Genomic DNA, 112,295 nt, shown 5'->3' on the forward strand with positions numbered 1-112,295 from the left:
GTCTTTGGGCTTGAGAACATTTGTTCAGGGAGTGCAGGGAGGAGTGAGAAATGTGAATTTATTCTGTGATCAGATTAAGGGGAAATAACATCACACATGCTGGAGATCTGGTGAGGGAACTTACAAAACAGCAGAGATGAACAATGGAGTCCATGTACATGAACACAGAAGAAGCAAGTGGGGAATAAGCACTCAGGGAACAGTACTAAGGCAACAACAGAAATCTGGGAAAAGTATTGGCAAAAATACACGAAGCCATGAAAGTACTAAGTCCATAAGGTGAAGAAGGAAAACAAAACTAGGAAAAAGACTTTCTTTCTCCAGAACTCTGGGAATGATCAATTATCTCCTGAAAATGAAAGATTAAAGCATATTAGCAATATATATATATATTTCATCAGATCATTTCAGTATGCACCCTTCTGCTTAAGCATATATACATATATTTCTCCTGCTATAGAACTAATTGTGTTAATCATTGCTGCTTTAGGGTAATTAAGAGGTAATACTCTAGCCTAAGTGTTAGGAAATGGAAATAAAACATTTTGTATGAAACTGTTGTGCTAGAACGGAAATGAAGAGAGTCAATAAAATTGAGAAAATCAGAATTCCATTCTGAATTCTTAGGGGGGCATAGGCTTACTCTTTGTTTAACATTTATCTGTAGATAAACGTTTATCAGATAAAAAAAGAATAAAGAAGAACCCCTCAATATTCTATAGAGAGAGAAGTTTGGTAGTTTGGACAATTCACTTAACTTTAGATACCATTTTTGTAAGGTAGATGTAATTCTTGCTTATCTCCTGAAGGCATATTGGTGTCCCTTGAAACAGGAAAAGCACAATTTACTTCAGAAACAGAGGCTTGCATTTCCTCCTATGTCTGTTCATAATAAAGCAGAAATGCACTGATATTTTCCATCTGTGGTTATGGATAGGACACTGTCCCTTTATTCTTTGCATACAAGGATATCTCATCTCTGACAGGTTTGTGTGATTTTGTTGTTGTTATTAGTATTATTTTTTTAAATTGCATTTTATCCCTGTTGATGCCTAAACCCTCTTTGTTATCTTCCAGAAGCACTGGTCACCACTGTGGAATTCCTGGTATGAGAAGGCAGAGTGTCGGGTAGAGAGTGGATCCTTGCAGAATTGCTGTAATCATGAAGGCAGTTCTCGTAATTGTCCTAATCATCTTCACTTTGCTGTCTTCAGGTAAGGTTGATGCAGAGAGGGAAAGAGAAAGGTGACCTCTGGATGAGTTACCAGGAGACAAACTCTAAAATAAGCTTTGGTTTTGTTTTCTTCTGTGCAAAGAAGTTGTAGCTACAACTGCGCCTGTGATTTCCATTTGACTGTATTTTTACTGTTTGATTGTTGGCAGATGGTGACTGTTAGTCTCGAAGCAGTTTGATACACTAGTTTCTTTGCAATGCAGTGAAGATTTATTTCCTTTGAGTAGCTGACATCTGCGTACTCATTAGAGCTGTCAAAATTAATCAGTGTATTTTAAGCTGCTTCTCTTTTAAACTACAATGTGTTCTTTATGGAATCACTCTGAATTACTGTCAGACGTTATGCTTGAAGGAATAAAAACTTCAATGATCAATTTTATTTTTTCAATTCAATCTTATTTATTCCAAGCCTTTTATATATATATATTAACAGATTATTAGAAAACCAAATGCTTAAACGTCTGGAAATGGCAAAGTTAGAGAAGTAGCAGTCTCTTCTATGCATTCAGTCCTGGTTTTAAGTATGTGGCACAGGATTCTGTCAAGTTACATAACTGCAGGCTGTTTTCGTATGTAATCACTTTTTCCTACTTAAATACAGTGTCTTCTTGAGATGTATATGAATATATTTTAGAGTAGAAGGCATTTAATAGGAAGAATATAAAATAAGTCATAGCACATCCCAGATGGAAAAATTACAGAGCCTAAAGCAAAAGAAGTTTTGTTGAAATGTCTGCACTCCCTTAAATTGTAGCTTCATCATCAGTTTAGACCAACGCAACCTCCCCTGGAAAACGAGGCTTCACTTTCTCCTCCACTTCTAATTGCACCTTCCTAACCCTTTATTTCTGCTGTCACTACCTTTTTGGTTGGTTGGTTACTTAGTTTTCACCTGAAAAAAGATCGGACAACTGAATAGTCCAGTTCTGCTACAAATTTACAGAGCATTCCTGTGCAGGTTATTTAACCTCTTTGACATCCAGAAATTAAGATAATTCTTACTAACTTCCTGCTTGGAAGAAGTAGGATTGTGACAATTTCGTTCTTAATGTTTATTCAATACTCTGTTCAGCATAATACATGATTCTTCCTTCTCAATAACAAATTTTTCCTTAATTTCTAACTTTTGCAGTGGGTGTTATGGAAACTAAACCTCTCTTTTGAGGGAAGTCCAGCAAATTCATTGTCATTGCTGAGGAAACATTTAGATCCTACAGATACTGACTTTTTTTATTCTACAGGGAAGAAATTTCGATGGTGCACCCTCTCTGACCTAGAACAGAGAAAGTGTGCTGAACTGTCTAAAGCACTCACAGCTGTGCTGCCCCTTGCTACCACCAGCTCATTTGCTAGGATTTCTTGCATCAGAGCCCACAATACATACGACTGCATTGATAAAATCAGGGTAAGTTCACAGAGATTTTTAAAACGTATTTTGAGTCAAATCCAGTTTTAAGAAGAAACTGGAAAACAGTTAATGGGAGAGTGAAATGCTACTGAAATGATGGTATCTCACATATGACAAAGTACAAGGTAGCTTGGGAGGTAAGAATTCAAATCCATGAGCTTTCTACTAGACATACTCTTTTACCTCAGCTAATGTCCTTTCATTTTCCAGGAAATAAATAGAAAGCTGCTTGAAAATAAATGGACAAACCCAAACTAATAAATTAAAACCTACTCAGAGCAGTCTTCTTGCTTGCAGGTCTTGGTTCTACTATGACTATAATTAATATTTTTTTCTTCCTTTCCTTTCCTTTCCTTTCCTTTCCTTTCCTTTCCTTTCCTTTCCTTTCCTTTCCTTTCCTTTCCTTTCCTTTCCTTTCCTTTCCTTTCCTTTCCTTTCCTTTCCTTTCCTTTCCTTTCCTTTCCTTTCCTTTCCTTTCCTTTCCTTTCCTTTCCTTTCCTTTCCTTTCCTTTCCTTTCCTTTCCTTTCCTTTCCTTTCCTTTCCTTTCCTTCTGTTTTTAACTCCAAATATATCTTTCCTGTAGTGAAGGGCAAAAGAATTTTTTTTTTTTTTTAATGTATGAAAATCCTCAATTTGAATAAAATTAGACATCAGGCCATTTGTAGGTGTAAGCTCTATATTAGTACTGAAAAGACATTTCCATAATGCTGTATGCTTTGAAAAATAAATCACTGATGGAAAAGAAAGACAAGCATTTGCTGTAAAATAATTCCATTAGTGTGTCTAAAATTTGATTGGGATAGAGAATTTCAGTTTCTATTTTCATTCAGTTCTAGTTGTTTCAATGGAGTCCATATCTGACCTGGAAAACAAAACACAGAAAAGCTTTGTTTGTTCAGGGAATCATTTAGTTCATGTTTTCATTCAGTCCTGTGACTCTTGTTAATAGGCTTCAGTTCTATTTTCAGATGGTTATTACAGCCAGGAGAAATCTGAGAAGGCTTTGAGGTTTTGGGGGAACTGTAGGAGGAAAAAGGGATTGCCTTTTTCTTCAGTTGGCATCAGAATTGTGTTTCTTGTTTGTTTGGTTGTTTTTAGTTTAGTGTTTTTGTTTGTTTGTTTGTTTGTTTGTTTTGAATGGGAAGATTAAAGATGAGTCAAGAAAGGATGTTACTGGAAAAGAACAGTTTTTTGTTTTTTGTTTTTTTTTTAAAGGTAACAGCCTTAATTGCTAACATTTCACTATGCTTAGTAGCAGGGATTCAATTAAAAACAAAGCAAATGCTTGTAAGTGTCAATGTCTTCAAGAGCAGAGTTCCTGCCTGAAAAGCTGCTCTGTTTGTTGCACTGTAAACACACTCATTTTGCTGTTTTGCTCTTGTTTTTAAGGTGAATAAAGCAGATGCTGCCACCCTGGATGCAGGAGATGTTTACTCTGCTGTAAAGCTACATGGTTTGACAGTGGTGGCAAAGGAGATCTATGACCAAGGTAGGTTCACAAAGCAGAAGAATAAGCTGTACTTCTGATTTAGCTAATGAATTGCTGTGCAGTGAAAGGCAAAGCTTCTCAAGAATTACTGGAAAAAAGTCTATACGTTTTGTTTACTTATGGGAGTAAGGAGGTGACTAATGACGTACACCTTAGATTAGTATATATAAAACACATAATGATGAATGAAATATCAGTGGTGCTTTGTATCTAATAGCCTTTCTGCCTGTGGTACCATTGTATCAACAACAAACTGTCTGTATCTACCCCTGCCCACAGCACTGATATTCTGGAATTCTACATCTCATAGCAAATAAGTAGGGTTTTATTCCATCCACATTAATTCTTTTACCATGGTCTTTGTTTGTGTGACTGAATGTTTATTAGTGGTTCTTTAAGAGACCACTTTCTGTCATTAGTTCATTCTCACCTCCTCACCATAAAGAGACAAGGTGGTGAGTCTTGTCATATTAAGATTCCTCTTCAGCTGAGCATTCTGTGCATTGACTGATTTATAAAGCGAGAATAAATAAGTGAGAGCCAAAATCAAGCATACAGTAGAAAATACTTGAGGGACATAACTCAGAGAGAAGCCAAATTACAGATGGATGTAAGAAGAGACTAAGAAGGGGACAGTATGAGAATTGAAATGAGTTTTATTGTGGCTGAACAACCATGAAATCATAGTGGAAATTATATGTTTCAGTCTGGTAAATATGTTCTGGGGAGACGACAGGAGTTCTTTCTATTACAATACCTAAAACTGTGTGATACATTCAAAATTCCTGAGAAACTTTCATTGGATGGTGGAGCTGGATGATCTTGTGAACCTTTTCAACCAGAATTTTACATTCTTGCTTTGCACATCACTGGCATTGCTGAGTTTGTCAAAGTGCCATCTAGCCAGCATGCAGTCAAGTTCCTGGTGTGAGTTCCTTAACTTATACATGTATATGCTTAAATATGCTTAAGATTTATTTTTCCTTTGCCATGTTTGGAGAGGTAACTGAACATCTGTGCACAGATGGAAGCAGAATTGGGATTTTAGTTATTCCTGTTGCATATTTTGTCCTAACACAGGAAATTGTGTTTTTGCTGTGGCTGTTGCCAAGCGAGGAACTTTGGATATCCAGAGGCTACGAGGTGTGCGCAGCTGCCACAATGGAGCCAGATGGACATCAGGCTGGAATATTCCACTTGGCTTTCTACTTGCAAGAAATGATCTTTCCTGGGATGATGCACAACCTCTGAGCCAAGGTGGGTGACAGGAGCCATAGCTTCATCCTTGCCATCAGCAAGAGTGACTGAAATGGAGGCAGATGTGGCATGAATTGAGCTATGTGGAAACTTCAGGGTTTTGTTGATGAGGTAAACTCTTGGAGCGTTTGTGAAACTGGCTCTTAGCTTTCTTCAGAACTCTTTCTAGTAATCTCTCAGAATGGCAGAGAATGTTACCAAAACAGGAAGTCTTTGTTCTGTTTACAACAAGGAACAATGCTTTATAATACCTAGGTTGTACAAAGATGGTTTCAAACAAGCAAAATTTGATCACTCTGTTTCCAGAAAATGTTTAAAATTTGAAGTCTAGGCAATGACGCCACATTTCCTGAAGAGAAATTTATTTTAAAGCAGCACAGTCTTAATTATATCCATGATATGTTTGGCCCCTTTTCTTTTTTTTTTCTTTTTTTTTAATCTTATTTGATTTTTTTCCCCTACACCTGCAGTAATCAGCGAGTATTTCAATGCAAGTTGCATCCCTGGGGTTGGTGTTGCTGCTCCTCAACTGTGTGCTCTCTGCCAAGGACAAAAATCCTTTGTCAGAGACAAAAACCACTTCTGTGAGACAAGCAGCAATGAACCCTTCTATGACTCTGAGGGAGCCTTCAGGTAAGCTCTCTGTCACTTATACTGAATTTACGTTTGGGGAAAAAGAACTGGTAAGGTGGGGGGAAGTGAGGTGACATGTTAATAGGGTGGCATTTGTCTTCCTGCAGGTGCTTGAAGAATGGAGTAGCAGATGTTGCCTTTATAGATCATCTAACAATTATGAGAGCTACAGGTAATCTTAAAAAATCAGATTCCTTTTAAACTCTGGCTGTGCTCTTTCCTTCCTTAGGGTTTGGGGGATGTGCCTGTATTTGTATTGTTTCTGGGAAAATTCTGTCCTTGCAAGCAGTTCTGTGGTATTGCGAGAGGGAAATGGAAAAGGAGACTAAGTGAGCAAGCAATGACTGCTCACAGAAGATTTGTAGAATGGGAGCAGACATAGAATAGGGACAGACATTTTTATGCAGGTGATTTCTTTAGCCTAAAGTCTGATGCAGCTGCTGTTTGATATTACTGACTGTTAAATTCCTTTTAACTCTCAGTGTTTTGAGATGCTGGAATAGTAAGTTCCTATGTACTCATTTTTATTTTTTTTTAAACTCAGTCAAGCACTGTATCGACATTTTGGAAGGCAATTGGCAGTTTTAGTTGCAGAAGAGTATTTTTAAACAAACATGTTTCGAGAGCTACAGTTTTAAGAGTATTTTGGAGTAACTCTACCTGAGGTTGCTCTCTTTGGTGAGAGAAGACCATGTCAAAGACATCTTTCCAATTGTGCTTGGTACACTGCTGCTAGCATAATCTTTGAGTAAACTCCTCTGAAAAAACTTTTACCTTTCATCTCTGTGGCTGCTGCAAAGCCATGTCTCACTTCATAGATTCATGAATGTCCTGTTGTTTTAGAGTCAGAACAACAGGAATATGAACTCCTATGTCCAGATGGGACTACAGCTGAGCTGAGTGAATACAGCACCTGTAACTTGGGCAGAGGGCCTGGCCGTGGCATCATCACTCGCCGCAACTTCCAGAAGATCACCAACAAATTTCTGACCATGATCCAAGTGAGTGAATATTATAAACTATATATTGCTGTACTCAGGATTTTATTCCAGCTTTGTGTGGAGATCTCCGCCCAGTTTGCCCTCTTTCTCACTGAATTTATAGTTAGCATGAACAAAGCATTCAGAATTGGTTGTTCTGGGGAAGGATCCTTTACTGACTTGTGGAGTAATGTCTTACTTCTCTCTAAAGTATTCTTCTGTAGAAGGCTGTGAATAAATAAGTAAAAAAAGGGGAAGATGCCTTAACAGACAAAATGCAAAATGGCTCATGATTTTCATACTGCTCTGGAACTCAGGTGAATTATGCAGCAGAGGGCTACACACAAGTTCAAGCAGGGTTCACCTTTGTTTCTTTTTCTCTCTCTCACCTATTTGGACTTGAAATGTGTACTATTTAAAGTATTTAAAATGCACTTAAAATGGTCCAACAGACAGTGAATAATTCAACCCAGTGGGCTGATTTGTGCTGTCGTGTAAACTCTAGCAGATAGTAGGAGTACAAAATCTCGTTTGTTTAGAGATCTTCATATATCTGTTTTCAGTGGACTTATTAACACATATCTTAGCATATGTCCTGTTACATATCATATGTAACAGTAGCTGTGCAGCAATGTTCCCAGTATATTTCTCAATACATTCTTCTCTTCCAGTACCATCAATCTAAACAAATTTACTTTTCATATAGTACTTTCCGAGCATAAAACACAAGGTATATTGCACCCCATTACGGTACTTATCTATCAGAAAGGTTTTCCACTCAGCCACACTGCCTTAGTTGCCCTTCTAGGGAAGAAGACATTGAGCACACCCTAACACATTTGAATAAGTAAGATGGGAAAGACAAAATTATTCAAAAGAAGCGAGTCGCAGGCCATATAATGCTTTTAAGGACTGTAACCATCCATCCACTGTGGTAACCTGTGGGCTTTGTCCCAGTGTGCTTGATATTAGAACCCTGAGTGCTATGTTACAAACCATTGGTATGAAGGGGCGGGGGGATGAGGCTTCCTGTCACTAAAAGGATGAGTTTATTTTCTGCAATTAAGTGTTGTTCTTGTCCTAGCGCCTCTTTGGTCCAAAAGGAAAGGAAAGAGCCAGATTTGAACTCTTCAGTTCATCAGCATTTGGGGGAAGGAACCTGCTCTTTCGGGATGACACTCAGCACCTGCAACTTCTTGAGGAGCAGCTAGAAATTGCCTATGTCCTTGGCCTGGATTATGTAGCTCTCCTTAAGGGATTAGGCCATGAAGGTAAGAAACCTTCTGGAGGATTGTACCTAAAGAAAGGGAAGAAAAGGTTGTCTTTCTATGTTATTCCTCCCTGCCAGGCACAAGTGAATAGACCAAAATATCTCCTCAATGAAGATCACACTGGTGTATGGTTGACATGATCTCATTGCACTCTTTCCTTCTAATGCAGGGAGCTCTTTGGACAACAGTGTTGTGCGCTGGTGCTGCATCAGCAATGCTGAGCTTCGCAAATGTGAGGAGTGGGCAATGAGCATCAAATCTGATCCGTTAGTCTGTGTGCAGGCAACTTCCATGACCAGCTGCATTGAAATGATCAAGGTAGGAGAGATCCTCTGGTCAGAGTATGTGATAAGGCCACACAGGGTGTGTACGTCCTTGTTTAAGCTGAGCAAGAGGAAAAAATGCTTGTACACTAGAGGCACCAGTGGGAAGGAGAGGGAAATTATGCAGGGGAATTTCCAGCCAGTGGGGAAGTGCAGCTGCCTGTTTACACAATTTGCACAAGTCCTGTTTGTGTTATTTTCTGTAATGCTGTTGGCAGAGTAGTGAGGCTGATGCAGTTACCCTGGATGCGACACATGTCTACATTGCAGGGAGATGTGGACTGGTGCCTGTGGCTGCAGAATGTTATGGTAAGTTCTTGTGTGACCTTAGCAAGAAGGGTGCAAATCAAAAAAGCACCATAAAAATATAGTTAAATTTCAACAATTTGTGATGGTTTATGATGAAAGCAGGAATCAGTACACACATCCAAGTACCTTACCCAGCTCTTACACTAACTGGCTGTAGCGTTTGGTCTGGTTTTATATTTCTTTTATAAAAGGGGCAGAGATGCTGATGTGGTTCAAGAAGATTGCAAGGTTATAAAGCTTTTTGGTGGTGTGCTGTCATGTAATAGGAATGTCAGCAGTCACAAGATCCTTAATGGTTGTCTCCCCTCTGTAGGGCAGAGGTGTGGCCCAGCTGCTGAGAGCACAGAGGAAATGAGGAAATTTCATCTGAAGCCCAAAGGTAATGCAAGGACTTTAGGAAGATGAAAGGTTTCAATTTTCATGAGGCTCCCTGTAGGAATTATGTTGGAATGTATTTGCTTGTTCATTTGGGAAATAAATTGCTTTGCATGTTCAGTAGGAGCTTTACTACAATGCAGGGCTAGCAGGGCAAGAGATCTGTGGCTAAACAAAGAATGCAGATGATCTACCATTAAGTGAAAATAACACAACAGGATGAGGGAGGGAAGATGGGGTTGAGGGGGTGTCTACTTGCCTGGAATACTTCATTGCCTTCATATAACTTGTTGCTGTCATTGTTTTACAGCGCTGTCACCTGTTTATGCTGTAGCCCTAGCTAAGAAAAATGCCAAACAGATTAACATCCATAACCTTCGGGGAAGGCGATCATGCCACAGCCATGTGTATAGTCCTGGAGGATGGTTACTTCTTTCCAGATACACAGTGGGAGCTCTGGAGAATATTACTGAGAGCTGTGACATTGGGTCTGGTAAGGGCTGCTCTGGTGTATCTGTTGAGTAGACCAGGGAAGTCTGAAACCCAAAAGTTGGGAGTAAAAAGGAAATGGGTCCATGACAACAGAGAAGATTTGTTCCTGCATATCACTGAAGATCTTTGCTCTGAAGTGTTCTTGTACAGAGCTCTTTAGTAGTGGATTTCTCTTAGACGACGTGATATTCATTAGAAAGTGATGCACCATAAATAATAGTTGTATCAATGTCTACATGCAAAAAGGAAGGATAACCAACAGATACCCCTAGAGCTCACTGTGTCTGTCTGATGAAAGTCGGTCAGTTTCTTTGTCTCTTTTGATTAAATCATCTCGTTGACTAACTCAGGTGGGTTTGTTTGTGTTTTGGATGTAAAAAGTTACGGATTAGGTTTATCTTAATGGTATCGAATTCAGTTGTAATAGAAACTCCTCTTCCCCTTGTGCTTTTAACACACTGCCTTGTGTCTTGATCCTCCTGTCTTGTGCTCAATTTTGATTATCCATGTAGGTGATCCAAAACCTGCAGGATCGTGGTCTCCTCTCTCTGTCCTTCAAGTTACAGGAAAAATGTGCTGTTCTTCAAGTTGCTAATTAATGCTTCCAAGAGTTAAGTATGAATAGGAATGTTGCCACCTCTAGTACAATCTAGTTAAAAGCCTCTTACTCCACAGCTTCTTTTGCTTTCTTGGGTTGCTTAGTTCTAATATTTTGCCACTTTACCCAAGAAAAACATAATTAGGGATTTGGCCAGCAAGTGATGACTGCACTCTCAGAAGGTGTTGAAGCAGTTCCTGTTGTGTCTGTGATTCTTCATACTATTTAGGCCTCCTCTTACCAGTTAGTAGGTTGGAATCCAATTCCTTTTTTTTTCCTCCATGGAAGAAGAGGCTTTGGAATACCTTGCCCTAATCTCACCTAAATTTTCTCTATTCAGCTTACCAGAATTACTTTTGGAAGGGCTGCATGCCAGGAGCAGATGGAAACCTGTGCAAAGTATGTGTTGGAGACAGTGAGGTGGAAGGAGCTCGAGTGTCTAGCAGATGCACTGCAAGTCACAACGAACGTTACTATGGCAATATGGGAGCTCTCAGGTAACCCTCTTCTTCTGAATAAGAAAGGCAGAGCAATAGCCAGAAATGGCTTATTATTTTGCTGGTAGTTTTCTTTGGATTTTTTTTTATTATTATTTTTTTTATTAGCAAATGTCTGTATCAGTATGGCTAGCGTATATTTTGTTTTGGCTGCAGTTTCTATGGCTTGTGATTTTAAAACAGTCATGACACCATTTCCTGAGCAAGACACTGCTTCCGAAGATTTAAGGTATCTTGTCATGGCTGTCTCTGATGACTTTTTTTTCTTTTCCCTGCACTAGGTGCTTAGTTGGCAATCCCAGTGGAAGAAGCTTTGGAGATGTAGCTTTTCTGGAGCACTCAAACCTACTCCGGAACATAGAGAGTGAGATGCAGATATTCTCTTGTCATTTGAGAATGTTCGTTAGCGTTAATTACTTCCTACACTGTGACTGACTCCCAATCAGTTTTTACAGGTTTAATCTAGGTCCATGAAGTTGTATTTGTAACTGGAAAATTGCAAGAACTTTCCTGCCTGTACATGTTACAGTAAAGCTCAAAATTCAGGTAGTGTTCTGTTTCAGAGAGGAAAGAGGAGGAATCATTGAATGCAGAGATCAAGGTGTGTGTTGGGGGTGGGAGAGAAAATCATCCTTGAAGTCTGCACTAGTTTTTGGAAAACTCAACGCTTTAAAAAGTAAGTGACTGTTCCTACCAGATCTTCATCCATAGGCATCTACAGTGCACGTACCCATTGTTTGTAGTCATTCTCAAGAATGAAAATAGCAAATAGGGAGATACCATGGGCTATTTGTGCTGGGAGATGTTCTACAACTTCATCGTGACGTGGTAACTTCCTCATGTTGTTTCACAGGCACTTATGGAATAAACAGTCCAGATAGCTTAGTAGGTAAAAATACAGCAAACTGTTTTGTCTTTCAGTTTCTAAAGCTATATTGTAAATATAAAACTATCTATCTATCTATCTATCTATCTATCTATCTATAAAACTCTTTGCAACGGTCTAGCTACTGGATTTTGTTAATGAAGGTGGTTTTGGTTACAGTAGCTGAAATCCTTCCAGTCTCTTAAATTACTCCTACTGGTCTAACAGCCAAAATGTGCTGCTTTTCAAAGAGGTGGGAATAAAGGGAATGCCCGTTTTAGTTAGCCTGATAAAATACACTGAAATTCAACTTTAAGCAATTTCAGTAGTGGGAGAAGAGACCCTTCTAGGAGAGAAATCTCTCTAAAATCAAGCAGAGGAATAAGAACCTGGAAATGCACAGGTGTTCATGAAGCAATGGACAGTTTATTTTGTGAAGCAAAGACATGAAGGCCAAATTGCTTTGTTTTCAGGAAATGATCTGATTACAGACGAAAATGAAGCATGATGAACTGTTTGTATGCCTTGATTTTACTCTAGTTTTTATAAGATAAGTGCAGCTTCATTTCACTGACCTGTTTCCTCAGTGAAAACACTGAGCTATTCCTTATGCACTCTCAATAAATGAATGTGTAGCACGCTGCATATTTGTGAATATATTCACTCAACTTCTTCCTCTAAATTTTCAAAACTGTGTGAGATTCACACTGTCTCCTGCTTTTGTTTTTCAAAATGATTTTCTTTCATTTGAAAATGAAAAAAATAAATAAAGAAAATCAAAAAATATTTTCTTTCATCTTCTTTTCAGATCTGGATAGCTCTGGCTGGGCAAAAGGTTATACCCCTATTGACTTTGAACTCTTGTGTCCGGATGGAACGCGTGCTGCAGTCACAGAATGGGCAGGCTGCAACCTAGGCCCTATTCCCCCCAGCACAGTCATGACTCGGCCAGTCACTGTCACTAAAATCTATGACTTCCTAATGAAATCCCAGGTAAGGCATGTAATGGGGAAAAAGTTAGTTTATCACTTATTATGTGCAACTTCTGAAAACCTTTTTAAAATCAAGAGCTTTATATACTAAATATGTAGTGTCTTCAGGTCTGATATGAAATAATTAAAAATTTTCATAGAAGATTGAGAAAATAATTTTTTATTCTCTAAAGGACACCAGTTGCCATTCTGAAATAATCATACTTTTGCTGACAAATAAGCCACTACAGAACTGAATCTTTTTGAATTACTAATGAATAGCGCTAGGTGAAAGTATTTTTTTTTCTCTAGATTCTGCTATAAAACTGATGGCCTTAACCTTGTTATTTATAATCCAATTTGCAGAACTTATTTCTTTTCTGTTTAGGAATTTTTGGGAACAAAGCCGGATTCTGAATTCCATCTTTTTGAGTCACAGAAGTATGGCGAAAGTGATCTGCTTTTCAAAGATACTACTCAGTACCTTGTTGGTGCAAGTCACATGAGCTACCAGGAAATTCTTGGAGTGCCTTTCTTTCAACTGGCAGAATCAGTGTTTAATTGTACACCTGCAGGTAAAGTCTAGTTCTTCATTCTGAGACAAAAGTGCAAAGCAGGAGATCTTCTGTGCATAGATATTGCCCTTTTGTTTACTTTGAACAGAGAGGTACATTCCACATAAGCATGTTAGTAAAAGTAGTACAGCGTTTGGAGCTCCTTTAGAGCCTCTTACAACCCCCATTCATGAGCACTGAAACTGGAGCTCTGCAGGAATAGAATAAACAGTACGTGTTAGAGCAAATACAAGGTTACTGATGTAAGATTGTGTTACTCCCACTGATTTTTTTGCCCTTCTTCTCCAATGATCAGCTTTGGGATAAGGGAATATAATGTTCATTTAGGTATGACAAGCTTGGGAAAAAGATAAGAATTCTTATATTTAACTCTTAAATTAACCTAAAAGTAAGCTAAATAATTTCAGTTTTAAAGAGTGCACTAACAAACACTCTAAAGAACTCAATATCAAAACCTTTATATACTTATGGACAGCTTTTTCATTATTTTCCTGTATGAAGTGTACATTTAGCTATCACTAAGACTGACCCTACCTGTAAGTCAGGGTCAAGCTGTTTTGGGATCTGAAAATCTGTACTGAAATAAATAAAGTTTAGGCAGTGAATTAGATGTCTGCAAATCTAGAAGTTGTTAAAGAACTGAAATTCAAAAAGGAAATTTCACATCTGTTCTGTTCTAGTGAATAGTAGCTGGAGAAGTTGTAATATTCACAGCATTTTTAAGTATGTGTTTTCTTACTGGTTTGTAGGCATTTTAGACTTTTGCAAACAGGACATCTGTACATCCTCATCAAACTGATGGCTAATAAAGAGTTTGCAAGGTACCTACCACCACCAATGTTGAAAACAAGGAAATTCAAAAGTCCAGTCTATTGAAAGCAATCAGTAAGGAAACTGCCACCTCTAGAAACGTATGCTGAATAATGTTTTGTTACAATCTACATGTTTTTTAAAAAGCAGATGTTATGTTTATGATCATGTAATACTACTCATGTGTCATCCTTTTCTTGTTTGGAGCATGGCATCATGTGAAACAGAACACACCAGTCTGCCTTAACCCACAGCACAGAACTGGGATCAGCAATTCTGAGCAACTACTATGGAGGATTCAGCATTTTTGGGGGAAGAGAGGGTCAATGCAATGGACTAAAATACAGGCTGTCATGAAGGGCACAGGTTAGTGGGTAGTAGTTTGCCTTGCTTTTCTTATTATTATCTTTTTAAAACTGTTTTAATGAAAAAAAAATCAACTGGTATTTTGGTAGTTGCAACATTAACCTATATTTGTGATTTTGTTTGCTGTCTGTGGTGAAAATGCATATGTACCATGCATTGTGTATGCAATTGCTATCAGAAGCAGTAGTCTTTTCTACTTTTAATTGGGGAGACTGTATTTGCTTTTTTAACTACGGGTTTATACTGGTAAATCAAAATATTTGTCTCTCAACTTAATGTATTAAGGCATCTAAGAGCCAGCAGAACTGGATTCTTGCAGCCTTAAGGCGAAAAAAAGCAATGGATACACATACTTCTCTGAAACATCAACCATTACATTGTATTTTGACACTTAAGTATCTAAATATGAATTATTAATTAAACCAAACATTGTTTTTACGAGCAGAGACTATCTGAACATATGAAGTCTTTTGAACACAGTGCATCATGTCTTTGTTTTGCCTGGATTAAAGATTTTGTGTGGATGGCTACTCAGAGGCAGGGCTCATTTTAGTTTGCAACAACAGTGTTACTAGCTTCTACTTTCATGCTGCCAAGTGACTTTAATTAAAATAAATAAAATGAAAAACACTAAAACCCATCAGAAACACAACTTTCACCCCAAACACTCCCATCCTTGTTACATAATGCAGTTGCATTAACCACAGATACCAATAAATGAAATGGAAACAGTGAAGACGGGTCAGCTGTGGTAGAGAAAGTAAATGTATTTGCCATACAAAGCTTAAAATGCAACACCAGCAACAGAAAAACAATAAAACCCCTCAACACACCAAAACTAATGAGCAGGAAGCAAAACCACTCAGATGCAAAATTTACTGCTAACACTACCTTCTTTTGAACAGTTTATTTTGTGCCCATGTTGTTTTTCCCTTGTTCAATTTACATTAGTTTCTCTCATTCCTCTTTTCAGTTCCCTAGGAAAAAATTAATCACACTCCCAGCACCAGTAAGGGTTTTCGATTCTGTGCTAAGATGCACAGAATCTAAACTGTTTGTTTCTTGCATCATTTGGCATTGACTGAGCCAATAGCAGAGAGTGGATGCAAATCCAAACTCATCTATCTACCTTTCAGGAAGAAAGTTGAGAAAATGAGTGTAGGCAAGTCCCAGTATCGTAGCAAAGCAAAATCTTCACATACAGCATTGGTGACAGCAAGCTGTAGCCTTGAAGTGGGGGAACAGTAGGGGCCTAGTTTAAGTCTTGAGGTGCTCACTCCCTGTCTTTGCTGGAACTTATATGCCACCTGCAGGACTCAGGTAACCCTGCACTTTCAGAAAGATGAGAATAGGGTGAAGTGCAACAGCCAGTTTTTAGCTTTGCCAAGAACAGAATGCAGCTGAATGTGCAGCGAGTTGAAAACATGGGTGATATGCAAGATTTTATCAGCTCTTGGGAAGTGGGAGTTATTTTCTGTCATAGATATTTCAGAGGCTTGAATAGCTCTGTTTAGTGTTCCTATGCTTCTGCTTTGGTTTAAAAGCTGTAGGTTGATGTCTTGCACAGACTTGCAGTGTGTGAACCATGGGCCTCTTCCGGCTTTGAAGCATTGGGTTCTGAACCTAGTGGGTACTGTTTATATGGTACTACTCTACTGCCTTAAGAAATGGATGTTGTCTCAGCAATGTAAATGGTAGTTAGGAGTGTGTTTACAATGCCCCAGGTCTGTCCAGGTAAAGTATGGCTACAGCTGAACAGTGCAGTGTTGGATTGCTGCTGCATGGCTCAGTAACAGCCCACGCAATTACTTAAGGGTGTCAACCTCTTCCCACCATGTTTGTAAGACAGAACTATCAGGCATAGTTACTAATACAAGGCTGAAAGTTTCTCAGAAAAATTTATTTCCATAAATTAAAAACACACACAAAAGAAACAATAAAATTTTAGATTCACACAATATTGAACAGAAATAAAATGCCAAGAGCATGATGGAGGCTAATGGCACAGGCATACAAATTCTCATTGAGCTATTTGTTGACATGATAGCATCATATAGACGTTTAATCCACAGTTAGCATCCATATTCTAGAAGAGCACCTGAAACATAATATACCAAAGGCCCACCTCAAATGAAATACAATAAATGAAAACTGCTTGCAGAAAATCAGCAAGCATCAGAACTCAAACGTATGCAGCCACAATGACAGTCAGGCAAACCTTGCAACACATATAAAGTAGCCTTAGCTGCTCCAATTGTAGCATGATGAAAGAAAGATTTTGTTTTTAGGAAAGTGATCCTTCTACCTCCCATAATCAGCAAATTTAGCAAAAAGCTGCCTAGCTCTGAAAAACATACTGCTACATGATGGTACCTGGCAATCTGCAATTCTCAGACTGCTCTAGTCAGCATTTGGTGAGCAATATATACATGTGTTTCCATGATGATACAAAAAAAAAAATCCTCACTGGAGTGGGTTCTCTCTACAAAAAGGCAAGTGTACACATCTTTCAGCTAAGGAAGTATTTAAGACCCCAAAATATGCCTCCTCAATATTTTTTTTTCCTTCAATTACCTGAGACAGAAGCAGCTCAGAGTGGCAAATACCTACCTTTGCACCATCCTCACTCCCAGTTACAAGCAGCAGCCACAAGGAACAAGGCTGTTCCGTGAGTGTTGTAAATAGGGACAGAAGTGGGAGAGGGAAAAAAGGAAAAGTGCACAAGAATGACTGACATCTGTTCCTGAAGGGTGTGTGGGGAGGAAGAAAAAGATGCTTTGCTTCAGTTAGTTTGCATCTCTATCATACAAATACTAAACCAAAACAGAATAATGCTGTATATATGGGTTTCCACAAGCTCTAAGGCGTGGGACAAGCTAGGAAACTGCTAAATTATTTTCTAACTCCTTCAGTTTTTGCAAATAAAAGGGAATCTGGTATTTTCTTTCCTCTGCTCTCTCTCCTGTAACTGTTAAAAACCTATTGTGTTATTTCAGAATCAATCAGAAATAAGGCAGAGTAAGGAAGCAGACAAAAAATACAACAAAACAACCCACACACAAAGGAAACAACAACAAATTCCATGTTTTGAAGCACACTAGAGGTATGAACTGTTCTTGGACCCAAGTTTCCTCCCTCCTCACCCATATCCTTGTTTTCTTAAAAGCCCCAGTGAGGTTACAGGTCAGTTGTGTTACAGCACTAGAAGACTGCCATATTAATAGAAGGTAAATTAACACTGTGCCACAATCCCATTCTACAGCATTAAAACCATTAAAAAAGTTATATATATGTACATATACATATATATATATACACACACACACATATACATACACACACACACACACACATCACTCTTGCTACAGCTTCCAGCCAGTCAATTTTTGGGCAATAAATCAACATAGGGAAAGTTTTGAATATTTTTTGAAAAGGTGGTTGACCTTTATTTTTTTTAGGGAATTCTTTTTATAAAAATAAAGAGGATCAATTAAAATGTTCTGCAGCAGCTCAAATAGGTTAACCAGACCTTGCTGCTGAAATAGTATGTTAATATGTTCAAAGTTTGCCTACTTTGTTATTCTATCCCCAAAACCCAAACAACACTACTCTAAGTCTGCACTCTTCTCTTTTCTTCAGTCTTCCTGATTAAAGATAATTTGCCTCCTAAACAAGAATGTAAACTTCCAGGAATCCCAGCATGCAAGCTGAGAGCAAAACAAACCCAGAATACATTTCCCTCAAGACTCAGGCACAGAGAATGTAATATTCCTCTTTCATCTCTCTACTTCCAAAGCTCTGGAATTCAACAGATTGCTTGTTAATTTTGAGTTTCCTGTTAGGCCAGTAACAGAAATGGCAGAGCAGCAGAAGATAATGATGGTATTTTCAGTCCTGCATTGACTGGGACTTGATTAAAATACCTACCCACTAGATATTTGCTCATTCTGAAGGTGAATAGGAACTTCAGTATATGGGTAGGTAAATAAGAAAGTGCAAGTTTTAAGTGACAAATAAAAGAATAGACTAATTAGATTTGAGCATCCCAGCAATGACGGCTTTGCATGAATAACTTCTATAGGCACTAAAGGACAGAAATTACCTGTACTGCAGCTAGCATTCATTTTGAATCATGCTTCAAGTAGGTTTAACAGAAGTTACCCCAGAAGGGAGCTCTCTTCCTTGAAAAGCTATAGCTGAGAAATTGCCCAGTGCTGCATCAGATAATTACAAATGGCCTCACATAATGAAAAAAAAATAATACTTTTGACATGCTAGGAGGCTCTTCGTACAGCATCAGCTATTATGTACAATGGTGCTGTACAAAGGACAACTAATTTTGAGCTATATGGATTGTAAAACTAAAATGTTTTAGAAAAATCATTTTTTTTTCCTGTTGGTGTTAAAATGAAGCTGATATTTTTACTGAAATTAAAATCACTTAAAAATGAGAATCAAAGATTTTGCTGGTGTTTCCAGTATGCAGCAGCTCAGCTCAGTTAAATTAAAAGCTCTACTTGCATATGCTGTGACTTCACATCCTCATGGGCTTTGCCTCTGGAGAAGAAATATAAAGCATCAGCCAATTAGGTAAAAACTTACTCTGTATTGGGGAAAAATTAGCACTGGGCACAATCTTTTCTGAAAATATGATTATTTTTAAAAATCTCAGATCATGTTAAAAGGTGTCCTCATACTGCAAATAAACAAATATATACAAAGTGCAAGTTATTTAAATTCTAGTTACGTGGGGCTTCTGCTGCCTGAAGCCAGAAAGGGCCAGAAAGTCAGAAGGAACCTTCTAAGTAAACAGAAGGAAGAAATAATTGAAAGCAAGCCCAGACTGCTACTTTTAATTATTAAAAAGTTAGTGGTATATCAACAATGTGTTTGTTAAAACTTATCTTTACCAAACACCATATCTCTTCTGTCAGGTTGTTCAAAATAGCCATTACAGTAGTAACAGCAGATTCAAATGTGCAAATGTTTTGGAGTACAGAGTCCTAGCATCACTGAAGGTACACTACTTCGTCTTTTATACTCCTACTCTACCCTCAAAATGTTTTTAAACATCATTAAACATTAGCTGTAACTTCCAGAGGGTGGGGAAGGAAGGGAAGTCTTAACATGGGTGTGTTGCACTCACACTGGGACCCTAAGAGGATCCCTCCAGTAGCATTAAAAAAATAAAAAATAGCACCTTAAAGAGGGACACAGCCAATAACTTATCATCAGGTATTAGAAGAGAGTGGTAGAGTAAGGTATGAAGAAGTCAGTAAATTTCTCCCAGAAGGACTAAAATACTAAAGTAGCTGATTTGGGCCATATTCAGCTGAGTGGCTCCCTAGGATGACAGAGGCCTGCTCCTGCTCAGCCTCCTTTGCAAAAAAGGCTTCAAGGTCCATTAGCTTCTGACTCAGAAGGGCATCTAACTCTGCACTTTGTAGTGCAGCTTTTTTTGCTCGAGTGAAACTACCCACTGCTTTGATTTTGCCTCGTGCCTTCCTCTTCCGAGGAAGAGTGAAGTCCTGAAACTCTAGAATCCGCTTTCTCTTCTGCTGGCTGACAGAGATCAAGTGTCCATTTTTCTCCTTGGGCTCTTCAAAGATTGTTTCCAAGCTCCTGGTAAAAGCAAAAGATATAGCTCATGAACACTTCGGAAGCAACTAACCACCTTACAAAGACAGGGAGACTGATTCATTCTGTAACCCAAGTAAACACACTTTTAACTTTTACATTTTTTACAGCCCCTCCACATCCCTTCTAATCTATATTTATCTGCAGCTTACACTTCAGATAACCGCACATTTATACTGCTAGCTATGTAATTTGTTATTGTTGCATAGACACCTGGGTTGAATCTCTTTGTATTTCAGTTCAAAAACACAACTGTAGACCCTTGATTTTATAGAATAAATAGATTTGAACATTAAAAGACATGCTAGTCTTGATAGTCGTGCTCAACTTAGGGAGTTATTCTTGTGGTTCTAAAGAATAATTAGTTGCCTTTTACTTCTGAAAAAATAAGAATTGTACTTGGATGGAGAATAGAATGAATGAATAGATGAAAAAAATACACAAGCTCATATAACTGCAAAATTTTAGTTCATATTCTCTTTCGCTGCTTTCCATCCAAATACTAAAAGATACTAATTTTTGACCAAGTTTCCTTATCTTTGTGAACTAGAGCAATTTTTCAAATGTAACTCCCCCTTAGATTTCAGACACCTTTAATCTCACCAGCAACCTACATTCATCTTAGTGTTCTCATTAGGAAGCAGAACCAACCTGGCTGGAGGAGGGGACTTGTAGTTCTTGTTCGTGTAAATTTCTTCTAAACTAAATTCTTTTTTCTTAAGCCTGAAAAAGTAATGAACAAATCAAATCAATACTTTCAAAAAGCATCTTTTCACCACAAGCAGATTTACTAGAAAATACTGTTTGCCTTCTATGCTTAAATGATAGCTATGTTTCAAATTAGAACATCATTTTAGACTAGCTGGGTACAAAGAAGAATGAAAAATGAGATCCCAAAGTATCTCATACAGTGTTTCTAAAACACCTGGGTCAAGACTTGTCATTTCTGCAGAGATCACTGCTCCTTCTAGCACACTACAATGTTTTGATATAATGGTGCTCAAAACAAGAAAAGGAAATCCGTTCACAGCTCACTTTTTTGTGGAAGCTAAGAAAATAAAGTTTAGTACATTAACATTTCATCTCTTGAGACTGATCTTAAAACTTAGTTATAGACATTTAGTTATCAACCTGATGTGTGAAGAAATGCATTTCTTTGTCTAAGCTGGCACTTCTGTTCAGGACAGAAATGAATAAAATAGATGACTGATTGGAAAAGCTTTGTAAGTATTTGGCACTGTGACTACCCACATTTACAATGTACTAATGCTTTCCTAAGGTCTTATACCACAGGAAAAGAAAGGACAGTCAAGAACTCCAACATAATTTGCATCAACAGAACTTCCTGGTAAGTCTTTGTCTCACTGTGCACTGTAGGAAGATTTATTTTTAATGCTCGCTTATCAGTATAGTATAACCTTCTTTAGAAAATCATTCCACCACAGGTTAGTGTTCCAAGTTTTGCCTAAAAACTAGACATTCGTTCATACCCAACAGCCCTTTATTCATCCTTTCTCACTTGAAAAAAGTTATTTTTAAACACCTATACTTTTATGTTATACCACAAGTAATCATCAGGTGTTACTCAGCTGGGAGTGTACAAAATAGCTGTGGTAAGAGAAGCATTTATTGAAATATTTATATTATTATGCAGGAAATATAAACAACAGAAGCTAGCATAAGTCTATTTAAAACATACGACTTACCTTTTTGGTTTGGGTAGTCCCATTGGAGTAAGGTTAGGATCTGGCTTAGGAACAGTTTTCCTGATTCGGATCTGTGAGACTTTCTTTGGCCTCTTTTCTGGCTCAGTCTTGGGGTGGAAGGTTGGGGAGAAAAAAAATTTAAGATGAAGGAAGTAATTACCATGCTAGTTAACCAAATTCCCTTTTATGTTAAGTATACATTATCTGTAGAAGAAAAATGCTCTATTTCTCTTTGTTTGGCCACCTTTCAAGCTTTCTGCTTGAAAACAAGAAAGCAGCACAGACTAGGACTAAGGGCCTATTTTCTCCACTCATTTAACATTTACTAGGAAACATTCAGCAGCAGCAACTTCAAGTCCTAGAGAACAAGAGTCTGAGATACTTACAAATCTAAAATGAACTCACTTTTTTCAGTTCTGTGTTATCTTGAGATCTAAAACAGGCCGGAATGGAAGTATTAGCTTCATCAAGGTCAGGGACCTGGAGTTCAGATGCTGGAAGCCTGGGGGGAGATGGCAATGCTTCTGGAAGCAAGCGAGACTTTGGTAATGGAAGAAGGAATGAAGGTTCCAGACTATAACAGAGGAAGAAGGGGATACATGTAGATTAATACACATTTTATTCTGCAACATCATCCCATGCTCTCATATGATGTTCCTAAATTACAATATGGACACAAAAAGCAATGCAGTTCATAGGAATTACCTAAGTGAACACTTTCTCCACTACATAAATACAGCCAAAATCTTGCTGCAGGTTGCAAGTATACCAAAACAAACTAAATTGCCAGTATATTTGAACATTAATTTTAAAACCACTCTTCCTTTCCATATAGTTAAGCAGTTTATAGCTCTATTTGGTCATTACAGGTAGAAAATGATTAATTCTCCTTTTTTGTCACCAAATTTCTTTGGCACAGCTATTAATTTAGTACTTTTTGTTCACAGATACATTTAAAAGATAGCTTTTATCTCTGCCATCCCAGCACTGAAAAAGAGTAGAAGGAAGTATCAGCACCTAATCTCCAGTTCCTCAAGCAGAAAGAACGTATATCCAAGTAAGAAAAAAAGTTCTGTAGTTTTACATGCGTATTTCATAGTAAGTGACACAACATGTTTGAAAGTAACAGTGTTGTTCTGTACAGTGGTCTACACGGTGTTTGTGTGAATGCCCCTCTACACTCCTCCATGACATGATCCAGCCAGTGTAGAACTTTAATCAGAAAGCTATTCTTGAACTTCGAAAAACTGAAAGCCAAACTGACATAAACAATGTCTCTTTCTAAGAAAACTTACGATCGCACTACTTGGAATAAATATAAAAAGTCAAGACACTCACGATATCTCACGACCCAGTGTCTGTAGTGCTTCCATACTCTGTACAGGTAAGTGCGGTAACATGGCATAGCTGGTTCAAAAGAGTAAGAAAAAAAACAAACAACAACAACAACAAAAAGACATAAGTTAGATCTACATTATAAAAAAAATGAAGGAAAAATACCTTAGTATAAACTGGACTTCAAGACAAAAAAAAAAAAAGCTCATATTGGGAACGGCAAAGGGAAGAAAGACTAATACCATACAAGAGTAAGCCACATCTGCGATTTAGTCCACTAACAATAAAATTTCACTGACAGCTTGTTAGGGAAATAGTCCTACTTTCACTTTAAAATGGTAGTGATAAGGAAATAAAAGCACAGAGAGGGAGACAAGTAATTACAACTTTTAGACTAATACCATGGAAATCTAAATTCCTCATTCAAAAACCCTAGCTTTTCAGATTAAACAAAAACCATGAAGTTTTTGTCCACTAAATCAAAAAGTCTATTGTGAGACAGCAGCAAGTACAAAGAATGATTTCCTTAAGACTCAATCTCTACCATCTCTAACTCCCATAATCTTAGTGGAATAATCTTAATTGACTGGAATAACAAAAAGCCTTTCTGTAAGGGTTGGTAATTACCACAATTCTATGAAATAAAAATCATCACAGCAGCTTTGGGTCTTTTAACGTTAAGCTTTACTTTGTGTCCATACTGTTAACAGCATGAAAAATGAGTCAGTTGGAACAGCTTTTATTACATTACATAGCAAATCTTCCACTTGCTGCTTTCCCAAACTAGCAACTCAATGTACTTCACTGTTCTAAAGCAAAGAAGTTACACACAGACTGGAATGCAAAAAAATAAATCAAAATCAACCATGCTGGCAGCATGGATAAGATGGTATATAAGGAGGCTGGAAAGACCTATTTCTCGTATTTGTCATTTAATATCAGAACAGTAACATTGCATTTCTCTCAGTGTTCTTACTCACTATCCCAACAACACTGGAATCTGCACCAACAACGCATCAGAGTTCTCTTTGCTACAGGCTGAGCTAACTGCTTTGTGCAATTCAAAAAAAAAAAATTACAAGAAGAGAGGAAAACACACTTCAGAAATTTTGAATCCAAATGAGTATTAAGTAGAAAAAGGATTTCAATTAAAGAATGTTTTATTACTGGCTGTGGAAGTAACAGCACAAGTTATTAGGCAGAACTGTTGTAGTTCCTTGTTTTCCTGGTCATTTAAAACTGACAATGAATAAAACCATTTAAAGAGGACAAACTCTCTTCCAGAAGAAAATGGCCTTCAGAAAATTAGGAGCCACTTTTCAGTTTTTCTGATTTTTAACCATCTTAAAACAAGCAGAGATTTGTCATACTGGGAGCTGAAAATGCCTTTGTACTGCACACCTATTTCTTGTATTCTTACATTTACATGCCAGATACTTCTTTCACAGGAGATTATATATTTTTTTTTTGAATACACACAAATTTAAGAGAGATATACTGAATTATCCTTGTCACTGTTCCTGTTAATGTGTTAAGAAAAATAAGACATATTAGTTGATGAGGACAGGCTATCAATCTCTAGAAAAATTGAATCTAAAATGGTGTTAAATATTTTAAAGGCTAGGCTTAATTCTTTCAATTGTTTTATATCCAAATCCTTCAATTTTACTTTTTGTGTGTTTATTTTAAGAATAGGGTTTGCTTACTGCACTTTAAACTTCTGGGAACATTCTTTTAAACTTACTGCCTTAAACGCACCACAGTAACTTCATTTTAAAGAAAATCCAAGTGGGACAATGCAATAATTAAGTCTACTTAGTATGTATCTGTACATATCAGGACATATCTGAAAGGTATTTAAGAAGAAAATACCAACTGAGTTTCAGGGTATTTTAACTTTGGGTATTTTTCACTTAGGGTGATTAGATTTGATTTGGCTTGTCTCCCTTTTGAATAAAGATCACTAATAGCAGAATATCTGTTTTTTTTTAAATTATCCTTTATGTCAAGGAATTAAGTCCTCTTATATTTTAGTTGTGTGGATATGCTGTAGCAAGCTGCCTTGGAGTCTGTAGACTTAATTACAGGAGAAAACATGAGTATAATTCAGCTCAAATCTCACAGTCCAAGGATATCATACCTCAACAATATAAAATAGTAATTTTACCCCACACTTGGATGGAAGTTTTAAAAAGTAGGGGTTTTATTTTGTTTTTTAAAAGAGCAACAAAGTCTTATTTTAAGCTGAGTGCTCAAACTGTAGTTTACTGATACATTTACTTCCAGGGTACTAATTTATACACTTGAAAATTCAGTCCAGTAGAATATGCTGCAAAGTTGTCTCTATGCTATTATTCAACTTCAACCTTTTAGTGCAGAGAACTCCCAGAATGGAGTAACTCTTTCATATGCTCACTCAAATCTTTTCAGTGAGCAATCAAAATACTTAAACTTTTAGATACATTCTCCATTTACACAAAACAAAACACAGCATGAATTATATATAACTAAGATACGCCAAATTCAACACTACTCTAGAGACTGCAATTTTAAACAAGAGTTGATCGAATTGGTTTTTATGCTGCGCTCATGAACCTATAACTCTGTCCAGGAATCTTAAGACTGCAAGATCAGGAACTTAACTGTCCTGTGGTGTCTCAGGTAGCAGAACTGATACATAAAACAGGAAAATGTTTGCTCAAGAGCAAGCAAAAAAAGTCTTCTACCAGAACTAGGAACCTCTTCTCTTATTCTGTTTCTCAGCAAACAGATCTCAAATGCAGATAACAATGTTAAGCGAGATATGCAAACTAGACTTCAGTCCTCTTCCCACTCATATTGAGGACAGAAATCACAATAATTGATCACCAACCTGAAATGGAGCTATGCTTGCTTGTGCCAACAATACATCTAGCACATACTATCAAAAGACATAGCACATGTAAAGAGGTTTCAATTAGTATAGAACAGTTATGGAATACAATTAAAGATTTAACTGAATTCTCACCCCCATTAGGATTCTCCTTAAGCTAATATTGAATACTTTACAGTCATTCAAGTGACACTTGCGGCTCAGACCTCTGAAAAAAGCTCTCCTACCTCAGAAATCCAGTTGCTCTGCAGTCACTCTGAATAGAACTAATGAAGTAGCTCACCTTTCTGCATTATATATTCTTGTGTGTATATTTGGAATGGGAGAAGAAAACAGAGTTAGCCATTCTGCCAAAAGAGGATATTATTAAAGCGAAGGCACATATATTTAAATTCAGCTAACAGACTGTTCCATAGGGATGAATCTTCCATGCTGAGCCATTTTTGGAGCAGAATGTGTAGATTTGGAATGGGGGACACTGACCCTCCAACACAAGCTCCAATTACCCTCTCCCCCCAAAAAGGAGCAAGAACATACCCTATACATATTTATTCTCAGAAATAAGTTGATGGGTTTTACCTGTTCTCGATGGCCACACTTGGCTGCCACTTGCAGTGATTGGAATGAAGAGGAGTGATTTCGGAGGGACAGGCAGAAGGACCATGCTGACTCCATAAGGATAGGGCCCTGCCCAAGGAGTACGGCAAGGAAGAGACGAGACCATCCGATACATTAGTTCGATACCTTGCCCCTTTCAAACCCTGTGTGAATTGGGACATAAATAGTCTCTGGACAGTAGGAATACGACTGGTTAAGTTTCTTCTTCTTGTCCAAATCCTGTAACATCCCGGGGAAGAAAGTGCTAGCACTGTGTGAAGGCCACGCATGGAGCAACTTCCCATTCTTTCAGCTACGGCATTTCTTCTGTGGTCGGGATGAAGGGCAACAGCCCCTGGGGTTGTTACAGAGAGAGGGGAAGGCAGATCATTATCTAGGCTGGAATCTTCCTTGAAAGCTGCTGCATCCAAACAGCTCTGAGACAGGAGAAAAGAGAATGTCCACTTAGAAGGTGGTGCCGGCATTTCTCCCAAAACTGGTCTGTGATGTCCAGAGTGCCGAGATGTACTCCCTGTTAGGTCTGTCACGGGACTGGAGTCCAATTTTATGTGAAAAGAAATTGGGAAAAGCGGGGTATCCAAGAAAGAGGATGGAGAATTGTTGCTCAAGTCTAAAAAAGATATTTTGGTAGATCCTACAGGATAAAGTGCCAAAGACTGAAAGCTGAACATCTTGGTACACCAACTGTCAGCCCAGCGTGAGTGTAAGTTCCTGTTAATGCAAGACAAAGCTTCCAATAGATTTTTAGATCTACGTTGGCTGTACCGCTCAGCCACTGGAAGGATTTCAGAAGAACATGGCAGTGGTTCTATGTTATGGATGCTTTTGGCAGGTGCCAGTAGTTTGCTAGCCATTGCAGACAGCTTGCTCAACAATGCTGGTTCTTTGGTACATTTTCTACACTTCAAGCTGTTCAACAAACTGCACCTCTTGGCAGAGAGCCTTGGCATACGTACAAATCTCATGGCTATTTCCTTTTCCACTGTTGGTGGTTTGCGTGTAAAGTATAAAGATTTGAGGAGTGTATTTTCCTGGCTAGGGGGCATTTCTGAGGGAGTCTCCAAAAAAGTTGAACTTTTATTTTTTTTCATTTTTCTTACTGTTTCTACTTGATACGAAGTGGGAACTTTTTTGCACGTCCTTCCAGGCTGTCTTTTTAATGGAAGAGGTCCTCTTAATTTCTTTGTAGTTCCAAAGGCACCGGGAATTCCATTATAGTTTAAATTAAGGTTCAGGTTTTCCATTTCTGAATCCTGAGTCTTCAAAAACTGTGAACTAATTGTATCAGGGGTAATCTTTGGCCTTTTGAGTTCTTGTAAAGTGCTATGTAGTTTATTTTCACTGCTTTTAAAAGCAAAAATCTCCTCTGAAGGACCTTGAAACTTTGTATTTCTTGCCATCACCAACTCAGTTGAAGAACTGCATAAAAGTTCCGAACTGTCCAATATGCTTGGTTGCAGTGTGACTTTTGCTTTCACTTGGTATTCCGACTTCTTTTCTTGTTGTGCCTTCTCTGACAAATGTACCTCCATCTCCTTGTACTTTTTCTTTCGTTTAAGTGCCTGACATTTCTCTACTTGATCAAGTCTCTCCGAACCTAAAGCCTTATTTTCCTTGCAAACTGAATAAACTGGTATAGTCTCTTGAAATCCTGTAATTTTCTTTAAATTATCTTTGCTCTGTGCATTTAATTTGTAAGGCACACATACTTCATGGCAAACACAATTTGGTGATGCTTCTTTGCAACTGTTTGATAGTATATTCTTAGACGGATAAAATGGGGATGTTGTATTATATGGGAATTCTGGTGATATTTCTGTGTCAGGTGCATTTTCAGTTTGACAGTCTTGCACAGTTTCTGAACACTGACTGATAGCTGCTAAGTGTGCAAGCTTTGTAGTATTTTTTCTTTCTTTTGAAAAATTTAGGTTAGATCTTGGGATTTCTTCAAAAACATTTTCACAATTCTCAGTACTGACAGGGACCATTTTGCTACCAGATTCTTTTGCACCTTCTAACAAAGCCCATCGGAAATCTTCTCCATCAAGGAAAGAATGTATGGGCAACTTTTTTCTAGGAGCTATTTCTCTTTCAATCTTCTCTTCTACACATGCATTCTTAAACTTCTGTTCACAGTCACCACCTTCTGGTAGGGTCACATCCATGTCTTTCCCAGCTAGAACACATCGTGATTTGCTGTCAGAAAGGCTTTCTTCAAGAGTTTCTTTACCTTCTCTTCCACATCTGTTTTCTTGTTCTTTTAGTTCTGTTGTCTCCACCTGAATTAGATCACTGATGAAGCCCACGCATCCTGAAGAGTCGGCATTTCTTATACCATTTAAAGAGTCAAAATCCACTCCCTTCTCTTTTACAGTTCCTTGAAAACCATCTTTCCTTACATATTTATGAGCCAATGGAGGTAGGTCATCACCTTTTTTTAACAGTTTCTCTTCACTTTGACTAGAGACAATTGATGTTTTAGTTTCTTCCACAGAAGTAGCCACAGATTGTAAACCTGTGTTTGGTGGTTTGTTTAAACTTTCTAGATGCTTGCTGCCTGGAACTGGGCCATTAAACTCACTTTGATGTGCAAGAAACTGATTTTCCATTGGACACAGGGTCTTTTCTGTTTTGGTAGCATGTCTCCTTCGAATATTCACATTGCTGAGTAATGGACAATCACAGATTGAAGTGCTATACTCAGAAGGGTTAGCTGTGAGTGATGACACTTCTTTCTTCTCATATGTGCCTAGTTCTTTCATCTTCAGGCCTAATGGAGAGTTGCAAAATCCAAAATTATGAACACATTTTTTTTTGTTCAGATATCTGACTAATAGCTCTTCACTAGTCTTACTTCTCCAATTGCATTCAGGAGCCTTTGGAGAACTCACAGGTCTTATTTTATCAAATTCATCTGTCTGGAGAGTACACATGCTAATTTGTTCTTTTGCCTCATCTTTGCCACAAATAATTTCACTGACATCTGTTACCTTATAAAGATCAAATCGTTTCACATTTCCAACCTTCATATTCTTATTTGAAACCTCATCTCCTACCAAGGTAGCAGTAGGCTCCTCTGCAGTGTAAGTTGAGCAAAACATGTTTTTTGCTGTGGAAATGTCATTTATCCCATGCAGAGCTACATCTCTGTTGCCCAAGTGATCTTCAGAAGGAAGAGATCCACATGCCAAAGGGAAGCGTTCTTCCAGAAAGACGACAGCCTTTTTACCATTACATCCAGATGAAGCTTCTCCTTCCAAACTATCATTTTCTTCAATCTTCATCTCAATGTCAGCCTTAAAAGAACGACTGCCTGGGAGAGCATCGTCTATATGTGTATTCCCTGATAAAGTACAGGAAGTACTGGCAACTGTATGCCAGTATTTTACGCTCTGATTATTACAATGCCACGTGTCACTATGTTCATTTTCTAAACCGGTGTCCACGCTTTCTATATTCCCTGCTAAAGACTTTTGGAAAGTTTTTCTTATCATATTAGGAGCATCAAAAGTCATGGGATTTACTGAAGACTCGAAATTGTCTCTATGAAGTACAAATTCACCAACTTGTTCCTGTGTTGTCCCAGAAGCACCAACTGATTCTTTTCCAAATAGACTATCCTGAGCCTTGTCCCTGCTTGCAACTTCATTAGTACAGGGAAGACACTTGTTACAGTGAGGTTCTCTTGATTTTTGTGCAACAGGAGGTAGAGTTACACTTAGTGTATAAATCAAATCAGTTTCTTTGCCAGTGGACAAAGTGACAAAGTCTATTGGCTTCTGTAGTGTTAACTAAACTGCCAGCCAACTCTTCTGACTTTGTATTACTCTCAGATTCCTTTTCAAACAATTGTACCTCAGGTGACCCTTTCTCTACCTTGGTAGTATGGTCCAGACAGCTATGGCTACTGGGAGGAGAAGTTTTACTGTAGGCATTATAAATGCATACATCTGTCTGCCTAATTTCATGGGAACTAATACTGTTCATTTCCTTCAGTAGTCTCTTTTCTTTTGCACCGTCCTTGCATAGGTCACTAACAGAGAATTGCCAGTGGTCCTTCTTACACTTACCAACTTCTGATGGGACCATTTTAATCTTTTCTTTTGAGAAATTCTCAAAATATGAAGGAATAGAACTAAAACCTGAAGAATGACCATGCTCAGAATTAGCACCCTCTGGAGCTTCAGGCAAGCTACCAGCTTCAATGTTACCTCCCACAGCAATTTTCCTTTGAGTTTCAGCAGCTTCTTCACATTCAAAGCTGTAATATTTACCATATGTTATCATTTTCTTCCCTACAATCAGTTTGAGCACTAGATAATTCTTTGTTCCTTACCACTGAGAGATGCTCTAATGGCATGGATGCATAGGTACAATTTTCTACAAACCCAGTTCCGTGATCATAATTAGTCTGACTTTCCATGTTTTCAGGAAGATACTTTTTTGGGGTTTCATTGATAATGTTATGCATTGTAGTACTAATGTTTTCTAGCAATATATTTCTAGAGTCCAGATAACAGATGTTTTTTGGAACTGAACATAAACCTTCCAAACTTTCTATGTAGAGCATTCTACCACTTTCTACGGATGACAATCTATCGAGTTCATTCTGTTTAGGTAGAGGAACAGTACAGAAGTCATGAACATTGTTTTCCTCATCCTGCTGATAAGTCTGGCAATTAGCAAGTGATGTACTGAATTCATTAACAGGATTTTGTCTGTGTAACTTATTTTTTCTAATCTCCAAAATAGATACAACATTGCCATCTGTTCTCAACCCATTATATTCACTTATTTCTTGTGGTTCTGTGGTTGTTTCAATGTCCATTACTTTTAAAGGCTCTGAAAAATCTAACAAGCTGGTTTCTGAAATTCCAGCTCCGCCCATGACTGTGTCTATATCTGAACATTGATTGCTCTCAGGTGGAAGACCTTGACTCACACTGTCATTCTTGTATTCTACTTTACTAAATATCCTAGTCCCATCAGCTGTCATACCTTGTATGTCTTCAGTGGGCTTTGGAAGAATTTCAGCTGTCACCTGAACATTTGCTTGTTTTTTTTCTGCATAAGAAAAATAACACAGATCAGCACCATACACTGAATGGAGAAGGCATTCAGCTTACTATGTTCCTCTTAGCATTATACACAATATTGTGTGTAGTCTTGGTTTTCAAAACTTATTCAAAGTCAATTGAGAAATGATTTTCTCAAAAAAGTCAATTATTCAAAGTCAATTGAGAAATTATGCTAACAATTCTAATACAAGCCTTAAAAAAAGCAAACAAACAACCCCACCATAAATCTAATATAACAAACTCAATCCTTTTCAATACACACATTCCACGTGAGCAGGAGACATCCAAAGACCTGTATTTTTCAGATTCCTCTAATATCAGACTAGGCACGTAAGTGTAGTAACAGCAAGATATATATAGTCCAGCTATAAAGCATAAGGAAATGCAAAACGTCCGCTATTAACAAGAGCTTCTGCTTTGGCATAAATAAGTACTCCACGGAAGTAACTAAACCCTATCTTTTACATAAAGGGTCTTTAGGAAAGTGCATATGCTATTCTGAAAAAGCAATGGATTAAGTCTGGATACTGTTCAAACTACACAGGGTAATAGCTTCTACTATAGAACAAAGTAAATGAGCTCTCTTACTCATCAATTTTAAATCACCAAAAAGGCTTCTGTGAGAGAAGCAGGGGACAGATTGGGATGTAAAACTAAAAACGCACCTTTGTTCTTCAGAGATCCTGCTACTTCAGTGCAACAGCTTCTCGAAGACTTCGCCTTATACCGGTTTAGGTGAGGATCCTCCTGCAACAGGACAAAAGTATCAGCAGAGTTTGATCAATTTGCTGAAGCATTTTGCATATTTCAGGGACTGTACTTGCTCATCTAGCTTGATTCTGTCAATAGAACAGACACCCTGAAGGCTCAGAGCGCATCAGCCCTTGCACAGAAGCAGACTTGCTTTGCAACTAGTTCGTGCAAGCACTTGTCATTTCTTTCTGATCCTATCAACCAACAGCACCTCACTGTTACACAGTGATGCATCCAGAACAGATTTGTGTTTAGAAGCAGTATAATCTTCCCATGCAAGCAACTAAAATGTAAGTGACTTAAATGGAAATTGTCGCAAATGTGAGTGTCAGAAGAATAATCCAGTCACCAAGTCTATCTCACAGCCCCAAACCAGTCCTGCATGCCTCTGGTAAGGTGCACACCTTTTCTTTTATTTAGTAGAACTTGCCTTGTATCATTCTTTTTCTTGGCTCAAAAACACATAAACCCAGGAACATGCAACCTAGGTCTGCTTTGGAAAAAAACAAAGAAGCGAATCATCAAAAACCTCACCACCAAGCTCCCTGCACATTTCAAATATGTGAAAGGTCATCTAGGAAAACTGACTATGGATCATTTAATGGTTTTTATTTTCATAATTCTTCAAATAAATCAAACAGTAATCAAAAAATAAGAATTAAAACCACAAAGTATTTTGGTATTATGTAACATCCAGTAATAATTGTAAATTGTGCACCTTATTTCCTGGCTGGTATATGTTCAGTCACAGTACCTTTTTTCTTCCCCGTGTTTTTTTTGTATTTGTGAAAACTTTTTATAAGTTAAAGAAAACTGATAAAGAATCACTAAATATTTCAATTTTTAATAAAGAGTTTTGTGACTCTTCAGTTTTTAGTAGAGTATTTGGCACATTTTCTAGCAAGTCTTTCCCTAGAAGTGCTGCTTTTATCATCAGTCTTTGCCAGAGTGGAGAAAAAACAAACCATGACCATGGGAGATTCTTGTTTTGAGAACATTAACAGTGAACTCTTGCCTCATTACAAACAATAATTCCAAAAACGAAGAAGAATCTTCAATTTTAGATAGAAAACTTAAATGCTAGACTGCATTATTAAAACACTATGACCAGACTGAAATAACTATTAGTTAGTGATTAGTACCTTGACCAGGGATGGTACCTGTGAAATTCACTGTACCCACAGAACATGGGCACTGGGTAACGATGCTTTAGTTACCAGTTCTTCATTGTTACATACCTGCCTCCTAACATTCCTTCAGGATTTAGCAAAGCTTGGTATTTTAAAATACTGTTGGTCTATTAAAATATACTCTCATTTTTCATTGGGCCTGTGATAACCTAAGTAATGACACATGACAGAAAACATAAATAATAGGAAATCAAAAAGCCCTCTGCCTTGTCATTATAACCTTAAATGCAAAATATCACACTGGGATGATTTTTGCTATTTGCTTACTTGTTTCGACCAATCCCCAGGTGTTAAAGCACAGCATCCAGCACAATTCTCAGCATCTTGTGCCCCTTTATCTTCGTGCTGGTATCCACCACCAGAACAGTCTAGTTCCCTAAAGTTTTGTCTTTTGCTTTTTTCATCCTCTTCAAGGTCTCTGCCCCTCGGTAACTCTTCAGGACGGGATTCTGCTGGCCCATGAGAAATCGCTCTGACCATATCATCCGGCTCCTCTGTCTTCTGGCAAAAGTCTTCTACCCCTGAAGTCCCGTGATGCTCAGACGACAGGCTGCTGCTGCGTGCGGGCACAGGTGTGGATACATCAGCCTTTGCATCCAATCCAACGGTAGGCTCCGATACTGCCATCAGCTCCGTGGGGATGCTGGCTGGCAGTCCCGCGTAGAACTCTGTTACACCGCTGGTGGCAGAATCAAGGAGACATTCCACCCCAGCTGATAGCATCAGGGCAGCGGGAGGTCCGTTGTCTGAAGCTTTTCACGGCTTACCCTGAACACGAAAGCAACGTTAACCTCATAGAAAGAAATAACTCAGTGATTAAGAGAAAGGGCTCATTGTTCAAGATTCAAATGTGTGTTTAGCAATGATACATCCAGCTATTTTTCTTAGGAGAGGAGCTGAGCACCATTTGAGCACCCAGGCAAAAGTTTCACTAACAAGCACAGCGCACACAGGGATTGCTGAGGGGTCTTTTCGCATCGAGCCCTCTCCCAGCAGGCGCACCGCCAGCTGCAGGAGATCACCGAGCACACCTCGGGGCTGGCATCACCCCTCCATCACCCCTCCATCACCCCTGCTCCCCCTCCCCCTGCACTACAACCAACGCGCTCCGCCGCCTCCCGCAGGACCGGGACCCGGGGCCACCTCCTGCAGGCTCCTCCCTTGTTCCCCCCCGGCCCCTGGGAGCCTGGGGCAGCTCCGCGCCCCGCTCCCGTGCCGGGGGCAGGCGGGGCGAGGCGAGGGGTCCCGCTCAGAGCGACCCTGCCCAAAGCAGCCCGGGCACCCCCAGCCCGTCCCGGCCGGGCCCCCCCCCCCCCGGCGCCCACCCGCTCCCGTTACCTGCGGCGGCCCCGCTCCGCTCCTCCCGCCCCCCCCCGCTCTGACCTCACTTCCCCATCCGGGCCGGGCTCGACAGCCGTTGCTACGGCCCCGCCTCCAGGCCCGGCTCGGCGGCGGCCGCCACCTGACGCGCGCCGGGCCCCGGATGCGGAAGCGGCCCTGAGGTGCCCGGGGGGCCTGGGGGAGGCGGCGGCACCCGGCGGGGGCTCGGCAGCGGCAGGTCAGCGCCCCGACAGCGGGGGGGAGCGGCTCGGGGCCCCCACCCGTCTCTCCTGTCCCTCCCGTCCCGTAGCAGCCGGGTGAGGAGCTGGGCCACCGGCCTGCGCGCTCCCGGCCCGCCTCCGAGCCTCCGTGACGGGGCCCTGAGCGCTCCGGGGCGGGCTGACCGGCAGCGGCCCTGCTCGCTGCACGCCCGGCCGGGGAGCGCAGTGCTTGTGGAGAGCTCCTCGGGCTTAGGGAGTTTGTGGGAGCGATCCGGGCACGGCTTGTTCCTGCCCTGCCTGTGTGCTGTTCGGGAGGGCTGCTTGCAGGTTCCCCCGCACGCCTCGGGTTGATGTAAGAGCCTCTGCGCACCCTGTAAGAGCACAGCTACAGCAAACGTGCTTTAGAAGTTGAAAAACTTGTCTTGTAATTATGCATCTGTAGTCGTTACCGAAGAGGATCTCGTTATTGGTAGCTTTCAGTTTAAGCACTCTTCTAAAAAAACTACATTGTAGCAGTAAAGGCCCTCCGTCGAAATATGCTTTGCTTACATTTCAAGTAGCAGGGGAAAAAAACCGCGGTCGTTGATGCAATTGAAGTGTTTAATGCAAAGTGCCAAAACAGCCAGTGTTTGCTTGGCCCCATCTGTGCGAACAGCTGCCTGCCCTCTGCTGGCCTGAGCGCTGCGGCGCTGCTGTGGAATCGGCCAGGTGGGAATCCGACGGCTGTGAAAGACGGAAAAAGCCGTGAGGAAGTGGGGGGAACCCACTTGTGGTACAAGAGCGCGCAGTACAGAGACGAAAACAGAAGATACAGTTGGTAGTGGGTGTGAGTCTGGGTATTCACTTTACTGTATTTAACACAGGGTTAGGAATTTATCCTTGAAATACAAAAGGTAGATTTTTAGAGAGCAGTCCTAGCTCTGATAGCAGTGCTGATAGAAGAGACATAATTTCTAAGCTTTTAGTTTGACATTTATTAAACTGTATAACGTGTCAGCCTTTCAGGTGTGGCATTCTTGACCATGTGGTGATACAGTACCCTTTGTTCGCACACAGAGTATACAGAATAATTTTGTAATAACGATGTTTGTCCATGTTTGTTTTCATTTCCATATTAGATATGCAAGATGTCTTCAGCTGTTTTTACTCAAAGCAGCTGAGAAGAACTGGAATTCAAGATGAGAACCAACAAGGTGTACAAGCTCGTCATACACAAGAAGGGTTTTGGAGGCAGTGGTCAGTATCTCGTGGCTCTTAACAGTGTGACCAGTACTTTTTTACTTCAAACCAATGAACCGATTTGCTGATGCTATTAACAAAATGGTGAAGGTGGAATTTTGTTGTAGCAGTATCACCAGCCAGACTGTGGAAGGCTCTTTTCTACCTTACTATTAGAATAAAATTACATTTATTTGTCAGAACGGAATGAAATTAGATCTGTAAAATAAAATTGCTTCATTCTATTTCTTTCCCTTTTGTTTTGACACTCGTCTTTTAACACTGTATTTCAGTGATTCTTAATTGACATGTCTGTCACTCTTAGTTAATGAGTTATTTTGGCATGTAGGTAGGTATATGGTCAGAATTTATGTTTCTGTGAACTTAGGATATCATTTAGTGATTGTTCTCTAGTTGTAGGCTTAAAATCACAGTGTGTTACTTAAGCTTGCTAAAAAGATTCTGTAGATACCTACTTTTCTGCTGGTGCTTGTGATATGAAAAGTACAAAAGAAAATTCTTCTTGCCTAGGAAAGGCCTGCTCTTTTGCTGAGCAAGTCTTTTGTGAAAGTCCTGTGATTTGAAAGTAGTTTTGGTCACAAAATTGGCCAGACTGCAGTGGCTGCATAGGGGCCGTATCGTGTCATGAATGTGGTGCATTAGTGATGTGTTTATCCCGGGCTAGTGAATTTATGTTGAGCAAGCTAGTGTGTATAAATGTGTAAGTATCTGTGTTTGCTATATATTTGTTAACTGTAGTTTTCTGCATTCATTTATATCTTGAAGATGATGAACTGGTGGTGAATCCTAAAGTATTTCTTCAAATCAAGCTGGGAGATGTTGTAGAAATTGCACATCCCAATGATGAATACAGGTGAGTTCTCTTTTTGCTGCTATTTGTTAGTGGAGTGTGGTTAGAACATTGAAAGGGCATGTTCATGTGCAGCAGCTCTTAGGTTTAGAGGATAATTTTCTTGTAGAAATCTAGAGGATAAAATTCTTTTGGACTTGGATAACTTTGCTTCAGGAGGATGCCATGTTTTTGTTTTTTTTTTCTTTATTCTAAATAAAAGTAAAGGGGATAACTGTAGTGGGAGCTCTTCCTCCAAGTTTGTGCAATTCTTTGTGTTTGGTGTTTGCTGACCTTTCATAGGGCAAGTAGCACCTGAATGTGGAGAGGTCAATTATGTCTATTTTATTCATAGAGCTGTTGTTACCTAATGATTAGTCTTCCATTCTATAGTATCTCCTAGGCAAAATTAAAACTTCCTTGTTTGCTATAAAAACACAAACCTTCATTGTGAAGCTGCTCATATTGCAGCCTATGTCTGAAGAGTAGGAGTATACCTGTATGAGATCCTGAGATCTTGTGTGACTTACTTCCCCATTTAGAGTATCATCTTTCCCTAAAGAGTACCTTATAGTTATAATAGGTACGAAGAACATCTCAGGGTGACAGGCAGAGAGCATGGTGTATTGAAGCTTTCCAGAAAATACTAATGTTTCTGTTTAGCTTATCTCCTGCTCTGTGTTACTAAACAGTTTTGAAAGTGATTTAGCCAGAGTAGACTGTTGGTGTCTCAACTCATCTACCTTTTTTCTTTCTTGCATGCTAGCCCCCTGCTCCTACAAGTGAAGTCACTGAAGGAAGATTTACAGAAAGGTAAATCTCTAGGCTCATGGTATGCGTAGTAAAATCACAGACAGTGGTTGTGCGATTGGACTGTATCTGTGATTGAGTAATGCATGTACTTCAGCTTTTTAAGATCATGGCTTTGTCTGGTTAGGGATGGAAGGATTATAATTTTTATCAAAAAGTGAATAGCCAACTTTAAATCTGCTTTTGGTTGAGTTAATGTGAGGTAGAGTTTGAAAAAAGCCTTAAATTTTTGTTTCTGTATTGTCTGAATGGCTATGTGTCTTTTCTTCTTGCAGGAATTAATTCAGACTAAACTTTTCACTTATCTCCCCTGCTTTGATTTTAATGAATCTTAAATTGGGCAGTAGTTGAAAGAAGTTGTCTTTTGCTAAGGCCCTAAGTTTTCACACCAACCTATATTGCTTTTGTACTTGAAAATCACCCGGAACCTTTTCCATAAGTTCTTTTCTCTCTTTTCTCTCTTTTCTCATTTTTGTGGCAGAAACCATAAGTGTAGATCAGACTGTTGCACAGGTATTCCGGCTTCGGCCATACCAGGATGTCCATGTGAATGTTGTTGACCCGAAGGTATGTGGTTTTGAAACTTTTCTATCTGTCCCGTCACTTAGCTCACATTGGGGCTTTGTGAATTTCTGTTTACAGTAGTGTTGTAAAAAAGGCTTTTTTTTTTTTTTTAAATTGAAATGGATTTTGCCCTTCTTTCCAAAGAAAATAAGGTTTGCGCAATTTCACTATTTGTATTTGTTATGGGACTCTTTCTTCTCTCCCCACCATCCCCACACTCTTGAAGCCTGTGCTTCATAAAAATTTAGAAATTTTAACTACATTTACACTCCAGAAATTGAAGATAAGCAAGCAGAGAGAAAGGAAACTGTAAGTGCCCCACTCAAAAGAAAAGCCATGGCATGGATTTGCATTATTTCACACCAGAGAACCTTGTAAGAGAGGCATCTCTTGTAGATGTCCAACTAGCTAAAGGGCTTCAGTCAGAGTTTACCTTCAGTACAAGACAAAAACTTGCAGAAAGCTAGGTTTCCTTAATGATATGAACAATGGAACTCATTTGTTCCCCTTGTGCTTTTAGTTTGCTTTGAGAGTTGTAGAACAGGTAATCCTGGTGCTTTCTCTGGCCGCCTCATGCATTGTCTTGCAGCTTGCAGATGTTCCAGCTACATGCATAACTCTGGTGGTTGTTCTGATGGGGTTTACTTTTTGTCTTATGTCTGTTAGGAGTATTGAATTGCTCTAGAACAGCCCTGACTGTACATTGGGTTCTTAGCGGAACAATTGAAGGGTGCTGTATTAGAAACAAACAGTAAAATCTAAGCGCTTCCTTTTGTTTCCCAGGAGGTGACCTTGGACTTGGTGGAGCTGACTTTTAAAGATCAGTATATTGGGCGTGGGGATATGTGGCGACTGAAGAAAAGTTTGGTAAGGCCTATGCAGTCCTCATGTGTAGGGTTGAGGAGGTTACGTACATTTTTCTTTCCTTGCTGTAAAAGAAAATAAGCTTTTTACAAAATAAAAAAATAAAAATAAAATAAAAAAAAAAACAACCAACAAACTTAGAACAGGACCAGTGTCACCAACTCCTGAGGAACGTAAGCTTTAAGTAGGACATTAGAGTTGGAGAAATAAACATAAATGTTATAGAAAATAATAAGTTCCATCATTTCCTACTCTGTTGCAGTGATTTTAATTACTGCCTTGGGTACTGAAATGCTGCTGAGAGTTTTTTCTCATGTTCTGAATTTTAGTGATTTACTGCCTTTGGAAGGAATTAAATCCAGCTGTTTTTCAAGTAGAAGTATGCTAACATACCCTCTCTTGGATGATACTGCTTAATAATTAACTATCAGATTTTTTTTGTTTCTGTATCTCTGAAGAGCAGTCTTCGATTTTTCTATGGACGGTGAATTAGAGAAATGATTCCAATCAAATTTAGCATCTGTTAAAAACTATTTTCCATGCTGCCTAGAAGAGGTTCTAGTTTAAATGTTTTTTTATGGCAGAAGTCTTGTGTTTGAGCGTTTTCCATTCTTTTGCAAATCTGTCTGCTCACTCCAAGCCTAATGTTCTTTTAACACCTGTAACTGTTCTTTCTTAGGTCAGCACATGTGCATATGTGACCCAAAAGGTGGAATTTGCAGGTATCAGGTCAGTGCATTATGTGCTTTATGCCTGGATATAGGAAAATACATAGAGTAACAGAGAAATCTGTGCCCTAACTGGCAAGCATAAAGATAAACGCTTTAAATTTGGAAGTATTTTTAACATTTCCATCAATCAGTTAAAAGAATATATTGTCTGTGAAAATCTACAGCTGCTATTCCTCTGAATGCATATTATTACTTATGACTTCAGATCAACGATGCGCATCTTCTGTGAAAAGTCAGTTTATTGTTCTCTTAATCTTCTGCAGACTTCTCTCTGCAGCGTGGGGGTGCTAAAAGCTTCTGTCTGGCTTGGGGTGGAAGAAACTAATGACAGGACAGCTAACCACACTTGCTGCTTCTGGTGAATGCCAAATAATTTTTTGGTCACCTATTAGAATATTTCCCTCACTTCCCAAAAATTAGTAAGAGCTCAGAAGGGGGTTGCTTCAGTTGCTGTTGAGATGACAAAGGGACAAGCAAGTGTGCAGATGCAGCAGGGAACAGCTGTTTAACATCTTTTTGATTAAAGATGGCTTTCTATCTGAATAAACTTCTACTCTGCCTTCAAGTCATCCTTGAATGCGTAATTTTGGTACATCCTTTATTTACTCAAATGTTGATTCTGTAGTCTTCAGATTCACTCTAGCTAGTAAATATTATGAGCTCTCTTTCTTCCAGGGCACAAGCAGGTGAATTGTGGGTTAAGAGTGAGAAAGTCACTTGTGGATACATCAGTGAGGATACCCGGGTAAGATTTCAGGGAGTAGGGGAAAGAAAGTGTTTTTTGTTTGTGTCGTCCCCCCCCCCGCCTTCATCCCAAGTTTCTTGTAATTCTGTCTTGCGTACTGATGTGTTTGGATCATTTGAATGACTGTGTTGCAAGTTGAAAAATTACAACAAATTCAGGAGAATGAATGATTAGAAAATTTCAATGTTTTTTTCATTGACAGCACTAGGAATTACTTGGGCTGTTGAAATGCCAGTTCCTTGGTGGGGAAATACCTGATGATGCAGTGGGCCCAGTCATATAAGTTACATGGTAGTTAAATTGTGCATTTGTTACTTCCAGTGAATGTACCTTGTTCAAAAAAGATCTTTCATTCCTCTGCAGGTGGTCTTCCGCTCCACTTCTGCCATGGTTTACATTTTTATCCAGATGAGCTGTGAAATGTGGGATTTTGATATCTATGGTACGTGGTTAACTGGCTTGCCTGATTGTGAATGGCAAGAGCTATCCTTTCTGTCTGTATTATGAAACTGCTGTTATGATGTATTTCTGCCACCATTAGAAAACTAAAATGTTCTGCTTTTGGCTCAGACATTGCTCTGAAGTGTGCTATGGTGTCCTCTTAGACTGTTATTCACAGTGCTATGCCTTTCTCTCTCGTGGTATTCCACAATTTTCCTGTCCTTAACATACAGTCTGGGTTCTTTTATCTCAGTCATTAATTCATGGGGGCCAACTGACTACAAACCAAGGAAAGGTTTTCTGTGGATGTGAACATGTTTGGTGATGAGGGCAGGGGCAAGCCTGTATGAATCCTGAAACCAAAAATGAATCGAAGTCCTTTGCAAAGAGGGACTCAATGTTCTATATTTCGCTTGATTTTGGCTTAGCCAGGATGGAAAAACACTGTTTTAGGCCAGGTGGAGCTAGCTAGAAGTATTTAAACATCAGGAGTTGAGAATGAGCCACTTAACTATGTCATTGTCCTGTGTTTTTTGTTTTTTTTTTTTACTTGGCTTAATTTAATAGCAAACCTCTCACCCCTTCCTTTGACCATGTGCTTAAGCATATGCAACTGGGCAACCATTCAAAGCTGAGCAGGGAATCAGTTGTGAATACTGCTCCTAAAAGACAGTACAGATGCTTACCCAGCATGTTGCAAATGTGTTGGGAAAATGAATTTAAAGGTCAGGTCCTTTTTGACAATACAACAGTTTTGTTTACATCATCTGAAACAGTCCTGCTTTTTTAATCCTTTTTGCTCTCTTTGCTTTAGTAATATTTGCATTCAGTGTGCACACAAAGATATTTTGCTGTGATTCTAATAAAAATAACTTGCCTAGAATCGTGGTGTTAAACATACCCCATAGTTGAAGTAATTGCTGTTTGATGCTTTGGGTGTGTTTACTTTGCAGGGGACTTGTACTTTGAGAAAGCTGTGAATGGTTTCCTTGCTGATCTCTTCACAAAATGGAAGGTAAGTAGTTACTTTGTTCATCCTGTTCTGAAAGAGCAATGCAGTGCCATCTTAATGAACCCACTGGTCTGCCACTTTGAGGAAGACCCAGGCTGTGTCAGGCAGAGGTAAGGTTTATGAGTGATGGCTTCTGGGCATCAAAAGAGTGGTTACTGCAGGTAAATCATATGTGCCAAGTGGCTCCACTACTGATCTGTTGTATCTGCTGTGGTGTTATCATGCAATTGTTTTGGTTTTGTGGTGGGTCTGTGACTGGACTTAAGTCACTAAACATGTAATACAGTTGTTTATGGTTGCGCAGTGATGCACAAGTCTGTTTTGCACAATCTTAATTGTTCCAGGATTCAGTTCTGAATGCTTTCCTGGTATTGGTTAGTGTTGCTGTAGTTTAGCATGGGTGGGTTCCAGGCTGTAGTGTATAAGCCACTGATGATCCGCAAACTCCTTGGAGGTGAAGGTCTCTTTAAAAAAAAATAAATAATAATGTTAACAACAACAAAGCCTCCGTGTCTCTTATAGCTCAACAACAAAGAGCCATACCCTGTCTCATGACCTGGCTCAGAGCAAGGTACAACTGCTGTTAGCAGTCCTGCATTTGAGGAGAGGGCAGAATTGGTGACTGAAATCCTTTCAGCCACAGAGCTATGGAAAATGTCTTAGGCAGCAGGCTCCTGCAGACGTAAATAAGAGAACTGTAGCAGTACTCAAGGCAGATACAAAATCTGCAACCTATCTGCAATCTATGCAAAGGACAGTTCATGATGGTCCCAAGCGTCAACAAGAGCAACAGATTTGTCCCTTTTTTCATTGTGCCCCTTTATTCATTTCCTCCATTGGAAAGTTACTAGGAGCCCTGCGTGATATATCTGTAAGACACCTCTTTTTCTTTTGGTACTAGTATACCATTTTGGTTATGTGCCTGAACATCCATGGGCTCACTCAGACCAAGGATTTTCAAGCTTTTCCTTTCAAGGGGATGGCCTGTATGCTCTTTTTAGCTCATCAGTTCCATTGTGTGCATCAACACTGTTAACTGTTCAGTGAGGTTTTAACATTTTATTTCTCTGGAATTGTTAGGGGTATCTCTCTGAGCAGTAGCAAATAAGAGTATCAAATTGCTGCAAGTGGTTATGTTTATGTATTCAAACAAATTGAGTCAACTGCATTTTTTTACACACAAAAAAATCTTGTATCCTGGCAACTGCAGAGAGGAGTTTCTTTAAAGAGAGTAATTAAGGGTGCTTCTTTTAAATACAATATAGCTCAGGAGAACAGAATTGTCAGGACAGAGCATTATGTTACTTAACAGAGGCATATAGGCGTATGCAGTACTTCTGCAGATGTATAAATACAGCAATCCACTTTCTTCTAGGTCCTAGGTGTGAGGGAAAGAGGGTGTTTCTATATGTGTATCTAGATGTATCCATGCATGGGTACACAGTTTTCTTCTGAGTGTGATGTGTAAAGTTTTCTTTTTTCATGTATGCTTCCTGGACAGGAGAAGAATTGCAGCCATGAAGTGACAGTTGTTCTATTTTCTAGAACATTTTACGAAGCAAAATCTATAGGTAAGTAAATTATATATTTTCATGTTACTATTTTTAACCTTTCCCTTTCTCTCTTGAAAGGTCGTCACTGGCTGGCAGTGACTTTTTTTCTGCTTTTTTTTTTTTTTTTTTTATGTCCATGTCCTACCAAGCACAGTGGATACACAGCCATTCTCCTGACAGTACTGCAGTGAAAACTATGCATGGAAGAATGTGGCAAATTTTCTTCCTCCTACTCATGCTGTCACATTGTTTTAAAACCAATTTAAATACTGTGTAGGAGATATAATATTTATCAGAGTTACTCTTTTTTATAATGTAAAAAAGCTCCTCATTAGAAAAGACAAGAGTTGCTTCTATACACGAACATAGGATGAAATTATAACTGCCTCCATTTCAGATGAATTTCCTGAAACACACCGTGCATCAATTCGGCAGGATCATGAGGGAAGATTTTATGAAGATTTTTACAAGTATGTCTTCCAGTTCTTTCCTCTCTTGTCTCTCAGTGTATGGTCAAGCCTTGTGGAGAATATCGAGTTATTAGCTGTAGGATCTTGCTAAGAACTAGGAGTGTGAAAAACATCTCTCTGAAACTGACAGCACATTGTTACATCTGTGAATGCACACTCATGTTTACTAGGTTAGTCTTGCACTTGCATGTAAATATTGTATTGTTTGCATCTTACTGGAATTGCCAGTGAACCTAAAAGTTCTGTAGTGTCAGGAGTAGTTTTTGTGTAAGGCTTGGTAAGATGAAAAGAGTGCCATTGCTGAAAGCACAATTTTTTCCATGTAGGTGCTGTTATCTCTTTAGCTGATGGTTACAATAAATGCAGCTGTTGAGGCTGTCATTTAATTCTAAACTTGTTAGGTATTTTACCACTTTGCAGAACAGTGACATTACTTAATATGTGATGTTCTAAATGTTTACCTGTTTATAATCAAGAGATTAAACTCTTCTGGTTAAGGATATGCCCAGCTTTGTGTGCATCTACTCCTTAACTATTACAAATACACGGTAGTTCTAAAATGCTGCCTCATTGCTTCTATGTAGCTTCCTTTCATGATGCTTACTAAATTGTGCTCTTTCTAGAGTTGTAGTTCAGAATGAGAGACGAGAAGAGTGGACCTCATTGCTTGTGACCATTAAAAAGCTTTTCATCCAGTATCCTGTGTTGGTACGACTAGAGCAAGCAGGTAAAATAATACAATGCTTTTATTCTCTTGCTTTTTTTTTGTTTGGTTTGAAAGCTGTCTGTAAACTATAGTTTCAGTTGGAGTCTGGTATTACATTACTGAAGTGCTCTCCCGAGAAAGTTATTTTGCATGTATCTTTCTGTGAGATGCACCAATTCAGCCTATGAATTGTTGATGTAATAGGGCTTATTTCAAATGCAGTTTTGTTTTTTTCAAGAGCTAGTTTATACAAGAATGATAATTTTTCTTTTTTTTCTGAATGCTTGTCCAGAGGGCTTTCCTCCAGGTTACAATTCTACATCAGCACAAGGGAACTACCTGGAGGCCATAAATCTTTCATTCAATGGTAAGTTGTGAACAATGGATGAAAATGTACAGAGGAGGAACCACTAAAGCAGCTTGCAATAAATGGGTGTTGACTTATCTTGTTAAGGAACTCTTGTCTGTTCCTTAACACCAAGTAAAGGAGCGAAATGTTAAGTGGTATAACTATCATTTTCTGCCTCAGAAGAAATTGTTTTGTATGGGTCTCTGGAAATGGCTCTCATAACTAAGAATTGGGTGGTTTGGGCTTCAGAAACCATTTACAGAGCCTTGTTCGGATGAACCTTTTTTCTTCTAGCTGTTTATTTGTATGCCAACTTCTTGCAACAGAAGTTGATATTTTTTATTTTGTAAGCCTTTCAAAAGTGGGTTAAATCAAATGTGACTTTGGTGAATGAAGTAGATCCATCTTTTTTAGCAGGGAGGTGAATTTGATGGGATTTCCAAAGATCTGCTTTTCTGTGATTCTTTACATCTGATATCTTTCTGTCCTCTTAATGGCTGTTTTGTTACTTGCATGAGACAGAGCATAATATGTTACTTAGTGATTAGCAATGAACTTTACCTTTTTCGTTTATGATGTAGGGTTTTTTTGTTTTCAAGATTTTTTTTGAGATGTTGTGTTTGTTTTTTTTGTTTTGTTTTTTAATATAACACTAAGCATATGAAAAAAATACTCATATTGATGTATCCAGTTCCCATTTTCTCTTCTGCCCTACCTACTATCTCTTACCTGTAGCTTTATTGACATTTATTGGTTGGACAATGCTACATTCAAATACTTTCACTTTTGCATGGATTTTGTGCAATTTGCTTAATCCTGGTATTAGTAGTCACCTCCTTTGCTCCAAAAACTACATCCAGCATATTTTTCTTGTATTTTCTGACTCTTTTTTAGTGTTTGACAAGCATTATATAAACCGGAACTTTGATCGGACCGGCCAGATGTCCGTGGTTATCACACCTGGTGTTGGGGTGTTTGAAGTCGATCGCCTCCTTATGATTCTAACCAAACAGCGGATGATAGACAATGGTAAATAACTGGCGACTATTTGCAATTTTTATGAAGGCTAATGGTTGTATTTGGAAAAGCTGTAGCCTTTTCTTGCTCTGAAAAAGTATGTGTTGTAACTTTTGTTCTCTGGAAAAGAGGGTTTACAGCTGGAAGGCTTGTGTCCACACTTCGTATTGAAATGGTTAGATTTTTAGAGAAGTTGGGGGTATTTATTTGTGTTTATGATAGTGGAGCATTTCATCAGTCTGTGCAGACCTTCCCCTTGCAGGATAATCCTGCACCTAGTTTAGAAGAAGCACTTCTTATATATCCCCATTGGCACTGTTGGTCTGCAGCCATACCATGGGATTGCTGGTTACCATTTCCATTTTCAGTATGATTATAATTTTAAATTTGGTATGAATACAAAGTGGGGGTTCACTTCAAGTTGGCAGTCTTTGGATTAGCATATCAGTCCTGTTTAGTGGATAGCTGAACTCTACTGTTCTTTGTTTACAGGGATTGGTGTGGACTTGGTCTGCATGGGAGAACAACCACTGCATGCTGTACCACTCTTTAAGGTAATGCATCCTTCTGTTCCCTTCTCTGTTCCTAGTAGAAATGTTACTGCATTTGTGAATAGATAAACACAACTAGTTGCTTTGCCTTGGAATTCCTCTTACAGCTCCATAATCGCTGTGGACCTGGGGATTCCAGGCTGGGTGACGACTACAATATTCCACACTGGATAAACCATAGGTAGGTAAACGCTTAAGGTTCCTGAGAAGATACCAGTCTTTTGAAAACATTTCTGCTGTGCTTTCCGCTCTATACATCTGTTGAATTCTTTCTTCTTCCATAGCTTATTTCCTCTGCTCTGCTTGCAAAGCAGAGACAGATATTACAGTAGTCTTGCATAAGTAGGAGTATTCTTGTAGAACTCTGGGTGTCAATGCAGTATGTCAGAGGTGATAGGCAATTTGCAGAGGAAAAGGTCTTAATCTTAAGCTGTCTTTCCAACTAAGTTGTAGCCTTAACTATGCTCAAAGTCAGTCAGGATGCTTAAAAAAAAACCTGTCACTTCAACTAAGCTGGTTGTTAGTGAAAGTAAATACATCTCAAATGAACAGTTATGGGTAAAGAGAATGTGAATAACATGGGTAAATGTTGGAACAGTTACAGGAAACAAGCCGTATTTTACTTTTCTTTACTCCAAGGCACGGTAGGTTTTCTTTATGCTTTCTGTTAAACATGGTGTCATAATACTCTCTCCTCTCCCTACCCACAGAGATCAGGGCTCAGAATAAAAACTACTTCTGCAGTCCTTGTTCTGCAGTAGAACTTTTCTCTGCCTTTTAATAACTCATTTTATATGCATGCATTGACTGACTGTCCTGACCAATAACCATTCAAGTGTTGCTTATACCCAGTCTTTTCAAGTAGTTCGAAGGCATCTGGTCCTTGCCTAAGATGAAAGAGGTGTTTGAAGGCTTTGTAGAAGGGCAGGATTTAAAAGATTCGGATGACAAGAAACAGATGTTAAAGAATAAATTACTTCAAATGGGTGGAGGTCCTTAGTTTTCAAGAAGTTGATGTGAGTCATTACTGTCATGTAAATTAGGGAAAGAGTCATGTGAACTGTGCAGTACTGTATGGATAGTGAAAGCTGATATCTTTCAGTAGAAAGAGGAAATGAACTGGGGAATGCAGATATCAGCATATTAGGAGGAGGTCTAGACTGAGGTTGTGTGGCAATCATAGATTCTCTCTAGTTAATCATTTGCCTTTGTTCTTCAGATGTCATGTTATGCAAAGAGAGGTATTCCTTTTTCTTTTCATTTAACAGCTAGCTCAAAAAGCTATGTAGTTAACCAGCCATGTTCAATTCCTAGAAGACAGCTGAACCACTCTGTCTTTCCATTTCAGTTTCTACACATCCAAAAGCCAGCTCCTATGTAACAGCTTCACTCCGCGGATCAAGCTGGCAGGGAGAAAAGTAGGTGTCTTTCTGATTATCTTTTCTTCATACTAGCTTGTCAGATCTTTTTTCAGCCAAGCATCAGAATCCTTCTAGCAACAACGGTCACTAAGTTTCTGTGTTTAAGAGACAGTGCAAACAAATTTGTAAAGGATTGTTGTAGAGATTGTGAATGAGGGACTGGTTTCCAAATATCTATAATTTCTAGGATTAAACTATTTGAGAAATGTTTTAGCCAACATAAAAATAGTTTAGTGCTTTAATGGCAAACTCTGTGGAGAAGAGGAAGAGTGTTGGCAAAGATGTGTTTTACACTGTGGTTTGTGACTGAGTATCAGTATTTCATACCTAAAATGTGTTATGGCTGTCTCACAGGGTGAGCTGGATGAATTCTTAAGTTTGATGCTTTTATCATGCTGGAGGATATTTCCTTAGAATATGCTGACTGTCTCCCTTCTCCTTTTCTCTTTTCTCTCTCCTTTTCCTGGTAACTTCACACTTCCTTTATTGGACCCTCCAGCCACTGACTGAGAAAGCAAAAAATAGCCGAGATGCCTGTGAGTAATCTTGCTCTGGAATGATCTTTCCAACTGACTCCTAGACTAACAAACAGCTGTAGTAAGACAATGGCATTAACAGCAAACCACTGTTAATAAAATTCTGAAAAGGACAATTACTGAAGAAAAACATGAAAACCACATAATCGTCATCCAGGATGTTAATGTGCATATATGAATTGCCTTCTCAACAGATAACTAGTAAGGAGGGAGGCAAGAGTTTCCATCCTGACTGCTTGTCACCTGGGTAGAGAAATAGGTGGTGTCAGGCTGGTGAGCTAGCACTAGCATTCACGAGAATGGGACAGGAAGGGCATTTGCTGGCTTGGGATGCTGTCAGTGTTATGCCTACAGATTACAATGGAAGAAGCATGCATTCTTCTAATACCACCTCATTTTAATAATGGGTATGTTCTGTGAAGGGAAGCAGTCCATTTCTGTAAAGTTGTTTTAAAAATGTGCAGTTCTCTCTGTGGTCTGAGGCATCTGTCCGTACAAGGATTTATTTATTGATTATTGATTTAATCTCATGGATATACAGGGAAAGATATTAGAGCCTCAGCAACTCTGATTCAGAGGCACAGACTTCGATACTTGAGCTGACATCTGCTCCAGCTGTTCTGATCATCAAATTGTTGTATGCAGTTTTTTTCAATTGATACATTTTAGTGGTGAGAGTTGGATGCTTCTGCCATGCAGATCTTGAGCATTCTTGAAAGAGGTTCCAATGTTATATGATTTTATTTCAGCATTAGGGGCGCCAAAAGAAGCTGAGAATGCCCTGCCTATCCAGGTTGATTATGATGGCTATGATGCCCAGGTGTTCAGACTACCAGGCCCATCCAGAGCCCAGCGCTGTACCACTTTCAGGTAAGAGGACTGTGAATGTACTGGTTCTCGAGCAGCAGTGTTATGGTGCATTTCTTGATGCGCAACATGCTTTGAGAAAAATGAGGCGAATTAAGCTCCACAAGCTTACAGTTGAACAGAAAGTTGCATCTGTAACTATTACTTACTGCTGGTTGTTTGGTATTGTATTTCTAAAACAACATGTGGGATCTATGAAAAGGTGTAAACATTCATTTTTTGATACATTTTTAATTTTGCCTGAAGAATGAAGTTAGTCTCCCTGACTAAGTTTCTAGCTGATTTTTCAGACAAAGTAAGAAAGTAGTTGTAGAAATAACATCAGTTTAATGCACTGCTTAGTAACTGGTGCTGAAGAGAGTGGTGAGGAATCTTCCCTGAAAATACTGCTTTTCTGGATGAAAGAAGAAATAGAGAATCTCAGCACTGGTTCCAAAATAATTCATGGCCTTCCCTCTGAGAAGAAAGCTCTATTATCCTCAGGTCCTGGCCAAATTAATTGAAAAACATGTAAATTTTAGTGCTTTTCCAGGGATGTGGGATTGATGAACTTCTGAAGTATTCTTTGGCTTGCCTTCTTTCAATGGTATTGCCTAAATCTGAGGAATCTGTGCAAGTGGACTCATTTGTTGTTAGTATGAGTAACTTGTAAAAATCCACACTGGAAATACCAGTACAACTTAGTAGTAGTTAGTAATTTCATGTAGCTTTCCTCTAGCTAAATTTTCCTAGCAGCATGGGCTTAGTTCTAGTATCTTATAGACCACATTTATATTATTAGCTTGGTGTGATGTCTGTAGAACTGCCTCAAAGGTCAAGCGTGCTCTTTTCACAGCTGTTGTGCTGGAAGCATTTTAGTGTTGTGTTGTTATACTGCATAATGCACAGAAGTACGTAATATCCACATAGTCGAAAAATGGTGATAGCTTCTTGTTAGTCCTCTTTTTGAGTTCAGCTATTGAGTCTTTTACATGACTTGGGTGTGTTCAATCCCCTTGAAAATGAAGGGATGAATTGATCTCTTATGATTTCATATCACTGCACATATTTGTTTCTTTTCAGCAGGTCTGTGAGGGAGAGAGAAAGTCGTACCCGGAAGAGCTCTAGTTCCTATGATGTCTCATGCAGCCCTTCTCTGCAGAGCCGCACTTTACCTCCAGAGGAGGTGAGGAGCCAGGCTTCCGACGACAGCTCCCTGGGCAAGATCTCCAACATCCTGATGATCCCACGGCCTCATCTGCATCAGTATGAAGTCAGCAGCTCTTTGGGCTATACCAGCACCAGAGGTCAGCCTGAGGCAGATGGGACAGTACCTTAGGTGGTGAGAGGGGAGAGAGAAGATGGAAGTTCGTGCTGGCCACTGCCAGGCCAGCACAGGGAAGATGGTGCTCATATTAGCATTCATACTACAGCTTTTCTGCAGCTCCAGCTATGGCTGGGTATGCATTCTCACTTTATCCTTGTCCAATTCCATTGCATTTTTTAATTGGCTTGTTCTAAATAGAAGTGTCCTGATACTGATTTGCTCTTTTCCCTTGCCTATTGCCTTCCTTAATATTTGACTATTCTCTTGTGCCTGTCTGCAAATGTGGACATATGCAAGTAACTTCTTACCATCCAGGTCACCTATAATTTGTGAAATGAGAATAGGCCTTAGTGAGCCCTGGGGGACTCTGCTTTTAACTTCTCTCCATGGGGAGTTGCTGTCGTTAAGAGTCACTTTTTGGATCCTTTCTTTTGACAAAGTGCTGCTGAGCTATCTTGGTGTATTAGCAGTGGTGACAGGCTCCTTTTTTTTTTTTTCCCTTGTAATTTAATTTTGTTCTCAGACAGTATGTGATATCTTCACAAGCCCAACTCATTTCTAGGTGAATTGTATTCCTCCTGCAATTGCTGGATCTACTGTAGAATTCTGTCCCTGCAGGCTCTTTGTGCCTCTTTTCATGTCTTGTTGCCTGACACTTAATATCATTTGGCCTGTTACAGGAATTGGACTTACTCGTTTGGAACAGCTTTCCAACAGGGAACTTCACGTTACATTTATCTTTGTTGTGTTCTCCCCCTTGTCAATTAACATATGCACAGATATTCTGGTATTTTCTGTTACTCCTTTAGTTTGAAGGATAGTCTTATGACTCAGCTGAAGGTGCCCAACTGGATGGGGATGTGAGCGGAATAGGACTGATGGGTAGGGAAGGGTCAGAGTAACTGGAATTCTTCCCATGTTCTGATAATCAGTATACAGTGGTAAATGAGACACTTCTTTCTCTTTGGGATTTCTATTTGTTGAACAGAGCAAATGCTTCTTAGTCATCTGGTGTACACTATAACAACTGCACTAATGCTCTACATAGTAATGACTAACTGCTAGCTTGCTGAGATCTTGTGTCCTATGTCCTCTGGAATTAACCCATATTCCAGTGGTCAAATTTGAATTTTAAAACTAGTGTATATGTTGCTCAGTTATGCTTTCTGCTATGTCTTTGGGTACTTGTCATGAGGTTTCCATTTGTCACCTCAGACTTTTGTTTTGATTTTTCAGGAGTTCTCAAAGCTCTCAAGTAATTCTTCGTAGTTAACTTAGCAAGTGATTTCCTTATGGTTTCATTAATATGAAGTGGCGCAGTATAGAGTAATGTTGTAATGTCAAGTGAAATTTTCTTTCTCATCTGAATTCTTTCTTGTGTTGTAACTTGCAGACTGGATTGAAATTGATTTCAGCTTATCTCCCTGCCTGTTCCTCAACTCACCTTGTTCCCAATTACTCTGGGGAGTCTTTATATTCCTAAGCAATTCACTCTTTTGCTTGGCTTCTGCATGATCTCACACTGACTTTAAGTTGTGTTTTCTAGATGTCCTTGAGAACATGCTGGAGTCCCAGCAACGTGACTCCAGTGCCCCTGGGAGGTTCCACGTTGGCAGTGCAGAATCCATGCTGCACATCCGGCCTGGGGGATATACACCCCAGCGAGCGCTGATCAACCCATTTGCCCCATCCCGCATGCCCATGAAACTTACATCTAACAGGAGGCGCTGGATGCACACTTTTCCTGTGGGTAAGTCTGTTTCATAGCATATTAGATAACTAAGGATTTTTCCTTGTCCAGCAACAGGAGAACCAGTGTGAACTCTTGACTTGAAGTACTGTGACAGTGGTTGAAATTTATAGCCTTGATAAAGCAGAGATCCTTTTCTCTTGGAAGTACTGTCATCTATTGGTGAACTTGCAGCATTCAATGCAGTGGAACAAGTGTAGATAGAGGCTGTTGATGTGAATCCTTGTAAGTAGGCCATGTAAAATGTTTAGAAGAATATTCTACTCTGCTGGCTTCAAGAGGTTCAAGTTCGCGAAGCTTTCCTGAACTTGCTTTCTTAATTTCCATTAGTTATTTACCTGTGGTGTTGACAAAAGGGGTACAAGTGAATGAATACAAACGAGAAATCAGGACAGATGAGATGATTAATGATCAAACTGTAATTGTGTAGGTCCATCAGGAGAAGCTATCCAGATCCATCATCAAACTCGTCAGAATATGGCAGAAATGCAGGGCAACGGGCAGCAGGATTTGACACATTCTTCTGCTGAACTGCTTGAGCTGGCTTACCACGAGGCAACTGGCAGGTGAGGTCCTCAGGAGGGATCAGAGTGTTTAGACTTGGCATGAACACCCCTTTTCATTAAAGTTATGTGTGTGTTATAAAGTTCTATATATTTAAGGCAGTTATAGGCTGTGGTCTGTAAGTTGAATAATATATTGTGTCAGTGCCACATATGCAGCATGTACTTTTATTTTGAGATGTAAAGCTCTTTTGGCGAGGCTGGAGATTGTTTATCTCTAATTTGGGGTAAGCAGTAGCTTATCACAGCTTGCAATACATGAACAATACAATGAATCATTCATGATCATTCAAAATTGCATTATAAGAGCCTGTGTCTTTAATTCTTGACTTCTTATCCCAATAATTGTGACCTTCATCCCAGAATAGAATGTTTTTTAGCACAGGGCATAGCTTTGTCTCACAGCAACTGTTGAGCATTTTCAGTCTTGTCCTTTCAGTCCTATCTTCCCCATGCTGTTAAGAAATGTGCAGCTATGATGAACATTAGGGGTGGATTGTAAGCGAATGTACCTATGTTCTTAAACTAGTTTGCTGTTAAAAAAAACAAAACAAAACAAGCTTTTGCCAGTGTTGGGAGCTTATATTGACTGTTGGCTCTGAGAAGTAAGAAAGATCCCACCCCACTGTTGCTGGTTATAGCATGGGTGTGGGGAGGCTGGTTTTACAGTGAGAGTACTTAGATCCCTCATTTAATCTAGGCTATTTTTCAAGCTGCACAGTTCTCCAATCTCCAACTATTCTCTTACCTGTTTTTTATCTGATTATTCATTTTGTCCTTGCTTTTCATTATACTTAAATATTGTTTACATTTTGGTACCTTAGGCAACTTCAGAATTGCCTTTTTTTTTTTTTTTTTTTTTTTTTTTTATCAATAACTTAGGTATTTCTCCCCCTTTTCTTTCTTGAATGCTTGTAGAAATTCTTGTTACCTGTTGTTTCAGGATATCCAGGGTGAGTGAGGATCCTCTTGGTATCTTCTGCCTTTTTAAATATTAGGGATTTTTTTTTTCCCTGCTGTCTTCAAGCTATCTTTCAGGAAACTGCACAATCTAACTATTGTTGCATGCATGTTTTCTTTTGTAGGAAAATTGCTGTCCTATCTTACCCTTTGTATTATCCTTTGGAATACTCTAATCCCTTTGTGTGTTGCATAATTTTGAGATTATATCATCCTAAAGTCTTTGTTCCATAGTTCTACAGTAAATAAGATGATTGCCTTCTCACTATTTCATAAGAACATAGTAGTGTGTTAAAATTTCTGGTCTTAACACCAGTATCTTCTGCTGTCATGTTCTTGATAATTCTCTGAATCTTTTTGTGGTCTCTGCGGATGACATACTCATCCAAAGCAATTTGCTCAGTCTGGAATGCTGGTTTTCTAGACCATGAAATCAGATTAAGTAAGTTTTGTTTTTCTCATAGGAGATGTATGAGTTCTCCACCATCCTGTGAAGATAGTGCATTGGTTATTGCTAGAGGCAAAGAACACAATATGGATAGACAGGGAATATTGCTACAGCTTTTTCAGTCCTGCTTTTTGTGCCTATTACCATCTCTGCAATTATCATTAGGAACATGGTTGCAAAGACTCAGCTGAGATGGCAGGCTGATTACTTGTTATTTGTTATGTCAGTTCTCAGTAAAAGTATGGAATGGCATGAGTGTCGAAAAGTATCTGTGGTAAAATACAGGCTGCTTTGTTTTTCTCTAGACATACCAGTTCTCGGCATCCAGGTGACAGTGCCTCCTTCCTGGGCTTCAGTGGAACAGAAGAGTATTCAAATGGTCTGGCTGGCAGCAATGGTGCAGGTAACAAAACAGCGACTGAGCATTGTGTGGGGAGACAAAGCTCTCGTTAACAGTGACATCTGTAAAGCAGCAGACCTATTATGCATGGTAAATTCTGGGATGCAGTGTTTTCTAGCATTTCTTGTTGTCTAGCAAAGCACTTTCTTCAGATTTTAAGCTCTTTGAACATAGCAGTGTTTATACCAAATGTTGTTGACAGCGCCCAAAGTATTTAATCACATTTTAAAGAGAAGACATGTTTGTGCTTTCAGCTGAAGATTAATGCTCTTTCTTACCTTACCCAGGGGCCCGGATCAGTAGAAATTCTTAATAATTCTTTTGAATCATATAAGTGGAACAATATGCCACACTAGCATTCTCTTATGTTTTTTCAGCCTACCTTCTGATTTTATGGATGTGCTTTTTAAGCAGGACAAATGGAAGAGAATTTTGATCTTTTGTAATTTAGCATTCAACACTTCTGTTCTTTTTTCAAAACCAATTTGAAGAACTTTTTTTTTTTTTTTTTTAAATCATCCTTCAAATTATATTTGAATGAAAACAATAATGTTTTTCCCCTCTGCTCACACTTTGCAGAGCTGTAAAGCTGTTTTGTTAGCAGAGTTAGTTTTTGTGTCTGTCTTGTCTTTTTTCCACGTAATTGTATTAAAAGTAATTTCTGTTTCATTGTTTCCTTCCGTGGGTTTTGTTTGAATACATTTCATTTCCATGCTTTACTTTTTCTGCCTTCCAGATGGCAATTGCCAGAGCAAAGTCTAAACTGTATTTCAGCTGCTGGATATAATTTGCACAACATAGATGTAGAGCATATCCTGGCAATAAACATACTTGCATTTTATAGAAGTCTTTCACGTCTGTAGTTTGGATATAAATCATGTATATGGTGGAAGTTGTTCTGTGTCTGTCTTGGTGCAAGTTGTTATGAGCACCTTCCCTGACTAAACTCCCTCAGCCATCTGTAGCTGCCATAGTGTGACTCAGTGATCTGACTTATGTTTCTCCCTTATGGTTTGAGTCACATATGAAATGGAACAGGTTTTTTTATTTCCAAAAATATGATTTCTCAGTGAATCTCATTGGCTCTTCTCTGCTGCCCACAGCGTGTTTTGCTGCAACATGTGCTTCACAGTGAAAAATCACTGCATCTATTTACACTGACATTCTGTGTGTTGTCCCTATTGTCCAGCAGATGGTAGATGGTAGTTCAGAGCAAATAAATCTTGTTGCAATTCCCTAACTAGATGGCAGGTGGCATTAGTGGAGTTAGTGAAAGATGAATGGTAATTTGAGCCATCTCCTTTGCTGTTTTACTGGTATCATCATGGAAGCAGATAACCATCCTTTCTGTTAGTAAATGCTATTTAGAATAACAGGTATGGTGTTGATATCAATTCCCTGGATAAATCTATAAAAGTCAGTTTTATAAAAAATAAAATAAAATAAAAATAGCTCCTTTAAATGTTTAGAGGCCTCCCAAAGTTTGTGTTTTGATAAAAAGCTTTTCATGTCAGCTATTTTTCTTGTTGTCTCAGCTGCTCGTTTCCTCTTTTGTGCCACAACAGCTGTTTATACAGCTACATGGTGAAGCAGCTCGGTGAACTGATCCAACTGAAGAGTAACTTGGGTTTTTCTTTGTTGGATGGCTTGCTTGACTGTAATTGTACAAATACTGATGCAAATACAGCAGAAAAATGTGTAATTCTGTGCTTTAAGAAGTTATTCTTCTCTAACTTGTCTCTTGTTCATAAAACAGAGAAAACCAATCAAAATCATTATATCTTTGGGTTCTGAATATATTTAAAAGTTCTTTAGCTTCTGAGACTGAGATTAGCAAGTTGCCTTTTTATGGGTTCTCCTTTTCAAGATGTTACACCATTTTGGGCAGGTTGTTTTTTGCTTGTTTTAACCACTGAACGTTTCTGATGAGATGTTCAATTTTTGTCCAAGATGTCTTTTTTCTCATTTGCGTTCTTTTTTGCTGTTCAGAACCCTGAGTTCTTTAAAGGCAGTGAACTATAATGTTCTTAAAATTGATGCATGCTTTTTATTTGTATTTGAAATGTAAGTAAAGTGCATAGTTGCTTAAAATAAAACACATTTTTCTTTCTTGTAGGGATGAATCTCAAGCCTCAGAATAAGGATTCATTGGAAGATGCTGTCTCTAATTCTCCAGATCCAAGTAAGAAGCAGGAAGGTTTGGAAAAGAGTTTTCATAGGTGTAAAGATAAGGAGAGAAAGGACGTGGACATTTATAGAAGCGTAACGAGGTGGTAGGCAAGAAACTGAGAAGCCTTCTTGCCTTTTGGCAGGATTTTATTTTGCCCTGTAGTAATTGTCAGGATCTCCCTACATTGTGTGTCTCACTGATTGCAGTTCTACATCTCTTAAGAATATATGAAACTGATTGTCATAGTACATGTGAAATTCTTTTATTACTGGACACTATTGGGCAAAAAGTGAAACCTACTGAACTCTTATCTATCTCTCAATATGGAAAGCTTGATTGACACTAACTAATTGAAGCAGAAGTAGTACAGTTAGTTCTGTATTCGGTACTGTTTACTCAGAAATATGCACCTTCATCTAATACAGAAACAAGTGTGTGACACATTACAGCAGTCCTGTACAATGCTTTTGTGCAGTGCTCCTCCAATTAATGTTAACATCTTTATAGTATAATAACTGGGTAAGACTTCTGTGCGAAGAAGTTAAGAATTAGCAGTTAGCTGAGTGCCTTGTTACGGATTGTTTGAGGCAAGTTAAAATGTAATGAAATAGTGGACTGAAGATTTGATATAGTTTACTTAGCCTTCACTTTTAAATGTCTAATTTTCAAGTGCTCTGTTGTTGTTTTTTTTTTTTGTTTGTTTTTTTGTAATTTTGAATCAGCAACATAATTTCTAGAAAAGAGTGTGGAAAAGGATTGTTTTGAGAGTTACTATTTTTCTGGTCTTCCTATTCCCTCTCTCTGTCTTCTGGTTTTATAACTGTAAAAAAACCTCCCTTTTCCACTGTTGTATTATTCTGGAAAGAGGCTGGTCTGTCATTCTTTCTCTGCTCATCCCCAGCTCCTTCCGCAATTGTCTAGGATGCAAAGCTGGTCTGATTTTCTGGTTTAGATTTGAAATGTTCATCTTTTTTATTAATAATGTGTAAATGCACCTGACTTGCTGTAATTTTGGCAGAGCAGTGGCTATGTTGGTTCTAGCTTTCAATCAACAGAAAATTAAATGCATTAACGTTGAATGCTATTTGCATGATGGGATTGAATTAGCATGTGCACTGCATTGTTTAACAAACTCTGTCTCTTTCTCTCCCTCCCTTTTTCCTGTTTTACTTTTATTTTTCCTCCCCATTCTGCCTCCTTTTTGTCCCTGTTGTCTTTTTGCCAACTCCGTACTTGTCCTTCATTCTTTCTAACATTCCACTTCACACATTATTTTCATCTCCCACTGCACCCTGTTTTTTCATGGATGACCATATATGCCCCCATTGTCTTCCCCCAATGATGCAACGAGGCAGTTCTGACACTGTCTGCTCCCCCCGTAGTGCCAGGCTTCTGTTGTACAGTTGGAGTGGATTGGAAATCCCTCACTACTCCGGCATGTCTCCCTCTTACCACGGACTACTTCCCTGACCGTCAGAGTCTGCAGAATGATTACACTGAGGGTTGCTACGATCTCCTCCCAGAAGCTGACATTGACAGGTTTGGCCAGCACTTTTTTTTTTTTTTATGAAGTACCTTGCATTGAGTCAAAAGTGTTTAAGGTGCAGTTGATAGGAGAGAAACACTTTGAAATTTATACAAGAGAAAGATGAGTTGGTTACATAACTGGCAGCAGAATACTTCAATTTTTCTCATTTCAGTGTTAACTTTGCACCTTTTCTGATGTTACCATATGACAGTATTATGTTCTATATCTTGTTAGAGATAGTTTATGTACAAAACTTGACTTCCCTTTTCATGCTCTGTTGTATTTTAATCAAAAAAAATCAACCTGGAGCTATCATCTTTGTTAATCTGTTTTCTGTGAAGTATTTTGGAAACTGGATGAACAAATGCACATGTACTTGTAGTACTTAAGGTGTTTATCGCCACTTTCAGGGTTATTTAGTTTAAAGAATCTTGGAGGAAAATAGCATTAGCGAGATAAATATAATTTCTTCTGTTGGAGGTCTCTGGTAACTGTTTTTCAACTGGTATTTTTTTCTTCCCTGAAGGTGTTTTATCTTTTTAAACATCTTTCAAATTTTCCATGATTGTTAAGACATCAGAAAGACTTGTGCATGTTGCTGGTTTGGGTGAACAAACCAAAATATTAGTCAGGGTGATTGAAGCACATAGGAAATAGTAAGATTAAAGACAAAACAGAAAAAAAGAAATGTCCCTTTGTAGCAGGAGGGCAAAGTTCAAGAGAGGAAGTAGTTGTAAGAGCATGGCATAGTGATGTCAAGTCTCTACTCATGCTTGCTGCAGGTTGGTGTTTGAACTGTCTTTTAATCTCTCTCAGCTCCAGACTTCCCGCTGTGGGAGAGGATGGAGTGTTGCCTGCACACCCCCAGTCCTGAGCTGTGCTGAACATTTACGAACTGCACTGAGATTCTCTGTAAAGTGCTATAAAAGGGATCAGTGATATATTTATTGGAAGTTTAACACTGGTTGTAAGCAAATCTTTTGGACTTTGTGTCTGTTTCTGGTTTAAAAACTGCTTTCAAAGGCGTTAATAACTATTGTCAGACAGCTTATCATCACCTGTTTTAAACAGAAGAGTCCCCACCCATTATTCTCTCCTCTTCCTGTAGGCTGGTTTTCACAGGCAGAGGGCTTCACTTACACAAGGCCCAGGGCAGGGATAAATCCTCAATTAGGAAACACAGAGCTAAGAATAGGTGTGTGGTCAGCTTCCTTATTCTAGTCTCCTTCTTAACCTTTGTGTTCAGGAGAGATGAGGAAGGAGTGCAGATGACAGCCCAACAAGTGTTTGAGGAGTTCATTTGTCAGCGTCTCATGCAAGGCTATCAAATTATCGTGCAATCCAAACCACAGAAACCAGCCACAACTGTGCCACCCCCACTCAGCAGCAGTCCCCTTTACAGTCGAGGTGAGTGACTTGGGATTAAGAATTAAATCTGTTATCTTTCTGTCCTTCTGCCAAGGCCAGTAACCTCCACAACTTAGGCATAGATGCTCATTGAAGCCTTTGGTGGCAGACAGCCTGATCTGGGCTCAGCATAAACAATTAGCTTGCACCATGAAGGAACAGCTGCAGGGTTTCGGAAATGTAGTAAGAAATTGGCCTCATATTCATGATGGGGAACCCAAATTAAATATGTCTTGAGTGCAGTTTGGGTGAACACATCTTAAACATAATTCACATGATGACTGTAGGGTAGGCACATCTCTGTTGGAAGACAGACCCAAAACTCCAAAATGTAAGTATCTGAAAGTTAATCTAGAAGCATTTTCTGAACATTAAAATATCTGTGAAAGCAGTCTCAGATAGGCAAGTAAAGCTTTATTGTCCGTGAGTCAGCTAAACCTAGTTAAACTGCAGAGGAATGGAAGTGGGATGAGATGGTCTCACATTCAGTTGAAGGAATCTGGTTTACTGTTTGACTTCAGACTTTTTCTGGGTATTCTCCAGACAAGTGAGAGTGATACAGTGCTTATAGGGCAGAGAATACACACAAATGGGATGTAGTTGTTATTCACTGGTTTGGGAACGAGCTTCTCCTGTAGTGGCTTCTCCTGTAGTGGTTAGTTCCAGAAATGAAGGACAGAGAGGGAAGGGAAAGTGGACCTGACCTCCCATTGTAGCCACCACTTTCTCAACACTTTGTGTTGTCTGTTCTCTAGTTGTCCTGCCCAGAGAAGATCTGTATTGGTGGTGTATGAATTGTGAATGCCTTTCTTTGATTGTAATATTAGCAAATGTTGTTAACTGTGAGAACAGAAGACTAGTTGTGCACGTGTCCCATAAAAATGTGGACTGAAAGATGGCTTTTAGATTGAGTTCAGAAACATGGTTCTAGAGTCTCTTTCTATAGATAGAGTTTGACAAAGTTTTGACTAGTCCAGTAAGCTAAAAGGCTGTGTGTTTTGCTTCTTACAACTAGGTCTTGTATCAAGAAACCGGCCTGAGGAAGAAGATCAGTACTGGCTGAGCATGGGCCGTACTTTCCACAAAGTAACATTAAAAGACAAAATAATTACTGTGACTCGATATCTGCCAAAGTGAGTATCTCTTTGGTTGAACTGTTTGCTAATGATAAGATGAGGGTGCTTTTCCAGCTGCCTGGACTTGAAAGATTGTAATATGTAGACTTCTTCCTTTTTAGAAGAAAGAGCAACACTGTCATTGATAATGCTGATGTTAAGGTTTGTGTTGTCTTTTTTAGGTATCCTTATGAATCTGCTCAGATAAACTACACTTACAGCTTGTGCCCCTCACACTCTGACTCTGAATTTGTCTCTTGCTGGGTAGAATTTTCCCACGAGAGACTAGAAGAGTATAAGTGGAATTACTTGGATCAGTATATCTGCTCTGCTGGTTCGGAGGATTTCAGGTGAGGTTTCCTTTTCCATCCAGGCTGTTCTGTGTCCTAATTTCCTCTTTTCCATTTTGACCTAAAATTTCTTCAACGAGTTCAACCTACAAATGCTCAGTATTCCAGGGAGAGTAACTGGCCTGCTTTCACTCGTATGCAGTTAACAGCTCTTACCTCTGTATGAGTCTTACTCAGTGCAGCTTTTGCGTTATCCGATCTTTGATGCAAAGTCTGGATAGCAAAATTAAGCACAAACTTTTTTTTCTCTGCTACAAATGCAAAAAAATATGGGGGCATTTTGTACCCAAACATGTTTTTCTTGGCTACTTACTCATTTCTGGATCTGACTCAAAACTTCCATTTAGTTTTGAATCTGATGGACACTTGCTTTAATCCTAGGCCTAGCTTAACTGTAGCTGTACTTGCAAGCTATATGGAGCAGGAGGTCTTCTCATTAGTGGGATGCCTCCATTAGTGTCAATAGCTTTTTTGATACCTTCTCTGAGTGAGACCAGTGTTTGTGTCTGTTTATTTTTGGTTCTCAACCAAAATGCTTGCTGTTCTAATATTATACCTCTGACATCCCTTTTTCTTTGCTTGTTTTTGGAGGAAAAGCCTTTGTAGCCTACCTTTTACAGAAAACAAAATATATTCCCATGATACAGTTATTCCGAAGATGGCCTTGTTTTCTCTCATTCACATTTTCTTTGATGTGTTGCAGTACTTCCCAGTGGTGTTCATTTTGCTGACCACTCCATTGCATGTCTGCCTCTAGTCACACAGGGAATAGCAGAATGAGATGTTTACTCTACTTGCTGAAATACACAGCTGATAGATAGATAGATATTTCACTTACTGTAAAATCCTTCATAAGAAGCTGTACTGAACTATCATGTCTTCCACATTCCTTCCTTCAGCCTCATCGAATCACTGAAATTTTGGAGGACTCGCTTTCTCCTTCTGCCTGCCTGCATCAGTGCCACAAAGCGCATTATGGAAGGAGAAGTGCACTGTGATGTGTACGGAGATAAGCCCCGTTCTGATGAGGAAGAGTGGCAGCTCCTAGATGGATTCATTCGCTTTGTGGAAGGTTTGAACCGCATTCGTCGACGCCATCGATCTGATCGAATGATTCGAGTGAGTCAACTTTTAGTTGGGTGAGAAGCTGAAGGTGCCTTTGTTCTCTTTGTCATCCTTTTAGTTTCTCTGCGCAATCTAATGAAGTATTAGCAGAGAAACCTGAGACAACCCCAAGCAAGTTGGGGTAAATGTGCGTGTATAATGTGTGCACCTGGCTATACAGCACAGTGCCATGCTGACTGATACACTATTTCAAATCTGAAATGGTATGGCCATATTAGCACCTTACTGCTACTGAACTAATCAAATTAATTACATTTGCCGGAAATGGGTATATCATGCTGCTGAGGCTGGAACCAGAATTGGAACTCAGTGAGTTCCTTCTCACTAAGTGAGGCCACCTCTGCTGTACAGCATACCTGTGCCTTACCCAGCTGGTCTGCCCTTAGCACAAATCTGGTGCCATCTTTTTGCAAGAGTCCATCGCTTTGTGCAGTGGTTGTGGTTAGTCTGAATGCATTGCAGACTGTGATGCAAATCACTGGTGAAGAAAGATCTGTGAGGGAGTGAAGCTGGTAACTTTTCCTGGCTGAATTGGCTGTGTGTTGCAGGCTCAGGAAGAGGGTAGTGAAAAGAGAGCCATACAGGTGAGTTCTTGTTAAACAGTAGTTTTAAGAGGATCAGGAGAAATGGGTTAATGTGTATCAAATTCTCTTCAAATTCACACACTGAATGGGATGACTTATTTCAGAGCAAAACCATCTTATTACCAGAACAATATCTGCTTTATTTTGATAATGGCATCCATACAAAACACCAGACTGGTCCACTTCTTGTGCACCTGTGGTTAGCTCCCTTTTTAAAGTTTTCCTAATAAACCTCTGCTGATGTGGGGTATTGTGTTCTTGCTTATTAGTTAAGCCTAGTTTGACTAAGTCTGTGATTTTATTTTTCCTTTGTTAGAAAGGGTCTGCTATGAAAGGCTTGCAGATTGCTGGTCCAATTCCCACCCACTCTCTGGAGCAGTCTGGGCCTCCCATTGGGAAGAAGGGAACCTCAGCGCTCTCTGCTCTGCTGGAGATGGAAGCTAGTCAGAAGTGAGTCTGTACAATAAGGCTGTGTGAAGAGCTCTAAAATATCCTTACTACATATCTTCCACCTGAACTGACTAAGGCAGGCTGGGGGAACTTTGCATTGAAAAACGGGGTGGGAGATCTTGCTTCTTCACTAACCTTGTGGTAGAGATGGGGGCATACTGTGCTTTTCCAGCTACTTCATTCTGTTTCCATGATAGAACGATTACCAGAGACTGGGAAGGAACAAGGTGACTATAGAAGTTCATGTCTAGTAATTTAGAAGGAGTTCCTTTCAGTGTAGCATCTCAGTTCATCACATATAAGACTTCATCCCTTTCTGATTTGCTATTACAGTTATATCCATATAAGAGCTTAACTGGAATATGTGTGCACAGCATCAGTAGAGTAGGCTCAATATAAAGATTTGGTAATTAATATAGCCTAAAGAAAATATCTTCTGTGTACTGATGACAGTTATTGAAATGCCTGTGAAACTTCTGAAATTCTTTTTCAGTACAGATCTAGAACAGTCCAAAGAAACTCAGAGTACTAATACCAGATATGCTGAAAACACAATTTTAAAACATTGTTGATATTTTAATAATTTTACTGGTAAGAAAACTGAGTAAGTTCAAGGGTTTGTGTTTATGTGGAGTAAACAGTACTTAAAAAAACATCGGATTGTCTCTGTGCTTCAGAGTGTGGTGAAGCAAACGGATGAAAATACAGTAATACCCATCTGCAACAGTTGCCTTCAGACAGAAGCTGACAATGTTTGAACAAACTCTGGATTTCTGCCTTTGTTTTAGGACTCTGGGGGAGCAGCAAGCAGCAATGCTTTCTGGAAAGAGCTCAGGTCAGCCTTCAGATAGCGGGAGCATTGCTATCACACCAACCTATATGGACAGCCCTCGTAAGGTAAAGACTATGGTCTTTATGGTCTATTTTGACATAAGATTTTCTCAGATAAGAGAACTTCACACTCCTTTGTGTGTGAAGTCATAAAGAGAATTTGGGGCACAACCATCCTTCAGTTCTTCATCACTGATGAAATCCCTGGCATACTATCTCAGCATTTGTTTATGCTTTGCTAATTTAAATGGTATTTGGTAATTAGTCTATTTCTTTTTCTGGCAGCACACTTCGTTTCAGTCAGGGTTTCATTTTAGATTAAGTAGTATAGTGCAGCCTGTATCTACATGGTGGCTTTCCTTCAGAGCAGAGTTATGTTCTAGACCATGACTGTTGAAGCTCCAGTGGAATTCTAACAGCAGGAACTCCAATCGCTTGCTTCTGTTTAGAGGAGAGGATGTGTTCCTGGGCTATGAATTAGGTGTCATGCCTTCACTGGCTGGGCTCCAGGCTGGAGAAGACTGTCTTCCTGGAGCTTTCTTCAGTGGCTTAAAAAAAGGGCTGTGCTATTTCTCAGCCTTCCTGGCAACTGTCTTGAAAGGCAAAACTCCACCTCCCAGGTCCAAACAGAAATAATTGATAGTTTTTCTGTATTATGGTGTGGAGGTCTTTTCAGCAAGAGTAACAAGGAATTGAATGAAGATACTACTCTTAAAAGTATGACCAATCTTTGGGCGCAACAACTGAAGTATTGCAAAGGAAAAGTTTTCATATTCCCTGCTATCGGCTGTCTAGATAGTTAGCAATCTCTTTGAGAATTTTTCTCTAGCATCTAGTGTTTCAACCTCCAACCTTTTGTGCCACCATCAGGGATAAGTGTTGGAATATTCTGGAGACTGGAATACCAGTAATTGAAATGATAGAGTAACTGCAGTCATCTTTATAATAGGCATTGTTTGTTGAATGAGAGTATTTCCAAAACACGGGTGAGATCAGTAGCAGGTAATCTTTCACTTGGAAAAAGTAAGTGCAGAAATTGACTTTAAAGACATGTTTGCAAACTTTCAGATCATAATTCAGGCTTTGAATTTTCCTCTTCTGCCATTTTGGAAAATCATCTCATCAAACTTCCCTCTTTAAATACAGAAATTCTATGTGTCTCTTTCTACCACTAAAACTGGTGAAAATTCCATGTAGGACACAGGACAGAAGGAATGCTACATGGAGTAGTTCTGCATTGCAGAGGAAAAAAAAAAAGTCAAAATTGTCTCTCTTAGCAATGTCCAGATGTACTGGCACATTAGCATGCTAGAAACAATGTAGCAGGCCTTGTACTATTAGTAAATGCTATTGAAAAAAGTGCTCTTTCCTCTAATTTTAAAAGTAACTATGTTCAGAAACTTCTCTGAAGAGGTATCTGTACAATCTCTAAGAGTGCATTATTAATTGAAAGATTTCACGCTCTTGTGGTAAACACTCCTGTAAGTATTTACACATAAGGACTTGGAGGGAAGCAGTTGTGGTCTCCAAACTGATGGCTCTCACTTGTTGGAAAGGTTCCAGTGGAGAGGTAGCCTTACCAGGCAACTTTGTGCTCACTTGGAAACATCAACAAGTGTGTGCCTTGTGCCTCCAGGGCACACAATCCTCTTAGGGCCCATCAGAATGGGTATGCCTATTTGCTGTCTGGAGACTTGCAGTCCAAACACTGACAAATTGTCACAGCTGTGTGCTCTGTCGGCAGCCAAGGGAGCAAGGGCTTTTTGAAGATGCTGTTCAATGTTGGAGTTGTTCCAAAACAAAACTGAGCCACTGGCTCCACCTCGTCTCTGTTTCAGAGTATAACTGACCAGTCACTTCAGCCAGTTACTGGGCAATACACAGTGTTTTAATTCAATAAGTTAGCTTGATGCATAATCTGTTTGGGGAGTCTTGTCCTGATGGCTACAGTTTGCCTGGCTCTCTTTCTGCACTGTGTAAATTGCCAGCTGTGTAACCCTGGCATATGTACCAGGGTAAGCATCCTCTGAATTGCAATCTAGACAAAATATTTTGCCTGGGGAACAGAACAAAAAATTCCGAATAGAGAATTAAAATCTAGTCAAATTTCACCGTATTGTCTTGGATAAGAGAATCTTGACATACCTTTGAATAGCAGCAGGGGATAAATTCATCCAGGGTTCGTAAGTAGGCAGGAAACATATAGCATAGGCGGTGCCTGTTTAATTTTGCATGAAGTATTAGACACAGTGTTGGAAAGATCGTTGTGATGGATTTTTCTTCCCTTTCCGTTGCACCGTACGAGACCTGCATTTGACAGGAAGAGTATGCTTCCTGAAAAGAGTTTCTTTGCTTCTCCCTCTGTATCATTTGAATGACTGTCAGACTAGAAAAAAGTTGGCCTTCTTTGAATACGTCATTGCACATGGTTCTGCAATTTTCTATATCAATGTTCAGCTTTGCATTTGGGGTGAAAACCCACTTACTTTAGAGCCCAAGTCTTTCTCATATAAAGTGTGGAGGGAAGGCCATGGTTTTGAATTGGCTTCTGATCGGTGTGGTTTTCAAAACTTCAGAAAAGCATCTGTGCTAAGGAAGAATGATATCTTGGTACAGAGAGAGAAAGCAAGGTTACGTGTGTAACTCCTGATTCTCTGCACTCTGGTGTACCTGACATTCTTGGTCTGTTTGGGATTTGCATTCTCCGCTTGCTTTCTCTCTGTGGTCATTTCATACTTGCACAACCTTGTATTTGCTTTTGTTCATCTCCTTGTTCCTGTTGCCATTAATGGGGCGACTTCCTCTGATGCCTTCAGGATGGGGCCTTCTTTATGGATTTTGTTCGCAGCCCACGCACAACATCAACCTTCTACTCACAGGTTAGTTTTGAATGGAGTCTTGTCATCTCTGGCTTTTGGACTGAGGCAATGGAGAGCGTTAGTTGTCCTGAGCTTGCAACTTGGGGACCCTGTGCTAGTTTTCAGATCTGCTTGTTGAAAGGGAGATGCACAGCATTAAAAGAACACAGTGACTGTTGGTGGAGGATGTGACTTTCCTTCTACCAATTAGTGTTTTTGGTGTGCTTTGGATATTCATGTGCCCTGCATTACTGTCCTTTGCAGTACTGTCTTGTCAACTATTGAAGCTTCTCTTTTTTGTGTTTCAGTAAGTACTGTTTTTCAACTTCCCTTGCTAAACTAAGTGATGACAGCTTACTTACCTCATTCTCATGCAAATTTCTTGTGTGGTATTTGACTGACAGGTGGCTTTGAGGAGGTCAAATCAAATTGAATTGTGTCCTTGGGTCCTTAAACAACTGATGGCTGAAAACACAATTTTTGTCTTGGTTTAAACGAGCCGTTATGACAGAAGCTGTTTATATGCTTAACACCAGTTAAAAGTTACCAATAATGCAGTGTAAACGTAAAAAAATACTGCTGGTTGAAGTGAGCTCTGAGGAGGGAGAGTGGCTTTAGCTGGATGTAGGGACTGCAGATTCCATGTAAGCATTTGCCCTTTTTGGCTGCCCAAGAAGCGAGTGTGAGAGATCACTGGGATGTGAGAAAAGGAATGACTAAAGGACTCTGGTCTGGCTATCAGACCTGTAAGTCAAACTACCAGGCTTGTGATTTTTAGCTGTGCATGTGCTGTGGATTCATCATGGCAGATCAGCCCTCATATTTACACCAACTTGAGTTGCTAAGTTACTCTGCTGTTCATATTCCTCTCCCCCACCTCTCTAGCTTTTATATAATATGCCTTTCCCAAGCCATACGTGTTAATGACAGATGGCAATTACAGACTGTACTTTGTGAATCTTTCATGTTCTTTCTGAAATGATTTTATGTTAATTTTTTGAACTATTCAGTCTACCATGGAATAGTGCAACCGTTCCTGCGGGAGGAAAATGTTCTTGTTGTCTCAGTGACACAGGTGTGGGTGGGTGCCAACCAGCCTCCTGGTACTACCCTAAGAAAGGAAGGAAGATGAGCTGATTTTGTGCATTATGAAACTTGTATTCTGTGTGTTACATTTGCATATTTTTCTCAGAGTTGGAGTTGAAACTATTTTCTCTAACTGCTTACTACTTTCTCGTAGTGACTAAGTTTCCTGTTCTGTCCATTGCATGTTCATAATGACACTTATTCATTCAAGTTTAAAATGTCAGGTTAGGACTAGCATTGCTAGTTCTGTTGCGGGGTTGGTGATCCTCATTTTTACTGGGGCCACTATGGAATACTGATGTGATGAATTTTGTGTTTGTCAGTAGCTCTGTAGTGATAACAGAAGTACGAATGCATTTATCCTTTCTGTATATGCTCGTGCTTGCTTTATAGTGGTGCTTGTCATTAACAGACTTAAGCTGAGGTGAAGACTGGGGGGAAAGGTAGAAAAGAAATGGGGAAAAGATTACATCATAAACTTCATAAATGTGTTGCTATGTTTACTTCTTGCAGGTCTCTATAGATCAATCAGTTCCTGCAACCACAGATGGTAACACCTTGATAAACACAGGGCAGTCAGCTGACAGGGGCAACGCTCAGAACTTGGGAAGTTCCCAGAACGTAGCAGACCCAGGATATGTCACAGCTGGCACTGCAGAGGGCGGGTGAGAAGAGCACAGCAGTGCTAAACTGCAGTTCTGTTCAGTACATTCCCCTTTCTGGTGTTGAGGAATGGGCACTTAAATGGGAACCTGAGAACAAGATGTGCTGTGTCTGTCAGCACTATAAGGCACTTGTCACAAGACCTTGCTGCAGCATTTTTGCTTGCAGAAAGAGCAGTAGTAAAAATAAGCCTTGCAACCCAGTTTTCCAGAATTAAATCAACACAAGGCCTGATTTCTCCACCCCCAAGAAAGATCTTCATTCTTCCAGAAATGAAGAATGAAGAAATTCCATATCTGAAATCTGTTAGCATAAGACCAAAATTGATAGCTGTCTTCTGTCTGTTTAGCAAAAGGGGGCCCTGCGGGCCTAATGAGATGTAGTAGGTTGATGAAATCCAGGAGGTTCCAACCTGGAGGCGAGACACCGGGGAGGAAGCAATATTAAAAATAAACTATATTAGCACCTGCTTCCTGCGGTTGTATATTACAGTGTGTTTTTTTTTTTTTTACAAAGGCAACTTCAGAATATTTGCTGTCATATGGCTTCATCCCGTATGTGTGAATTGGGTCAGTATAGCAATGACCTTACAACCTCGAGGGAAGAAAATAGATTAATGCCTCTTTCTTGTCCCTATTAAGATAAAAAAGGAAACAAATGTGGTGGCAAAGTCATTGTTCCGAAGAGAGAGTATTTTTCTGAAGTGCACATATTTGAACAAATCTAGCAGCTGCCATGGTTTTTGAACATGCTTTTGTTTATTTCCCAGCTCCCAACAGTGTTCAGCAAGCTCTCTGACTTCCTCCTCCACCTTGATAGAGATTCTTGAAGCCATGAAACATCCCACGTAAGTTGTTTGTTTGTTTGTTTGTTTGTTTTTGTTTTTAATCTAAATAGGTTTAACATCTGTCTGGAAGTTTTGTAAGAGGAATATGAGGCATGGAGTCACTTAGAAGAGAGCCCCTGTCAGCTATGGAAGAGTTACTTCAGCTTCATTTTGTTACTCAATTCCAGTCTCTCCAGCATGGAACTTTATAGGCATCATGGTACTAGTAGTGCAGCAGAGACTTTAATTGTTAGAATCCTAGTCTTGCCAAAGCAAGAATTCTTAGTGAGAGTAACACTGAAATGCTGTTGATGTCAGCCCTTTGTCTTATCAGAAACTAATGATATTTTACTTTGGAGGCATCATGCACTTCTTGTCCTGTATCTTTATCCCTTTTTTTTTTTTTTTCCTAACAGTGATTTTTGTTTTTGTAACTTACAAGAATTGTTAAGCAGGCTGTTAACATGTTTGACTTGCTGTGATTCAGCACAGGGATACAACTGCTCTCTGAACAGAAGGGCCTCTCGCCGTACTGTTTCATCAGTGCAGAAGTTGTACACTGGCTGGTGAATAATGTGGAAGGTGTGCAAACGCAAGCCATGGCGATTGACATAATGCAGGTAAGGGAACTCTCATGGGGTGTAGGGAGGGCTAAAAATACCCTGCTCTGTGAAGAAAGTAGAACCGTAGAGGAAAGCATAGCAATAATTCTTGTTTCTCATTAAAATCCTCTTGTTGATAGGTATTGAAAAATGTGTTCAACAGAATGTGAGGTCATGAAGACGACGCAGAAAATAACTTCTATCACCAAAATTTTCTACACCTCGTAGATGCTAGATATTAGTTCGTGGTGGAAATTACAATAAATGTGCATTCCGTAGTGCTACTTGATTTATATCCTAGCAAAATCATTTTTTCTTGAATAGTTTGAAGTTTTTGGATTCCCTATCACAAAACTGCAACATGTTCTTTGGTAGTAATATGCAAGTGGAAAAATAATATATACATGGTGACGGTTCTGCATAAATCTTCATTTAGCTACTAGTTACCACAAACTCTCCATTGGGTAAGAACGACAAGGCACTAGTGTGATTTTTAGTTTGTTAGGTTTTTCTTCTGGTAATCAGTTTGGGGAATGAAATTCTTCGTAAATGGATCATATATAAGCAGCATATAACCTCTCTCTTATGGATGCTGAAGTATACACACTGTATGTGCAAGATAAACTGCTCGTGTCCGTGAATTTTTTTCTCTGAACTGTGTTATTGCAGATGGTTGGAAGTGTTCTGATGTTCATTCTTCTAATGAGATCCCATATCAATTAGCAAAGAACCTAGAATGTTTCTGACCTCTTACCTTCCTATAAATCCATCTATATAACCAGAGCAGTGTGAAGGAGGAAGGCAGACAACTGTGGAAAGTTCAAGTAAGATTTCTCCAGGAGTTAAGGGCTTGCTACATTTACTGATAATCAAGAGATAACATTGATGGTATTCTCCTGAGGCACATATCTGGACAAAAAGATACCAAAAAAAATCCGTGATTTCCTAATGTGCTCTAGTACCCTTTTATGTAACTGAAAGAATGACTTCTCCTTTTCCATTGTGTTGTTCTGTTCTTTTTTTTTGTTGTTCAGAAAATGCTAGAAGAGCAGCTGATTGTCCATGCATCCGGAGAAGCTTTACGAACCTTTATTTATGGCTTTTATTTTTACAAGATTGTTGTGGACAAAGAACCTGACCGAGGTCAGAATTGTGTTACAAGATGTTCCTCATTACTACTTTGCATAATTGCTAGTTTTACTTGATTCTTACGGGTGCTGCAGCAGAAATGCACTTTGGGAGCAACCAAAAACAGTACTCTAAAGAGTATCAAGGATGTTTAGACTTCAGGAATATTATTTAAAAAGAAAAAAATATATAGACATGACCTATTTTTTTTTCCTTCCCTATTTTTAGAAAGAGCAACTTCTCTTTCTTGATCTTGAGTACTTGTTTCTAACAGTCATCTGTCCTTCCCCTTGCTTTTTGTTCAGTGGGCATGCAGCAGCCTGCCATGTGGCACACAGCTGCTATGGATGACTTCTCCGCCTTCCAGAGGAAATGGTTTGAGGTGGCGTTTGTGGCAGAAGAGCTCCTGCACTCGGAAATCCCAGCGTTTTTCCTGCCCTGGCTGCCCAGCCGCCCAGCCTCCTATGCAAGTAGGCACAGTTCCTTTAGCCGCAGTTTCGGAGGACGGAGCCAGGCAGCTGCACTATTAGGTAGATGCACAGCACAGGTGACAGCTGGGGAAGTTCAAGGGGATAGTTTGAAGGGGGAAGAGCAGCCAGCCAAGGGTATGATCTCACGTGGACCAGCAATAAAGCTGCAAATTTCATGCTGGCCTTGCATGCGTCTTGTAAACTTTACCTGTTTACCAGCTGGTAAACTTGTTCTTATGGATTTGAGGTGTGTTTCACTGGCTGAGCAGGACAATTTTGCTTCTGAGTAGTGGACTTTAAAAATAAATAAATAAATTGTTACTCCTGAATCTCCCCACCATGTCGTCATCTCTGAATTCTGCAGGGTGACAGTAACCTGTCTCTTTGTAGATCCAGACAGATTGTTCACAGCCTGTGATGAGCATGGAGGGATAAGTTGTGAGAACAGTAGAGCAAGCAAACTGTACCTAAAATTACATGTTTAATTGCTTCGCATTGGAAAGTCCCAGTGATATCCAGATGTGTTAGAGAAACTTTCTGTGATGCAGTGCTGAAGGCTTCTTGACTAGTCTGAATCATTTATAGACAGACTCCTTATATTAAAGCCTGGGAAGCTGAGCTACAAATGATCCCTGCACTGTGGAAGCAGTAGGGCTTGCATATCAAAGATAATGATGCTGCTGGACAAGTTACCATTGTAATATTTGAAATTTTGTAATGTGTGAAGCATAACACTACCACAGCCTGTGAAACATACTGGGTGCATGTTTGACTCTGTTGCTTTGTCATCTTTTTGTTGCATTTCTAGGCCAGCCTGAGTCACTTGCTGTTGTTTCCCTTTCACTGTTTAAAATTACCAGAAAAATCATTGCTATGGAACTGCAGCTTCAGATTTATTTAGATACATCTTTTAAAGGCCTATTGCTTTTAGGGATAAACAGAAAATTCTGCTATTCTCTTGTTTTGTGTATTTGACCTTCTGAAGAGAAGTGATATATTGCTTGTGCAGTATCTCTTAAATCTGAAGTTACAATAATCCTTGTGTATTTCTGAAAGCCTTGTTTGAAGAGGGGCAGCATCAGAAGTGGGAAAGTATTAAGGATAGGAATTCTGAACTAATGGTTAATTCCCTGAAGCCAACATTTGCAGGATATTTTTCCTTGTCACACGATAAATCTGTTGCCTTGGCCAGTATCCAACCTTATTAGCTCAATGATTGGCTGGAGCCAAAGCCTTAAACATAGGCTGGCATCCGAAAGCATTGTGGAGGCTGGAGGGCTTGGGCCAGATCCTGCTCCTGCTTTAATCTTTTGCTTCTTAGGCCAAGAAAACCACTTCACTTTTCTATGTCTGTCCCTCCTTTGTGAGATGAGAAGTTTGAGACTAAGTAAGCTTGCACCTGGGGAAGTGGGTAAAGACTGAAAGGTGCCTCTCACCTTTTCTTTACCAGTGTATTCCCACAGCATGTGTCATAGTACACACCTGCATAGCCCTCCTTTCATTTTGGTTGTAATTATGTCCATACTGCTGTTTAACTAATTTGCAGTCCTTGAATGAATGAAAAATGCCTCCAGTTTGCTCACATTGTTATTCCAGGAATAACAGTGTCTTGGAGGAAAGCCCAGTGTGGAACTTTTTTCTTACAAAGGGAACTGGTTTAGCTGATGTTTCTGTGCTGTCCCTCTTCAAAATAGTATTCCAAAAAAAACTTTACCAGCTCATCTGAGGCAACGAGCTTTACTAAACCCAGATGACCTCTGGTCCACGTGACTTCATTTGTTCCTCTCTTGGCTTTGATTTGGTTGTGGTTTTTATTTCTTCCCCTCCCCACCTTCCCTAAATGTCAGGCTGTGACATAAAATTGCATGCAAGCATTGGGAGCTCTGGAACAAGCTCCATGCATCTCTTAAAATCTGTATCCCTCCCAATTCCCCTATTATGGCCCAGTGATTGTCCCCTTTCCCTTCTCAGTGGAAGTCTGACCTGTGATACACCTAATCTTGTCCCTTTTGATTTATAGCAATGCATGCACTAGCAATTGTAGTCATGTATGTAGTGTAGTCTGTGACTGGAGAATAACCTGCCTGCTCCTCTCCAATGTACTCAATAAATCATTAGTTAAATACAAGTCAATTAGATAGTACAAGTCAATTGGAAAGCAGGTGAGTTCTCTTAAAATCAGATCGTTGGAAGCTGGGGTGTTTTTTCTATCAAAATCAATTTGATTTTAATCTGAAGCTTTTAAATTCAGAGATCTGTGGATATTTCTCTTCAGTTTGTAAGGTCTTTTTGATTAGTTCACCTGGCTGGACTGTCTTCCTGTTGCTTTGCCTGTGAACTACAGCTGCAGGCAAGGTGGAGAAACAGACTCCAGCCCTAATGGGGAAGTTCCATTATCTGGAAAAAGGAACCGTCTAAGGGAGCAGGGAGCTCATTCTTCACAGTGTGCTAGTTCAGACACACTGGACTGTGGTGTTATCACTGACCTTTTAGCTAATGACTGCCATCTACCTGACTAAGCTGCTTTTGCTTTACAGCTTTTGGGATGTTGCTTTCCAACATCTCAAAATGGGTATCATACTTCATTACAGAACTGGCACTGTGATCTTCTATTTCGCATTGATAACCCACTGAAAAGGGGCAAGAAGAAGAGAATCACGAGATGCTGGTCTGTCTGACTGTATCAGACAAACTCAGAAATGATAAATTTCCCAAAGACAAATGGGAACTTTTTAAAAAACAAAACTGAGTGACGTTCTTCCGTTTTACTTACTCTTTTGGGGATTTTTTTCTTCTAAGCTGCAGTAATGACAATATAAAGATTTGCTTTTAACCTTGAAAACTGTCTCCAGACAAGGTGCCATAGATCCATCTACCTTGAGGAAGAACTTCAACCATTTTTAATGCCATTAAGCAATTCAATGATACAGTCATTTAAAAGCACACCATATAAAAGGGTGCACATCTGTGTCTATTTAAGTAAGAAATAGCAATGTCCATCTGTCATGTGTAGATTTAAAAAAATATATAAATAAGCAAAGTTTTTTCAATAGTTGTATTGCTGCCCTTTGTTTTCTGGCAGTTTTTAGTATTATAGAAATATTAAATTATTCTCTTATATGAAGAAAAGTTAAATGTGACAACAATGGTTCGTAGCAGGACTAAAAGTCAGGACATGTGCATTCTGTCCCTGACCTTGCATTACGCTGTATGACGCCAGACAGGTCACTTCCACTTCCTTTGCTTTTGTTACTCTTTTTGCCTGATACCTGAGATTTTCTTTCACTGAGGTGCTGGGTTGTAGGGCGCAAAGGGAGCTGGATCTTGGGCACTATCCCAGCACTTGCTGCAAAGCAACAGAAAGTATTGCAGTGACTCTAACACTGCTGCATGAGTCTTGGCTGACTTCTCTTGCTTTTAGAAAAACTGTTGGATATGCAGTTTTACCAGTGCGGTAACACGGGATATTGATATGGGATTAAAGAAACAAGAAGTTGAATTTCTAATCTTCTATACCTATGGAAAGTCCTGGAATGCTCCTGCCCTGATTGACAGCACCCTGTTGTGATTTCTGGTGGGGGCACACAGAAATACAGAAGCCAAAATGTGGGTATGAAGGAGATGGTGTTGCCTAGACATTCTTATTTACGCCACCAGTTGCTTATTGATTAGCTACTTGACTCTTGGCTCTGTCTCTTTATTGCAGTTGAGATGTCTTTTGACTTCTTGGGAATGTAATTCTATGACACAGACCCCTGATTTGAGTAATCCTTCAATTTTTTTCATCTTCTTTGATCTAGAAGAGCAGCATTCTGGGACTATTCTGCTAGCCCAAAAGCATATGGGGAGGAATGGGAGGACAAATTCATGTCAAATAGCTTGTTTACCTTGTTTGTTTGTTTTATACCATCTCCCACCTTCTCTTGAACGCATCTTTTAAATGTACCCCTATCCCTTGGCTGCATAGCTGCCACGGTGCCTGAACAGCGGACAGTGACGCTTGATGTGGATGTGAATAACCGCACTGACCGTTTGGAGTGGTGCAGTTGTTATTACCACGGCAATTTCTCCTTGAACGCTGCCTTTGAAATCAAGTTACACTGGATGGCAGTGACTGCAGCTGTTCTTTTTGAGATGGTAAGAGTCCTTGTATCCTGGGTTGCCACAGCAATGCCATTTGGGCCTTATACCACTGGGGACGTTGTTATGTGAAGCTGATGTTGGAAGTATTAGGGGGGAGAGAGATGGTGGGATGGATCTGCCATCGTTTCTGTAGGTAATTTTACTGACGGTCCTTGGCATTGCTGCATCTGATCAGCATTTCTCATGCGATCTGTAGTCCTTGTGTCTGCAGGATGGTGTTCTGCTTTCAGTGGCCTTGATTAGCACTGTGCAGAGGTCAATACAGGCGGAGGTGGTATTTATGTGCCAATTAGGCAAACCTAAGTTTTTGGAAAGGAATTTGTTTTGTACCACACTCCTCCTCACCCCAAACCTCAACAATTTGAAATTCAGTGGAATTGCTTTTATGACAGGGCTTTTCCAGGCAATATGTTCTCCTCTGCAGCAGTGCCTTCTAGCTTTTTTTTTTTTTTTTTTTTTTTAGCTTCCTGAAAACATTTTGAATTGAAAATGGAAGCAGTTGTTGTCACCTTTTTTGTTTCATTTTTAGTTGTTTTTGTTTTTCCTTTTTTATCTTCTGTAAAACTCAAACTATCTAATGTCAGGTTTTACCCTACCCAGCCAAATAGCACTGGGAGGTTGTTTCTGCTTTTATTTAAAATCTATTGCACTGTTCCAGTAAAGCAGCAGTGCTTAGCCACTGATGATAAGTAGGCTGAATCAGTTCCTGAAAAATGTCCTATTTTAAAGTGCTTTCTGATTGATGTGGCACTTAAAAAAGGAAAGCCTGATGTCTTGTGCTTGTACTGCTTTGCTTACAAGGACGCTTGTGTGCCTGCCATGCAAAGCAAGCTGAGCCTGTGGAGAATTGAGCATGTCTGATCTATTCTTGGGGAATGAGTTGCTCCTATGCACATAAGTGCCCTTCTTCAGTTTGACATATGTTGTATGATTCACTGTTTGAATCTTTTTCTCAGGTTCAGGGCTGGCATCGTAAAGCCACATCCTGTGGTTTCTTGCTAGTCCCAGTCTTGGAAGGCCCATTTGCGTTGCCCAGTTACTTGTATGGAGACCCACTTCGAGCTCAGTTGTTCATCCCACTCAATGTTAGCTGCTTGTTGAAGGAGGGTAGCGAGCATTTGTTTGATGGTAAGAAATATTTGTTTCTTGGGTTTGCCCCTTGATGTGCTTTTCCTGCAAGTATATTTCCTGGCAGATATCTGACATGAAGAACCTCCTTTACCAGATGTGCATGAGCTGGAGGAAGGGCCTGTTTTTACATTTTAAGAGCCGTTCTCAGGAAAGTGGTACTCAAAGGAAGCTGTGCGGGCAGGCTAATCAGCGTGTAACAGTGTATGAAATTGCCAGCAAGAAGTTGGAAGGCACAGGAAAGGTTGCCTCCCCAGTGGTCAGTGTTGCCATAATGTTGCATAGCCTTCACTAGCCTGTAGCAAGTAGTTAGTTGTTCTGTTTGATATGATGTTATACTGTGAAAGTGCATTTTGCTGGTAGACACTGGCCAGAGCTGCTCTGCATTTGTACCCTGCATTTGTTTATTCTCCTCGGTGAGATTAGGCTTTCACAACCACCATCCTCTTTACTGTTGCTATGGTTACATTCGTGGTAAGAGTGTTTGCACATGAGATTAAGAGCTAGAAACTGCAATCTCCTTTTCTGCAATGTGACCTCGCCCTTCTGTGTGATGCTGTTGTGGTAAGTCTCAGGTGGGAGCTCAAAGATCAGAGAGCACTGTGAGAAGAAACAATCAGTAAAAGGATTAAAAAAAAGATTATTTTATTCATTTTCATTAACCCTTTAATTCTTTATTTTCATAACCCAATGTCCAGGTGTAGATGTAAAACAAAACAACAACAAGCAGTGACAAATCCACGTGCTGTGAGGTCACTGTAGCCTCACTGAAGCATTTTCAGTGCACTTTGTGGTGATGCACAGCACCCCATTTGCCTTCTTTGCCCCCTCCTGTGGAACTCCCATTAAGCTCCTTTCCTTCATCTCTAGAGATACAAAAGCTAATTTCAGGGATAAATCTGCTATTGGTATATATAAGACATATCTCTAAGAAGCAGGCATTCAAGGGACAGCTAGCAGAAAACAAGTCAAACTAAAAAATTGCTAGCAAATACAAAGTGCACTAAGGTGTTTTTGAAGAAAACAGGTTTTGAAAAAGAAAGAAATGAAGTGGCTTTACGAGGTAACTGTTATCTTTTGCTTCAGGCTTTGAACCAGAGACATACTGGGATCGTATGCACCTTCTCCAGGAAGCAATAGCATACAGGTATGTATGGAGCAGAATGACTGAAAGGTTCCTCTCTCCTTGGATAAGATAGGATGAGGATCTACGCTGAACTGTCACTCCTGGGTCACCTGGGCTCTATACAGTCTGCCTCTCTGCAGTCTGCTTGCCAGTTATTAGATTAAAATGTAACTAGACTGTCTGGAAGGGCCCCTGTAGGTACAGGAGACAGGCATATATGGTTTCAGCCTGTCACCAGCAGACCATCTCTAGTCTTATGGAGGACGTTGGCTTTGAAAAGTGCCCTATTCTTCTAAGTTAAAAGCAGATAGACTGCAAATAGGACAGTTAATTTCTTCATGTGTGTTTGATGTAGTCTTGAACTAGATGATGCCCAATAACTGACAAAAGACTGGGATATGAGCTGTACACAGAAGGTTGAGCACAACGAAAAAGGAATTATGGCAAGCTTTCAGCACTGTCTAGCCGTAACCCACTGTGCTTGAACTGCCAGTTTGTTTCACAGTGTTGCTACCAGGGTCTTTTTCATGATAGAGAGACTGCATTTTGTAACGGAGTTTAGTTTGGAAGTATGAATTCATTAGCTTAGAAAGCAGGAGAGGAAGAAATATTCTCCAAATAGCAAAGAACTGTCAGGTGAGCTGCTCAAAGTTCTGTATGTAATGTTTTCCAGCATGAACAAAATGATGTTACAGTTTGAGATATATCCAAGGAACATCTTTCTTGACTATTGCTCTTCCCCTGTTTTTGTGCAGCTGTTTCATTTTGCCAGAGACTGCTCAATACCCTCCCCAAGTGAGCTACAGGCTCTTGTTTCTGACCCCCATTAGGACAGTTGTGGAGTTACAAGTTTTCACATTGTACCTATCAGAGGCAGAGAACGTTTGGAAAGGCTCAGTTCTCTTTCTTCTTTCCTCCTCAAGAGGGGAAATGCTGTAAAACTTTCTTTTGTGCCCCTGCCTTTGGCTGAAGGAATTATAGCTGGAGTGGCTCTCGTTATTTTATTTTTTTTTATTGCCTTGGTGTTTGTTTCTTCAGATTCGGATTTGTGCAAGATAAATACTCGGCTTCTGCATTCAACTTTCCAGCTGAGAACAAGCCCCAGTATATTCATGTCACAGGTGAGCAATACTTGGCAGGCGGCGGGGGTGAGGAGGAGGCTGTTATAAACAAAAGAACCATTTTACATGCACTTTGTGTTTTGTCAGTGACGTTTGTCCTCATTACGTCCCTAGTCAGAAGACAAGTAGCTGTATCAGCCAACACAAACCAGAAAACTGGCAAGATGGTATGAAAGCACAAAGTGTTGCTGCTAATGAATGGCACTGGTTTGAAATCTTGCTTTATGGTGTCCCTGAAACTTTATATGTCCAGGAGATGGAGAAATAATAAGTCAGTTTATTCCAACTGCAGTATAAACAAATGTGCATCCAGCATCTAGCAGCTGGTAGGGAAAGAGAATGGGAGAAGGCAGTGCTGTGCTCTTGAGCTTAAGGTCAGGCAATGGATCCACTTGCTCACGTAATTTTTCTTCGTAAATGTTGGTTTTCTGTCAGCACTTTTAACTGAACTACATGCATAGCATATTACATTAAAATAACTACATCCAGAGGTGTTGCTGTGATATGAAGGCAATGATGAGAAAAGAGCATCTGGAAGATTACAGGAGAGAATGGGAATTGATGTAAGGTTAGAAAGATGGATCAGAGCATACCCCTTTGCTTCGTTCCCTTCTACCAAGAGAAAGGCAAGACTAAGTGCTCTTTCCCACTGCTGTAATTTGCAGGAAGAAATAGCATGTGAAAGGAAAAATATATTCCATTTTATCTTGCTAAAAGGCAATGGCAGGGAACTCAATCCATTTTCCTTTTCAGAATGTAGTATCAGCTACCAGTTATAGGGACTCAGGTCTGCTTAAGGCTAAAGTCCTGTCTGTTTCCTTCAGGGACGGTGTTTCTGCAGCTGCCATATTCAAAGCGGAAGTTTTCTTGTGGGCAGCAGCGACGCCGGCGCAACTCCACTAGCTCCACCAACCAGAACATGTTTTGTGAAGAGCGCATTGGCTACAACTGGGCCTACAACACCATGCTGACAAAAACGTGGCGGTCCAGTGCCACTGGGGACGAGAAATTTGCTGATCGGTTGCTGAAAGACTTTACAGATTTTTGCTGGAACAAAGACAGCCGGCTTGTGTTGTTCTGGACTGACTGCCTAGATAAGATGCACGCTAGTGCTCCGTGAAATAGGGTTGTATCTCTTAAGGAGACAGCTAGAAGCTTTACCTTGTGGCAAGGAAGTAGAGGGGGAGAATGACTGGAAAAGAGCCTCTCTGTTGGATTCATTTTGAGGCTCCAAGGGGACCTGATCAATATTGCTGTTGATATTCAACAGAATTTGATTAGGCCCTTGGAAAAAGAACCTGAGCTCTTGGCTTGCCAGTACCTATCACCTGACCTCAGCTTGGTATCAAGTAGCTGCTGTCTTTGATTGCCAAAACTTCCGTTAGAGCAGGGAGAGTGCAAATGGTTTTCAAGGGCAGTTAGATTCAGCACCGTGTGGTGGTAGCAGCTTGTCATCACTGGAAATGATGGGTGCTGTTTGCATCTGCCGTGCCTGACAGCAGTCTCTATCTTTCCCTTTTGAGGTGTACCTGGTTGTATGAATATGTATGATAAAATGTGAAGAGATGCCTGTTAAGTTTCATACATGTAAATAAGTAAAAATACAGAAACCCAAGTGACCTGATGTTTTGTTGTAACTCTAGACAGCAGGAGAGAACTGGGGAGTAAAGGAGAACATCACCAAAAGGAAATACTGCTTCTTAAGTCCTGCATGATAATGAAATGCTCAGAGTCCGGTGGTGGGACTTCATCCTCTCCAGCGCAGGATGTAAAACGGTGTCACGCAGCAGGAGCAAGAAGCCAGTTACCAGCCTGCTAGGCTGGCATCGGAGCCAAAAGAGAATTCACAGGCAGCTGAGTGGAGGAAAAGGGGGGTTCAGATTTTTTTTTTAAGATGTCTGTATGCAGCAAAATGCAGATGCCTGAACTCAAGTATGCAGTCTTTGCCTTTGCAAAGAAAGGTAGCATACATCCCGTGGAGCCAGATATTGAAATGTGAATTGGGGGTGGGTTTGGGACCTGTGGCTGGCAGCGCGGTGCGTGGGTGGTGGTTGATTCCTGCTGCACAGTGGTTGCTGCTGGCTGTGCTCCTGGCTGTGCTCGCTGTAGCGGAGTCAGCAGAGGGCTGGCACATTCACACTGCTGTTCAGACCTGATTCAAGGAAAATCATGGCTGCTTCAGTTTTGGCTCATCTCACGGAATGACTCATCTGTTATTAGATGGGACCCACCTAGAAAAGATGGGTTTGAGTTGCATTCCTCTTTCAGTTCCTTTAAGTGTGTGAAAATTATCAGGGCACGTCTGAGCCCCATTAACATCTTAAAAATAAATAAATAAAAGGAAAAAGGAAAAAAGAGAAACCCTCCTGTAAACATATCTTGCTGCCCTCTATTCTACCCCCGCTTCCCCATGAACACGTAGCTGTGCGGGCAGCCGTGGGCTTGTCAAAGCGAGTGCTGTGGGGGAGAGGGAGGTGGAGGGGGAGACCGTGCCTGGGGCCCTCGAGGTCAGTGGGGTCCCGGAGGCTCTCCCCGTCCCAGGTGAGCCTCCAGCTGCCTGTGGGGGGGAGGCTGGCGGCAGGGGAGGCTCCTCGGGCCCGGCCTGCAGGTAGGGGCCCCGGTGCCTTGCAGCGGGAGGCACAGGCCTCCACTTGCTCCCCACCACCTCGGGAGGGCGCGGGGGTGGCCCTGCTCCTCGCCCTGCTCCTCGAGCTCGCAGGTACTTAACAGCTTTACCCCCCTGGCCCAGAGGATGGGGGCACGGGGGGGGCTTCGTGCCGGTCTCCTTTCCCTCAGGAAAACGGGGTGAAAGCAGCCTCGATGGTCGGAGTTAGGCTGTGCTTTGCTGCCTGGCCCTGTTTTGGAAAACACCCTGCTTTGTTTCCCTAGAATGGGTCCGGGCTTCAGCTGTAGCAGTTTGTGTTCCCCGTTCAGCAGCTTGGATGGGGGGAGCCGGATTTGAGAAGGGGGATCAGAGCAGGGACCTGGGGGCAGTGGAGAGCCAACAGCACCCCCAGCACCCCAGGGCCCCTGACAATAAGCAAGAGCTGAGCAGGCGCAGCCTAGAGTCTGGCTTCCTACAGCCCTCCTGTACTGGCGTCCAAGAGGGTTTTGTTGTTTTATTTCCGTTGTGTATTTTTTTTTTTTTTTAATGCAGACCATAGGAGCTAAAAATAAGAGATAATAGTTTTTATTTAACCACAGTTTTCTGCATTGCATAGAAAAGGTTTCCAGCAGGACGTCAGGATGAAGCGGTTCATGGCCATGTTAAGCAGGAACAAACACAAGGATCCCCCACCCACCAAGCTGCTGGATCTAGCGGGACAGCTTTGCCGGGACCTCCAGAGCTCGTTCCCTAATCTGGAGAAGCTGGTTGGGGCCGTGATGAGATGCAAACAAAAGATGCATTTTCTCACTAACATCCATGTTGTCCGAGCTTGTGTGTTTGTTCACATCCGTAATGGGCAGCATGACACAGCCTGCAGGCTCCTGGAGGTAGGGATGTGTTCTTCCTAGCTTCATGGAAACAAAAAGCAGTGTCAGAAAAATAGGGTTTAGAACTGTTAGAATTGAACAGAGGTTCCCAATCTGCAGCGTGTGGAGCATTTTCAGCTGGTGTCCAGTAGTGGAAGGTGTTGCGTGTGGACGGGTTGATCTGAAACCCAGGGTAAGGCCTCTGCTACAGGCAGTTACTATTAAACAGTCGAGGGGAAGAAAGTAACTGGGTTGTAGTTTGTGAAAGCAGGATTTTGTTCTGACTACTGTGATAGAGGCTTGTAACATACCATTCCGATTTAGCGTTGCAGGGCAGAAGAGAAGGAGGAGCTGGTGCAACTTTGGCATGAGATTCACTACCATAGGGTTATGGAGAAACACCACAGAGATTTTCTGACACCACTGCAGAAATTTCGTTGCAGAAAGAGGTACCATGGCATAGGAGAAAGCAAAGTTTTTCTTCTCTGCTGTAATATTTATGTGCAGATAGTAGAGATTCAGAGGCTGCACATCTCAAAATGACTGCATCTGGGAGCTGGGTTTTTCCTGGGGTTTTGACCTCATGGGGCAATGTAAGAATATTTCCCTTGAATATGAATGAATCTTTTGGGGTCCTTCCTGGTCCTGTTTTCTCGTATGTACAGGAATCCTTATTTCCCTCTCTCTTGTGCACAGGAATCCTCCACCTATTTCCCTTTGTCCTGAGGGCTTGAAAAATCGAAACTATTCCAGTGAAGTACGCCAGCAACTGTACAAATTTGCTGCAGAGGTGACAACAAATCCAAACAAGAAACAACGGGTAAGGATATGCTTCTTCCAGACAAGTGTCCTTGTCACAGAAAAACAGCATTCTGTGATCAGGGGTCTATGGCTGATTTCATTCTAGATCTGTTTTCAGAAGCCCAGTGGGGCTGGAATTCTCAATATTTGATCTTTCCCTAAAGGTTTACTTAAAAAAATTAGTAATAATAATAATAAAAATTAAAAATAGCAAATTAAGTTAATGCTAAGTAACTTTGCTTGCCTTGGACAAAAAAATTAGGGGATATAAGTTCTTTGCTGGGCTTTTTAGCAGGTCTAATCTTGTACTGACTGAACGTAGGCAGTGAAATATTGATCATTCAAAAGGGCTATATTATAGTGATATATAGTTCTGATTTGACTGGGTTGTAGCCTATACGCAATTGCATTTTGCTCACCAGAATATATTTTGTACTGATTTATCACATTAAGCTCATAGAATTTGAAGACAGAAAAAAAAAAAAAAAGGCACTGTTAACGTATGCAGTTACCTACCTTATCTGAACAGGGACAGAGTTATAATTCAAGTGACCTGTGAATTTATTCAGTAACCCTTGTTTGTTACTGTTTTGCAATGTAAAAGCTTTAGTCTTTAATGTCTGCTCCTGTGGTGCTCAATTATTCCAATACCCTTCTTACATGATGCGGGATGAGCTGGTGAATAGTTCTGCAATGTGAAGATAGTTTATTTCATACCCTTTTCACAAAGCAGCAACAACTTCCAAATTTTCATTAAAAAATATAAATATGAACTGGGAGCATAATGAGATTGACCTTCTAGGACTTAATAGTGCAGGTTATGATAATAACTTGTATGTTAATTTGCCAATATATTCTTCATTTATGTCATCTCATTATTTAACAAGTAGTTTAATACAGCACATTTTAGTTCTGTGAATGTGTTGCAGATGTTTATGCTGCTCAGGGTTTGTGAAAACTACTTAATGTGGTAAATGCATTAATGTTTATGCCATTAGTGTCGTGCAAGTGATGTGAAGCTGTCATTCTGTAGAAAGAGCATACTTTGCTGAGGTTTTATGCAGTATGTTGCGTGTTTAAATATAGTAATATAAAATAACAGTAAATGGTTTCCTTTAACAAACAGATTGTCTAGGGGAACAGGGTGAAATCTGTTTTCCAGCAACTCTTTTGAGTTTATAAATCAGCCTCCTTAATGGCATCCACATAGACTTATTGGAGACCTAGAGAACAAATGTCTCCAGTGGGTTTGAAAGCTCTTTTGTCTGTCTGTCTTTGGAACTGAAGGGAAAGGTCTTGTTATTTGGATGTGGTTTGTTCCTTTTTTTTCTTGATTCCCCCCTACACCTGGGTTTGCAGGAGGGATTAGCTCAGGACATGAACCTGCAGCCAGCTCAGGTCTATAACTGGTTTGCAAATTATCGACGACGTCAAAAATCCCGCATCTGTCGTGAGGAAAAGCTTAACTACTTGTGCCCTGAGGGGACCTTGATGCACCATGCAAAGGATCAGCAGAGTAGAGGATCCTACACTCCACAAACTGCAGGTTTGTCTCTTCTTAATGGGCTTGGGATGTGGCCCAGAAAGCTGAAAAACAATTTTTAACTTCTTCAGGAAGAGAAGGATTTTCTTTCTGCAGAAGCAGCATCTATATACTGAGGTATCAAGTGGCCACTGGAGAACTCTGCTTCAGTGGAGTGCCTCATCTCTTGGCTCGAGGCTGTCACTCTGTAGGAGGAGCGAGCTTTGACAAGGCTTGCGCGAGGGCAGGTGAAAAGATATGCCATTCTCAGAAGGGGCAGCAAATGAAAGCAAATACATGTCAGGCAGTAGGTTTTAGCTCTCAGCCTCTGGGATCAGGACTTGAATTTGCAGATTGATCTGGGACCAAAATGATTGCACTCTGTGTATTGGTCACATTGTTGTTTTAGTGACTGACTAGCAATAATTCACAACTTGCTGTTTTGTCTTTGATCTCAGTGATCACTACTGTTAGCAGCATTTACTACTGTCTGTTGAAGAGGATGAAAGAGATGCTAGTGTGTTCATGTAATGATGTTGACACCTGCTTTTTTCTACATATAGCAGGGATCCAGTGCATCACAGCTGCAACACCTTGCCTTCTGCCTGCCTGGCCATTTTCACATTGTTTCTGTCTGTCTTGTAGCCTTCCCAATGCTGGATTGGATGCAGAGTGCCTTTCAAAGCCAACAAATACCAGTGGCTTAAAGGAACACAATAATAGCTCATAAACTTTTTCCCAGAACATGAAGGGGATTATTACAATACAAATAGGTCACTCTGAGCTGCAGTCCACTCCTGTAAAACCCAGTATTTCTGTGCCCCTTCACAAAAGTTTGACCAAACTTCAGTCATAGGGAAAAAGAGGGCCTTGCTGCATTTTGCAAATTAGACTGTTATTTAATTGCTTTTTGGAGTAACTGTTAGCGTTCCTTTGCCTGCCTGGCTTGTGTTTTTCAGGTGGATCTTATGTAGGCATTGGCTCTGAGCAGACAGAGATAAACGTCATGCCCTGTGACCCAGGGTGGGAGCAGGCAGCTACAGGCATGGATAAGTCTCCAGAAGGAATGTACTTAAAGATGCTGGAATCCAGGTGATGTATGAAAAAGTCTTTACAATAACAGTTCAGAGATGAAGCATCCCTTAAACTTTGTCATGGAACTGACTTCCATTTCAGTTCTCAGGGGACATTATTTAGGGAGTCTTGATGGGAATGGTCCATGCACAGTTTCAGGCAGGTGGAGCATCTCATAGTTAATCTCCCACCTGCCAAGGGCAGGAGTCAAAGGTTGAGCTGGGGTGTCTCCACTCTTTGAAAAGCAAAATGTATGGCTAATGTGTTTCCTCCATTACTACAGCTTTATTCAGAGCAGTGCACTGTGCGAACCAAGGACAAGCAAGGCATTGACGACTCACATCACTGAACAACCTGTAGCTTTTTTCAGTGAGGCTGTGCTGGAACCAGGAACCTGCTTTAACTCTGCCGTCTTTCAGCCCAGAGAAGCAGCAAGCAGTATTGACGCTGGCCCCCAGCTGGATAACTTTGTGGTGTGCTCTTGTGGGTCCCTTATCTTCCCAGGTGAACATCTGGCCATGTGGCAGGCCCCTTCCAGCACCACAGGAGTCTCCAGCTCCATGTGGACCCCAAATGTAGAAGGTTAGTAAAAATTAACCCAGATTATGGCCCTTAAGAGTTTTTTCAGGCTTCTCTTCCCTTTGCTGGAAACATGCTTGTTCAATTACATGGCTTTCCCACATCATGACAAATGGCAGGAGGGCGTATCTTCAGCTCCCATAATAGCATAGGAAACCTGTTGATTTAAGGTGCTGAACCAGACATTCTTGCCTACTATCTTGCTAAGACTGTAACTCCTTCTTTAGATAGTGCTTTTCCAGCAAGGTGGACTCCTTTTAGCTTTTCCGTTGGAAGGGTCCCTTCAGGTGCTGTCTGCTCACCTTGTCAGTTCACAGGCTTCTGGGTTTTTAAACCCCTGACAATTCTTCAGAGGCAAGTGCTGATTGCCTGAGCAGATGCTGGAAGCATGGTGCTCATCTTCAGCAACACTTTCTCACTTGCCTTTCTTCTTCCTGCTTTTCTCTCTCCCTCTCTGTTTCCTTCCTATCCTGTCTTGTTCAGCATTCCCACCATCTCTTTTCTTGTCCCTGTTCTTCAGAATGGCCTTGATACGATACATAACATGTGCTTTTGCTATAGGTCTACAGAGTGGAAGGTGCTGTGACTGCTATTCGCACAACCTCTGGTGAATGCACAGCAAAGAGGGGGGGACTAGCTGGGTCAGAGGTTGAGGTCATGTTATCTGTAATTGTCTTTAATACGAACATTTATTTCAGCAGGTGTAAGAGCTCCCTTAAGCAGAATCCCTCAAGGTGGTTTTATTGAGGCCAGTTCAGGAAGAATCATTCGGCAGTCAGATTTAGAGGTTGAAAGCTTCACCCTTAGAGAAGGACAGCTAGGGACCCTGGAGGCTATTCTTCCCCACAGGTAAAGGAGTGTAAAGCACAGGGCTTCTCAAAGGCAGGACTAACAATGATGTTGTGAATCTAGCCTTGTCCTGATTCCCCTATTAAAGAGGGCTGCAGAAAGTGTGGTAATGCATCTCATTCCAGGGGCCTGACTCTCTGCTTGTCCTCATCAGATTCTAAAGATATTTTTATCTGTGTGCTGGAAATGGGAAATGCTGCATAAATGTGTGTGTGTTTTACAGCGTGGTTAGTACAAAGGAGATTCAGGGCCAGCATCACAAACCCCTATCTTTAAAGCAGGTTTGGCATTTAAGCCATTTGCCTGTTTTTCTTTTTGGCAGAAAATCATAACTTATACTGATCTCTGCGAGAGCTGACCCTGCAGGCTGGGTTGGTAGGGCCTGTACTTAATCCTAAAATAGTTTTTTGTAGCTTCATAACCTCATGACAAGATTATTCCGTAGTGCAAGCTTTCCGAATTGGAAGACAGAAAGACAGGCACTGTTCTGCCTTTTTGTTTTCCACCTGTACCGAATGTTTCAGACAGCAGGTTTTCTCTGGGACTTGAGATAAATTCACAGAACGCAAAACAACAAAAATCCGTGCCATCTTCCATGTGTTACACAACTTCCATAATGTTACATAAAAATAAACACTGCAAAACAGACATTATAAAGTTCCTTTAATCTGCTGATCTGCAAGACAGATCAGGAGTAGTAGTACCATTTTGTAACCCTTCTGCTTGACCCTGTCCAGCATTTGTGTTAGCATGACCCTGTCAATAATGTGTCAAAGAGGTAGGCAGAAGAAGCAGTTTTATTCCAGCTTTGCAGATGAGGAAGCAGAGGCAGGGAGAGGCTTTGTGGCTTGTCAAAGCAACAAGGGAAGGCAGTGATTCACTGGAGATAGAGATCAGTAGATTTTTTTGCCTCCCAGTTAGTTCCCTGCTATAAACATTTCTGCCTTTTACCTCTGTTTCCCAGTTGGCTTGGTGCCTACAGTTGTTCACATTCATGTCAGACTCCCTCCTCAGAATTGCTGGGGTGAACCCAGGTCTAGGTATTGTGAGCCCACCTCAGCCTGTGTTTTGGGATTTGCAGTTTTAAACTGTGGCTAAGGATTATGAAAGATGAGTGAGGAATTGCTGGCAATATTTTGGCTGGATGTAAAATTGCATGTTCTGACTCTAGAGTGAGCTCATGTTTATTTTTAAAGTATGTTCCACCACTAGAAGAAATCTATGGTGAATGTCTCCTTGTTGGGTATGTCAGTTGTGCCAGGAATCCATAACACCCTTTATCATATTCCTGGCAGGGGCAGGACTTGCTGCTTCATCAACACCTTCTGGTGAGGATACAGTTATTTGAACTCTGTAGACCCTACTTAGTTTAGTGGCCTGGTCCATCTCCCCTCAGAACCTTGAACTCCCCAAAATACCATGCATGCTATGGACCTTAAATCTTTTCAGGAGTGAGTGAGGCTTAGGCTGCAATCTCACCCGGGCCTTTTTGCAATTTCTCTCTAGAGAGCCAGCAGACCTTGGGTGGGAAGTCTTGGGTGAGATCACTGTGCAGTGATGGGCAATGAGTGAGGATCACCTCTGTTATCAGGCAGTGCCCTCTAACAGGCTTACTGGATTAAAGAGGAGTATTTTGTCACCCGAGTCATCTTTAGCAGCAACGTTGCAATGAACATCACTCATCTGGGGACTTAAGAAGGAGTCAACAGCTTAATCTGTGAGGCAGATGAGTGGTATTATCCTAGAAAGACAGGGCAGTGAAACTATCCATGCTTTGGTGATAAAAGTAAAGCTGAGAGAAGGAAATTATTTATCCAGGGTCACCCATCTGGAGTGGACTTCTGCTGTGATAGTCGCTTCCTGTATCAGTCTGCTTTGTAGGTGCCAGGGTGGAGCTGCAAGTCAGCCAAAGGAACCTTGATCTGCATGTCTCGTTTTAAAGGTGCTCACCTGGAAAGGACTTGCCTTGAAAGCTTATTAGACCAATTTTGGTTTATTTCTTTTATGGGCTTTTTCCAGTTGGTCCTACGCACTTGGGCTGTATCCAAACCTCTCACACTCCGCAGGGCTGTGAGGTGGGAGTGTGAGGGGGAGCCAGGCTGGGAGCTGACTGTCTCCATCTGCTCCTGCTGCCTGACAGGAGGGTATGATCCAGCTAGTGAACTGGAGGGCCCTGTGGGGCACCAAACAGATGCTCGCCTCTACAGATAGTGTTGTTTTATCCTCTTCATTCTTCTGGTTGGGACAGGTGGAATGTAGCCTGGCTAATGGTTCGTGCAGAATATGGCTCTCCTGTGCCTCACATTTCAAGCAGAAAAGCACACTGAACTCTATAGAGCAAGACAGACTGCGTTTATGAGCCATCTTATTGATTTAGAAAATACCAGTGCTGGGATGTTTGTTGCAGCTTACCAATTCTTCCTGTGCTTTGCAATGCCAGCTCAGTACAGTAGGAATCTCCTGCCATTAGGCTTGCGCCCCAGATAACCCCATGCGCGTGACACTGGCAGGCAGCAAGTTTCAAATGTGCAAAAGGAGGCTACTTTTTGGCATGTTGCTTAATTAAATCACAGAATTTGTTGCTAAGGGTGTTGTGCATGTCAAAGTGTAAGTGGGCAATGATAAAGGATGAGAGGAATTTGTGGGGGTAGGGGCTGAGTCTGTTTGTCATTAGTAAATGTAATTGCATGAATGCAGCCTCCAGCAGAGGAATCCCGAGACTGATTGCTGAAACCTGGAGGGGATCCCAAGGAAGGGCAACTTGACAAGAAACAGCCCTGTTCCTTGTATTTTTTTCCCAAGTTCTATTAGTTGATTCCTTTGGTTTGGGCTTGTATGGCTGTTCATACCCTGGAGTATTCCTGGCAGTGGTATGGGCAGTGTTGTTGGAGTACAGATATGGAGTTGGTGACGAAGGGCATCCCATCATCGAGTACCCAGTGTCTCCTACTTGGCGCAGTGCCTGCAGACTCTTTTCAGACGTTGGCAGAGCCCCTGGGGATGTGTGGATGGGGAAGCCATGTCCCCAGACTGTCGGCTGATGGCCTTGAAAAGCTATAGTAGAATTACAGCTAATGTTGTGGCTATGTCTAAAGCTACCTTTGGATGTTTTGACTCTGAGGACCTCTGTGTTTTTAAAATATGTTCCAGGAGAAAGACATTTTGGTAGACATCTCTCTGTTTATGCAGAGTGTTCTAGGGGCATAAGGCAAGTTGCAAATGGAGATGTCAGTCCTGTATACTGCTCCTGGTCAGGCTAGTCCTCCCATTGCACAATCTGTTTTTTCAGTCTGTGACAATCTGAAGAAATGACACAGGTTTGTAGTCAACAGAACTCATTATCTTTTCAATGAATAGTCTTGTCAGCAGCCCCTCTTATCCTGCTGCCAGACTGCAGTAAGTGGTAAGTAGGGCATAAATACAAATGCATTTGTAAATCATCTTTTTTTCTTACAGTTCCCATCAGACTGTGGCTGGCAAGCCTCAGTGCCCACCTGTTTCTGCACCCTGCATGGAAGAAAGCCAAGCCATGGGACAAGGCCAGGTAAGAGAACACACCTACGTTCAGAGAAGGGAGCTCAGCCACACACACCTTCCTGCTGTAGCATTCTCGCAGGAGATGTGAAATCTCACATCATATATTGTATGAAACGTACATGATCTAAGCATATCTTTGGAATCAGTAAGCTTGGCATTCTCTGAGTACCATCCAGCAGATGCTGGGATGCTAGGAGAAGAGGTTTTTTTTTTTGCTTTTGCCACTTGAATTGCTTATCAGACCTTGATTTGTACTAAACACGTCATTGCAGTGATGGCCAAATCAACCTTTGTAGATCCAAAGTATCATTTAAATTCTGAGCAACGGAGGGTTCACCTAGCACTGTGAATTCAAACTATGCCTTCTTTTGGTGCTTTTAAGGCAGCAGAGAATAGAAACTAGAATTGTTCTGCTTTCAAGGGAATGGGAGCACATCTATGAATTAACTGTTACTCAAGAAAGCCCTATCTAAACTGTAGCTTAAGCTATTCGTAAAGTTTATTTTTTGGCTTCAAATCTATTGGTCTACCAATGAGTTAGCATCCGTTTCTGTTTCTCCTGCAATGTCAGCTGCTGGAGAAAACCTTTTTGAAAGAGATTTTGAAAAGCAGGAGACCATCTCTTCTGGCCTCATTATGGGAAGCGGCTGCAGCTCTCAGGGCAGTAACAGAACCTCTTTTGAGCCTTTGAAAGCATCAATATAAAGATCCATATCTTGGAAAGTGGCCTTTTTACCAGCCATAATGGGAGCCAGATGAGTAGGAAAGCTTTGGGCATTAATAATGAATGAGCCTTTTCTAAGATTTCCGGAGTATGCAGTCTCTGTAGCTAGTGTTTTCCTCTTGCTATTTTGGATTTAGGCACTGATTTTGTGATTGCATAGAAACATGACACTAGGTGTAATATGGTATGGGAAACAAGATACCATGTGATGCCTGCAGATGTCAGAAGGCAACATCTTCAAACCTTTGTAATAGTTATTCCGTTCAGGAATTCAGAAGAGCAATTTTTTTTTTTTGCAAATTTTAATGTGTGCTGTAGGAAAAGGAGGAGCTTGAATGGGTAAATGTTTTTATGGCATTCCACAGGCTTCCTGGATGCTCTGTTTCTTACAGGATCACCCAAGGATGCATTCCCTGGGCTTGTTGCAGGGATATACAACATGTGGTTTCCATGTCTGAACCACAGCTGTGCAAATGTACGCTCCCTGTGCCACACATGACTTTCAATTCTTTGTGGGTCATATATTCCATCAAAATTAAAAGGACAGTAAAACAAAACAACTACAAAAAACAGTTAACAGATTTTGGAGATGTTCCTTTCCCTTCATGAATAGAACTCCCTTGTCCAGGTGATCATTCCCTTCTTAATTAGTTCATCCTGTTTTTGCCCTCCATTGTTTACTTGCTTTTATAGAAACCAATGTCTTGGGCAGAAGGAAGGCAGTTGCTTTTCTCTGAATTACGAAGGGTCGAATTGCACACAGATTGTGCTCGCCATTTTTACACCCATGTCCTGTACAGATGGATTACTCCGCCTCACTTCACGCACACAGCCTTCACTACTGACATTCCTTCCCCTCTCACAGTCTTGTGCCACTGTACATCTGCCCTAAAGAGCAATTCCACAGTGAGCAACTGCATCGTTAAAGTTCGTATGTGGTGAAGCTTTCATTCCTCTCCCGTGTCTTTCAGGTGCTGGAGGATCCAGTTGGTGACCCATTAGCCGATGATACGTTCTGGGCAGCACAGCTGCTCTTTGAATTCTCAGCTGGGGGACAAATGTGACCTGTCTACAGCGATGCTCAATGTGGTCTGCACTTCTCCAGGAAACACCCTATTCTTTCCTGTTTTTCTCTCATTAATTTTTTAAAATGAATGAAGAGTTTGACATGGAGTTGAGGAACAGAAAGAATGAGGTAGATGGATGAAGGCCTTTTCTAATAGTTATGCAGTTGGTTTTAGTTTTATGAAGAATTTTGCAAAGAATATAAGAAACCAAAGGTACATTGTGGATTGTAGGTTTTCACTAGAGCAGTCTGAATTTGCTCTGTGAACGTTAAAATATCAAGTCACTGATTCTGTGTTAGTTGCATAGTTCTACCTATAGCACTGGTCAGATAAGAGTCCTTCATTACACCATGCAGGCATATGAAACTCTACTCAGAAGGAATAAAATCTTAGTTACATTGCCTAACAGTTGGATATTGGATACGAGATAACCTTTATCTCAGGCATGGAAAATAAGGACTCAGCTAAGTGCTGGTAAAGCACTGCTGTTACTCATCTCTGCACTTCTGTTGTGCTGCTGGGCATCACTTTGAAATGTTCCATGCTCTATAGTGCTGTAGGAGACACAGACTGGAGCATGGCAGAAATTACAGTGCTAGAGTTGCTGTTCTTGCAGGACTGGAAGGGGGGCATACAAGTGCATTGGTAGCTAACGCTGCCTGCATCTGATTGCCTGCAAAAGGCGGATAAATGGTGGGAGCCTCTTGATCCGTTTCAGTTCCCAGATCTGGATGGGCTGAAATTGCACAGGCAATTGTGTCACCCTTCAGGTGGTCTGCGGCAGTGTGACGCTCAGCAGCAGCAGGTGAGCGCATCCTATTCGCCCTGCAACGCAGTGTGAGCTGCACGAGGTGTCTTTGAGCAGGGGCTAAAGCTGTATTTGGCTGAAGGCTACTTACTCCACAGGGGTAGGCAGTTCCAAGTGTGACCCACCTGGAGAATGTGCACAATTCTGTGCTTTTTGCCCAGTGCTTTTCCGTGTTTAACCCAGCCTGAAGGCCTCCTGTCGCACTCACTGCCTTGTGCTGCTCACAGATCAGGAGCCCTGTTCCTTTTCTTTCACTTTCAGACTAAGAAGTAGAATTGTGTATGAATAGCTAAGCAGGCTTTTGATGCAGGTTTAGAATTTCTGCTGTAAGTCATCAGGCAGTCTTTTTGGTACTTTCTGTAACTATTACTGGTATTTTTTAAATAGCAAGGTATTGTGAAAGGGGTAATCTTTGTCAAATCTACTGCTCTGAGATGAACAAAGTAGATGCCTCCAGAACCGTTTGTAATAGTTGTCAAATAAAGGTTATGAATGACTCTTTCTCAAGGGTTCATCTTCAAGGTAAGAGTATGAGGTAGATAGATTATTCACACACGGTATTTCTTAAACCCCCCAGCACTCGGGCTGTGACCCTGATATTCCAGAGCTCCTTTCTCTGGATCTGGCTTTAAATGCCCTTTTCCTGGTGGATGCTTCTGCTCAGAACACTGGTGAGGGGAATGCTTATGTGTACGTTCACACTTTTGTCTCCTTAAACAATGGGGCTTTGCGCGAGCCGGGGCTGGCACGCGGGGCGGAAAGGCTGGGCGACCTCAACCTGTGAGGGCTGTGCTGTCCCTGCCCTGCCAGCCTCGCTGGGCTGCCTCCATTTTAACGCTCTGTCCCTCGCCACCCCTCCCCTGCCCTGCAGCAGGGCCTCCCGGCTCCGCCGCCCCTCCCCGGCCGCTTGCGCCAAGCCGGGGCTCGCTGAGGCGCCCTGAGCCCGCCGCGCTGCTCCCGCCGCCATGGCGGCCGCGGGCCGGCTTCCCGCTTCCTCCCCATTGGCCGCCCTGCCCGCCGCGCCCGTAGCAACAGCGACAAATTTATCTCCCCGCCTCCTGATTGGCTGCCGCCTCCCGCCGAGCCATAGCAACAGCGGAGCGGGCGCGCGGCGACCGTTGGCGGCCGGGGCGGGGCAGGGGGGGGCAGTGAGCGGGGCCGACCCGGCTGAGGGGACGGCGGGGGCGAGGCCGGGGCTGCTGAGGGGAGGCCGGAGGTGCTGGCGCCATCCCAGCCCCGCCGAGTAAAATCCGTCCCCTAGGGCTTGGCGCTGCGGTGGGCGAGAGCTGCGGCTTCTCTGCTTGCCTGTGGTTGAAAGAGTAAGGCGCGGCCGTGCGCCAAGCAGCGAGGCGTGCCGAGGGAGCCCCCGTGAGCAGCCCTCACACGGGATCCTGACAGACTTTTGTGTGAGGTGCCGCATAAGGTACTTTGTTTCTCCCCGTTAATGACAGGGCACGTCACTGCCGTTATTATGACTGAGCTAGTCATTCGCGTATGAGAATACATGCGGATGAAAGCCTGTGTTTTATGCTTCCCTGCTGTTGAAGATTGATACATTCAAGTACAGGAGCGATGCTACTCCGTATTTGAAAGCAAATTAAAATACATCTCCTTTTGAGACGTATTTTCATTTGCTTTCAAATACGTAGTGCTGTTGCCTGTCAGGAAGATGATGCAGATTAGATGAACACTTCTCCACCTGTGCAGAAACTTCAGACACCTGTCACAATTTAATAGTTCGTTTTCTAAAGAAACAGCCCATGCTAGGGAATGCAGATACTTTGGGTTTGGAGATAACTGACCTTTGTTTTACTGCCTTACCAATACCTCTGTCCTTAGGCCTTAGTTTCTAAATAGTTCAAGACCACAGGCATTTTGACTGTTTAGTTTTAAAGAGGTGTCACTCTAGCACCATTCCGAAGAAGTGCTAGAACAAGTATCCTCACCAAGCTTACCTCTGAGCCAGGCTTTGCAGCTGAAACACAATAACAGCTTTTTCTCATACTTCATTTAATGAGTTTCATTTCCAGATTTGGCACTGTTGCTCTCTGGAGGACAATTGAATTTTCTAGGTCATTTCCCAGATGAAATAACTTATTACTTCTTTGTAAACTTATATTAGATGAGTCAAAGTTTGATATGTGAAATCCAGCAAATTAAAAGTATTTCTTTAAGAGATGTAAAGCCGAGTGGATGAAGTACGGTGTATTCTAGCCCACCAACATCTTTGCCACATACCACCTGGGTATAGAATCTGCACAGAACACTTTTGAGGAGTTAGCTGCGTTTGGATGAGAATTTGCCACCTGTACCTGCAGGCGATCTCACAGAATCTGACCAAGCAGAGTTACAGGCAGCTGAGCAGAGTTCAGAGGTAGGCTGCTGCTTCCCTGCCCATCAGCAAGCACAGGCTGGCTGTATAGCCTTGTGGCAGAGGAATCTGCTGAGCACTGGTGCCACTTAGCATCTGGCTTCCTCTGCCTCTGGGGCTGGGTGGAGTTGGTCCTTTGAGGGACAGCAGGGTTCTTCACATTGTATTTACACTGTGCCATCATTTGAATTGTTCGGTTTGTGTATTACCTTGCTCTTATTTCCTAGTTGTGATCTGTATCCCCATCATGATCCAGATTGCCTATTCTGCCATATGTAGCAAGCTCTGGATGTGTTTATGTTGTTCTTCTGTGGAGCTGTAATTAGAAGTACTCTGAGCATGTGACTGACCTTCCCTGAACTGAATGTGCTGTACCTGCTGTTGTCATTCCTCCTCCTCCTCAACATGGCATGCCCTAGCAAAGAAAGGAGCTTGCCCTAGATAGAAAAAGCAAAGATATTTTTAATTTCAAAATTCATAAAAGGGCCCAAAGAACAGTGCTCACATGAGCTAATTGGTCACAAAAGGGGGATGGAGATCTGGGAGCATTTTCAGAAGTTCTGTTAATCAGCTGCCTCAGAGGTGAGGACACCATCCCAGCGGGCAGCTTTCCTCTTGGCACTTTGGTGGATGGGCCCTAAGCCTGGTGAGGTCAGACTGAGCTGATGCCTGTCAGCAGTTCTGAGCTACAAGTGTGGTATAGAAGTGGCAGCACAGAGGACCTGCGTGGCAGCTGCCTGTGAATGACTTCTCTGAACTAATCCACTACAGTGCTAATGAGGATTAATGACATGAGCAGTAGTTTTCCCCGTTCTCATCCCCCTTGACAGCCCCTGCCTGCTCTCATAGTTACTGAATGGGCTCATCTGAGGTCCACAAATGCCAGGAGAGACAACTCCAAGGCCAGTAATTTCAGGAACTCTCTTCTGGGTGCCTGCCTCAACTTGCTTAGGGCCTCATTTTCAGACAAAGTGAGCAATTATGCAGAGGCTCAAGTAGGGCACCCAGAATAAGAGGCCACTTTTGCAAATGTTGGCAAAGGCATTATGTTTTATCTCTGCACTTCATTAGTCTTATCCCCAAAGTCTTTCGTGTTATGTTCTGCAGTGAAAGGTCATTGTTTCAGATCAATCATTTTCAGTAGGATTTAATCCATTTTTATGTCAAGATAATCCACTTTGGTAAAGTTCGAAGTAGAGTAAAAATTCATTTATCAAGGAAGATCTGGGCTTATTTTTGAAATGGGTTTGCTGATGCTGAATCTTTGAATTGCGTATGATGAGGTCTTGGGGGTGGTTCCAGAAGTGATGGACGTCTGAATTCTGATCTTATCTCTGTGTTGCAAATGATCGGCACCTCTGAAAAGCCCAGGGATTTAGCAGGATTTTTATTTATTTATTTATTTTTGACTTTCAGCATTTACTTAGTATGGGTGCCTTTTTATCTTTCAAGTAGGGCCTTCTTTTTAGTATGGTGCTGTGGTGAAGGCTTCTGATAAGCAGGCTTTTTCATGTTTCCCTGTTTATGCTTGTAAATTCTGCTTACTTCCCTTTACGTAAAGGACAAAAATACATTCTTGTATCTGCATAGGACTGGCAAAAACCATAGTCTGAAACAGCTCATGAAGAGTTAAAGCTGCTTTCAGTTAGCTCCTGTGTTCTTGCCACTTAGAGAAACCCCCACAACTGAGCATGCTTCAGCCTCCTGTGCATATCCCTGAATCATTCTGGCAAGTAAAAACACTGCCATAATCTTTTATTCAGACATAGTGCTCATTCTTCACTGGACTCTGAAATGAGCAAATGCTTGGAAATAGCACATTTTGCCAAAGAGTTCTGAGGATTTATCAATTCATGTCTGCACAGGGCATGCAGAACATGCAAAAAGTGACTGAGTATGAATGCTGAGTGATACTAAAGACACTATCAAAAAACAGGTTTGGGTTAACCTCTCTCTCCCTTGATGGCATGAGAGTTTCACAGGTTTTGTACAAATTGCTGCTCTTTTGTTTTAGGGTTCTCCTGTTGGTGAATAGATGCATAATATATGACAATTCACAGCATGAAGCCCATTGCTTCTGAGCAGCACTGAGGCAGCGTAATCTTTCTCCCTTCATTCTAGCTTTTACCTTTGAGTTATGAGGTAGGTTCTGTGAGAATGATTGAAGATTAATATGAAATTGAAATATGACAAGTAGTAGAATATTTTTACACACACTGTGACAGCCTAGAGGGTTCTGTTGCTTGTTAAACTGTGGTGTATGGTTTGGCCAGAAATATATCACTGAAATTATAGTCTCTTGTGGTTTGGGAAAGAATCATCACACTTCAGCTACACCCACTCCTATCTTCTGCTCTGATCTTGTCATTGGTTACAACACCTTCCCTCCCTGATGTGCACTTATCTCACTTCATTGCGGGGATGTGCTGCCAGGCTTCTAACAATAAAAAATATGGATAGTCCTGAGCCTGTGAAACAATCTGTCCTTACAGCACTATTTGAACATCGTGCCCCCATGTAAGTGCCAGTCCCACCATTTCCAAGATCAGATGCTCACAGATTCTCCATCTTTGTCTACCGTCCCCATCTCTACTGCTTTTATTGTGATGTGGAAACCGGTTAAACTCCCACTTCAGTTTGTGGTTGCCTCTGCTCTCTCAGTTTTTCAGTGTCTTGTCCCCAAGGCTGCATCATTTAGCAGTTCACTAAATAAAACATTCCCATGCTGCAGAAGAGAGGGGAGATGACTTGCTGCAGGAACGAGGTGGATGTTAGTGGCAGTACCACTGCTTTAGTTCCATGTGTCTCAGGAAGAATGCATGCAGCAAAAGGCGTGTGCTCCCCCCTGCAGCTCAGCAACTGAAGGGGGAGGCTTTGGGCAGCGGTGTAGGGCCGGGAAGACTCTGGTACGCTGTCTAGTCGTTCCCCCATCACATTTCCTTTCCATCAGCGTGCCCTGTAGCTCAGTCCCCTCAGCTAAGCATCAGCCCTGGGAGACTCCCTCCGAGATGGCTTGGCTGTCCCCGGTGCCCCTGCGTGGAGCCGCGCAGTGAACTGGAACGGCATTTCAGCAGGGAGCTATTTGCGGAACGTCGGTGCTGCCCAATAATCAGATATGCCTGTGGAGCGGAGCCACTGCCTTAGGTCATGGTGCAGTTTGCAGTGCCATAAGTTTCTCCATCTACAAATTGTTGCAGGGTGTGGTCACTGTGCCAACGGCGGCTCTAAATCCTGCCTCGTGGGAGCGGTGTTCCTGAGCTCGGCCGGGATCGCGGGGCTCTGCAACGCAATGCCTGGTGCCTGGCATCTGAGCTTAGCAGGGGAAACAGAGCTGGGCAGTGTTTGGCGCTGCATTCAGCACTCCAGTAAAAGGACTGCTGACATTTCCATTTCTCTTTGTTTTTTGTAACCCAGTTTACAAATACCGTAGCAGAAATAAAATAGTAGAATTAAAGCTCTTTGCCTGAGCTCTAATTTGTTTGCATTTGTACCTTTGTAGGTCCTGGGAGCCACTGCTGCAGCTGGAGATCAGAGCACTAGACGCTGTCCACACAGGAGAATATAGGTACTCTCCCCCACACCTTGTATGTCTGAAATGCAATCTCATCACTTGCTTTAGGTTAAGGTCAGGCTCTAGGGATGCTACATACAAGGTTGCCTTATTTTAGCACTTTGCCTTGCAAGTGCTGGATTTAGACATGTGTAAGATTTTAGAGCAGTGATGTTACAAATCACCTTGTGGATTCCATATTAAGAGGTTTTGAGATGCTGTAGACTGAGAAATAGCCATTATACAGAAGCTTCAATTCAAAAAAAATTATTTTGTGCATGTGTGAATATGTCCACGTATGTTTGGTGGATTAATGCACATTTTTCGACTCAGTGGGTGAATAACTGGTTTTAAAAATACTTGTGATCTGTTTCCCTTGGGAATCCAAAACTGCTGCACCAGACTCGGTTTTGTAGACCCTACAAATTTTCAGAGCTGTTGCAACACTTCGTGGGCTGACTAATCTCTGCTAAGGAGTTACTCTGAACTGCAGAGTTTCCAAATTGGAGAACTGGACTGGGGGTTTTGAATTGGCCCATCTTTTGCTATTCTTACATGTGTCATTTTAAAATCTGTATTTTGACTTTGAATCATACCTTTTCAAGAACATGCTCCTGATTGCTTTAGATAAAAGACCTTTATACTTCCGTAAATCCAGTGTTTTGCATTCAAATTAAAAGTGTTGCATCCATTCTGATAATGAATTGTGTTGATATGTGGGATCTCTTCAGTTAAGGTTCTATATATCTCTGCCTTCTCTTAGAAAATGTACAAATAAAATTAAGTTAGGAAAAAGGCACCATTCAGCTTGCGTTGTGTGTACGTACAGCCGTGTACTTCACAATACTGTAGGAGCTGTTCCCTCAATGTTCTGGCAATCAGTTCACAATCTCACGCGTGCCTTTTATCTTTGTATTTCAATAGCTAACATTTATTCTTATTTTTATCAATATTTATTAATCTCCTTAAAAATAAGTAACAGGCTTTCTTTGAAACATTCCTCCGGTCCCTTTTAATACCTTACTGTAGCATTTATCTTAAGTGACGTTGACCCTCGGCTGTTTCAAGCTACCCTAAGCACGGGCAGAGTTAGGGCTGACCCTGGCGCCACTCTGCTGCAGCAGCACCGAGGCTAAGCGGAGAGCAGCAGTGGCGGTAGCGGGACCAGGCGCTGCCCCTGCCGCCACGCGCTCTGTCCTCGTGTGGGGCTGACAGCAGCGAACCCAAACGTGCGTGGGTGCTGCGGCGCGGGGTTCCGGCTGGGTCAGTGCTGCAGCACGCCCGCTGCAGCCCGCGGGTCGAGCGCCGGTACAACACGCGCTGAAACCCCGCACCCAGTCCCGCAGCGCACCAGCAGTAGCAGCAGCAGCAGGGCGGGACGCGCCCGCTCCCTGCAGGCAGCCCCCGCGCGCTCACGGCGCGCGCCGCCGCCTTCCCGCGGCTGGGCTGGGCTGGGCGCTTGCTTGCTGCTGCTCCTGCTCCTGCCCCCTCCCATCGCGGCGGGCGGCAACCCCGCGCCGGCTCCGCAGTGCCCGCGCCCAGCGCCCACCTCCACCTTTGCAGCAGTAAAATGCAGCACTCGCAGCGCGCATGCGCCCTCCTCCCCGCCGCCCCTCCCTAGCCGGCGCCCCGGGGTAGCTATTTATAGCAAGTGACGTCACCTAGAAATAGAACGCGGGGGAGCCGGCGCCCCCCTCCCCTCCCCTGCAGTCCCCCTCGGCTCCGCCCCCTCGTTGCCTTCCCAGCGCGCAGGCGCAGGCGGCGGCAGCAGCGGCAGCGCGAGGCGCCGAGGCGGGCGGAGCGGGGCTGCTCACACGCCGCTGCCTGTGAGGGGACGCGGCCAGCGCGCGCGCGGCTGCCGCTCCGGGAGCGCGAGGCGCCGACCCGCCGCGGCTGAGGCGAAGCCCAACGGTCGCTGAGAGGGAGCCGCAGAGAGCGGGCGGCCGGGCGTGAGGCGGCGGCTGCGCTTCGGTCCCCTCGGCGCTCTACGCCCCTGCTCGCCCCCGGGAGCGCGTTCCGAGGCGCGGCTCGTAGCCCCCCTCCCGTCTCTCTCTCTCCCTCCGAGGGGCGCAGAGTGCCCAGCCCGGCAGCCACCACGGAAGCGGCCATGGGGGACCGAGAGCAGCTGCTGCAGCGAGCCCGCCTGGCCGAGCAGGCGGAGCGCTACGACGATATGGCCTCGGCCATGAAGTCGGTGAGTGGGGCTGGGCCGGGCCGGCGGGGCGCGGGGAGGGTGCGGAAGGGAGGCCGGGCTGCCCCGAGGCGGGGTCGGGGCCCGGGCGGCACCTGGGGCCGCCTCTGCCATTTTCTTCCTCCCTTATTTCCTCCGCGCTCTCGCACGGCTCCCTCGCGGCCCCCCCTTGCGGTCCCAGCCCCGGGGGTGGGGCCGTGCCCCTGCCTTCCTCCGCAGCCCTCCCGCCGAGCCGCGGGAGCACGGGGCGAGCCCGCTGGGGCGCTGCCCCACATGGGGACCCCCCTGCCGCCCTCCCCGGCTTGTGGGGACTAGGGCAGGGGGAGACGGGTCTGACCTTGGGCTGATCCTCCCCTTCCACGGCAGTGCGGGCCACGCCAGCGGTTGGGGGCGCTGGGCGGGGGTGCCTGGGAGAGCCGCGCCCGGCAAGGGGAGCCCCTTCCTTTTCTAGACGCTTCTGCGATAAAAGGCACGAAACGCGGGCTTCGGCCACAAACGTGAGCGCTCCGATTCGGAGATGGTCTAGTGGCTGCATCCGGGTATAAAGGCTGTTCCGGGCACGGTTTCATAAGCTTTAACGTTGCCTTCTTGCCTCTCCTTTGTAGGGTAACGTTCTCAGTGCATTCCTTACACAGTTGAATACTGACATGTGTTTAAACAGTAAGCTGCAGTTGCAACTCAGCTCCTTTCAAAACCAAGCAATGAAAATGAATTGTACTGACCTGTTTGTACTGGTACACAATAAAATCGGAGAATGAACAAACTTGCTATGTCTAGTTCCTTCTTTTTTTTTTAAAAAAAAAAAAAAAACACACCACAAAGCATGAATCTAAATGTTAAGGATAATGATAATGCTGGTAAATGTTTTATAGTATCTTTGCTGTATCTGTTTGCAACAGGTATAGTCTTGTTAATCTCTTTTTTATGAACACCAGAAGGCCTCAAGAGGACTCAGGTTTCCCTTGAGAGTAGTGCTGTTTAAAGACATGGGAGGGTTTTGGTTTGAAAGAGCAGCTTCATATCAAGTTCACATTAAGTGAATTTGTATTTGTGACAAAAATGGTCTTCTTCAGGGACTGGGATGTATGTCACATTCCTTAAATGAGGGCAGGAAAGAGAGATTTATTTTGTTGCCCTTGTATTTTTTTTAATGTACAAGTAACCTTCCCTACTGTGGCATAATAAATATTAGGACCAATCTAGTACATCTAATACTGAGATACTCAAGATGTATTGCTGCTTCAGATCTAGACATTAAAATGAACTGTATTTAATGATATTACTAGAATTTCTGGTATGTATTATGTTTTAACAGCTTCATTCATCTCAAGAACATTTTCCATTGCTATTTCTAAAGGAGGCAACCAAAAAATCACTAAAATCCACTGCTGCTCTAGAAGACACAATTTCTAGGTGTAGACAGTGGCTTTTAATTTTTCCAAGCATTGCTGAACTATAGTGTATATATGGCTCTCTGCACATGTGAAGCAAAAAGTATGTTTGACGCACTTCCAGAAATGCATAAATAAAAATGACTAGTGTGTATGTCTAGTTGTCTTCTTAAACTGACTTAACTACTGTTCAGTTTTCATTCAGTATTCTCTAATATTATTTTTGCTCTCTAAGAAATTGTATAATGATGAGCTTCTGTAATTGGGAGCTTGTTAGTACTTTGTAGGTTAGCTGAGCCTTGAGCATTTATGATGCATGACATTATAGATGCTTAAATACAAAAATCAAACTATTAAAAAGGTGAGTTTCCTCCTGTGAAGCTGTTCATGTAATGTGGTATAATGTGCCCTTAATGTAGCATCTATTGGTTGCTGGGCTTTTACAGGCGTTAACTCTTAAGATGGTAGTTTCCAGAACTCCCTTTTAAGAATGAGTTGATTTTATAGGTGTGAGCTTAAACACCTATTAAATATTATGTGGGTTCTGTTCCCACACAGCTAATGTTTCCTTCAATTTTAATGACTGTAAATAAGTATTTGGAGAACTTTTCTCTAAATAGAAGAATATTCAAATAATCTTGCAATCCAGTGATGTTAAGCTTCTCTCAACAAGAAATCAGTGTTCTAAATTGGATAGGCATTCTCAGTTCAATACTTTAGTTTGATTTAAAAAGATCTCTGCATGTAACGAATGTTTTTGTTGTTTTTTTTTTTTAAAGTGGCTGTATGAAAATAGCATGTTTCCAGTATAATAGAAATGCAAGTGCTTAGTTTCAGTTCCAGGTATTTATCACCACAATTCTACAGTCCACAATATAGCCAGCAGCCTTATAGTTGGTCCTAAAACATAAAGTGACAAAAACTATTTTAACAAAAGCATATATGCCCTGTCTTTGAGACTGCCACTGAAGAAGTATGACATAACAGTTGTAGCTTAAGTAAGGAAATGACTGTTCAATAATACATTTTTGTTGCTATTGTATTTTTGTTTCCTTAGAAGGGTTCCAGTACTTCTACTTACAATGTGTAGAGAGCGAAGTGTTCACTTAAATAGCTGTTACAAATTAATGAGTTTAATTAACTTTTTTTATTCTGCCAGAATTGTTTTAATAGCAAATAAATGCATGTGTAAATGTGCCTGTACTAAATGGCATTCGTCCAAGGGCAGTGGCAGTCCCATTGCATTAAATAATGCTTTAGGATTCCAACTATTTGAAATAACCCTACACGGTAGGTAAAAATTTGCTTCTAAACATACTAGGAAAAAAAAACCACAAGCTTTTGGCATAAAGGTTTTTGCTGGTAGGAACAAAGACGCTGAGAATACTGCATTGAATCCTTATGGGTGTAGATCATTCCAGAAATGGAGTTGAAATGTTGATTGTAAATACTAAATAGTTGAACAGTTATACCTTAACTCTTAATATTTCAGTCAGTATTAATTCCAATATGTAGTGCTTGGAAGGTTCATTAATTTATATTGCTTTTCTAGTATAGGTATGTAGCAGGTGTAGACATTTATACTTCAATTGAAAATGGAGATGGATCGCAGGTGAGATAAGTAATTTAAAATCAGTCGTGAAATAAATTTATTTCACTCTGAGAAGTATTGAGTCTGTGTATAATCCAGAGCTTTTTAAGCCTAATCGCATGAGATTCTAGTTCAGTTTGTAGGCTTTATCTATGTATGTGAAGGGAATTAAGTTTGAGGTGTTCTGAATTTTTAATACTGTATCGCTAGCTTCTTCATATTAGTGTCTGGTTTTGGGTTGATGAGATAAGTGTGTAGGATGAGGGATTGAGATGCCTTTAATATAAACAATATCCTCCCTTGCTTTGAGACGACTTCCTTACTGTGGTTTTATACAGTAAATGTAGCTATAGAGCCTCCAATGCTTGGTATAAAACACTGAAGCTATGCGATACAAGAAATTGTTCTGGTTTAAACTTAGGTGTGAGAGGTGTGCTTGTGTAAGAAAAGTATGGGGCAACACCTAAGTTGTTATTACTTAGAAGTCATGCTACAATTAGTTTTTTCTATTAAGTGCTATTGTTTTTGCTAACAAACATTACAGAAAGTCTAGGTCTAAAAAGTAAAACTACATGGCTGGAGCCAAAGATCTTTTCTATTACGGAAAAGTTATAGGTACAACAGAGGACAGGAAAAAAAATCCTTCAGCATTCCAAGCTTTTCTTTACATCCCAACACGTAAAGGCAAAAATGTCTGGTTTTATTTAATTTCATAATATATCTGAAATTGATAGAACAGTTGATAGATCCCTAAAGGTCAAATAATTTTCTTTGAGAGTAGTTTCTTGTAATATAACCACTATATGAGGAAGGCAGATGTGTTTTTTAGATGGACATAAAACATCAACATTTTTAACCAGGATAGGGAATAGTTTGCCATTTCTCTTTCAGAAATCACCTTTGGGATGAGATGGAAATGGCTTAGAACTAATGAAATAAAAATGAGGGAGGTGAGGTGGAAATGACACTAACATCCTGAGGCTTGTTGAAAGGTGAGACTGGAAAGGAATGAGTTTCACTCCGAGCATTGGCAACTTCTACCCCAGGAGGAATGACTAGTGAGCAGCTACTCATCTGTTACACCAAGTTTCTGCACTCTACATGTATGTTAGGTGCTGCTCGCTTTGGAAGTGGTTATCAGTTTTTAGATTAACACAATCTGCTAAGAAATGGTATGGTATTGATATCTGAACTGTACCTTACCTGAGAAATTAATTAGCTTTGTGCTTTGAGGCTTGTGGCAGTGCTCTGTGTAGTCTTCCAATTATGATATGTTGCATCTGTTACAGCTGTGGTTGATGCTGCCAGATGAGAAGTATTGTCTGTCTTAAAGCAAACCTAAAAGCTTCATTTCTGTATTACAATATTTAATTCCTTTGATACAGTGCTAAAACCTCACTTCAAAAACTGTTAAATATGGACGTATGAATGTCCATTTTTATTTCTAACTGGAAGTGTGAGAAGTCTGAAGAAACAAGGGAAGACTAAACTGCTTTCAAACATTTCTCATTTAATTTCGAGTGGTGATCTTCAGTCTATTGACTGTTTTGAAGCTAATTTTATTTTGTGCTAGGTTTGAATAGCTCTGTTGTGGAAGATTAATCCTTTGCCATCAGACTGTTGGCTTGCATTTGGGAAGGCAATATATTTGACAACAGGCTGTATAGTTGTTGAAAGTTTCTGCTCTGTTGTCCAAAACTTGCAGTTAAGTCAGTTTCTTAATTTGTCACTAATTGTTTAGAAAACATTTTTGAAAGTCTTTTTTGGAAGACCAGAATCTTCTAATGTTTTTTCTCCCTAGTTTTATGTATTCTAAAAAGACAATATTCATTACCAAAAAAACCCACAATTGTTGAGAGAGAGGCTTGAACTGATATTTTTTGCTGATTCTCCAAGACCCATGAGTAACTATTGATACATAATAAAGTTATTAAGCATCTCCTAAGTATATTGAATTAGCTTCTGTTATCTTTTCCTTTTTTATTTAAGGAATATTTTCAAGTGAGTTTATGGCCATCTTGAATATTAAACCATACAGTCTAGTGGTAATCTGAAATAGTTTGTTAAGAGAAGAGATTTTTAATAGACTTAGGTACTTTCATATTCTAAGTAGTTAGCATTTTTTCCTACATAGGAACAACTGCTTTGTAGCTAGTCCTGAGGGATGGTTTATTTCTTGTTTGTGACTGTTTTACATGGATGTACCTTGAGTATTCCTTGCTATTTCTTAATCTTGCGATGTCAGGATAAGTTTTGTTGGTCGAGTGCTTACAGAGAGTTTTAGCAACCTTATTTAGCACAAGCTAAACCTCAGCTGGCCAGTTAAAAATTAATGTATGCAGTTTTCAAAAGGTAAAATGACTGTAGACCTACTTCTAATACTGAAGGTTGAGTAAAAACCAACCAAGATGACCAAAGATTATGCTAGACTTTACAAGTTTCTCCCTCTGTTAATGGGCAGTTTAAGAGTTTGAATGTAAGAAATTTCTGCAAATACGCTGTTTATCAATACCTGCATTGAATTTGAGTTATGGTTAAGGAAGGGAGGGCTTTTCAGGTGTAGGTTATTTGCAAATGTTGCATCTCCTGTGCAAGTGGGCTTTATGAATCAGCATTTTCAGGGTGGGTGTTGTGATGCATTCTCTGCGTTTGAAAATGAGTAACATCTGCAGAGAGAGAATGGACTAGAAAAATCTGGAATACTCTTTCAAGGCTAGTGGTATTGGTGTAAGATTGTATTTTGTCTCTTGTGACAAATGAGATGAAATTTTGAAAATTGACAACTTAAAAGGATGTAAGTAAATACACCAGCTGAATGGTATAGTAAAAATTCAGGTTTTAGTAATCTATTTTTTTTCAGTGCTTCTCAGGATATTTGTTAGAAACTGTAAAATACCATTCTGGTGTCTTTGCTACACAGAAGATAACTGTCTTTATTTTAAAGCTTAAGAAGTCACCTTAAGGAGGTAGAAGAAATAAATAAGGGTTAGGGTGACTGTATATCTCAGTTCACAAATAGATGAACATTAGCATTTAGGAGGGTCCCTAATCTGAAGCAGAGGGAAAGGGATTGAATATGAAGGTATTAGCACATAGTTGAGGGTAAGAAACAGGTGATAAATGGAGGACAAGGTGAAAAATTGTGATGATGATGATGCATTGGATAAAGAATTAGGGTAGCTGTAGGTAGATTTCATTTCTGTCACATGGAGTCTGGGTTACAAGGGCAAGAGGTGGCACATCTCTTACTATTGTCCCACCAAGACTCAAGTTAGTTTTGTGCATCCATAGTTACCTTTGTCCTGTATAGTTTTTCATACTCAACATACAGGTAACATAGCACAATAGTATGTTATCTTAAAAAATACTAGAAAAAATGCTTGATATGTTAATGAAGACAGGTGGGGGGAAAAAACTTTATTGTTAAGTAGTGTTTGAAGTTTTAACAAAGCATCATTGATTCCTCTAAAATAAGCCACTCTGAGAGAACTTGAAGTTCTTTCAAGTGCAGGCCTTTCAAGTGAAGTTCTCCAGTAGTGTAGGAAAGACCAAGTGATCAAAGACAAAGAAGCAAGTGATAATCTGTGGTGGTTTTTATTCTACTTCTGTAAAAGGAAATGCTTTTCTAATAGACCGTAGGGAATACAAATCTCTTGGCTGAGCCCTGACATCTAGAAGGAGTTGATGTCTTTACTAGAGAGGATAATACAGGTAGGTCATACAGATTGTGCCTAGGAGAATGTTGAGTGGAAGTTATGAAGAAGCTTGTGACAACTACATTAGAGTTGATTCCTGTGCATTTTACCCTTTGTAGACAGTCTGTCATTACATTAGGCCAGGCAGAGAAGTGTCTTGTGGGAATTGAGGCCCCTTGAGCTGTTGGGAAGAGGTATTTTGGAGACAACTAAATTTTCCGTAAGCTCTCTTATGGAAACAGATAATTCATAGAATCATAGAAACATAGAGTGGCTTGGGTTGGAAGGGACCTTAAAGATCATCTAATTCCATCCCCCCCCCGCAATGGGCAGGGACACCTTCCACTGGAAGGTGTATAATTCATATAAACTATTTCTTTAGACTAGGAAGGATGTGTTCACTGGATGGTACACTGGCTACACCAAAGGTCTAAAAATAATGTAAATATCTGTGACAGTTGTTTGCAGTGTACAAGTATTTGCAGATGTTCTGATGTGTCATGTGGTGTAAATACGCACATTTTTGAAAGTAGTTAATGATTTTAGCAGTGTGAGCAGCGTCGGGTTTACTTTCACATGGAAGTATGTATCCTTAGAATTCTAGTGCCTTCTTTCAATGCAGTTAATGCAGTATTCTTAAAAGTAGTTGAGCTGTGTTTTTAATCTAATTCCTCAGCTTAATTTCATGTTTCTAAACATGCAAAAATTGAACAACTCAAAGTGACTGAGTTTGAAAGGCATTTTTCCCTAATTATCAGTGAGTGAAAAAGGCCTAAATGCAGTATTAAATTTCTTCCATGTTTATCCCAGAAATTTGGCAGCACCCATCAGTCTACAGATATCCAGATAACTTTTGCATTACGTTATATAATTGCTCATTAAGTGAAAGATAATATGAAACACTAATTCCATTTGTACTATGCAGAGCTTAATCATATTGACTTCAGCGCTTCCATCTCTGCTGTAGAATGAAAGCAAGCAGCAGGGGAAAAGAAATGCAAGGACTGCATCAGTTTCCAGTGTCTGTGCTGTGTTCCAGATTCGTAAAACTGGTATTCTAGGTACATTTAAATTCATTGTTAAATATGTAGTCTGCATAATTATAGCAAAGACTTCCTAAGAACTGAGCCCTCCTGCGAATGCTTCTCCGTTACTCCAGTCTGACTCACCCTCATTCAGTGAATATGCTTTGTAATGGGTTTTAAATACCAGTTCTATTACAGCAGAACTGTGGGGGTATTCATTATGTCTTGACTGCAAAACCAGTTTTAAATTTTCAGTGTTACAAACTGTCTCCTGTCTAGAAGGAATTTCGAATCTTGTACCATGTGATGCAAGCTCCCATGCTCTTTAGACAAGCCCTTTAAATTTGATCTTTGTCTGTATTTTCAGGTAACTGAGCTGAACGAGCCTCTCTCAAATGAGGACAGAAACCTGCTGTCTGTAGCCTACAAGAATGTAGTTGGAGCTAGACGATCTTCCTGGCGTGTGATCAGCAGCATAGAGCAGAAGACTATGGCGGATGGGAATGAGAAGAAGCTGGAGAAGGTCAAAGCCTATAGGGAGAAGATAGAAAAGGAGCTTGAGACGGTCTGCAATGATGTTTTGGCTCTCCTCGATAAGTACTTGATCAAGAACTGCAATGACTTCCAGTATGAGAGCAAGGTCTTTTATCTGAAAATGAAAGGAGATTATTACCGCTACTTGGCAGAAGTTGCTGCTGGAGAGAAGAAGAACAGTGTTGTGGAAGCCTCAGAAGCTGCCTATAAAGAGGCCTTTGAAATCAGCAAAGAGCACATGCAGCCCACTCACCCAATTAGGCTTGGGCTGGCACTTAATTTCTCGGTGTTCTACTATGAAATCCAGAATGCCCCTGAGCAAGCCTGCCTTTTAGCCAAACAAGCCTTTGATGATGCCATAGCAGAGCTGGACACACTAAACGAGGATTCCTACAAGGACTCCACTCTCATCATGCAGTTACTTCGAGATAACCTCACTCTGTGGACGAGTGACCAGCAAGATGAAGAAGCAGGAGAGGGCAATAATTAAAAAGCTTTTCTCTGATCTGTCTTTCATCCACTTCACAATCCCCGTCATCACCAATATTACCTTGCCACAGTCACACTAAATATCTAGTGCTAAGCATATCTGTATTGTACAGCTGTTCAGATCTGCTGTCCACTTTATCAAGAAGCAGTTTCAGATGAGTCTTCATGGGCATTGATGGATCGATTGGTTTATTGGCCCTATTTATCTTAGGTGCACTTAAACAGTGCAGAAAGATGCATATTAAATGAGACATTTTTAGTTTGCCTGTTGATTAGAACATAAGGGGAAGAATAATGGAAAGCGATTGAGGATGATTAGATTCCAGTTAAAATTTTTGCCATTTGAAATGAGCTGACAGTTCTGTTAAGCAGTACATTTTGTGCATGCAAAGTCAATTAGCCACCTCAATTTTTTTTCCAGTCAATGAAAGCAGTTAAGCTGATGTGAAATGACAGCCCTGTTCATCAGTTTACAATAAACTGTTTGAAATGTGAGGTTTCAGTAGCAATTTTTTTTTTGCCTCTAACTTATGTGCACAGTTTATTTTAATGCAGTGCATCTACCTAAGAGTTTTGATACTTGTAACCTTTTGCAGTTGTTTTGAAGAATCATGAATTTATTTTTTTGTAAATTCTGGCTGTTTCGTTGTCTGTGTATTCTGACAACACTATGTCATTATTAGCCCATGTTAAGATGGATGACTGAGATGCCGGACTTCTAAATTAAATGTTTTGGAATTAAATGAATAAAATAAAATGCTGCTTCGGGGTTATTATCTCTACATAAGCTGTCCTGTCTTTTGTTCAGAGTAAAGATTGAGTTACTTACTATATCATTGATGGGTCAAAACATGTTCAATCAAAAGTGTAGTGAGAAGTTGCCTCATATGCTAAAAATAAATGAACAAACAATGGTATGCTAAAATGAGAAAAAACAGAACACAACACAGCAAACTAAAATGATACTGCTCACCTGTGTTAAAAATGAAGTTTCCA

General features: G+C 40.8%; 6 protein-coding genes across 14 annotated transcripts; 4 read left to right on the forward strand and 2 right to left on the reverse strand.

Annotated features, from left to right (window-relative positions):
* Positions 1-905: 905 nt before the first annotated feature.
* On the forward strand, positions 906-21,384 carry LOC309884851 (serotransferrin-2-like). Of its 3 annotated transcripts, XR_014318701.1 has the most exons (19): positions 906-986; positions 1,078-1,214; positions 2,476-2,639; positions 4,033-4,132; positions 5,213-5,389; positions 5,860-6,022; positions 6,130-6,194; positions 6,866-7,023; positions 8,087-8,273; positions 8,443-8,591; positions 8,815-8,905; positions 9,219-9,284; positions 9,591-9,773; positions 10,711-10,867; positions 11,149-11,231; positions 12,541-12,725; positions 13,092-13,278; positions 14,028-14,454; positions 21,371-21,384. XR_014318701.1 is itself a non-coding variant. In XM_082774231.1 (18 exons), the coding sequence occupies exons 2-18, from the start codon at positions 1,163-1,165 to the stop codon at positions 14,075-14,077; spliced, it is 2,217 nt and encodes a 738-aa protein (XP_082630357.1). In that variant the 5' UTR covers positions 906-986; positions 1,078-1,162; the 3' UTR covers positions 14,078-14,895. The 3 variants fall into 3 exon arrangements, 2 of the variants coding, with proteins under 2 accessions (XP_082630357.1, XP_082630358.1); XM_082774231.1 differs by lacking the exon at positions 21,371-21,384 and having other exon boundaries at positions 14,028-14,895; XM_082774232.1 differs by lacking the exons at positions 12,541-12,725; positions 13,092-13,278; positions 14,028-14,454; positions 21,371-21,384 and adding an exon at positions 11,314-11,450.
* PRR14L (proline rich 14 like) lies at positions 16,353-35,004 on the reverse strand. The gene is made up of 10 exons (XM_082774230.1): positions 34,982-35,004; positions 33,911-34,411; positions 32,366-32,447; positions 31,621-31,686; positions 26,584-29,392; positions 23,136-23,204; positions 22,203-22,371; positions 21,798-21,904; positions 20,743-20,814; positions 16,353-20,076 (listed from the first exon to the last, which is right to left on the reverse strand). The coding sequence occupies exons 2-10, from the start codon at positions 34,364-34,366 to the stop codon at positions 19,758-19,760; spliced, it is 4,149 nt and encodes a 1,382-aa protein (XP_082630356.1). The 5' UTR covers positions 34,367-34,411; positions 34,982-35,004; the 3' UTR covers positions 16,353-19,757.
* On the reverse strand, positions 29,397-30,909 carry LOC309884737 (uncharacterized protein; the record flags this gene model as incomplete). Its single annotated transcript, XM_082773984.1, has 2 exons — positions 29,397-30,413; positions 30,499-30,909. Coding segments are annotated over 2 exons (1,428 nt in total), but the record flags the coding sequence as incomplete, so codon positions are not given.
* DEPDC5 (DEP domain containing 5, GATOR1 subcomplex subunit) lies at positions 34,207-82,460 on the forward strand. 7 transcript variants are annotated; one of them, XM_082774223.1, is made up of 43 exons: positions 34,207-34,250; positions 36,303-36,420; positions 37,189-37,276; positions 38,019-38,065; positions 38,544-38,629; positions 39,410-39,493; positions 40,170-40,219; positions 40,897-40,966; positions 41,330-41,408; positions 42,361-42,422; positions 43,921-43,990; positions 44,370-44,442; positions 45,066-45,169; positions 45,441-45,515; positions 46,392-46,526; positions 47,007-47,068; positions 47,173-47,246; positions 48,414-48,483; positions 48,986-49,022; positions 49,772-49,892; positions 50,952-51,175; positions 52,742-52,945; positions 53,376-53,511; positions 55,222-55,319; positions 57,433-57,498; positions 58,869-59,025; positions 60,261-60,421; positions 61,437-61,554; positions 61,719-61,886; positions 62,786-63,005; positions 63,912-64,045; positions 64,834-64,942; positions 67,693-67,755; positions 69,334-69,485; positions 70,253-70,330; positions 70,797-70,929; positions 71,946-72,054; positions 72,345-72,569; positions 76,477-76,646; positions 77,609-77,780; positions 78,867-78,927; positions 79,945-80,027; positions 80,852-82,460. In XM_082774223.1, exons 2-43 carry the CDS (start codon positions 36,363-36,365, stop codon positions 81,145-81,147), a joined length of 4,782 nt encoding a protein of 1,593 aa, XP_082630349.1. In that variant the 5' UTR covers positions 34,207-34,250; positions 36,303-36,362; the 3' UTR covers positions 81,148-82,460. The 7 variants fall into 7 exon arrangements, with proteins under 7 accessions (XP_082630349.1, XP_082630348.1, XP_082630351.1 ...); XM_082774222.1 differs by lacking the exon at positions 34,207-34,250 and adding an exon at positions 35,068-35,201; XM_082774225.1 differs by lacking the exon at positions 34,207-34,250 and adding an exon at positions 35,068-35,201 and having other exon boundaries at positions 72,345-72,509; positions 80,852-82,459.
* Positions 82,461-82,864: 404 nt separating this feature from the next.
* Positions 82,865-94,826, forward strand: ANHX (anomalous homeobox). Its single transcript, XM_082774446.1, has 8 exons — positions 82,865-83,522; positions 83,826-83,950; positions 84,198-84,321; positions 85,662-85,848; positions 86,784-86,916; positions 87,182-87,480; positions 91,783-91,870; positions 93,559-94,826. Exons 1-8 carry the CDS (start codon positions 83,274-83,276, stop codon positions 93,587-93,589), a joined length of 1,236 nt encoding a protein of 411 aa, XP_082630572.1. The 5' UTR covers positions 82,865-83,273; the 3' UTR covers positions 93,590-94,826.
* A 7,310-nt stretch (positions 94,827-102,136) lies between these two features.
* YWHAH (tyrosine 3-monooxygenase/tryptophan 5-monooxygenase activation protein eta) lies at positions 102,137-112,086 on the forward strand. Its single transcript, XM_082774540.1, has 2 exons — positions 102,137-102,577; positions 110,644-112,086. Exons 1-2 carry the CDS (start codon positions 102,491-102,493, stop codon positions 111,298-111,300), a joined length of 744 nt encoding a protein of 247 aa, XP_082630666.1. The 5' UTR covers positions 102,137-102,490; the 3' UTR covers positions 111,301-112,086.
* The last annotated feature ends 209 nt before the right edge of the window (positions 112,087-112,295 follow it).

Source organism: Aythya marila (genome assembly GCF_965140915.1).
Source record: "Aythya marila genome assembly, chromosome: 17".
Lineage (NCBI taxonomy): Eukaryota > Metazoa > Chordata > Aves > Anseriformes > Anatidae > Aythya > Aythya marila.

What these genes read in the sequence shown, in the direction of transcription:
- LOC309884851 (XM_082774231.1), top strand. Translation starts at nt 1,163, where the DNA reads ATGAAGGCAGTTCTCGTAATTGTCCTAATCATCTTCACTTTGCTGTCT. An exon ending in AACAATTATGAGAGCTACAG is followed by an intron (nt 6,195 to 6,865) that starts GTAATCTTAAAA and finishes CTGTTGTTTTAG; the next exon opens with AGTCAGAACAACAGGAATAT. An exon ending in ATTTCATCTGAAGCCCAAAG is followed by an intron (nt 9,285 to 9,590) that starts GTAATGCAAGGA and finishes ATTGTTTTACAG; the next exon opens with CGCTGTCACCTGTTTATGCT.
- PRR14L (XM_082774230.1), bottom strand. Translation starts at nt 34,366, where the DNA reads ATGCTATCAGCTGGGGTGGAATGTCTCCTTGATTCTGCCACCAGCGGT. An exon ending in AGTGTGGCCATCGAGAACAG is followed by an intron (nt 23,205 to 26,583) that starts GTAAAACCCATC and finishes CTTTTGAACCAG; the next exon opens with CTATGCCATGTTACCGCACT. An exon ending in ACACTGGGTCGTGAGATATC is followed by an intron (nt 22,372 to 23,135) that starts GTGAGTGTCTTG and finishes CCTCTGTTATAG; the next exon opens with TCTGGAACCTTCATTCCTTC.
- DEPDC5 (XM_082774223.1), top strand. Translation starts at nt 36,363, where the DNA reads ATGAGAACCAACAAGGTGTACAAGCTCGTCATACACAAGAAGGGTTTT. An exon ending in ACAGCGGATGATAGACAATG is followed by an intron (nt 46,527 to 47,006) that starts GTAAATAACTGG and finishes CTTTGTTTACAG; the next exon opens with GGATTGGTGTGGACTTGGTC. An exon ending in GAAGCCATGAAACATCCCAC is followed by an intron (nt 70,331 to 70,796) that starts GTAAGTTGTTTG and finishes GCTGTGATTCAG; the next exon opens with CACAGGGATACAACTGCTCT.
- ANHX (XM_082774446.1), top strand. Translation starts at nt 83,274, where the DNA reads ATGAAGCGGTTCATGGCCATGTTAAGCAGGAACAAACACAAGGATCCC. An exon ending in CAGCCTGCAGGCTCCTGGAG is followed by an intron (nt 83,523 to 83,825) that starts GTAGGGATGTGT and finishes ATTCCGATTTAG; the next exon opens with CGTTGCAGGGCAGAAGAGAA. An exon ending in AAATTTCGTTGCAGAAAGAG is followed by an intron (nt 83,951 to 84,197) that starts GTACCATGGCAT and finishes TCTTGTGCACAG; the next exon opens with GAATCCTCCACCTATTTCCC.
- YWHAH (XM_082774540.1), top strand. Translation starts at nt 102,491, where the DNA reads ATGGGGGACCGAGAGCAGCTGCTGCAGCGAGCCCGCCTGGCCGAGCAG. An exon ending in TGGCCTCGGCCATGAAGTCG is followed by an intron (nt 102,578 to 110,643) that starts GTGAGTGGGGCT and finishes CTGTATTTTCAG; the next exon opens with GTAACTGAGCTGAACGAGCC.